A 129,546-nucleotide genomic window follows, 5' to 3' on the forward strand; every position below is an offset into this window, starting at 1 on the left:
CTGGAAGAAAGTGAAGGATAATATAACATAAGCATTTCTGACCCAAATATAAAGCCACCTGGTTCTGACTTCCTGCAGAAGAGCTGGAAGGCTCTAGTCGAAACCAGGCCTGGCCACAGCCGTCACATTTCATCAACACATCAATGTCACCCTGCAGCCTAAGACCACCCTCCACACTGTCAGCAACTCCACCGATCTTCGTGTCATCTGCGAACTTACTGCTCGTGCGTCCCACACCCGCATCCGAATCATTCGGGTATAGTACAAACAGCAAGGGTCCCAGCACCGATCCCTGTGGAACACCACTGGTCACAGGCATCCAGTCACACAAACAGCCCTCTACCATCACCCTCTGTCTCCTATCGCCAAGCCCATTTTGGATCCAATTTGCCAATTAGCTGTAGATCCCATGGGCCCTGACCTTTTGAACTGGTCTGCAATGCAGGAGGCCTTACTGAGGTCCATGTAAGTCACATTTACTGCTCTGCCTTCAATACACTGGTATTTGCTCAAAAAATTCAGTCAGATTGGTCAGACATGCTGGCTGTCTCTGATCAGTCCCTGCCTTCCCAAGTGACCATTTCTCCTGCCCCTCAAAGATTGTTCCAACAACTTCCCTAGTACTGATATTGAGCTCACAGGTCTGCAGTTGACAGGCTTTTCCCTGCTGCCCTTCCTGAAATGGTAGACCACATCTGCCCTCCTCCAGTCATCTGGTATCTAACATGGTGTTGTGAGAAAAGGTTCTTTCGGATCTCAAAGGCAGAGGACTCCGGACACGGTCTATGGATTTTGAAAAAGGATTTATCCACAAAGACAAATGCGGGAACAGAAAGAACGGGAAGGGATGCACACTCACACACGCACACAGGGGATCGCGGAACATGAGGGTAGTCGCAACAGGGGTGAAGTACACACACACACACAGTGAACTAGTTACAAACGATCAGGGAAAATGCAATATGGTGCCTGAACCCCCTGACTCTGGACAAGCATTGGCTCTTTGGTCCCAGGAATCCTTAACTAATTACCCTGAAGTAGTGCACAGTTTACCTCCACATCCCTCAGGGACGAACAAAGAGAGAACCAGGCACATGCGGCACTCTTTATAGTGCTGGAGAGCTGGGGGTGGTCCAGCCCAGGTAATTTAAAAGGGCCAATGGCTCGGTGCCAGCAAGGACAAAGGTGCTTAAACGAGCCAGTTGTTCAGGTGTGCACAGAGGGGCAGGGGTGGAGCCAAACATAAATTGACAGTAGTGTCACTTCCAACCCAATGAGCAATGCTGTCATCCGACCAGAGGGGTCAGTGTTGTCACTGTCACATGACAGACATGCCCTTTCACACTACATTCCACCCCTCGGAAGTTACAGCAGGTTGCAGTACGTTACGTGGAGATAACTTTCTAAATCTACAATTATATGTCAGTATATACAGTACTAGTGAAGGACAGACGTGCTTTTAATAATCGACAAAGCACAGCACAAGATACAGATAGCTATTACAGTTAGAACGAGGGTGGTGGCCCAGTGTACGACAGTCGCCCACCATCCCCCCGGAGACCCAGACGGCCACCAGCTTCCCCATGAGCTGTCGTGCTGGAGGAGCTGGTCCCTCGCTTTTTGAATTTTGGCCACCGAATCCCTAATGTGAGCAGCCAGGTTGGTGATGTTGCCGGACTCATCAGGGATAAAGGTACAGCACTCCTTACCAATCATTGCACAGGTGCCACCATCCACAGCGAGTAGGTAGTCCAGGGCCATCCAATTCTGCACGGCTACCAACCTGACGGCAGCCAGCTCGCTGCCGTCCTCATCAGGGCATCCTTGGTATGCCGCTGAGCCACAGCAACCTCTTCCTTTGTTCCCTATCTAGACCTGTCTTTGCTTTTACTACCTTTGAATGTTCATATGTATAAAAATGACTTTATAGTTTTGTGTAGCACATTTATGTTTTCCAATCTTCTTTCTGGATATGTTTACTACAGGGAAAATTTCCAGATCAGGACACAGCAGAGGATGGTTATCATGGTGTATCTCCAGTAAATGCATTTCCACCACAGAATCACTATGGTGAGGTGTTACTCACTCTCTCTGCCTGTTGTGCTTCTCCAATGTCTTTACAATCCTCCACAAAATGGATGTTTCCACTGAATCTATACTCATCAACGTTGCATTGTCCTATCCCTTCCTCTATTTTCTTGTCCCTGATCTACCCCAATCACTCCTCAAATGTAAATTCTTTTTAAATTAACTGTGCTGATGTTGTGGTAAATGCATTTATTTCTTAGTTTAAATATTCGTAGAAATGAAGCATTATTTTACCTGTATGAACTTCACCTGTCCCTGGGTGTGTACTGAGTTTGAAAGTGATGCATAATTTGGACCTTTGTGCTCTGTGCTCAGGCCTCTATGACCTGGTGGGGAACGTGTGGGAATGGACTGACTCGGAATACCTCCCAGCAGGCCAACCGGTAAAGGTCGGATCTCAGAAGATGTACGTTCTGCGTGGGTCCTCGTGGATCGACAGTGTAGATGGACTAGTTAATCATAAAGCACGCGTCACCAGCAGGTAAAACTCGACCGCCATAAAAATACTGCTCTGACGTTGATTATTTTCTCGGTCTCTTGCGCTGCCCTGCCAGTTTCTCAAAGGTGCTGAGTACCTGTGGAATTCCATGAACACCGGAACTTGATCGTTTCACTGTGTGATCAACGTCAGGTGATTTTGATGGTCTCTTGAGCTGTTCCAGTACTCAGATACTCCCAGGTTCACTTGTTTTTATTTCTTGAAATAATCGTAACCTTAAAAGTGCTTCTGGCTGACGTGAAGTGAATCAACTTTGACGAGGCCAAACTTTGACCCTTGGTGAAATGCAGGGCTGATTTTTGTGAGTGGCTCAGCACGTGTTACATATTCCTGTCCTTGTTTAATTCATTTGTGGGGGTTGTTACCCTTCAGGAGGAGGTGGTGGACTGCCGTTTGGATCTTATGAGGGTGTTCCTATAACAGAGCTGGGAGGACCGTTCCAGCACGTTGACCGTTGCTGGTGACGGGGGGCGGGATTAGGATACGGGCAGGACTTACAAGGGAGGTATTCCCATGTGCTGGGTGCCTTTGTTCTTAAAGGCTGCGGAAGTCATGGGTTTGAACCCTGTTGTCAGGGAAGTCTCGGTGCATAAAGCAGCCACACTGTGCTGGTGATGAACAGATGAATGTTTAAGTAGCATTCTTCTGCACTTATTTGAAATATACTTTTCGGAGAGGACAGATGCTGTGGTTTAATTCATCTTGTACAGAAGGTCGAATTTTGGGCAGTGTAATTCACTGGGAGCGTCAGCCGGCATTGGGTATCGAATCTCTGGTGTGGGTGTGATCTGCAGTCTCTCCGATACAGAGGCCAAGGTGCAGTCCCAGCTGAGGCTGATGGTCACTGCATAGCCTCTGGAGGGCTTTCTGCCTTAAAAGCAGTCCGCCTTTAAGTAGTGGCACATCTCCTCAGTACCATGGTCGTCATGAGATGGGTGACCAGTCTGCACAAATCATTTTATGAAGTGGCAGCTCAGCAGATGATTGTACTCTGCAATTCTGTGGACTTGTGTTAAACAGTAAGCTGATAGCAGCAAACTTTGTTTTGTTTCTAGAATGGGAAACACTGGGGACTCGGCTTCCGATAACCTTGGCTTCCGATGTGCTAAAAGCCTGGCTCCATCTCGTCACAAACAAAAAGGAAAAAATAAAACTGAACTCTGACAATGGGAAAAGTGCAAAAGTAACATTGAAGAATCTGGTGCAGTGTCAGAGGGCCAACTATGTGCCTTTGTATGTTTACTACAATCTTACCGAGACTGAAAGTGACCGTTGAAGATGAGAAATTGTTAAATGATAATGCGATTCTTTTGTAAGTGATAAAAATTTTGATATTTGTAAGAAAACAATGGTAAGGAGAAATTAAATTTTACCTTGCAATAACCTGAAGAATTGTTGTAGTTCAGAAGTTTATTGTAACAAATTTGTATGCATTCTTGGCTGTAAACTGAATCCCCTGTTCGAGAGGACACATACAAACTATACAGTGAACAGCTCACATTACATAGCATCATAGAGCTCTAAAGCACAGAAATGGACCCTTCTGGCCCCCTTGTCTATACCAAGCATGATGTCCATCTACACTAGTCCCATTTGCCCACATTAGCTCCAAGTCACCATGGATCCCATGCATCTTAACCTTCTGGATGAGCCTTCCATGTGGGACCTTGTTGAATGCCTGACTAAAGTCCATGGAGACAACATCCACAGCTCTACTCCATCACCTCCTTGAAAAATTAAACAAGTCAGTAAGACATGACTTGTCCCTAATTAGGCCATGGTTTTCCAAATGCTCATAAATGCTATTCTGAAGAATCCTCTCCAGTATCTTCCCTACCACCAACATAAGACTCACCAGTCTATGATTTCCAGAATTATCCCCATTTCCCTTCTTGAACAAAGGATTAGATACTCGCCAGTCCTCTGGGATCTCGGCTGGAGAACGTGGCAAATGGTGGAGCATGCCCTTCATCGTTTTAAAAACTACCGAGTCCCGGACCCCACCGCCTCATCTTCACCATGGACATTCAGTACCTGTACACCTCCATACCCCATTAAGAAGGCCTGTTTCTTTTTAGAACATGGCTCCAAACAGTTCCCCTCTGCTAACTCCCCTCTGTCTGGCAGAACCTGAGCTTACTCCGAACAACTGATTCCTCTCACTTTCTACAAATCAATAGCGCAGCCACGGGCACCTTTTCGCTGGCTTCCCAGAGCAGTCCAGGTTCCAAACCCACTCTGGTACCACTCCCCAACTCTCTCTGCTACATCGATAACTGCATTGGTGCTGCTGCCAGCACCCCTGCAGAACTCGTCAATTTTATCAACTTCACTGCTCTATCTTGATGTCTCTTCCCTTTGTGGATCGCTCTGTCTCCACATCAGGAGACAAACTAGCCACTGTTATTTACTACAACCCATCGACTCCCACACTACCTGGACTACACCTCCTCCCACCTTGGTCACTGGTATAGACGCCATCCCTTTCTCCCAGTTTCTCCGTCTCTGCCATATCTGTTCTCAAGATGAGGTTTTTCAGATCTTTGCAACATGTTTCCACCACCAGCCACATCTTCCCTGCCCCCCCCCCCTTCTGCTTTCCACAGGGACCACTCTCTCCGTGACTCCCTGGTCCACCCATCCCTCCCCATCCTCAGGTACTTCACCCTGTAACCGCAGGAGGTGCAACACCTCCTCCCTCACCACCATCCAGGGACCTGCAGAGGTTCACATACACCTCCTCCGACTTCTGTCCGTTGCATCTGGTGCCCCTCAGCAAGACCAATCACAGACGAGGCGAATGCTTTGCCAAGCACCTGCACTCTGTCCATAATGGCCGTCTGGAGCTCACAGTTACAAGCCATTTCAACTCCCGTCTCCAGTCCCACACTGACCTATCTGTTCTCGGCTCCTCTATTGCCAGGGTGAGGCCAAATGCAGACAGGAGGAACAGCACCTCATGTTCCGCCTGGGTTATCTCCAACCCGGCGGCACGAACGGTGAACTCTCCAATTTCAGGTAACCCACACCCTGTGTTCCTTTCCCTCTCCTGACCCACCCAGATCTGCTCACTCTCTCACACACACACACACACACTCTCTCTCTCACACACACACACACTCACACACACACACACACTCACACACACACACACACTCACACACTCTCACACCCACTCACACACACACACACACACACACTCTCACACACACACACACACACTCACACACACACACTCACACACCCTTTCCAAACCACCAGCCCCGTTACGTATTTCTTTCCCATCACCCACCTCGTTGCAGCTGCCCACCGTCCCTCCCTTATCTGGTTCCACTCACCACCTTCCCCTCCTTTCAGATCCCACCATCTGCAGCCCTTTGTTGCCTCCACCTCTCACCTGCCCTCCTCCCAGGAGGGGTGGAGATAGGAGGGTCACTGTCTCCACCCCAGCTGGATCCACCTATCACCTGCCAGCTCCTGCCTCACCCCTCCCCCTCGCCTCGTTATATGGGCTATCTCCCCTTATACCCTGTCCCGATGAAGGGTCTCGACAGATGCTGCCTGACCCGCTGAGTTCCTCCAGCAGCCCGTTTGTTGCTCCAGATTCCAGCATCTGCGGTCTCTGTGTCTCCATCCACCGCCACCCTCTACGTCCAGTCACCAGCTCGTCAGATCCTCGGGGTTTATTGGCTTTTAGTTGCACCATCTGATTCCTTTCATCTGTCTCCTCCCTCATCATTCAACTCCCCAGTGCTTTTCTCTTGTCCCCCACTTCCCTCACCCCTCCCCTCACTAACCCCCTCCTTGTCCTACCCCCTCCCCTCTCCCTTCCCACTCTATTCTCAGCAGGAATGTGACCATCTCCCCCTGAGTAACTTGTTCAGCTCCGACACGGATTTACCTTCAGCTCAGCTTTCAGTCCACTTTTGCTGATATGTAACTTAGTAAAACCAACCTTGCTCTAATTGAGAAACACACACACAGAGTCAAACATTTTGCTTTAATGAGAAAAAATAGACTTCCACAGCCTCAAAAATAATTTAATGTTTTAAGTTAGACTGAACAAGAACACGCAGCACTTCACACTAACCAGCCTGCCACAAACATGCAGTGAAAGTGTAAATCATTTAGTGAAGAGCAATCTATCCGCTATCTCAACATTAATGGGTGCCTTTGCTGAATCATTTAAAATCCTAACCAGTCATTCAAGTCCCTTGGTTTCCCCGTTTTGTTACAGAACAGAAGGTGGCTGTTTGTTCTGTCCAACTCCACAGAGGAGCAGTCCATCCAGAGCCACTGCCCGTCCTCACCCCATTGCCATGCACCTTCTTCCTTTTGGAGGTCAGCCAGCTCCCTTTTGAATGCTACAGATGAATCTGCCTCCACTGCCACTCCTCTCAGTGCGTTCGAGACCCAACCCAGTGGCTGCCTCACGTCACTTTCAGTCCTTTTGCCTCTCTCACTCTGCCAGTGAGAACAGTCTCTCTATTCTGTCCATATGTTACATGATTTCAAATCCCTCCATCGGATCCCCCCACAACCTCCTCTGGTCCAAGGGGAACAACCCCAGCTTGTCTAGTCTATCCACACAGCTGAAGTCCCTCATCCCTGGAATCCTTTTTGGTGAATCCCTTCTCCACCCTCTCCAGAGCCATCACACCTTTCCTGAAGTGTGGCTCCCACAACTGACACGATTCAGTGTGGCTCCTAAAGCTGAGCACAGGCAGTATAAAACTTCATCATGACTTCCTCTTGCACTCTGTGCCTCTACTTATACAGCCTTTTGTAATGACTCTCCTAACCTGCCCTGCCATTTTCAATGAACTGTGCACATGGATCCATGATCTCTCTGTTCCTGTGCACCTTTGAAGTGTATACCTGCAACTTCTCTCTCTAACGACTAAAATAAAGTTGCATCAAACTTCTTCAAAGAGATAATCATAAAATAGGCTGAACATCTGGATAAGCTAGGCTCTGGACCCACACATAGAAAAGATAAAACTACAAATCCTCTCAAACATCTGGGCATGTAGCTGGATTAAGGCTGTCCTATAGACCAGTCAAGTGAAGACACTGACATTGACTTCAGGTAAAACTTTGTGCCCCAGACTCCCCCATGACCATGCCCAGGTATGTCCTGTTTGGCGGAATGGCCCTCAGTGGAGGGGGGGGGCGGGGGGGGGGGGGGAGGGGGGGGGGCATTGGAACAGGTGGCCCTGGAACTGACTGTGAATCAGATGAAATTCTGTGGCTTTGGAACAAGGTAACCCTGCTGCCTCTCAGCCCCCCCTCCCAGACCCCTCCCAGACCCCCCCTCCCAGCCCCCCCTCCCAGACCCCTTCCCAGCCCCCCCTCCCAGACCCCTTCCCAGCCCCCCCTCCCAGACCCCCTCCCAGACCCCCCTCCCAGACCCCCCTCCCAGCCCCCCTCTGCGCTGAACACAATTCTGACGTGCTGAGAGTAGCAGGGACAGAGTCCTCGGTGGGGTATAGCTGGACCGTGTCATGGGCGTCCGTCACCGGGAGAGGTGGGGTGGGGGGGGGTTCCACAGCTCAGGGTCTTGGCTGCCATTGGTAGATGATAAATTGGTGGCCAGTGAAGAGGCAGGGTGAGAGAAGTGTTGTCGGGCAGGAGGGGATTAGGGAGGTCTGAGGTCAGGGTGAAGTTTGAAGGCAAGGGTGAGAAAGCTTGCCGGGTGTAGGCCAGTGAGCACCGTGTGGGATTGGACGAGCAGGAGGGAGAGCCACCAGGAGTCTGCGGGTGTGGGACCGTGTGTCTCCGCAAGAGGGAGGACAGTTAACAACAGCCCGGTGAAGGGGTGGAGTGTGAAATGGTGATGGGACAAATAAAATGGCAGGTGGAAATGTGGGGTTTGGCATCTTCCACATTAAAAAATCCATCAGCCCCCAAGTAAAACACATCCCAGGGAATGAAATCTCTGGTTGCAGGTGTGGTTCAGGACGGTTCATGAGGCAACTTGTTTAAAAATGGAGAACCCGAGTAACTCCAGCCAGTCAGCCCAACACTGGCGGAGGCTAAATCACTGTGACAGCAGAAACGATAAGGGACACGGGGGTCGTGTTTGACCAACATGTGTGTATTTTTTAAGTAAGGGGGCAGTTGATGAAGGTCCAGCATCTGACGTCTTCATTGGCTTCAGTAAAGCTTAAGACAAGGTCCCACGTGGCAAACTGGTCATCAAGTAAACGGCCACATGGTCCAAGAGAAGATGCCTCATTGCTTAGGACCTGGAGGAGGGCTTGCAGAGAGATCCACAGGCAGAGTGTGGAGACCCTTGCTGTTCATACAGAGAAATGATTTAGACATGAGTGCAGAATACAGGAATAAAGGAATAGATGTATGCAAGTTGGCCTTGTGGCTGCGAGTGAGGAAGGAGGTTCAAGCCTAAGAAACGTATACCTGCTCCTGATAGAGACGTCCAATATTAGGAGCATTAGGGCAGCCAGGGAAAGAGTGGGTGCCCTTAGGGACCAACGGGGTAATCACTGTGTGGAAACAGGCATTGAGGGTGAGGTCCTAAATGAATACTTCCCAACTGTGTTCACCAAGGAGAAGGACGGGGAAGATAGTGAGATCCAGAAGGGGTATGTAGGTAATCTGGATGAGGCCAGTATTGAAGAGGACATGTTAGATGTCATCGGACATACAATCCCCAGGGACTATCCCAGGTTGCTATGCAAAGTACATTAATTTAAATTTAAAGAACATAGAATATTACAGCACAGTACAGGCCCTTTGGCCCATGATATTGTGCCGACATTTTATCCTGCTCTAAGATCTATCTAACCCTTCCCTCCCACGTCGTTCTCCATTTTTCTATCATGCATGTATTGATTTAAGAGTCTCTTAAATGTCCCTAATGTATCTGCCCCCACAACCTCTGCAGGCAGTGCGTTCCACACACCCACCACTCTCTGTGTAAAAAACATCCCCCCCCCCTTTACACCTTCCTGCAATCACCTTAAAGTCATGCTCCCTTGTGTTAGCCATTTTCATCCTGGGAAAAAGTCTCTGACCGTCCACTTGATCTATGCCTATTATCATCTTGTACACCTCTATCAAGTCACCTCTCATCCTTCCTCACTCCAAAGAGAAAAGCCCCAGCTCACTCAACCTATCCTCAAGACATGCTCTCCAATCCAGGTAGCATCCTGGTAAATCTCCTCTGCACCCTCTCTAAAGCTGCCACATCCTTCCTATAATGAGGCGACAAGAACTGAACACAATACTCCAAGTGTGGTCTAACCAGAGTTCTATAGAGCTGCAACATTACCTTACGGCTCTTGAACTAATGACTAATGAAGGCCAACACACCATAAGCAGGGCAGAAGATAGCTGTGCCCTGATGGAGTGGAGACTTCTGTATCTTCGTCAGCCACAGGCAAGGTACCAGAGGATAGGTAATGCTGTTCCTTTATTTAAGAAGAGCAGCGGGCACAGCGAGGTAACTACAGACCAGTGAGCCTTGCATCAATGGTAGGAAAATTATTGGAGAAAATTCTGAGGGATAGGATTTATGTTCACTGGGAAAGGCAGAGGCTGATTGAGGGATGCTCAGCATGGCTTTGTGTGGGGGATATCCTTCCTCACTAACTGGAGTTTTTTGCGGAGGTAACTAAGAGGATTGGTAAAGGCAGGGCGGTAGATGTTGTCTTTATGGACTTTAATAAGGCATTTGACAAGGTCCCATATGATAGGCCGGTTCAGGTTAAGGCAGACGGGAGCTGGCTAACTGGATCCAAAACTGGCTGGGAGTTAGGAGGGAGGGGGCAGTGGTGGAGGGGTGTTTGTCTGTCTGGAGGTCTGTAACCAGTAGTGTACCACAGGATCGGTGTTGGGATCTCCATTGTTTGTGATAAATATTAATGAATTGGATGTGAGTGTAGGAGGTACGATTAGTGAGTCTGCAGATGACACAGAAGTTGTCGGAGTGAAGGATGGCGAGGAAAATTGTCTAAGGCAGGATTCAGATCAGATGGAAAGTTGGGCAGGGCGTTGGGAGATGGAATTTAATCCTGACAAGTGTGCCGAGAGGCATTTGGGAAGTCAAATAGGGGTAGGACATATAGAGTAAATGGTAGGGCACCGAGGAATGTTGAACAGAGGGACCTTGGGGTTCAAGTACATAGTTTACACAGGTACCACAGGTGGATAGGGTACTGAAGGCAGATGGCATGCTTGCCTCATAGGTTGGGCCACAGGATGTAAAAGTTGGGACGTTATGTTGCAACTTTACAGAACACTGGTTAGCTCACACTCGAAGCAAGTATTGTGTGCAGTTCTGGTCACCACACTATAGGAAGGATGTGGTTGCGCTGGAGAAGGTGCAGAGGAGATTCTCCAGGATGTTGCCTGGATTGGAGGACTTTAGTTATGGGGAGAGATTGGACAGTCTGGGCTTGTTTTCCCCGGAGTGAAGGAAGCTGAGAGGTGATCTGATAGTATATAACATTATAAGAGGTCCATTTAGGGTAGATAGTCAAAATCTTTTTCCCATCGTAGGGGTACAAAGAAAGGTTTGAGATGATAGGAAGGAGTTTTAAAGGGGATCTGAGGGGTAAGTTTTTTTACACACAGAGTGGATGATATCTGGAACATACTGCCAGAGGAGGGGGAGGAATCAGATATAATCTACATTTTAGGGACATTTATTCAGACACTTAGATAGACAAGGGGTAGAAGGTACAGTCTGAATGCAGGGAAATGGGATGTAGATGGGCAAAAGGGTCAGTATAGACATGGTGGGCCGAAGGGCCTGTTTCTGTGCTGGACAACTCTGTGATCAATATGTTGGGCAGAAAAGTGGGAAATGGAACTCGTTCCAGGGAAGGTGCAGCAAGAAAGAGAATATACAGGAGATTGTGGAGAAGTGTAGAGGGACATGTTCACAATCCCTAAAGAGGCAGGACAAGGTGCCTCGGCACATGGAGAAGGTGCACGGAATACCTTCCATTATTGGCCAAGACACAGAACATAAGAGCAGGGAAGTGTACTGTGGAAAACACAGCAAGGTCTCACATCACCCTGTACTGGAAGGAATTATTGCATTTGAGAATTTACAAGGAAGACTTGGTTGTGTTGCTCGCATTTGCCTGAAGCACTTGTTGACGGTAGAAGTCACAGGTTTGGGAGGTGCTGTCAGATTAGTAACTCTAGTGCATTTTGTAGACGACACATCAGCTGTCAGTGCACTGCTGATGGAGGGAGTGAATGTTTAGGGTGGTTTGCGGGGGGCGTCATAGAAGCAGGCAGCTTTGTCCTGTGTGTTGTGGAGATTCTTGAGAGTTGTTGGTGCTGCACCATCCAGGCAGGTGGGGCGTGGGCCATCACGGTCCTGACTTGTGCCTTGGAGATGGTGGGAAGGTCTCGGGAGTCACTCACTTGCAGGATACCCAGCCTCTGACCCATTCATAGAGCCAGGGCATTTATGTGGCTGGTTAATGGCAACCTCCAGCATGTTGATGGTAAGAAACTTGGCAATGGTAATGTCACTGATTGGTGGTTAGACTCTCGCTTGTTGCAGATGGTTAGTGCCTGGTCACTTTGTTTGGCATGAATGTTACTTGCCACTTATCAACCCATGTCTGTATGTTTTCTAGTTCGTTCTACATGCAGGCAGGAGCAGCCTCTTTAGCTGAGGAGCTGTGAATGGAATTGAACATTGTGCAATCTTCAGCAAACATTCACACTTCTGACCTTATAACGCCGGGAGAGTCGGTGACGAAGCGGCTGAAGGAGGTTGCCTAAGGTACCACACTAACACACTTCTGCAGTGATGTCCCGGAGCTGAGACGATTGACCTCTGAAAGCCACAGGTACCTCCCTCCGTGCAAGGCATGGTTGCAACCTTTGGTGCCCAGTAACTTCAGTTTACCAGGGCATCTTGTGGAACTTCCTTGGAGAAATGCTGTCTTCACGTCAAGGACAGACACTTACACCTCACTCCGAAATCCAGCTCTGGACCATGTTTGGACCAAGGCTGTGATGGGTTCTGGAGTGGAAAGGCATTGGTGAGCAAGTGCCAATGGATCACACTGTTGATGACAACTCCTGTCACTATCTGGAGTGCAGACTGATTGGGCAGTAATTCGCTGGACTGGATTTGTCCTGTTTTGGTGAAGAGGCTTCTTTCTCACATTGTCAGGTAGATAGGAGCATTGTAACTGTACTGGAGCCACCCGACTACAGGCACAGACAACTGTGGATCACAGGTCTTCATTACAACAGGAGGAACATTGACTGTCCCATAGCCTTTGCTATACCCAGAGGTGTCAGCTGATTCCTGACGTCATGTGGAGTGAATCGAATTGACTGGAGACCGGGGTCCGTGATGGTGTGATCTCAGGAGGAAGCCAAGGTGGGTCACTTGTTTGGAACTCCTGGCTGAACATGGTGACAAATGCTTCAGCCCTTTCTTCAGCCCTCACGGGTTGAGGGTGGGAATGTTCAGAGGCCCCTCCTCCTCTTGTTAGCTATTTAATCGTCCATCATCATTCACAACTGCCCTCGGCCTAATCTGTTGGTTGTGAGATCACTTAGAGAAAGCAGAGCCTTATCTGGTTCCCCTGTAACTGAGGAGGTGGAGGGGAGATTGAACTCTGGAGTGCACAGTTGTGAGGGGTGTAGATGGAATGGGTACAAAGGACCTACTTCCCTTGGATGGGATGTCTATAGTTGGGGATATGGATTTAAGGTGATGGGTTGAAGAAGGAAAGAGAATTTTACCAGTTGCCCTCTGTTGCTGGGGCTGGGGCAGAGGGGCGGAAACGCACACTGCTGAATCTGAAACCCTTTAACCCACGAAGCTATGGAAGAAGCACTGAAAAGTGGGATTCGGTTGGATTGCAGTTTATTGCCGGTGTGGACAGGAAGGGGTCAGTCCCTTCCCTCTGCACCAAAGGTCTCCCCGTCTCTATCAGTCTGTGGCCCGGTGTAACAATGCAAACACACAGAGGCCAGGGCCAGAGATCATTAGCGATCAGGGTGAGGGTGGGGGTGAGGGTGATGGGGTCGGGGTGAGGGTGAGGGTGATGGGGTCAGGGTGAGGCTGGGGGTGAGGGTGATGGAGTCAGGGTGAGGGTGAGGGTGGGGTCAGGGTGAGGGTGAGGTTGGGGGTGGGGGTCAGGGTCAGGGTGAGGGTGGGGGTCGGGGTCAGGGTGAGGGTGGGGGTGAGGGTGGGGTCAGGGTGAGGGTGAGGGTGAGGGTCAGGGTCAGGGTGAGGGTCAGGGTGAGGGTGAGGGTCAGGGTCAGGGTGAGGGTGAGGGTCAGGGTCAGGGTGAGGGTCAGGGTCAGGGTCAGGGTGAGGGTGAGGGTGAGGGTCAGGGTCAGGGTCAGGGTCAGGGTGAGGGTGAGGGTGAGGGTGGGGGTGGGGGTGAGGGTCAGGGTGAGGGTGAGGGTGGGGGTCAGGGTCAGGGTGAGGGTGGGGGTCAGGGTCAGGGTGGGGGTCAGGGTCAGGGTGGACTGGGTGAGAGAGGTGGATTGAGCAGACGGAGAGTGGTGCTGACACAAGAGGGTGACAGACTGCAGTCAATGGGATGGAACAGGGCGGGAGGGAGGGACACAGTGAACTCGGGGGGGACACAGTGAACCGGGGTGACGACGGGTGAATCACTCTGATACCAAACGCCCTCTCAGCATTCACAGAACTGCAGAATCACTGGGATCTGAATCACCGGCTTCGCAGAATTTTAAATCAGCAATTCACATTCATAAAGTTACACCTTCAACACAAACCTTAAACATACAAAATGGAAGGAGGAAGCACTGTTGGGCTCACTGCCGGAGAACCGGACCAGACTTCTACCCAACGATTGACCGGAGAGGGAGGATTTATTCCAGGTGAGCCGAGGTGTCGCTGAGGGAGAACAGGAAGGCTTTGGGAGAATTCTCAAACAAAGCTGCCCGGTTCTGCTGCAAACCCTTCTTCACCCAATGTCCGTACACCTTGAAAGCGCAGCCATCGATGATCTTACGAATCCCTTTAAAGGCGTAGGGATCGCGAATCAGCACTTGCTTGCTGAGAGGCTTCGCTCGCCGGTACTTGTAATAAATGCGAACGGACGCCAGAACCGTCCAGATGATGGTCTAGGGAACAGGATCGGGATCCGGCTCAGTCTGGGGCTAAGGGCAGTGAACCCCCCCACTGCCTTCCCCTCCCCCAAACCCCCTGACCCCCAAACCCCACCACAGCCTTCCCCCTCAAACCCCCACCCTTCCATCCCTCCTCCCCGCCCTCTCCCCTTCCCCTGCACTCCCCTCCCCCGCACTCCCTTCCCCCAAACCCCCTGCACACCCCTCCCCCACCCTGCACTCCCCTCCCCCATACTCCCCTCCCCCTCGTCCCCCCGACCCCCCCTCACTCCCCTCCTCTGAACCCTCCGTATTCCACCTCCATCCCTCCACAGTCCACACTCCCCCTCCATCCCTCCACAGTCCACACTCCCCCTCCATCCCTCCACACCACCTCTCCCTCAATGATCTGAGTCAGTGACAATTTAAACAAAGGGGATTCAGGTTCCCAGTGATGTGCTCGGCCTGGAGTGATGTGTCCCCAGGTGGGGTGTCCAGACCCGGGGGGGGGAGCTGTCTCAGGATAAGGGCTGGCGGTTCAGGACGGAGAGGAGAGGACATTTCATCAGCCAGAGTTCTCTGTCCAAGGGGGCTGAGGTGCTGTCCATGATCCGCACAAAGATTGATCATTTTTTTGTGAATTAAGAGACCGGGAGGCGGTGAGATTGGTGCAGGAACATGGCGCGGAGGTAAATGATGCACCGTGATTTTGTAGAACGTGGAGCAGTCGCCAGGGCCTGTTCCCATGTTCCGACCCTGCACCCTCACTGGCACACTGCACTCTGCTCCAACCCACCTCCGAGCCGCCCTGACACATGCCCACAGGGTAACTGAGAGGCCCTGGTCTTCAGAGCAGTTATTTGAGGCGTACAGACTGGCTGGGACTCTAATAGGGCACGAAGGCCCCTCGAGCTTACAGAATGGGGGGGGGGGGGTTTATTAATGTATGTACCAGGGGCCCCTTCCTGCCACTCCTGGGAAATGTGGAACACACACGTGGTCCTGAGGTGCAGCTGTACTGGTGCGGCTCCTGGCGCCCACAGTGACGGTGGGGCGAGGCTATGGCAGGTCCCTGGGGCTGGCAGTGGTTTTGCTGTGACCGGGCTCACTGTCCGGCTGGTCCGTCTGGTTTTACCCCCTCTGTTTGGACGTAACGGCGCTGGTACCCGTGAGCGGCTGGCCAGTCTCCTCCCACACGGGGGGGGTAAGTGCAGTGACCTTCCCCCCCACACCCACCTTACAACAGCACGACCCGCGGAGCGGCTGCCTACCTTAAACTTGCGGTAGGGACTGAAGTAGCGCACCTCCTCCACCAGGTACTGCTGGAAGAACGGGTGAGCCAGTGCCTGGTCTGCCGTGTAACGCTCCTCGGGCTTCACCACCAGCAGCTGGGAGATCTGGTCCATGCACAAAGAAACGTCAGTGTGCCTCGCGCTCCAATGCCACAACACTCTCCCTGCACAGCAACTCAAGCCCCTCTCCTCCTTACTCGCAACCCCAGCCCAGACTAACCCAGGCTGGCCCGACATCTGTGCCATTACCTCTCACCCTGCTCCGCCTGACGGACGTTATTCGACATTAAGTGAGGTGCCATCGGACAACAGCAGCTTGTCCAGGGCCACACTTGGTTCACAGGCTCCTCCACAGCCCAGGGCCAGTGAGCCTTGCATCAGTGGGAGGGAAATTATTGGAGAACGTCCTAAGGACATTCGGAAAGGCAGAGACTGATCAGGGACAGTCAGCAGGGCTTTGTGCAGGGGACGTCCTGTCTCACTTATTGATTGAGTTTTCTGAGGAGGAAACAAAGGGGGTTGATGAAGGCAGGGGAGCAGGTGTTGTCTGTATGGACTGTAGTAAGGTATTTGACATGGTCCTGCATGGTCCAGAAGGTTACGAAGATAAGTGGGATCCAAGGCGAGCCGGCTAATTGGGTCCAAAATTGGCTTGGTGAATGTCGCCTGGACTGGAGGACTTTAGTTATGGGGGAGGGATCGGACAGGCTGGGTTTATTTTTTTTCTGGAGCAAAGGTGGCCGAGGGCTGACCTGATAGAGGTGTTTAGAATTATAAGGGGGTAGATAGTTCCACAGTAGGGGGACCAAAAACAAGACGGCACAGGCTTCAGGCGGGAGGAAGGAATTTTAAAGGGGACGAGAGGGGTAAGTTTTTGACACAGAGAGCGTTTGGTATCTGGAACATGCTGCTGTGGAGTCGGATATAATTGCTACGTGTAAGGGACATTTGGACAGACACTTGAATAGGCAAAGAAGGATACGGACCCAATGCAGGCAAACGGGATTTGTGTAGGTGCTCAGAAATCTCCGCATGGACATGGTGGGTCAAAGGGCCCGTCTCCATCAAATCCCTTCCTAACACCTTCTATCGGGAGAAGCAGGGCGGCTGCTCCAGCCTGCAACTGAAATACCCTATCCTGCAGCTAATGTGGTGAAACTTTACCCCACGTTCCACCCTTTCACATCCTACCTCAAACTGCACCCAATCATCCAGCTATTGCCTAACCAGCGCTTTCTCTCCCACACGACCCCTCTGTCCACAGCCCTTCTTTCTCTCCTACACCTCCTCACCTCCCTCATATCTTCCTCTCTCACCTGACCCATTCACTGTATTCTCCCTCACATCCCTTGCCTCCTTTGAGTGAGCCCCCCCTCACGTATGCTCTCCTCACCCATTAACCTCCCTCCTGCTTCTTCCTCTGGTTCTCACTCCTGTGTATCCTTCTCCTCGCCCACGACCTTTCACTCTTTCTGTCTAATATGTCCTGACCTGTGCCCTTTGAACAGAAGTGTCTGCTGACATTTCGGGGGGCGATGAAGAGCCGTGTGACACACGAAAATTTAAACCAGTGACCCAGCAAAATAACCACTAAACTCTCATTGCAGAGGTTCCTTTCTGTTCTTCTCTCCCCAGCATTTCCCTCTCTTCCCCCATCCAGAATACCCTCACTATTTCAGTTTACCCCTCCCACTGCTGAATGTCCCTCCCTCACCTGTACATCCTGCCCTCTCTGTCCTGTCAACCCCTCTCTCCGGTACCCCCGTCACGTTGTCCTGCACATCACTTTCTACCCTGCATATCCTGCTCAGTGACCAGCACTTCTCCCTCTCCCTTGGGTATCCCCCCTCTCCCTTGGGTATCCCCCCTCTCCCTCCGGTATCCCCCCCTCCTCCCCCTCTCCCTCTCCCTCTGGTATTCCTGGTATCCCCCCCCACCGAGTATCCCCCCTCTTCCTCCGGTATGCCCCCTCTCCCTCTCCCTCGGGTATCCCTGGTATCCCCCCCCACCGAGTATCCCCCCTCTCCCTCTCGTGTCCCCCCCCCCGCCCCCGGTTACCCCCTCTCCCTGTCCTCTATGCTCTGCTCCCTCTGTGCTGTGTACCACTTTCTCTCTCATGTATACCTGTCTCTCTGCCCTTTACACCTCTCCCCGTCAGTGCTGTCTGTCACTCTCCCTCTATCTACGCATCTCTCTCTCTCAGAACGGCAGGTCCCTCTCCCTTACTCCTGTTTCCAGCGTGGATCGAGGCTCGGTTAATGGACGGAAAGTGGACAGTAGGAATGGAAATGCATTATTTAGATTGGGAGTCCGTCACCAGTGGGTCCCGTGGGGATCAGTACTGGTACTGGGGCTCCAGCTGTTCGCAACCTATGTCAATGGATTGAGGGAAGTAGGTGTCTGCTGATGATACAAAGCTGGGCAACTTGTGACGGTACGAGGAGGATGCTGGAGGCTGCAGAGCCACAGGGACTCTCTGCATGAATGGGTAAGGACATGGCCGATGGAATGGAATGTGGAAAAACACAGTTCAGGAGAAAAAAATAGGACACAGGAGTAGTTTAGTAAAAAGGTGTTGGTATTTAGAGGGACCTCAGTGACTTTGTAAACCAATCACTGAAAGTGAACATAGAAAATGGCTAACATGAGGGGACATAATTTTAAGGTGATTGGAGGAAGGTCTAAGGGGGATGTCAGGGCTAAGTTTTTTGGTATTGGTATTGGTTTATTATTGTCACTTGTACCAAGGTACAGCACATACAGGTCAATTCATTACACGGTGCAGTTACATTGAGTCAGTACAGAGTGCATTGAGGTAGTACAGGTAAAAACAATAACAGTACAGAGTAAAGTGTCACAGCTACAGAGAAAGTGCAGTGAGAGTGGTGGGCACATGGAACGCACTGCCGGCAGAGGTGGTGGGGGGCAGATACATTATGGACATTTAGGAGACTCTTAGATAGACACATGAATGATAGAGAAATGGAGGGCTATGTGGGAGGCAAGGGTTAGATAGATCTTAGAGCAGGATAAAATGTCGGCACAACATTGTGGGCCGAAGGGCCTGTACTGTGCTGTAGTGTTCTGTGTTCTAAACAGGGGAGCAGGAGTGGGCCATTTCCCTTCAAGCTTGCTCTGCCATTCAATATGATCATAGTTGCTCCTCTGTCTCACCACATTCGTGCCCCCGATGCCATCATAGCGAGAAGTTTATCTATCTCCATCTTAAATATATTCAGTGATGGTCTCCACAGACCCCGTGGTGGAGGGTTCCACGGTTCACCAGTCTCTGGGTGAAGAAATCTCCCCTCATCCCAGTCCTAAATTCTTTGTTCAGTAACCTGAGACTGGGAGCCCTCATCCTGGACCCCATCCGGGGGAAATATCCTCCCCACCTCTCATCTGCCCAGGCCCATCAGAATTTTGTATGCTTTGGGTCCCCTCTCATTTTTCCTAAACTCCAGAGAAGGTGGACCTAGTCGACCCAATCTCTCCTCAAACCGGAATCAGTTTGGTGAATCACTGCAGGTACATCCGTTCGTAGATAAGGAGACCAATACTGCAGACAATACTCCAGGCACGGCCTCACCAAGCCCTGCATATTTGGAGAGGGACACCCCTACCCCTGTACTCATCCTCCTGCTGTGGAGGCCATCATACCACTTGCCTTCTGAACTGCTTGCTACACCTACATGGCTGCTTTCAGCAACGAGTGTACAGGAACACCAAGGGCTCTTTGGACATTAACACTTCCCAATCTAACACTGTTTAAATAATACTTTTCTGTTTTCTTATCGAATGGGTTAACTTCACCTTTATCCACATTACGCTACATCTACCTTGTTTTGCCTGCTTGCTCAACCTGTCTCAGTGGTAGTGTAGCGGTTAGCGTAACGCTATTCCAGTGCCAGTGATCCAGGTTCAAATCCGGCCGCTGTCTGTAAGGAGTTTGTACATTCTCCCTGTGCCTGTGTGGGTTTCCTCTGGGTGCTCCGGTTTCCTCCCACATTCCAAAGACATTATGCTATGTTGGCGCCGGAAGCGTGGCGGCACTTGCGAGCTGCCCCCAGCACATTCTCAGTAACACAAAAAGACGTATTTCACTGTGTGTTTCGATGTACATGTGACTGATAAATAAGTATCTTAAATAATATCTTATATCCCCCTCACAGGAAAGGACAGAGTAGATGTGGCTAGGCTGTTTCCCTTGGTGGGTGAGTCCAGGACGAGAGGGCACAATCTTAGAATTAGAGGGTACAGTTTCAAAACAGAGATGAGGAGAAATTTCTTTAGCCAGAGGGTGGTGAATTTGTGGAACTCCTTGCCACGTACAGCAGTGGAGGCCAGATCAGTGGGGGCGTTCAAGGAGGAGATAGATAGATATCTAAATAGTCAGGATATCAGGGGATATGGGGATAAGGCCGGAAATTGGGATTAGAATAGTTTTTTTTTTCTCTTTTTTCTTTCCCCCATTCCCCATTTCTCATTTCTATTTTCCGTTTCCTTGGAGCAGACTCGATGGGCCGAATGGCCTGCTTCTGCTCCCTTGTCTTGTGATCTTGTGATCTCACAACCCTACTCCATTCAGCGTTGGCAAATTTTGAAATATTATATTCTGCTGCCTCATCCATATCGTTGGTGTACGTTATGTGTGGCTGGGGCCCAGGCACTGAAGCCCAGCACCTGCCACCCCGAGAACGACTCGTTTACTCCCACTGTTTCCTGTCAGTGGGGTGGGGATTCCCACACACTCACCACCCTCTGAGTGAAGACATTTCTCCTCAGCTCATTTCTAAACGGCCTGCCCCTTATTCTCAAACTGTGCCCCTGTCCCAGACTCCTCAGTCGGGGGAGACATCCTCCCTACATCCGGCCTGTCCAGCCTTTTAACAGCTTTGTAAGTTTTGATTAGATCTCCTCTCATCACCTAAAGCCAGAGCACCGTGCCTGTCAATACCAGTTCTCCTCACCTGACACGGTCACCGCCCTGGAACCCATCGTAGATCTTTGCTGCATTCCCTTCATGGCAAGTGCATCCTTTGGTAAGGGGACCGGAACGGTTCACAGTTCTCCAGCTGTGGTTTCACTAAGGCCCTGTCTAGGTCTTACATATTCCGAAAATAAAGTCCTCTTGTAATAAAGGCTAGCACACCCATCGCCCTCTGGATCACTTACTGCACCTATACTTTGGCCTTTAGTGACCTGTGTACATCCAGATCCCTTTGAACATCAACACGACCCGATCTCCAACCATTTAACAATACTGTGCAAAGTGGATGGCCCCACATTACGTTCCATCAGCCATGTGCTCTCTCACCTACTCAGCTTGCCCATATCTCTCCATCTTCCTCCATAGTCACAACCTCACCACATCAGCAAACTTGAAAATACGGCATTTTGTAGCCTCAGTCAGAGTGTCGACGTAGATTGTGAATTGCTGCATCCGGGGATGGACCCCTGCAGTGGCCCACCAGCCACAGCCTGCCAACCTGAGGAGGATTTAGTAATTCCCACATTCTGTTTTCTGTCCAAGAACAAATTCTCTACCCACGTCAATACATTACATGCGATGTAATCTTGTTGACCAATCTCCTAGGTGGAACCTTATCCAAACATCCACCCAAAGACACTCATCCGCTGGTTCCCTCCATCCATTCTACCAGTTGCATCCTCAAAGAACTGCAACAAATCAATCAAACGTGATTTTCTATTCATAAATCTATGTTGCCTTTGCTCCGACCTGTTGTTCTTTCCAGGATGTTCTATTATTTCATCCTTGATTACAGATCCCAGCACTTTCCCTGCACTGATGGTCAGCAGTTCCCCGTTTTCTCTCTCCCTCCTTCCTGAACCAGTGGGGTCACTTTTTCCACGCCAATCCGCAGGAACAACTCCAGAACCTGCAGAACCTTGGCAGGTAATCACCAGAGCCAGCTCTAACACCCTCCTTCACGACACTGCGATGTAGATCACCCACTTCTTGGGGTTTAACAGCTCTCAGTTTCACCAACTTCTCTAGTTTTACTTGTTGACTAAAGTTGACCAGTTACTTGTTGACCAATACTTAGTTCCTTCAGTTCCTCACTCCCACTGGACGAGACAGTTTCTCTAGTGTATCCAGCACTTTTGCTTGTCTCCAAATATTTGTTTACTTCCTCTGCCATTTCTTTATTTGCATTAAATTTTAAGAGGATTTAAAAGGAGTTGAGCTTTAGCAGAGCAGACGTTTTGTAGCGGGCGTTGAGAGTGTGGCTGTTGTTGAGGTGGAAGAGCTGAGGCGTTGTCTCCAGAGGCTTCAGCGAGGATCTGAGTACTGGTGAGATCTGTTACATTCTTCTGTCGTCCTGGTGGTTTAGAGATGGCAGTCAGGGCAGTGACATGCTCCTCCTGCAGGATGTGGGAGATCAGGGAGACTGCCAGTGTTCCTGAGGACTATACCCAAGGGAAGTGCATCCAGCAGCTGGAGCTGCAGCTGGACTCACTCTGGAGCATCCATGACAGGAGCTTTAGTGAGGTGGTCACACCTAAGGTGTAAGCAGCAAGTAGCTGGGTGACCACCAGTGGAGGTAAAAGGAATAGGCAGAGAATGCAGGATTCCCCTGTGGCCATTCCCCTCGGTAACAAATATATCATTTTGGATGCTGTTGGGGAGGATGGCCTTTCAGAGGAGAGCAGCAGCATCAGCCAGGTCTGTGGTGTGAATGACTGGCTCTGATGTACAGCAGGGGAGGGTGAAGACAAGGGGAGCTGTAGTGAGAGGAGACTCCTTAGGGGGACAGACAGGAGGCTCTGTGGTCACCAATGAGGCTCCAGGATGGTGCGTTGCGTCCTGGGTGCCAGGATCAAGAATGTCTCTGAGCAGTTCGGAACATTCTTAAGGGGGAGGTTGAGCAGCCAGAAGTTGTTGTACCACGACATAGGTGGGAAAAGGGATGAGGTCCTGCAGAGTGAATATAGGGAGTTAGGCAGGAGATTAAAAAGCAGGACCTCGAGGGTTGTAACCTCTGGATTACTCCCAGTGCCATGTGGTAGTGAGGGTAGGAAGATAAGGATAGGACGAATGAATGTGTGGCTGAGGAGCTGGTGCAGGAGGGAAGGATTCAGGTTCTTGGACCATTGGGATCTCTTCTGGGGTAGAAGTGACCTGTGTAAGAGAGGCAGGTTGCTCCTGTATTGGGAGGAGATTTACTAATGCTACTCGGGAGGGTTTAAACTAGTCCGGCAGGAGGGTGGGATCCAAAGTTGTCGTGTGGCATTTGAGGCAAATGTGGAAGTTAAAGCGAGTAAGTCCAGTATACAGGACAGGCAGCAGCAGGGCAGGGAGCGAAGAAGGCCTGAGAGGCTAAACTGCATCTATTTTAATGCAAGAAGCCTGACAGGTGAGGCAGATGAATACAGGGCGTGGATCGGTACGTGGGACTGGGATGTTACAGCTGTTACTGAAACATGGTTGTGGGACGGGCAGGACTGGCAGCTCAATGCTCCGGGGTACAGATGCTACAGGTGTGATAGAGGTGGGAGTAAGAGAGGAGGGGGAGTTGCATTTTTGATGAGAGAGAACATCACGCCAGTACTTAGAAAGGATATTCTTGGGGGATCGTCCAGTGAGGCTACATGGGTGGAACTCAGAAATAAGAAGAGGGTGATCACTTTGATGGGATTGTACTGTAGGCCCCCCAATAGTCAGTGGGAATTCGAGGAACAAATACATTGGCAGATACATTAGGGACATTTAAGAGACTCTTAGATAGCCACATGAATGATAGAAAAATGGAGGGCTATGTGGGAGGGAAGGGTTAGATAGATCTTAGAGCAGGATAAAATGTCGGCACAACATTGTGGGCTGAAGGGCCTGTACTGTGCTGTAATGTTCTATGTTCAAATATGTAGGGAGATCACTGATAACTGTAAAAACAACAGGGTTGTAAGTAGTAGGTGATTTCAGCTTCCCCAATATTGACTGGGACTGCCATTGTGCTAAGGGCTTGGATGGGGCGGAATTTGTTAAGTGCATCCAGGAAAGTTTTCCCATGCAATATGTAGATGGGGGCAACATTGGACCTCCTGTTGGGAAAAGAGGTGGGACAAGTGGCTGAAGTGTCAGTGGGGCAGCACTTCGGGACCAGTGACCATAATTCTATTAGTTTTAAAATAGTTATGGAAAAAGATAGAACTGGTCCACAAGTTAAAGTCCTCACTTGGGGCAAGGCAGATTTTGATGGTATTAGACATGAATTTGTAAAGGTTGATTGGGAGAGGCTGTGGCAGGTAAAGGGATATCTGGAAAGTGGGAGGCTTCTAAAAGTGAGATGGGGAGAGTCCAGGGCTGACACGTTCCTGTTAGAGTGAAGGACGAGGCTGGCAGGATTAGGGAACCTTGGTTCACAAGGGATATTGAGGCTCTGGTCAGGAAAAAGGAGGAGGCATGGGTCAGGTACAGGCAGTTGGGATCAAGCAAATCCTTTGAGGAGTATAAGCGATGTAGGAGTAATCTTAAAAGGGAAAGAAAAGATAAAGGAGAATCCTAAGAGATTTGAGAAGTAAATTAATGGAGAGAATAGGTCCCCTTACAGATCAGTGTTATCACCTGTGTGTGGAGCCACAGGAGATGGGTGAGGTCTTAAATAACTACTTCTCATCTATATTTACTGTGGAGAAGGTCATGGAAGCTGGGGAACTCAAGGAAGAGAACAGTGATGTCTTGGAAGATATCTACAGCACAAAAGAGGAGGTACTGGAAGCCTTAAACTGCATAAAGGTGGATAAATCCCTGGGCCTGACCAAGTGTATCCTAGGATATTATGGGAAACTAGGGAAGAAATTGCTGGGGTTCTGGCAGTGATATTTGTAACATCGATAGCCACTGGTGAGGTAACAGAAGACTGGAGGGTGGCGAATGTTGTGCCTTTATTTAAGAAGGGCTGCAAGGATAAGGCAGGGGCCGGTGAGCCCAACATCAGTGGTGGGAAAGTTGCTGGAGGGGATTCTGACAGACAGGATCTACCTGCATTTGAAAAGGCAAGGACTGATTAGGGATAGTCAGCACAGGTTTGTGTGTGGGGAATCGTGTCTCATGAAGTTATTTTGAGATTTTTTAAGAGGTGTCCAAGAGGATTGATGAGGGCAGGGTAGTAGATGTTGTCTATATGGACTTTAGCAAGGCCTTTGACAAGGTCCCACGTGGTAGGCTGGTCCAGAAGGTTAGGTCACATGGGATCCAGGGTGAGCTGGCTAATTGGATACAAGATCGATTTGGTGGTATGAGTCAGGAGGTGGTAGTGGAGGGGTGTTTTTCAGACTGGATCCTGTGACCAGAGGTGTGCCACTATTGTAGCACTGTATATTAACAATTTGGATAAGCATATAGTTGGCATGGTTAGTAAATTTGTAGATGACACCAAAATTGGTGGTGTAGTGGGCAGTGGAGAGGGTTGTCTGAGATAACAACAGGATCCAGATCAAATGGTAGAGTGGGCCAAGGAACGGCAGATGGTGGTTAACTCAGACAAGTTAAATTCCATCTGTATTGCATTTTGAGAAGTTAAACCAGGGCAGGACTCACACAGTAAGTGGTAGGGTCCTGGTTGTAGAACAGAGAGACCTGGGGGCACAAGTACATAGTTCCCTGAAAGTAGTGACATGGGTAGACAGGGTGGTGAAGAAGGCATTTGGCACGCTGGCCTCTATTGGTCAAGGCACTGAGCACAAGAGTGTACAAGGTATTGTGTGCAGGTCTGGTCACCCAGCTATAGGAAGGATGTCATTGAGCTGGAAAGGATGCAGAAAGGACTCACAGGGATGTTACCGGGACTGGAGGGCTTGGTTTATAAGGAGAGGCTGGACAGGCTGGGACTGATTTCCCTGGAGTGAAGGAGGCTGAGAGGTGACCTTATAGAGGTTTATAAAATCATGAGGGGCATAGATAAGGTGGAAGGTCACGGTCTTTTTCCCAGGGTAGGGAAGTATAAAACTAGAGGACATAGATGAGGGGAAAGATTTAAAAGAGGAACTGAGGGGCAAATTTTTCACGCAGAGGGTGATGGGTATATGGAACGAGCTGCCAGAGAAGATGGTAGAGGTGGGTACAGTCACAATGTTTAAAATGTAGTGACTCACTGTCCGAGCAAGTGAACTGGCTCGGCGGTCGGGTTGCGCATCGTCAGAGCAGCGAGGCCCAAGATGGTGCTGGGCCTTTGTCTTCCCCGAGCGACGGGGAGAACCTGCTCGCGGGAAAAGTTTGATGACGTAGCGCATACATCATTTCCGTTTTCGGTGGGTGTGAACCGTTCCTCTTAAAAGGCCCGCGCAAGGTGGGAAAATAAATCACAGTTTTTGTTCTGAAACCCATCGACTAGTGTCTTGTTTTCACATCGCGGTAGCAGCCGCTACATTGATGACCCCGACGGTCCAAACGGATTTTGGACCCGCACAATGGACGACAGCGCAGCAGCCAACGCAGTGGCACTCAAGCTGCCCACCTTTTGGACACTTCGGCCCTGCGTCTGGTTCAACCAGGCCAAAGCACAATTCCAACTTTGGCAGATCACCTCCAACTCCACAAAGTACTACCACGTGGTCAGCTCTCTGGAACAGGAGACAGCCGCCCAGGTTGGAGACTTCATCCAGTCTCCTCCGGAGGAGGATAAGTACCCGGCTTTCAAAGACTTTCTTATTCGGAACTTCGGCCTCTCCCGTTGCAAGCGCGCCACCCGCCTGCTTCATCTCAACGGCCTGGGGGACAGATCCCCATCCGCCCTCATGAGCGAGATGCTGGCCTTGGCTGAGGGACACAAGCCTTGCCTAATGTTCGAACAGGCCTTCCTCGAACAACTACCCGACGACATTCACCTGCTGTTGGCCAATGCCAATTTCAGCAACCCACGTGAGGTACCTGCCCGGGCTGATGTCCTGTGGAAGGCCAAACACGAGAGCAGGTCGTCCATCAGCCAAATCGCCAGACTGCGAGCCCAACGCCTACCTAAACCAGTCCCAGCAGCCGAGTGACCACACCCCAGAAACACAGACGATGACACTGGTGACCAGCTGTGTTTCTACCATCAGAGGTGGGGCATGGAGGCCCGTCGATGCCACCCACCCTGCAAGTTTCAGGGAAACGCCAGGGCCAGCTGCCGCTGATGGCTTCAACGGCTGGCCACCAACACAGCCTCCTATTCGTTTGGGACAAGCAGTCCGGGCGTCGATACTGGAGCAGAGGTCAGTATTTTGCCCCCGACCGGCCGCAACACTCGTAACAGGCAACAAGGTCCCACACTCAAAGCTGCAAACGGCACAACTATACGGACTTTTGGTACCCATACAGTTCAATTACAATGCGGCGACAGCCAGTTTACCTGGAACTTTACCCTTGCCACTGTCGCCCGGCCACTCCTGGGAGCTGATTTCCTTCAGGCCCACAGCCTGTTAGTCGACCTGCGAGGGAAGCGGCTAGTGCACTCCAGAACTTTCCAAACCCACCCCCTGGGAGAAGCCAGCCTACCAGCCCTGCTCCTGGACTCCGTTTCCCCGTCTGGCAACGAGTTCACCAAGCTTCTAGCCGAGTTCCCATCGGTTTTGGCACCTCAGTTTACAAATTCAATGCCCAAACACGGGGTGCAGCATCACATCATTACCACAGGGCCACCCCTTCATGCCCGAGCACGACAACTACCTCCAGACAAGCTCCGCCTGGCAAAAGAAGAGTTCCGCCGCATAGAGGAGCTGGGGATCGTTCGCAGGTCAGACAGCCCCTGGGCCTTCCCCCTGCACATGGTCCCCAAAGCCACCGGCGGGTGGAGGCCCTGCGGCGACTACCGCAGGCTGAATGACGCCACCACCCCGGACCGCTACCCCATCCCTCACATCCAGGACTTCGTGGCGAACCTACACGGGGCCCACATCTTCTCCAAGATGGACCTCATCCGGGGATATCACCAAATCCTGGTTCACCCTGACGACGTCCCCAAAACTGCGCTTATCACTCCATTTGGCCTCTTCGAATTCCTTCGAATGCCGTTCAGCCTTAAGAACGCCGCGCAGACTTTCCAGCGGCTGATGGACGCGGTAGGCCGCGACCTGGACTTCGTGTTCATTTACTTAGGTCGCCAGCCGTGACCGCCAGGAACACTTTTCCCACCTCCGCCAACTGTACTCCCGTCTCCGTGATTTCGGCCTCATTATCAACCCGGCCAAGTGCCAATTCGGACTCGACTCTATTGATTTCCTCGGCCACAGAATCACCAGCGAAGGAGCAACACCCCTACCTGCCAAGGTAGATGCTATCCGCCATTTTGCCCATCCCAACACGGTTAAAGGCCTGCAGGAATTCCTGGGGATGGTCAACTTTTACCATCGGTTTATCCCTGCAGCAGCCCGTATCATGCGCCCTTTGCTCTCGCTGACGTCTGGCAAGGGCAAAGACATCGCCTGGAATGATGAGGCTGCGACTGCCTTCGTTAAGGCCAAGGACGCCCTGGCAGACGCTGCGATGCTGGTACACCCTAGGACAGACGTCCCAACCGCCCTCACGGTGGACGCATCCAACACCGCGGTTGGTGGAGTACTGGAACAACTAATCAAAGGTCGTTGGCAACCATTGGCGTTTTTTAGCAGGCACCTTAGACCACCTGAACTGAAATACAGCACTTTTGATCAGGAACTTCTAGTGCTGTACCTGGCAGTCCGGCATTTCCGGTACTTTTTAGAAGGCAGGCCTTTCACCGCTTTCACTGACCATAAGCCTTTGTCCTTCGCCTTCTCCAAGTTCTCCGATCCCTGGTCAGCTCGTCAGCAGCGACATTTGTCCTACATTTCCGAATTCACAACGGATATCCAACATGTCTCTGGAAAGGACAATACATTTGCTGACACGCTTTCCAGACCGACCATCCATAGCCTGTCCCTGTGTGTAGACTACACGGCCCTGGCTGACGCACAGCAAGCCGACGACGAGCTGCCCAGCTACAGAACCGCAGTCTCGGGCCTGCAGCTCCAAGATTTCTTAGTTGGTCCAGGTCAGCAGACCCTCCTTTGCGACATCGCAACAGGTCAGCCCCGCCCTATAGTTCCTGCAGCCTGGCGGAAATGCGTTTTCGACTCAGTAAACGGGTTGGTGCACCCGTCCATCAGATCAATTGTCGGACTGGTCGCCAGCAAGTTCGTCTGGCATGGCCTGCGCAAACAGGTCAGTGGTGGGCCAGGACTTGTCCGCACTGCCAGACGTCAAAAATCCAACGACACACCAAGGTCCTGCCACAGCAGTTCGAGCCTACCCGTAGAAGGTTCGACCACATCCATGTCGACCTCGTTGGTCCTCTGCCAGTTTCAATTTTGGACCGGTTCATGAGGTGGCCAGAGACAACCTCTCTACCCGACATCACGACTGATTCCTGCGCCCGGGCGCTGCTCACAACTTGGATCTCGCGTTTTGGTGTTCCGGCCCACATCACTTCAGACAGGGGCACCCAGTTTACCTCCAGCCTCTGGTCTGCATTAGCGAACATGCTAGGGACGCAGCTGCACACCACCACGGCCTACCACCCTCATTCAAACGGGTTGGTGGAATGTTTCCACCGCCATCTGAAATCAGCCCTGATGGCCCGCCTGAAGGGTCCTAACTGGGTCGACGAACTGCCTTGGGTCCTGCTCGGCATACGCACTGCCCCCAAGATCGCCACACTTCGTCAGCTGAACTTGTGTACGGTGCGCCCCTGGTCGTCCCAGGGGATTTCATACCCGCCCTTCGGGGCCAAGAGGAACAACCCACAGCAGTCCTGGAAAAACTGCGCGAGAGGCTCGGCAGCTTGGCACCGATTCCCACTTTGCGGCATGGTCAAGCCCCATCCTGTCAGCCCAAGGAACTACGAGACTGTAAGTTCGTTTTTGTTCACAGGTGCACACCCCAGGCACCGTTGCAACGACCATACGAGGGGCTGTTCCGGGTCATCAGGAATAATGGGTCCACCTTTGTTTTGGATACTGGGGGCAAGGAAAAGGTCTTCACGACGGACAGCCTCAAACCGGCCCATTTAAATCTACAACAACCAGTTGGGGTCCTAACACTGCGACACAGAGGCCGACCTCCTAAGCAATGGCTAACACAGCCCGCGAACCTTGGGGACCGTATCGCCAGTTCTGGGGGGGGGGGTTGTGTAGCAACTCACCGTCTGAGCAAGCAAACCAGCTCGGCGGTTGGGTCGCGCGTCGTCGGAGCGGTGAGGCCCAAGATGGCGCTGGGCCTTCGTCTTCCCTGAACGATGGGGAGAACCCGCGCGCGGGAAAAGTTTGATGACGTAGCGCATACGTCATTTCCGTTTTTGGTGGGCGGGAGCCGTTCCTCTTAAAAGGCCCGTGTGAGGCGGGTAAATAAATCAGTTTTTGTTCTGCAGCTCATCGACTAGTGTCTTGCTTTCACATCGCAGTAGCAGCCGCTACAAAAAGGCATTTAGACAGGTACGTGGATACAGAAGGTTTAGAGGGACAGGGGCAATACGCAGGCAACTGGGACCGGCTCAGGTAGGCACCTTGGTTGGGATGACGATAAATTCTCCCGTTCCTGTTAGGCACCCACACTTGCACATGCTGGTCTTTTCTCCTTTTACATCCTGTAATTACTCTAACCGTCTGTTTTATCTTTCTCAGCTGTCTGCTTTCATTTTCTAGCCTGCACTTCTTTACCAATTTCTTGGCCCTCTTCCAGTGAGTTCTCAAGTATTCCCGATCATCAGACCGACTACTGTTTCTGCGACTTTATAAACCTCTGCAATGTTTTTCATTTTTATCATTCAATTTACATCTCAAAGCATCCATTGCAATAGTTATTACATCCTTAACCATCTGATCACAATGCCCACCTATAGCCATCTCATTGCAGTGCCTGTCTCAGGAAATCTGTTACACCTGTCCGAGGTGAGATCAGCAGTGTCCGATACATCCAGTGCACTTGTGAGGACCTGCAACAATCCTGTGCTGCTGAGTTCCTCCAGCATTTTGTGTGTGCTGCTCATTATAATGTCTGTTGGATGCTTTGTTCATGGTCACCTAACTATAGGAAGGATATCAGTAAGATTGAAAGAGTGCAGAGGAGATTTACTAGAATGTTGCCGGGTCTTCAGGAGTTGAGCTACAGGGAAAGATTGAATGGGTTAGGACTTTATTCCTTGGAGCATAGAAGAATGAGAGGAGATTTGATAGAGGTTTACAAAATGATGAGGGGTATAGACAGAGTAAATGCGAGTAGGCTCTTTCCACCTAGATTAGGTGGGATAAGTACGAGAGGATGTGGCTTTAGGGTGAAAGGGGAAAGATTTAGGGGGAACCTTTTTCACTCAGAGAGTGGTGGGAGTGTGGAACAAGCTGCCATCTGATGTGGTAAATGCGGGCTCACTCTTAAGTTTTAAGAATAAATTGGACAGATACGTGGATGGGAGAGGTCTGGAGGGTTATGGACTGGGTGCAGGTCAATGGGACTAGCGGAATAATGTTTCAGCACAGACTAGAAGGGCCGAATGGCCTGTTTTCTGTGCTGTAGTCTTCTATGGTTCTATGGGTTGAATGTAAGCATTAACACACAGCTTCTTGAGCTGATACCTGAAATACATACCAAATCTTTTACAGTGTCTGACCGGTCTTGCCATTCCAGAGAGTCAAAATTGTAATTTCCGTCCATGATCATCCTGAGCATCAACATCTGCTTCCTGTGCCAGAATGGCGGAGAGCCACTGAGCAGCGTGTACATGATCACCCCACAGCTCCACCTGCACACAGAAACATCACATCATGCACAAGTCCCTCTCACACACTCTCTAGAAAGACCATTGCAGTAATGATCCTTGTGCATGGATCGGTGAATTTACAGTGCACAATGCCGAGTTAAACCCCCAACCACAGGCCATGTCGTGCTGCCTTAATTATTGTCAGTGCAGAATGAGCAAGAATACCACAGAACCACCTTTAAAGGACGGTGCTGTTCCAACATGAGCGTTGGAACCAAGGTTAACTCTCCTAGAGACAGAGAGTGAGGCTAAACATTTATCAGTCTTTATCAAAAAAGGCAAAGCTACACTCCTGTGCAACACTCCTGTGCTGAGCCACATAAGCAGGTATTAGTGATGATGACCAAAGGCTGGGGCAAAGAGAGAGGAGGCAGGGAGGGTTAGGGAGAGAATTCTAGGCCTCGGAAGCAAGGGTTAGTATTAGATACTGAGAAAGATTGTGTGTTTAAGGAGGTTACAGAGGAAGTGATAAGTTATCTTTATTAGTCACATGTACATCAAAACACACAGTGAAATGCATCTTTTGCGTAGAGTGTTCTGGGGGCAGCCCGCAAGTGTCGCCACGCTTCTGGTGCCAACATAGCACGTCCACAACTTCCTAACCTGTACGTCTTTGGAATGTGGGAGGAAACCGGAGCACCCGGAGGAAACCCACGCAGACACGGGGAGAACGTACAAACTCCTTACAGACAGCGGCTGGGATTGAACCCAGGTCGCTGGCGCTGTAATAGCGTTATGCTAACCGCTACACTACTGTACCGTGCCGTAAGGGGTGAAGCTATGGAGAAATTGGAAAACAATGGTGCAAATTGAAGATTAATTGTTTATGTGGAAGCCATGCAATGGGTGTTACTCAGGACCTGAGCTCTGGATCACCTCGAGTTTCAGTAGATGTGTTGGTGTAGGCATGCGTCAGGGGAACTAAGGCATGAAGTACAACTCTCCTGGGCAACTAAATTTTAGGAAGGGTAAGTATTAGTTGGCGGCAATGTAGGGAGGTGCAATAGACACTGGGTTTCACAGAGGACTGAAAATCAAAGCACTGCAGGAAACCTGAAGTAGAAACACAAAATGCTGGAAGCACTCAGCAGGTCAGGCAGAGGGAGTTAACATTTCGGATCAATGACTCTTCATCGTTACTCACAGAGGACTGGCCTATTGAAGGTCAGCTACGCAAAGGAGAATTTTGATGGAGGGTAGCCTCTGTGGAAACTGAGCTTCACTAAGACAGGATTCCACAAAGGGGTACTTCCTCAGGGCTGGGCTCTGGTGACGTGATCTTTGGCAAGTGATGAGCTATGAAGAGCAGACGTTTCTGGCTCAGGCTGGGCGTGTCCTCCAAGGGGAGGAGGTAGAGGAAGCACAGAGAGAGCCTCCTCAACGGCAGTGGTGAGGAATGTAGTGAAACAAAATAATTGGGCTAACAAAGCATGTGAATAACTTAAGTTAGAACCTGACGGAACACAAGAAACCGAGAGGGAAGGTGAATAGGTGGATAAGGCAGGCACAGCAAACTGGTTAAAATAAAAATCTTTCGGAACAAGTAAGTGAATAGCAAGAGGAGGAGCGAGATTCAATATGGACCAAGGTTAACCCTCCTAGAGACAGAGCGAGGCTAAACATTTATCAGTCTCTATCAAAGAAGGCAAAGCTGCCTAAACCCATTCTCCAGTGGAGCAAATGGATGCGATGAATGCACGAAACGAGGTCATGGCTCAAAGTGCACAGGTCGCCTGGTCTGGGTCAGGCGTGTCCCGGGGTGGAGGGAGGGGGTGTGGACACTGCCGGAAAGCGCCACAGTTCACTATTCCGGCTTGGGTACTGGAATGCTGCCAGGGGACTGGAGAGAGGCAGGTGTGACAGCAATGTTCCAAAGGGGCAGTATGAACATGCCAAGCAACTACAGGCTGATCGGTTTAACCTCAGTGGTGGGAAGTTTGAGTTAATGAAGGAGAGCCAGTGTGGATTTGTTAAAGGCAAATCAAGTTTGACCATCCTGGTTGGATTTTTTGATGAGGTGATGGAGAGACTGATGAAGGAAATGCAGTAGTTGTAGTCCAGAAGGCACTTCTTTTTTTAACTACATTTTTTAAAATTTTATTTACAGCGTGGTAACAGGCCCTTCCGGCCCAACGAGTCCGCACCGCCCATTTTAAACCCAAATTGACCTACCCGTACGTCTTTGGAATGTGGGAGGAAACCAGAGCACCCGGACGAAACCCACGCAGACACGGGAGAACGTACAAACTACTTACAGACAGCGGCGGGAGAAAAAACTAGGGAGAAAAAACTGAGACCTGTGGAATGAAATCGTCAGTGGCAACATGGGTAAAAATAACAAGCAAAAGGCAGAGTGTGTAGGATGGCCGACTGTGGTGTTCCTTGGGCTCAGGGTCAGGGCCGCTAACGACTCAGGCTTTAGGGACAACTTCAAAATTTGCACTTGACATCAATCAGTACAGCAGGCATGGTAGTGCAGCGGTTAGCGCAATGCTATTACAGCGCCAGCGACCCGGGTTCAATTCCGGCTGCTGTCTGTAAGGAGTTTGTACGTTCTCCCCATGTCTGTGTGGGTTTCCTCCGGGTGCTCCGGTTTCCTCCCACATTCCAGAGATGTACAGGTTAGGAAGTTGTGGGTATGATATGTTGGCGCCAGAAGCGTGGCGACACTTGCGGGCTGCCCCCAGAACACTCTACGCAAAAGATGCATTTCACTGTGTGTTTCGGTGTACATGTGACTAATAAAGATATCTTATCTTACCGTGGAGCTGGGATGAACAACAGGGTGGGCAGTGGGAGACCTGGGTAGACTGCAAAGCTGGCAAGCAAGTGCCAGATAAAGTCTGTGTGGAGTGGTACACTCTGGTGGAAAGAACAAAGTGAACTGCATGGCAGAGGCTATGGTGGTGGTGCTGGCAATCTGGACAAACAATCCAGAGCCCACCATGGCAGCTGGCGAATTTATTAACTGGTTATTCGTAATGATGACCACAACCCACCAGACTGACACATAAACTCATCTTGTTCACTAATGTCCTTCCTCATCTGGTCTGGCCTGTGTGTGACTCCAGACGCAACAGTGATTCAGTCTGAATTGGCTGGTACGTCGCTCAGTTCAGGGGATGGGTGATAAGTGCTGGACTTGCCAGCAACATTCAGACCCTGAAATATGAATAAAAGTTCCAAAGGATGTTCATAAAACAGAAGGGTTTGGGTGTCTTCGTGCATTAATCATCGAAAATGATTGAGAGGTTGATTAAGGACGTGTTTTTGGGACTCTGGGATCATAAATTGTGGCGTAGAATACAGAAACAGGGAGGTAATGAAGAAACTTTCAGGAGTGGCACACCAGATTGTGGCCTAAGCAGCAGCTCCCGTTCATTTTAGGGAGAAGGTATTCAGGTCCAGGACAGGGTAGAGGTTTACCAGAATACTTCCAAGGGTGAAGGGTTTCAGCTCGGAGGTTAGACTGGTGTAGCCGGGGTTGTCTCCGTTGGGTACAGGAGATTGAGAGGAAATTTGGCAGGGGTGGATAAAATCATTAACTGATTTAATTAGGGTAACTGAGGGAAACTGTTCCCACAAGTGGAGGGTTTGAGGAGCAGGGACACAGATTCAGACTGGCTAAAGTGACAGGGGACGTGAGCAGAGTGGAGATGGTGTGGACCTCACTGTCCGTTAGGGTGGTGGAAACAGTCAATCAGCACTCTCAAAGGGGAACAGGACATGTACTTGGTTTGCGGGGGCTGTGGGGTATGAGCAGAGGAATGGGACTGAGAGGGGTCCACACTGAGGCAGTGCAGGCTCCATGGGCCGAGTGTTTGAATTCTTTGATTCCAGGTGTGGAGAGCACAAAATCACAACTCTGCATTCTCAATGCTTTGGCATTTCCCTCACAGCTTTACAGTGCCAGTGACCCGGGTTCATATGTTCTCCCCGTGTCTGCGTGGGTTTCCTCCGGGTGCTCCGGTTTCCTCCCACATTCCAAAGACGTACGGGTTAGGAAGTTGTGGGCATGCTATGTTGGCGCCGGAGCGTGGCAACACTTGTGGGCTGCCCCCAGAACTCTCTATCCAAAAAAATGTATTTCACTGTGTGTTTTGATGTACATGTGACTAATAAAGATATCTTATCTTATCATACACCTGCTTTAAAAAAAATCCAGACTACGTGAATAAAACTCTTAAATTTTCTTCAAATAGTTTTGATAAATAAAATGTGAAAGAATTTTCTAGAAACTGTGGCAAACGTTCCATCAGAACCGCTGATTAAGTGGCGCAGAGCTTCTCCTGGGAAATAAAATGTGCACATACTGTGCGGTCCAGCTGAAGTAATCACCCTGGCAAAAAACGAACTGCTGGAGGAACTCAGGGTGACGAGCAGCGTCTTGAGCTGCACCTTGCCCCAGATTCTAGCATCTGTGGTCTCCTGACTCCCTACTACCTTGGTAAATGTTTCACCCCAAAGCCAAAGCCTTTGGCAATGGCAGAGGTCTTCAAGTACAAACTCCAATGAAGTCTATAAAATGCACCAAATATTTATTGGATCGATGTAATATATTTTATCCAAAACCTTGTTAGAAATTTCTGTGTGCAAACAACAGCGGATGTGGATTTTCAGAATGACTTACAGAGCTGTGCTGGTGAATGGCAAGGAAATCAACAATAACAACAGTACCCCTAACCTGACCCCTGTCCCTGTAACATCGCCCTCTGACGGTGACGGTGGCATTTCCACAGGGGATATACGGCTGGAGCTCTTGACAAAGCAAGTAACCAGCATAAGTGTTAATGAAAGTTAACCTAATTTTAGTATCTCATTTTACTTTGAGCCATAACTTACAAATCCACTTCTTTGCCATATCCAGCATGAGATTCATCCATAGAGCACAGGAGGATTTCTGGAGCCAGGTAGCCCGGGGTCCCACACAGTTCTGCATGAAACAAGAACAGGAAGCTGCTAGGTGGTCAGTAGCAAAGAATGCCACGGCGTAATGCTTCTCATGTGCTGGCTGGGTGCAACTGCACTATTGTTGACCAACATGGACACAAAAAGCTGCAGCCAGGGCTCTGCCTGCTTTGCAGGTCGATGTGCCACCCGTCCAGTCACACCATAACTTGGGAGAGTGCAGTGCAGTTACACCGTTTGAGGGTTTGATGCATCTTACCCAACATGAGGTGTCCATTTCACTGCTTGATGTCACCCTGTACAATGAAAGGCAGGAACATAGCCAACACAATAAGATTGAGCCACCCTGCAACAGGTGGCACAGTGGTATAGTAGTGTCATAGAGTCACACAGCATGGAAACAGGCCATTCAGCCCTCCATGTCCATGCCGAACAATGGGCACCTGTCCATGTTAATCCCATCTCCCAGCACTCGGCTTCCAGCTTTCTAAACGTGGGTGATTCAAGTCGTCATCCAGACACTTCTTAAATGTTGTCGGTGACTCTGCCTCCACCACTGTCTCCGGCAGTGTGTTCCAGGTACTCACCACTATCTGGGTGAGAAAGGTCCCCCTCAGGTCCCCTCTAGACCTCTTCCCCCTTACCCTTAACCTATGCCCTCTAGTTTTGTCATCCTCCAATATGGGGAAAGTTTCCTGCAGTCTACCCTATCCACACCCCTCATTATTGTACACATCAATCACATCCCCTCTTAACCTCCTCCACTCCAGGGAAAACAGACCTCATTTCTCCAGTCTCTCCTCATAACTGAAATGCTCCGTCCCAGGCAACACCCTGGTGAATCCCTACTTCACCATCTCCAGCGCTGTCACATCCTTCCTATAGTGTGGTGACCAGAACTGCACGTGGTTCTCCAGCTGTGGTCTGACTAACATTTTATCAAGTTGGAGCATAACCTCCCTGCTCTTGTACTCAGTGCCCTGACTGATGAAGTCCAGTATCCCACATGCCTTCTTAACCAAGTTATCTACCTGCGCTGGACCTTCAAGGATCTTTGGACTTGCACACCAAGATCCCTCGGTTCCTCAGTACTCCCCAGGTCCCTACCATTCACGGTGTACTGGCCTCAGTAGTGCACCATGCATTGATCAGGATTAAACCCCTTCTGCCTTTTCCCAGCCCACTTCACCAACACATTGACATCACACAGTAGCCTTAGACTAGCCTCCACATCCGTCAACAACACCAATCTTCACTTTGCCTGCAAACTTGCTGATCGTGCCTTCCACATCCACACCAAATCATTCCTGTATATTACAAACATCAAGGGTCCCAGCACCGATCCCTGTGGAAAACCATTAGTCACAGGCATCCAATCACAACCCTCTGTCTCCTATTGCCAAGCCAATTTTGGATCCAACTTACCAACTTGCCCTGGATCCCATGGGCCCTAACCTTTTGCACCAGTCTCCCAAGTGGGACCTTGTCAAAGGCGTTACTTGTCAAGGTCCATGTAAACCACATCTACTGCACTGCCCTCATCGAAACACTTGCTTACCTCCTCAAAAATCTCAATCAGATCGGTCAGACAGGACCTGACCCTTGACAAAGCCACGTTGGCTCTCTGATTAGTCCCTGCTTTTCCAATTAATCATTAATCCTGTCCCTCAGGACGTTTTCCAACAACTTCCCTCCCACTGATGTCAGACTCACGGCTCTGTAATTACCAGGCCTGTCCCCGCTGCCCTTCTTGAAAATGGGACCACGTCTTCCGTCCTCCAGTCATCTGGTACCTCACTTGTGGCCAGTGACGTTGTAAAAGTCTCGGCCAGAGCCCCAGCAATCTCTTCTGTCTCACGGCTTCCGTGACACAGGTTCAATCCTGCTGTCTGGTGCTGTGTGGAGTTTGCACGCTCTCTCTGTGACTGCATGCACTTTCCCTGGGTGCTCTGGTTCCTCCCACATACCAGAAACATGCAGGTTGGTGGGTTAATTGGCTGCTATGAGTTGCGTAGGTGGGTGTGTGAGGAACTGAGGGATGGGGACTGGATGGGTATGTGAGAGAATGGGTTACAGGCAAGTAGGTGGGAAAATAGGACGATGGGAATGCTCTCTGAACTGGCATGGACTTGATGGGTTGAATGGCCTCCTTTGATGTTGTAAGAAAATACGAATCATGTACTCTAGTGTGGGGGAGGGGAAAGAAACTCAAAACTTTTCTGCAAAGAAGATCAGTGAATACTCAGTTTTGTTATGATGCACCATTACAGCTAACAAAAAAAAACAAGAGACCACTAGATTCTTCTAGAATTATTCTGGCACAAGAAGGTTCAGCCCATCGTTTGTGCCAGGTCTCTGCAAAGCAGTCAGTCACTCCCATTGCCAACCACAGCTCTGCCAGCTCATTCCACACAGTGCCTACCCTCACCAACAGTCTCTGCTGGCAATGAGTTCCAATTCATTAACACTCGCTACTGACAAATGCAAAGTTCCTTTCTCACCTTATTCCCTCTGGTATCTCCTGCTCAAAACCTTCAATCTGCACCCCCTCTGTGCACCTTTAGGTAACTGCTGTGGGAGGCAAGGGAAAAGATGACTGGGGTTCTGGCTGAGATTTTGAAATCATCGCCGGCCACAAGTGAGGTACCAGATGACTGGAGGACGGCAGACGTGGTTCCCCTTTTCAAGAAGGGCAGCAGGGAAGAATTTGGTAATATCAGACCTGTAGCCTGACATCAGATGCAGGGAAGATAAGGGAATCCATTCCAAGGGAGAGGATTGAGAGGCTGGAACTGAGAGAGACAGCCGGTAAGGACAAGGTCAGATCCTGTCTGACCAATCTGATGGAATTCTTTGAAGAGGTAACAAAGTGTTTCGATGTGGCTAGTGCAGCAGATGTGGTTTGCATAGACTTCAGTAAGGCTTTTGACAAGGTTCTAAACAGGAGACTGGTTCTAAAGGTTAAGGCCCATGGGATCCAGGGCAAGTTGGCAAGCGGATCCAACATTGGCTTGGCGATAAGAGACAGAGGGTGATGGTAGAGAGTTGATTTTGTGATTGGATGCCTGTGACTAGTGATGTCCCACAGGGATCGGTGCTGGGACCCTTGCTGTTTCTAATATACGTGAATGACTTGGATGCGGGTGTGGGAGGCATGATCAGTAAGTTCGCAGATGACACAAAGATGGGTGGAGTTGTTGATAGTTTGGAAGGTAATCTTAGGCTGCAGTGAGATAGCGAAGTGTTGGTGCAGTGGGCTGATAAATGTCAGGTAGAGTTTAACCCAGGGAACACTAATGAGGCGAGGACATAGACTATGAATGGTGGGGTCTGAGGGAGTACCAAGGAACAGGTGACCTTGTAGTACAAGTCCACAGATCCTAGAAGGTGGCAATGCAGGTAGATAATGTGGTTAGGAAGGTATATGGGATATTGTCCTTCATTAGTCGGGGCACTGAGTACAGAAGTAGGGAGGTTGTGCTCCAACTTTATAAACCTTGGTCAGACCTCAGCGGGAGAACCACGTGCAGTTCTGGTCACCAAGGTATAGGGAGGATGTGACAGCACTGGAGAGGGTGCAGAGGAGATTCACCAGGATGTTGCCTAGGATGGAGCAATTCAGTTATGAGGAGAGGCTGGGTCTGTTCTCCCTGGAGTGGAGGAGGTTAAGAGGGGACATGATTGAAGTGGATAAAATTACAAGGGGCATGGATAAGGTAGACTGCAAAAAAATGTTTCCCCATATCAAAGGTAGATAAGATGGGAGAAGAGATTTAAAGGGGATTTGAGGAGGATTTTCTTCATCCAGAGAGTGGTGAGTACCCAGAATGCACTGCTTGAGAGAGTGGTGGAAGCTGGGTCGGTGACAGCATTAAGAGGCGTCTATGTGAATACTTGAGTCACCGAGGCACAGACGTCTATGGTCAAAGTGCTAGGGGATGGGATTAATATGGAAGGGTGTCCACTGGTGGGCATGGACAAGTTGGGACGAATGGTCTGTTTCCCTGCTGTACAATGCCATGGCTCTGTAATCTTTTAGAGTTAAATAGTCATACGATACAGAACCAGGCCCTTCAGCCCATCGTATCCATGCCAACCCTCAATACTAACCCCATTTACCAGCACTTGGCCCACAGCCCTTGGCCAGAGACTTCCTAAGTGTTGTGGGAGCCTCTGTCTCCACCACCCCTTCTGATATCAAAGACAAATTTGGAAATTTTACTCTCTGTCCCAATGGAGACCTGAGGGTAAGTTTTCCACACAGAGGGTGGTGAATATCTGGAAAGAGCTGCGAGACTGTACTACCCAGGGAACTCATGGCTTCTCCCTGTGCCTTGCAGGGTTTCCAGAGGCTCTGGGGAAGCAGATTCAACCTGTCACTTCAACCCAGTGCATACAGAAGTCACCAGGCAGATCTGTGTAGCAGAGCTGGCCACAGATCCTGCACGGGACCAGTGTGGGCTTGGTTGGCCAAACAAACAGCTCAGTGACCACTTGACCCTTCAGCTGTCACACTCAGCTGGCATCATCTCCCAGCCCCTCACTCTCTTACACTCTCCCAGTCACCACCACTCCTCCACTCCCTCTCACTCCACTGGTCTCTTACCCTAACAGTCCGCCACTCTCTCTCTCTCTCTCTCTCTCTGACCTGACTCTCCATTTCTTCCTGGACGGCCCATTTTCTGGAACGTTACTGAAAGAACTCGTCACTCTTCACCCAGTGAGCGAGGCTGGGTCGAGGTCAGGACATCGGGCTGAGCTCTACGTTGAGCCATCTTACCTCGCAGCTTCTCCCCAGTGGACAGCTGTAGGGCAAACCCAAAGTCCGACAGCTTAATGTTCATGTTGTCGTCCAGGAGGATGTTTTCGGGCTTGAGGTCACGGTGCACGATGTCCTTGGAATGGAGGAACTGAACGACCTCCAGCAGTGCGCGCATGATGCTTCTGCAAGGAGGAAGGAACATGCTTTAGCTATGTCGACATGGCCCACCTCACCCACCCCTCCCCCCCAAAGCCCCTGACCCTCACTGCTGGGGAGTCTCAGCAACCTGCTCAACAGAATCAGAGAGGTTTACACCGCAGAGCCAGTCCACTTATGCCACTGAGACCAATCCCAATTTCCAGCTCCATCAGTGATAAGCATCACAGCTGGTCTGACCCTAGACACGGCTCTGGTCTAGGAGACGCAGCCCAGGAGCTGAGGACGCAGGCCCACAGGTGGAAGTTTGTGATTTCTGCATGGTTTTAAGAGGAGGAGGAGCAGCAGTTACAAGTACCTGGTACAGAGAGGGATGTGGAAAATGGTCAAGGAAATAATTGTAACTACGGGAGGGGCGGATCGATAGGACAATGAGCCCAGGTGGGTAGAACTGAGGAACAAAAGAGCACCAATCACCTTGCCTGGAGAGTACAAGAAGAGGAGGATGTAGGCACTCCTCTATGTACAGAGAAAAAGGGACAGTGAATCCCTAACACCAGGTGAGAAGTAGGGTACAAGGAAATGAGGGAACAGGCAGGGTTTTAATTCTATGTCAGACACTAGAGGACATGAGTTTAAGCAGAGAGGGGGAAAGTTTAAAGGGATGTGTGGGGCAAGTTTTTTTTAAATTATAGAGTGGTGGGTTCCTGGAACAGGCTGCCAGGGGTGGAAGCAGATACGATAGAGGCGTTTAAGAGGCTTTGTGATAGACACGTGAATATACAGGGAATGGAGGGATACGGATCATATGCAAGCAGAAGAGATTTAGTTTAATTTGGCATCGTGTTTGGCACTGATGTCACAGGCCGAATGGTCTGTTCCTGTGTTGTACCATTCTACGTTCTACGTTTGACGTATAGCCAGGGAAGTGGTTCTGCACCTGGTTTCAGGGACTGAAGCTGAGGTGGGGGGGGGGTGCAGGGGAAGGACGTTGGTTGCATGGAGTTTCAAGAGATTGACTGCAGAGGAGGAGGGTGATTGACTCGCAGTGTCCGTGCTGGCCAAGACTGCCCTACAACTGGTCATCCAGGAACGTGCTGAGGATATCACTCCAGCGCCCACCCCGGCAGAGTTCCACGTCCCACCACCGGCTGAGTGAGTCGCTTCATTGGTTCAGTGCTCAGGGTCTGTGTCATTGGGAAGACCAGCATTTATTGCCCATCCCTACTTGCTCTTGAACTGAGTGGCATGCTGGGCCATTTCACAGGGCAATTAAGGGGCCATCCCATTGGTGGGTCACATACAGCTCAGACTGGGTAACGACGTCAGGTTTCCTCCCCTGAACCAGTCTGGTAGCTGTGTGGACGTTATTAACATTGACTATTTTAAACTCCAGATGGGTAACTGAATACAAATTGCCAGGTCTCGGCAGCGTTAGTCACGTCCCTGGATGACCGGGTCACTGACACAGTAACAGAACTGCAGCAGCACCATTGCCTCCTGTCACAACTCCTCTCAACCCGGAAGTAATTAACTGAACTCTCTGCCCCCTAGTCACTGCCCTCTCTGTCAAGGTAAGCAGGCCCTTACTCTTTACCAGTTCCAGCTCTCTCTGAACCTACACATCTCAGTTGCCGTGCACTCTCCTTTGTTTCACGAGCCCCAGTAAGAGCTCCTCCACCCCCTCTCCAGTGTGCCGTCACATCCTTCCTGCTGGGCAATGACCACAGCGATCCCGGTGTGGCCTAACTAGTGCTTTGTACAGTTCTACCATTGTTAACTGAACTAATCTAATGTGATATTTCACAGGTGATCACAACTTCTTAAGTTTTAAGATAGCTATGACCAGGATAAGAATAGACCTTGTGGAAAAATTGGGGCAGGACAAATTACGAGAGCATTAAGCAAGAGCTAGGGAGAGTTAACTGGGAACAGCTGTTTCTGGGCAAGTCCACATCTGACATGTTCAGGGTGTTTAAAGACCAACTGCCCAGAGTAAAGGACAGGGATGTTCCAGTAAGAAGGAAGGACAAGGGTGGCAAGGTCAGGGAACCTTGGATGTCAACAGAGGCGGTGAATTTAGTCAAGAAGAAAAGGGAAGCATTTAGGAAACTAAAGTCGAACGGGGCCCTTGAGGATTATAAAGAAGCCACAAGAGGACTCAAGAAGGGAATTAGGAGAGCCAGGAGGGGCCATGACAAGTACTTGGCAAGTAGGATTAAAGAGAATCCCAAAGTGGTAGGGAAGCTATTGAAGAGGATTCCTAGGGATAGGATTTATGAGCATTTGGCCTGATTAGTGACAGTCAGCGTGGCTTTGTGCAGGGCAAGTCACATCTTAGTAATTGATTGAGTTTTTCGAGGTGGTGACAAAGTTGATTGATAAAAGTACAGCTGTGGATGCTGTCGACATGAATTTTAGTCAGACATTCAGCAAGGTCCCTCATGGGAGGCTCATCCAGAAGATTAAGATGCATGGGATCCGTGGTGACTTAGCCACTTGGATTCAGAACTGGCTTGCCCATAGAAGACAGAGGGTAGTGGTCTATGGGACTTATTCTGGCAGAAGGTCCATCACTAGTGGTGTTCTGCAGGGATCTGTACTGGGACCTCTGCTGTTTGTGAAGTATATAAATGACTTGGATGAAAACGTAGATGGGTGGGTTAGTAAGTTTACAGATGATACAAAGATTGGTGGCGTTGCGGACAGTGTACAAGGTTGCCAAAGCATACAGCGGGATATCGATCAGTTGCAGATATGGGCAGAGAAATGGCAGATAGTGTTTAATCCAACCAAGTGTGAGGTGTTGCACTTTGGGAGGTCAAATGTAAGGGGAAAGTATAGAGTTAATAGCAGGACCCTTAACAGCGTTAATGTACAGAGGGATCTTGGGGCCAAGTCCATAGCTCACTGAAAGTGGCCACACAAGTTGATAAGTTGGTAAAGAAGGCATATGGCATGCTTGCTTTCATTAGTCGAGGCATAAACTTCTTTATGTATTGCTCCAGATTTCCAGCATCAGTCTCTTGTGTCTCCTCAGGAAGTTATGTTGCAGCTTTATAAAACTCTGGTTAGGCCACACCTGGAGTATTGCATTCAGTTCTGGGCATCCCATTACAGGAAGGATGTGGAGGCTTTGGAGAAGGTGCAGAAGAGGTTTGCCAGGATGTTGCCTGGGTTAGAGGGCATGTGCTGTAGAGAGAGGTTGGACAAACAAGGGTTGTTTTCTCCGAGCAGCGGAGACTGAGGGGAGACCTGATGGAAGTTTATAAAATTATGAAATAGTTGACAGCTGGTATCTTTCTCCCAGGGTCGAAATGTCTAATACGAGAGGACATTCATTTAAGGTGAGGTGGGTAAGTCCAAAGGAGATGTGCAGGGCAAGTTGTTTTACACAGAGAGTGGTGGGTGCCTGGAATGGGCTGCCGGGAGTGGTGCTAGAGACAGATACAATAGAGGTGTTTAAGAGGCTCTTAGCTGGGCACATGGATGTGCAGAGAATGGAGGGATGTGGACGTTGTGTGGGCAGAAGGGATTAGTTTAGTTAAGCATTTAATTACTAGTTTAATTAGTTTGGCACAACATGGTGGGCTGAAGGGCCTGTTCATGTGCTGTACCATTCTGTGCTTTGTTGGTATTGGCAGTTTTGCACAACTGTTACCGAGAGAAAGAAATCGTCTTGTTTGAAGAGTTAAACTCAACATGCTAAACCCAACGTGCTAAGCGCTAAACCCAAAGCAGAGACAATCACAATCACTCATGACTAAAGCAATGCACAACAAGTGCTGGAGCAACTCAGCAGGTCGGGCAGCATCCATGGAGGGAAATAAACAGCCGATGTTTCAGGCCGAGACCCTTCATCAGGACTGGAAAGGAAGAGGGCAGAAGCCCTCTCATGGCTAAAGGCGGCGGAATAGTTGGTGATTAACAGCGTTAAAATCACTTCAGGTCTTTTAACAGCTTTGGGACCAAATGGGACATAACTGCTTATGGCTAAAAAGTCACAAGTATTATTATTGCTTATGCCTAAGGGTGTTGGAATTCTTAGTGACTACAGTTTCATAACCCTCAGTTACCAAAGTGGTTGCACGTTACAAATGCTCGTCACAAACGCTTTGGACTACAAAGTCACAATTAACATAAGTGTCATGATTTTGATTGACCAAAAGCACCACAGTCGTCAGTGGCTGGTGTTACAGTCGCTAATGATGGAAGTTCAGCGTGAAGCAGTGACTCTGACTGCATGAAAGGAAACTACACCTGGGGCTGTATTTAGCTTCTCAGATTGGTCCCTTTCGGTGTGAGTTTAAGATACAGAGGTTTACGTACCTGGTCTCCTTCTCACTCAAGGTGACTTTTTCAGTCAGGTAGTCAAACAGCTCTCCTTTCTTCATCCTGTCAGCACAAGAACATTTTGAAGATGTCACTTTACAAGTTGGAACATTGCCCTAACATGGTTATCCCACATTCACCCCAATACAGACACTCTTGTGTTTATTGGCACCACCACCAGGAAGGTCAAAATCCCAGGTTTCTGTCCCCAACATCATTGTGGGTACACCCCCACCTCAAGGACCACAGCAGTTCAGGAGGGCAGCTCACCACCACCTACTCAAGGGCAATTAGGGATGGCAATTGAAAGCTGGCTCAGCCTGCAAAGCCCACACCCTCGAATGAATATAAAAAACCTTCCACATAGTAAAATATCCAGGTTGTTTCACAGGGACATCAAGTCATATAAAGAGATGTTGCTGCAGCTAACCAAAGTATTGTCAAATACATACAAAATCTTAAAGAACAGGCAGAGGAATTGAAGAGGATAATTTTAAAAGTTTGGGACATTGACAACTGATGCCCTGTGCAGAGTGGATAAACTTGGGGATGCTGTGGAGGGCTGCAGATCTGATGATTGTGGAGGTGTGGAGGGCCAAACCCAAGGAGGGTCTTGAAAGCAAGGTCAGGACTGTGAAACTGTATCTGTACACAAAGACAACGGTTGCTCTATTGGTTCTTTGCTTCGATATTTCTTCTCTGCCACTGTCAGCTCCTGCCCCTGTAGAAATCTGTACTGTGCCAGCGATAACTGTGCTTCTGCAACACTCCAAAAGAGTGAAGCAGTGAAACCCAGTAATGGGAAGGAGCAGAAGGACAGCTTGGAGATCTATGTATTCATGTTCAATCAGAAGGCACTCTTGTTCCCCATTATCTTCCTTGTGTTAAGGCAACATTACACACACACAATTCCGACTCTTGGTAACCATCTCCAAAAGACACTGCCTTCTGGGAGGAATAGTTCCACATTGTTACATCACAAATTATTATTGTAAAAAAGTGCTCAAGCATGGCACAAATTGGCAATTAGGTCCATGGTGATGGAGAGAAACCATAACGTGTCACATCCCATTATCAGGGACACCTTCCATTTATGTGCCTATGATTATTGAGGTGCAACCGTCATCTCCAATGGTCCATAAGGCACCTCTGTGGTTTAACTCACAAGGTTGTGCCATCTTTAACTCCCTACTCTTTAGTGAAAGGTCAGGCACTCAAAGTAAACACACTTTCGTTGAGCACAAATTTCATCTCTTTCTGGCTTCAAGCATAACTGTCTATATAGAACAGTCCAGCAGTGAACAGGCCATTCGGCCCACGACCTTGATGCTCATCTATACTAAACGTCCTCCTCCTGTGTACCATCCATATCCTTCCATTCCCTTCATATTCATGTGTCTATCTGAAAGCCTCTTAAACCCCACCGAACTGCCTGCTTCCACTGCTGCCCCCGGTAACACATTCCAGGCACCCACCACACTCTGTACAAAAAAACTTCTTCCCCCTAACCTTAAAAGCATGTCTTCAGGTGTTTGACATTTCTATGCTAGGGGAAGGATTCCGACTGTCTACCCTATCTATGCCTCTCATTATTTTAAAAACCTCTATCAGGTCTCCCCTCGGCCTCCGACACTCCAGGGAGAACAACCCAAGTTCGTTCAACCTCTCCTTATAGCTCATACCCTCTAATCCAGGCAGCATCCTGGTGAACCTCTTCTGCACCCTCTCCACATCCTTCCTATAATGGGGCGGCCAGAACTGCACACAAAACTCCAAGTGCGGTCTGACTAAAGTTTTATACAGCTGCAGCAAGACTGACTTACTCTCATACTCAACACCCCGACCAATGAAGCCAAGCATGCCGTACACCTTCCTTACCACATTATCCACTTGTGTAGCCACTTTCAGTGAACTGTGGACCTGGACCTCAAGATCCCCCTTTACCTCAATGCTATTAGGGGGCCTACCATTAACTGTATACTTCCTTCTTTCATTTGACCTCCCAAAGTGCAACACCTCACACTTGCCCGGATTAAACTCCATCTGCCACTTCTCTGTCCATATCTGTAACTGATCTATATCTCGCTGTATTCTTTGATAATCTTTTACACTATCCACAGGTATATGTAGGATCAAGAGCAGGCAACCTTTGGAAGTAGAGACTGGAGACTAATGTTGCCCAAGGACCTACACCCCACCTTTAAATGCCCTGTGCATCCAGTAGCATTTCTCTATAACACCTAACACTACATCACAGCTCATTGGCTGATGTTGCAATGGAGGAACTAAGATGGTTGATCTCTGAACTGACGAGATGGTTGAATGGGCCTTTTGATCACTGAATGGAGGTTTGGTTAATGGAAGGAGCTGCTTGCCGTGAGGGAACTTAAATGATCTGAAAGTGGTATTGGACCAGGCTGATCCATACTGGCTCCAACAGCTTGACCTCTCCAACAGCCAGCAGTGAGAGATCAGACTGTGGGTGATGAGGAATCAGTTCCACCTTGTGACTGTTTCCCTTCCCTGTGTATGGCTGAGAAAGGGATCCACCAGCTGCTGCTGCAGACACCATTGTCGAGACGGTAAACCCCACTGTCTTCAGGCAGTGGGAAGCTCGTTATTTTATTCTGTTGATTAGGAAGCTTGTAATGAAGTGGTTAAATGTTAGAAAACAAAGCAGTGCCATCCTGGAATAGTGGGAGAGAACGCAAGTGAAAATCAAAAGAACTGCAGATGTTGGAAATCTTGAACAGAAAATGCTGGAAATACTCAGCACATCAGAGAAACAGAGGTTTCAGGTCGGCAACCATTCATCAGACCCTTCTTGTTGAGGCAGCTCTGACCTAAAGCATTAAGTGTTCCTCTTCCCACAGGTGCTGCCTGACCTGCTGAGTGTTTTCTGTTTATGGGTGAGAACTCAAATTGTGAAGGTACTTTTTAGGTTAAGTCAGATGCCAATAAGTGGACTTCAAACCATGATGCTTTTGACTTCAGTACAACTCAGTAACAGGTTTGGAAGCTGTTAAGGGGGATGACCTACAGGGATCAAGTGGTAGTAGCCAGGTCTCTGGCACTGGGACTGGTCCTGCTGCTCAGAAGGGAAGGGAGGAGAAGAGGAAGGCAGTAGTGATAGGCGACTCAATAGGGGAACAGACGAGATTCTGCAGAAGTGAGCATGACTCCCGGATGGTATGTTGCCTCCCAGGTGCCAGGGTCTGGGATGTCTCTGATCGGGTCTACAGTATTCTTGAGCAGGAGCCAGAAGTCATGGTACATGTTGGTACCAACAACATAGATAGGAAGAGGGATGAGGTCCTGAAAAGTGAGTTTAGGGAGTTAGGCAGAAGGCTGAAGAACAGGACCTCAAGGGCAGCCATCTCAGGATTGGTGCCAGTGCCACGCGATAGTGAAGGTAGGAATAGGAGGAGATGGCAGATGAATGCGTGGCTGAGAAGTTGGTGCAGGAGGGAAGGTTTTAGATTTTTGGATCATTGGGATCTCTTCTGGGGAAGGTGGGACCTGTACAGAGAGGACGGGTTACACCTGAACCCGAGGGGGGCCAATATCCTTGCAGGCAGGTTTGCTAGGGTGGTTCGGGAGGGTTTAAACTAGTTTGCGAGCGGGATAGGTCAGTGGAAGAAGTGCATGGAGTAAAGTCGGATCTAACATATAGAGAGGCTGAGGAAGGAGAAGCAGAGTATAGGGTATAAAAGTAGTAAGGTGGATGGGCTAAAGTGCATTTACTTAAATGCAAGAAGCATCAGGAATAAGGGTGATGAACTGAGAGCTTGGATAAATACATGGGACTATGATATTGTGGCTCTTGCAGAGACTTGGCTGTCACCAGGGCAGGAATGGATACTGAATATTCCTGGAGTTCAGTGTTTTAAAAGGAATGGCGGGGGGGGGGGGGGAGAAGAGGGGGAGGGGGGGCGTTACTGGTCAGGGACACTGTTACAGCTGCAGAAAGGGTGGATAATGTAGAAGGATCCTCTCTAGAGTCAGTATGGGTGGAAGTCAGGAACAAGAAAGGAGCAGTTACTCTACTGGGACTATTCTATAGACCCCCCGGTAGCAGCGGGGATACTGAGGAGCAGATTGGGAGGCAGATTTTGGAAAGGTGCAAGAATAACAGGGTTGTTATCATGGGAGACTTCAACGTCCCAAATATTGATTGGCACCTGCTTAGTGCCAAAGGTTTAGACGGGGCAGAGTTTGTTAAGTGTGTCCAAGATGGATTCCTGTCACAGTATGTCAACAGACTGACTAGAGGGAATGCCATATTAGATCTAGTATTAGGTAATGAACTGGGTCAGGTGACAGATCTCTCAGTGGGTGAGCATTTGGGGGACAGTGACCACTGCTCCATAACCTTTAGCATTGTCATGGACAGGGATAGGAGCAAAGAGGACGGTAAGATATTTAATTGAGGAAAGGCAAATTATGAGGCTGGAAGGCTAGAACTTGCGAGAGTAAATTGGGATGACACTTTTGAAGGGAAATGTACTATGGAGATGTGGTCGATGTTCAGGGATCTCTTGCAAGATGTTAGGGATGAATTTGTCCCGGTGAGGCAGAGAAGGAATGGCAGGGTGAAGGAACCGTGGGTGACAAGAGAGGTGGAACAACTAGTTAGGAAGAAGGCAGCATACATAAGGTGTAGGCAGCAAGGATCAGACAGGGCTCGTGAGGAATATAGAGTAGCAAGGAAGGAACTTAAGAAGGGGATGAGGAGAGCGAGAAGGGGACATGAAAAGGTTTTGGCGAGTAGGGTTAAGGAAAATCCCAAGGCATTTTTCACTTATGTGAAGAGCAGAAGGATGACGAGAGTAAAGGTAGGACCAATTAGAGACAAAGGTGGGAAGATGTGCCTGGAAGCTGTGGAAGTGGGTGAAGTTCTCAATGAATACTTCTCTTCAGTATTCACCAAGGAGAGGGGTCTTGATGATGCTGAGTGCAGTGTTGGTAAGGGTAATGTTCTAGAGCATGTAGATATCAAGAGAGAGGATGTGTTGGAGCTGTTAGGAAATATTAGGACAGATAAGTCCCTGGAGTGTTCCCCAGGCTGCTCTGCGAGGCGAAGGAGGAGATTGCTGAACCGTTGGCTAGGATCTTTGAGTCCTCTTTGTCCACGGGGATGGTACCGGAGGATTGGAGAGTGCCGAATGTTGTCCCCTTATTCAAAAAAGGTAGTAGGGATAGTCCAGGGAATTACAGACCAGTGAGCCTTACGTCTGTGGCGGGCAAGCTGTTGGAAAGGATTCTAAGAGATAGGATCTATGAACATTTCGAGAATCATGGACTGATTAGGGACAGCCAGCATGACTTTGTGAAGGGAAGTTCTTGTCTCACAAGCCTGATAGGGTTCTTTGAGGAGGTGACCAGGAAGATCGATGAGGGTAGCGCAGTAGATGTGGTCTACATGGATTTTAGTAAGGCGTTTGGTTCCACATGGTAGGCTCCTTCAGAAGTTCAGAGGGCATGGGATCCAGGGAAGCTTGGCTGTGTGGATTCAAAATTGGCTTGCCTGTAGAAAGCAGAGGGTTGTGGTGGAGGGAGTACATTCAGATTGGAAGGCTGTGACTAGCAGTGTCCCACAGGGATCGGTTCTGGGACCTCTACTTTTCGTGATATTTATTAATGACTTGGATGAGGGGATAGAAGGGTGTGTTAGCAAGTTTGCAGACGACACAAAGGTTGGTGGCGGTGTGGATAGTATGGAGGACTGTCGAAGATTGCAGAGGGATATTGATAGGATGCAGAGCTGGGCTGAGAAGTGGCAGATGGAGTTCAATCTGGAGAAGTGTGAGGTGGTACATTTTGGAAGGACTAACTCCAAGGCGGAGTACAAGGTTAATGGCAGGATTCTGGGTAGTGTGGAGGAGCAGAGGGATCTGGGGCTTCATATCCACAGATCCCTGAAAGTTGCCTCACAGGTGGATAGGGTAGTTTAGAAAGCTTATGGGATATTAGCTTTCATAAACAGTGGGACTGAGTTTAAGAGCCACAAGGTAATGATGCAGCTCTACAAAACTCTGGTTAGACCACACTTGGAGTACTGTGTCCAGTTCTGGTCACCTCATTATAGGAAGGATGTGGAGGCATTGGAAAGGGTGCAGAGGAGATTTACCAGGATGTTGCCTGGTTTGGAGAGAATGGATTATGAGGAGAGACTAAGGGAGCTGGGGCTTTACTCTTTGGAGAGGAGGAGGATGAGGGGAGACATGATAGAGGTGTACAAAATATTAAGAGGAATAGACAGAGTGGACAGCCAGCGCCTCTTTCTCCGGGCACCAATGCTCAATACAAGAGGGCATGGCTTTAAGGTAATGGGTGGGAAGTTCAAGGGAGATATCAGAGGGAGGTTTTTGGAATGCGCTGCCTGGGGTAGTGGTGGAGGCAGGTATGTTGGTCAAATTCAAGAGATTGTTAGACAAGCATATGGAGGAATTTAAAATAGAGGGATATGTGGGAGGAAGGGGTTAGATAGTCTTAGGCGAGGTTTAAAGGTTGGCACAACATGGTGGGCCGAAGGGCCTGTATTGTGCTGTATTGTCCTATGGTTCTTATATCGGGATCCCCAGAAGTGCCGTCTCCTTTGTGCTGCCTGCCACTCAGCTCTTGGAGCTGGTCAACTGAGGCAGACCCATGTCTCCTCACGGTCACCATTCCTGCTCCTCCTAGGATTGCTGGGCTTTGACAAGGGCAGTGTTCGGCTGATGGCAAGACTGTGGTTGCCCACTGCTTCCTGTGCCAGGAAGGAAGCCCTGCTGGAGAGTACTTCCAGGACCCAGTCCGGAGCTGCAGACACCTTGAGGCCAGTGGCGGTCACTGAGTCCCTTATGCAGATGTGGCTTTCATCACAGCAGGTCCCTGGTGTAGTGCCTACAACTCGGGAGGAGTGAGAATCTGGTGTCTAGGTTACTGACAATTGCTCCTCCCACTTTACCCGTTTTCATGTTATAATTTAGTAGAGTTTGTTTCATAGGGTGGTTCAGAGTTTTCTGTGAGAAAGAAGTAGGGTCTGAAGCCACAAGACACAAGAGACCACAGATGCTGGAAATCTGGAGCAATGCACTAATAGCTGGAGGAACTCAGTGGGTCAGGCAGTGTCTACGGAGGGAAATGGACAGTCGATGTTCCACGGGGACTCAGGTCTGAAGTCATGACTGGGTAAGGCCAGAGGTCCTCCACAAAGGACAGTAGATGGTGTGTGTGGCATTCTGAGAGTTTTGAATCTTGATGTATTTGCCCCATTGGTACAATTTCTAAAAGTTGTATGTTTTCACAACTTGTGATATCTTTACCATATAAATTTAGCAATAACTTTCAAAAAGGAATTGGACAGATATTGAGGAATAGAAAAATGAGGAAGAGTTATAGGAAGTAGGGACAATTAAATAGTTCTCTCAGTAACTGCAAAAGCATGATGCAGGAAGTGCAAATGCTAATTCATGGCACGTAATGAGGGTAACATCCCACTGATTACTACACCCACCCAAGCAGAATGTGCCAAAAGGCTGTCCAATTCATGCAACCCAACACCACCCAGCATCGGATGACAATGTTCACCCCCCTTGTGCAGGATCCCCTGCAAGAGAACACAGTTTCTTTCTGTCTAACCTGGCGCTGACAAACCTCAAGATTTCCCAGTGTAAACTCTACCCTGAATCTGTGGATTTCCCTGCTCCGTGTCTAATACTAGAGAACAGAAAGTGGGTAAGCGTCTCTCACCCCATCACACACGCTCACACAGTGCTGCCTGATCCAACTGTGAACCTGCCCTGATGAAATTACAGCCTTGCTGTGCTCCAGTTATAAATAGTGCTGAACCTGGGGCTGACTTTCCATGTTTCCCTGTGGTAACATCATTTACTGTCTCAGAAATCCAAGGTTTGATACTCAGAAGAGGAACAAATAAACTGCAAGAGGGCACCTTTGGCCATTGCCAGGCAAGTGGCAGATGAAATTCAACACAGAGAAATGGGATGTTAAACATTTTGCCAGAACGTTTGAGGAGAAACAACCCAGAGTAAACAGTGCTGTTCTGATTGGGGTGCCCAGGAGTGGTGACAATGGGGTGAATCTGTGCATAAATCCTTAAGTGACAGGGGATGTTGGGAGAACAGTTAGTAAACCAATGGAATCCTGAAATTCACATCAGGTCACAACTGGCTACGGTTACAAGTGCCTTTGGAGGGAATGTGACATCCCACGGGAGGTACAGAAAAGATTTACCCGAATGGGACCAGGACAGAGGAGGGTCCGCTCCAAGGTTAGACCGGAGAACCTGGAGATGTTCTCCTTGGAGCAAAGAAGTTGTTGAGAGGAGGTGGAAGTTGGGACCAGTTTGGACAGGGTGGAAGGTTTGAGGACCAGGTGGGAGAGATCGCAGGTTCAATGCGATAGACAGAGAACCTGTTTTGTGCAGAGTGGTTACGGTCTGGAACAGAGTGTCTGTAGGACTGGTGGAACCTAAGCCACTCAAGGCATTCAATAGGGAATGGATTGGCATTAGGGGGAGACTAATTTTCAGATCTACAGGGACAGCATGGCCCCCTTCCATACTGCATCTATTCTATGGTCTTATGCTGATTACTGACAGACAGAGCATCTGATTTTCTTGGAACACCTTTGCCCTCACCCAGCACTGTCTGTAACAGACTGGAAAATTCAGAGACCCGTGAGGCTATCTCAGAGGCATGCTTTGAGACTCAGGCCAGTCACCAGCCAGTTGTTATGTGGAAATGAGACTGCCCCTGTGAGGTGGGGGCCTGTTGCCAAGCTACCATCATCCATCCGTGATCGTCCTTGAGGAGGAGGCGGTGTACCACCTTCACCTGCTGCACTAACGCTGCTGGGGGTTGGGAATTCCAGCAGTTAGGCCAGTGGCAGTGAAGGAACAGTGATACGTCTCCTAGTCAGGGTGGGATCGGGGGGAGGGTAGCTTAATGTTGGCATTTGCCTGCTGCCCTTGTACCTTGACTGCCGCTGCTGATCTTGTGGATGGGTCACACTGCAGCCACTGGTAAAGCAGTTGCTTTGGGGTGGAACTCCTTGGGTTTTGGTGGAGCTACACTTGTCCAGGCCAGCGGATGCTCCTGTGGTATTCCATGATGCTCTCGCCTTATCGTATGTAGATGGTGGAAAGACTTTGGGGTTTCCACTGGTGAACCACTTGCTGTAGGATACCCAGCCTCTGACTTACTCTTGTAGCCACTGCATTTACATGGGTGGTTCGGTTGAGTTTCTTTGGAATGGTGACCCCTGATATTGGGGTGGGGGGTGGGGGGGCTCACAATTGTAATGCCATAGAATTTACACCCTCTGTTGTTGGATTTGGTCACTGCCTGGCACTTGTGGTGTGCATGTTTCTCGTCACTTACCAGCCCATGCCTAAACAGAGGCCTGGACAGAGTAGATGTGGCAAAGTTGTTTCCCATGGTAGGCGAGTCTAGTACAGGAGGGCACGACTTCAGGATTGAAGGGTGCCCATTCAGAACAGAGATGCAGAGAAATTTCTTTAGCCAGAGAGTGGTGAATCTGTGGAATTTGTTGCCACGGGCGGCTGTGGAGGCAAAGTTATTGGGTGTATTTAAGGCAGAGATTAATAGGTATCCGAGTAGCCAGGGCATCAAAGGTTATGGTGAGAAGGCGGGGGAGTGGGACTAAATGGGAGAATGGATCAGCTCATGATAGAATGGCGGAGCAGACTCGATGGGCCGAATGGCCGACTTCTGCTCCTTTGTCTTATGGTCTAAACACTGTCTGGCTCTTGCTGCACACAGGCTTGGGCAGCTTCATTTGCTGAGGAGCCGCAGACGTCGTGTCATGGTACAGACCATAACTTCCAGCTGCTCCCACCCACTCCCTTCTACGATGTTCTGTATGCCCCAGTGACCCCCATGCTCCTGGCACCTATGGGCAATATCCTGGAACTGAGTTTGTGTCCACAGAAACACTTCCCTGCCCATCTGACTATCGGATCCCCTTTCAAGGTAAATCACCAGTCCTTCCCCCAACATTCCATGCACAGAATCACCCGCTTTGTCAGGGATTCTGTGTACTCCTCCGAGCATCACCCTCCTCTTCCTGCAGGTCTGCCCAAGGCACACGTTTAACCTAGTACTCGAGGTCCGAAATCCGGATCCAGAGCTCTTTCCATTGATGTCACCTCCTACATATACGTTTGCACAGGGTGAAAGAGTTTAATTAATTAAATAACTGGTAGTTTCTGCCTAGTTCAGCTCTTTTGTTCTTTTCGCCTCCTCACTCCACTGGCCACACTTACCAGCCGTGCACTCTGTTTAAGAACAACCACTCTGTGCACCAGGACACCTACCCAAGTACAGACCCCGATCACCCGCTGGTGCGGGCGCCCATTCCGAAGGACCACCTGATCTGCCACAGGCAGCCAACTGGCTTTCTGAGTAACACCGTGAAACTAAATTCTAAGTGCAAAATCCCCAAACTCGTTTTCAGAAAGTGATCACAACCTCACACCCACGTTGCTAAATAACGGAAGAAGATAATAAGCCCCAAGCTTCCTGTTCATTCCCCTCAGACATAATCATGGCAGGAACTACAAACTGAGCCTTGCCTTTCATCAATCTTCAGCAACAGCACCCACGGGGTCACCAGTGAAACACAGAGGGCCGGGTGGAGGGTAAAGTTACGTACCAGTGGAGTGGGTCAGTGAATGCCAGGCCTGAGTTCAGCACTATTTATAACTGGAGCACAGCAGGGCTGTAATTTCATCAGGGCAGGTTCACAGATGGATCAGGCAGCACCGTGTGAGCGTGTGTGATGGGTAGAGAGAAACTTTCCCACACTCTGTGCTCCAGGGAATTAGACAGGGAACTGCACAGATCCAGGGCAGAATTTCTACCAGGTGAAGACTGTTGTGCAGGAAAGGCATGGACCAGAAACGTTCTCTCTCCACACATGCTGACGTATTTGTTGCTTATTTTAAACCAAAAATGTCATTGTGTTTTCAAATCAATGCAAGTCCTCAGTGGCAATGCTGTCAGCCTCCAGTTTCACAGCCCTGACATAATGATGTAGCTGAGATACATGACCCACGGTGATGATGGAAATGTCCTTCATTGCACTGAATCCTCACTAATTGGAATTCTTTCCCACAACTCTGCCCATTCTTAAATGAATTTGCTCTGCTAGATCTCCCGAGATGTTTTTGTTCTATAGATTGCATACCTTGTGGACATCTAGCTTATTTTATAGATACAGAGCCTGTTCTTTGAAGGAATTTTTACATTAGATTGAATTTTGCATGTACAGAACTATAGAGGTCTACCTGTCAACTGTTATAAGAATTCCCTCTTGGAACTGCAGCTAATTTTGAAATTACTACACTGATCAGTTTAAGGTTGAAGCATGGCTAAAATGTTCCAATTATTCCACAGCGTACATCTGTAAACAGGACGCTTAGTATTTGATGCTTTCATTTGTCTGTATGAAACCGACCTGCTGAAACAGCACTATATATCTTAACACTCAGTCGGAACTCTTGTCTTTTTTTAATTGTGGATGCTTAATGTATTGTGGATGATGCTATCAATGTTAATTGCTGCAATTAATTCTACTGTTACAACTACTGTACATATAGCCTATGCTAAAAGGTCCATGAAATGTTTTCTTACAGCTTCCTCAACATTACTTGTACATTTCGTCCTGTGCGCAGTGACCACTCTTGACCTATGCTGAGCTAGTTTTCCAGAAGCATCAGCAGCTTCCTACTGTGCTCCATCCAAGATATCTCACTCTCCTTTCTCTTCCCTTACGTATAAAGAAAATCCTGTCAGCTTCAGGTGTCAGAAGTTGGAAAACCAGCTTTACTGGGGCACGTGGAGGAGGAGACACTTTTAATGCTGGCATCATCAGACATGCGACCTCCAGCTCGCTGGTGAGACCAGCACGCAGGAGGCAGGGATCACCGTGGTCCAAGAGGTCAGTAGGGTCACCAAGGGTTTGCCAAGGGGCGTACATTATGCCCGTTCCTCTCAGGGAGGCAGCTGGTGAGTGGGGAGGTCAGATGTTCTTGCAGAATGCATCAAAAACAACAACATTCCCACACTGGCTTCGCTGCATCTCATCTGGGGGAGGAACCACCACTCACACTCACTCTGCATTCAGTCCCTTTTACATTGATGGTGCAAGAACCTCCAGTCCCTCAGGTCCTGTGTTGCTAATGTCTACAAGTGGTTCTTGATCAACCCTCTCAGTTACTTCATCAAGAACTCAATCATGTTAGTCACACACAATTTGCTTTCAACAAATCTGTGCTTGCAGTCATTTGTGGATCTATATTGTGACTTTGGCAGATTAAAGAATCTAAGGTTGTGCCCACCATTAACCTTACACTGACTAACCTGCACTTGGAGACACAGGAGACCGCAGATGCTGGAATCTGGAGCAACACACAAAGTGCTGGAGGAACTCAGCGGGTCAGGCAGCAGTTATGGAGAGAAATGGACCATCAATGTTTTGGGTCAAGACACTTCATCTGGACTGAAAGATAGAGGGGAGACGGCCAGTATAAAGAGGTAGGGCGAAGGGGTGGAGCAAGAGCCGACAGGTGGATCCAGGTGAAGGGGGTGATAGGCAGGTGGGGACAAGGATGATGTCAGAAGCTGGGAGGGGATAGGGCTGAAGGTGACGGAATCTGATTAGAGAGGAAGGTGGAGCATGGGATAAAGGAAGGGAGGTGGGGAGGGGACAGTGGGAGGGGCGTGTGGGTGACGGGCAGGCAGAGAGGGTGGAGGAGGGGAAGGAGGGGGGGTGATGGGGGCCGGGTGGATCAGGAGGGAGGAGAAAAAGAAAAGAAAAAATAGGGTAAAGGGGACAGAGGGGAAGCAGTTACCACAAGCTTGAGAATTCAGTGTTCATGCCACCAGGTTGGAGACAGCCCAGGCGGAATGTGAGGTGATGTTCCTCTAACTTGCGTTTACTTCAACTCAGCAGTGGAGGAGGCCGTGGACAGACACGTCGGTGTGAGAATGGGAAGTGGAATTAATATGGCTGGCCACTGGGAGATCCTGGCTGATATGGCAGACGGAGCGAACATGCTCGATGAAGCAATCCCCCAATCTGCGTCCGGTCTCACTGATGTAGAGGAGGCCGCACCGGGAGCACCGGATGCAATAAATAACACCGCGGGGTTCACGTGTGAAGGACTGCCTCACCTGGAAGGACTGCTTAAGGCCCTGGATGGTGGTGAGGGAGGAGGTGTAAGGGCAGGTGTAACATTTAGTGTGGTTTACAGGGGCGAGTGCCTGGGGAGGGTTGAGTGGATGAGGGAGTCACAGAGAGTGTGATCCCTGTGGAAAGCGGGAAGGGGAAGATGGGCCTGGTGGCGGGATCCTGCTGCAGGCGGCGGAAGTTGTTGGATGTGTAGACTGCTGGGGTAGTAGGTGAGTATCAGGGGAACTATCCCTGTGGGGGAGGGAGGAGGAAGGGAATGGGGTGAGGGCAGAAGTGCAGGAAATAGAGGAGGTGCGGTGAGGGCTCTGTCAGTAGCAGTGTGTTCACTACAGCAGCCTCTTCTTTTCAAGGTAGATGGAAACAGCTCATTCAGCACCTCACCCATGCCTTCTGCTTCCAACAGACAATTTTCTTTTGGTTCCCAGTAAGATCCATCCTTGCTTTTGACTGTTCTTATACTATTTATGTTATGTCTTTTGGGTTCCTTTTTATATTGGCTGTTAATCTACTTCTGTATTTCCTGATCCGCCCTTTCTCTGTTTTGAGGTCTCTGCTATATTCACGGCAGTGCAGCGGTTAGCGTAACGCTATTACAGCGCCAGCGACCCAGGTTCAATTCCCGCCGCTGGCTGTAAGGCGTTTGTACGTTCTCCCCATGACTGCATGGGTGCTCCGGTTTCTTCCCACATTCCAAAGACGTACGGGTTAGGAAGTTGTGGGCGTGCTATGTTGGCACTGGAAGCGTGGCAACACTTGCGGGTTGCCCCCAGAACACTACGCAAAAGATGCATTTCACTGTGTGTTTCGATGTACATGTGACTAATAAAGAAATCTTATCTTATATTCTTTTTATATTCAGCTTGGCTTTATGTTATCAACCAGTACAATTATCAACATTTTCCTGTCTCACTTTAACCTCTAAATCTTGAATCATCCATTAAGCTCTACCACTGGATTCCCCACATGGTGAATTTGTCGACTGTCTAATTGTACATAGTTGATTTCAAAGTCTCCTGTACTTACAGGTCAAACACCAAGAAGTAGAAGCTTGAAGATTCATAGCAGTCATTTAGCGAAACTGTAATAAAGAAAACAACTGTGTAACTAACAGGGGAACTTACTGGCAGCCAAATCATTGTAGAAGTTGACAGCCTGAGATTCCACATTGCTGTTTGTTGGGGAATTTCCTCACAACTTCTGTTTGATCGAGTTTCCAGCACATATTACTTTCGTTATTAACTTATAGAGTCATAGAGTAATACAGCAGGGAAAAAGGCCCTTCGGCCCAACTCATCCATGCCAACCAAGGTGCCTGCCTAAGCTGGTCCTATTTGCCTGCACTTGGCCCCTATCCCTCTAAACCTTTCCCATCCATGTACTTATCCAAAAGTCTTTTAAATGTCAATATTGTACCCACCTCAACCACTTCCTCTGGCAGCTCGTTCCATGTACCCACCACCCTCTGCGTGAAGAAGTTGCTCCTCTGGTCCCTGCTAAATCTTTTCCCCCTCACCTTAAACCTACACCCTCTAGCTTTTGGCTCCCTTTCCCTGGGAAAAAAGTGTGCATTCACCCTACCTGTACCCCTCATGGTTTTATACACCTCTATAAGGTCACCCCTTAGTCTCCTACGTTTCAAGGAATAAATTCCTACCTTGCCCAGCCTCTCCCCATAACTCAGTTATTTTCATGCATTTTCCCTTTGATGTCCTCTGGACCATAACCGTCCACAGCTAACAGTGCAGAGCAAAACCCGGTGCAGTTTACGTCTCCACATGTTACTCCTTTTGGAGCTGTGTGATGGGATAAATGGACTGAAACCTGCGACTTGAAGGTAAATGTGTGTCAGAGCAGTGGAGCCATTGGAAGAGGAGAAAGGGGGAATTCAGAGCAAATACATTCCCAATAGGGAGAAGGGGGTGACTCCTGGAAGCCCAAGAACATATAGGCAGGTTCAGGTAAATAAAAAGAAAAGCTTATGACAGATACAGAGAGCTCAGTACTACTCAAAACCAGAGGCAAAATTAAACAGGGAATTAGGAACAAGGCACACGAAGAAAGAGGCAAGATCAGAGCAAACCCGGTGTTTTATAAATACGTGCTTCTCTGTCCTTCTTAATGACTGCTGGAATTCCTGTTCTCTCTATCAGTATCTCCTCTGGATCAGGTACCTGCCCGGAAAAACTAACTGGATAACCCAGGCCGGTTACTTTCTACTGATCCATTCCCGGGGTGACGTTCCGAGGACACGTTGCAGAGACCTTTGGCTCCAGTGAATTAATTCCATTGCTTCTGATTAAAGGAGCAGAGAGGGTAAAGAGGGAAAACCCACGAGCACGATCACACTGACAGGCAGGGACCGTGGGCAGCTGACCTCTTGCTCTGCCCTTGGATCTGCCGTCGGGTCTGGGGTGTCCCATAGGTGACCGAGCCAAGGGGCTGAATACCTCCCCTATCTGCCCTCAGCTCGACACAGCCACAGCTGCAGCATCTGGCACGGCCCCGTCTGTTTGAACAGGGTTGTGGGATCTTCACCATGGAAGTGAGCTTAGCTAAAAATCATCAGTTTATTTTTCTTTATCCCATTGTATATTTGTTCTTAATAATTAGCAGCAGTTTAGCTCTTAAAAAAATTGTATTTAATTTAAATAGCTGATGGCCCAGTTGATTGGGAGCCACGTTACCACATGATGTTAATTTGCTGTGGGGTGGTGTTGGGGACCCGCGTGGGTAGTCAGGGAGCTGTACAGCCCTTCAGCCCATCGCATCCATGCCAATCTCAATGCCCAGCTACACTAATCCCATTTGCCCACATTACAACCATATCCTTCTATGCCTTGCCTATTTAAGTGTCTGTTTAAACGTCTCTTAAATGTAGTAATCGAATCCGATTGCACCACCTCCTCTGGCAGCTCGTATTCGATATCAACCGCTCTGTGTAAAAAAACTCACCCCTCAGATCTCCTTTAAATCTCCATGCTCTCACCTTAAACCTGTGCCTTGTTTCTGATACCCCTCCCACGGGCAGTTTGGGCACAGTTCAGCCAGATGTTTCTGATACCCCTACCACAGGCAGTTTGGGCACAGTTCAGCCAGATGTTTCTGGTACCCCTACCACGGGCAGTTTGGGCACAGTTCAGCCGGATATTTCTCCTGCAGGAAGTCAGACCCTGGGCCTCAAACCCTCAAATGACCAAAACTAGAGCGCAGCACTTAAAATGTCGCCGGCCATTCTGACAAGCAGCAGCCAAGATCGGTGCCTCTGCTGCCGACACATCCAGTGAGGGAGCAAACTCCCCATCACTGACCCCTCAGCACATGACCCAACTGTGACCATCCCATGGACGGTGGATGTTCCCCAACCGAACCTGTACTGACTGTGGGCAGTGCAGCCTCACACCCCACACAGGCAGGACACCGTGGCCACACTCACACACCACCAAACACCACATCAGTTCCAGTAGATGCTGGGGAACGGACTGGTGTAGACAGGTGCTTGATGGTCAGTATGGACATGGGGATGGCCGAAGGGTCATACAGCATAGAAGTGGCCCTATGACCCCCTAAGACTGAGCGATCCACATTCCAACCACCCTCTGGCTGAAAAAGTTCTTCTTTAGATCTCCTCTAAGCCTTCTACCCCTTGATTTTAGACAACTCTGCCCTGGGCATAGGTTTCCTACTGTCTGCCCTATCTATCCCCCTTGTAGTTTTGTATTTTGTATGCCCCCCCCCAACCTCCTCTGCACCAGGAGAACAGACCCAGCCTCTCCAGTCTCTCTTCGTAACTGAAGTGCTCCATCCCAGGTAACATCATGGTGAATCTCCTCCGCACCCTCTCTGGTGAATTCAGCTCCTTCCTGCAGTGTGGCAACCAGAAATGTACACAGCTGTGGCCTAACCAATGCTTTACATCGTTGTACCATCACCTCCCTGCTGTCATGTTCAATGCCCCAGCTAATCAAGGCTGGTGTCCTGCAAGCCTTCTTCACCACCTGTGCTGCCCCCTTCACCCTGCCTACCTGTCCTGCTTCTTCAGAGATCTCTGGACATGCACCTCCCGTTACCACTTCCCACCTGTCCTGTCCACAAATGCACCAGCTCCAGATCGAACTCCACTTCCCATGTGTTGAGCTATTTATCTTCCTGGAAACAGAGAACTCCTTCATTATTGACCGCGCTGCCCCTAAGTCTGGTACAAAAATCAATAGCCATGTTCTGAGCTGGCAGAACATCACTGCACAGAGCCCTCTGGTCACCAAAACTCCACATTACTGTTACCTTTGTGTTTAACCATCCACACAGTTTTAATCCAACTTCTCACTTTCCTTTGGAGCCCTATTCTCCTGATCAATCTGCTAAAATCTATGTATGCTACATCAGATACTCTACCCTTAACGTCCCTCCATGTACTTTCTCAAAACATCTAACTGAGCGAGTCATAGACAAGCTTCCCTTAAACTTGATTAACTTGAGCCTGTCTACATGCCAATCTATGCCCTACCTCCACATTTTCCAACAACTTGCCCACCACAATGTCAGGCTGTTGTTATTTAATCTATTTCTCTGTCATTTATCAACACAAATAACACATCAGTGACCTTCCAATTCTCTGGCACTGCTCCTGGAGCCAAAGAGCCCTGGGAAATGACAGTCAGAGCCTGTGCTGTTTCCTCTTTACTTTTTGTTAATAGGTGGTCATTGCTGGCAGGACCGGCACAGTCACCACTGATGGGACCGGTGCAGTCACTACTGACAGTCACCATTGATGGGACCAGTGCGGTCACCGCTGGCGGGACCAGTGCGGTCACTACTGACAATCACCACTGACGTGACCGGTGCAGTTACCACTGATGGGACCAGTGTGGTCACCACTGACGGGACCGGTACAGTCACTGCTGGCAGGACCACTGACAGTCACCGCTGGCAGGACCACTGACAGTCACCGCTGACGGCACTGGTGCGGTCACCACTGACCGTCACTACTGGTGGGACCGTTGCAGCTATCGCTGGCAGGACCGGCGCGGTCACTACTGGCGGGACCAGCGCAGTCACCACTGGCGGGACCGGCGTGGTCACCACTGACGAGTGTGGTCACTACTGACGGTCACCACTGGCGGGACCAGCGCGGTCACTGCTGACAAGACCAGTGTGGTCACTACTGACAGTCACCGCTGGCAGGACCAGTGCGGTCATTACTGCATTTTGCCCTTTTTGTGGACAGGTTGAACCTGGGAAATGTCCTTCACCAAGTAGATGGTGTAACTCAACTAGGTGCCCAGATCTTCAGCACCACAGCACTGCTACGTTATCTGATCCCAGGCTCTCGGACGTATCCAGTGCTCATGGTGGGTTTCTGAAATCACATGGAGCGAACTGAACTGGCTGAAGCTTCTGTGACAGTGGGGATCTCAGGAGGAAGCGACCGGAATCACTCACTCAACACCTCTGGCCGATTGTGGCTGTGAGTGCCCCAGCCTTGCTTCTCCTTCTGCCGCCATTGCAGAACCTCCTCTTTGCAACAGTCGTTTAATCGCCTGCCTCCATTCAAACTATTCACATCAGGACAGCGGAACTTTAACCTGATCCATTGTTTGTGGGTGACCTGGCACTGCCGATATGACTCACTATCGTGCTAAAACGCTAAAGGAGTTTCTCCTGGATGCCAATTTATTTTAGTCTGTTCCTCTGTTCCTGAGATGTAAGTGTTGCAGCCAAGACCAGGAATTAGCGGGCAAATGCCCTTAAGAAAATGGGGGGGGACGTCTCCATGAATTGCTGTAGTCATTATGATCCTACCAGGCACTGCTCCCCCCCCATGCACTTCTGTACTCCCTGATGAACCAGGGTTGACGGTAATGGTAGGCTCGAGGTTACGGACTGTGATGAAAGACAGTTTTGCTGCTGATGTCGACGGCAGCTCATCGATGGACAGTTTTGAGCCAATAGATTTGTTCTGAATCCCATTCAGTGAGGTGGCGTTGGCATACAACAGTGTCCTCAAGGTGAGGACGGAACCTTGACTCCAAGAGAACATGTGGTCCTCACTCCCACCAACACACACATACATCTGCAGCAGGTAGATTGGTGGGGTCAAAGTCAAGTAGGCTTTGCCTTGAATTATTTTTTCAGCAACATCCTCAGACCCAGTCTGCATCCATCACCGTCAGCGCTTGGCCAACTTGGTCACTGGTGTTGCTACGAGCTGCTGCTGTTGGTGGCCACTGACGTTCCCCACAAATGTTCACATACGGTGCATTGCAACGCTTAATTCTTCTACCAATTCAAGTTTGACACTGATTCATCACAGCAGAATGCAGTCAGTAGTAATGAGCAGGCTACCCTTGTTTAGGTACGATCTGACAATAAAAGACTTCAATTGGATTGAAGGGCGGATTGGAGGGTTGCGGATGTTGTTCCCTTATTCAAGAAAGGGAGTAGGGATAGCCCAGGAAATTATAGACCGGTGAGTCTTACTTCAGTGCGTGGTAAGCTGATGGAGAAGATCCTGAGAGGCAGGATTTATGAACATTTGGAGAGGTATAATATGACTAGGAATAGTCAGCATGGCTTTGTCAAGGGCAGATCCTGCTGATTGAATTTTTTGAGGATGTGACTAAGCACATCAATGAAGGGAGAGCAGTAGATGTAGTGTATATGGATTTCAGCAAGGCATTTGATAAGGTACCCCACGCAAGGCTTATTGAGAAAGTAAGGAGGCATGGGATCCAAGGGGACATTGCAGTGTGGATCCAGAACTGGCTGGCCCACAGAAGGCAAAGAGTGGTTGTTGAAGGGTTGTATTCTGCATGGAGGTAGGTGACCAGTGGTGTACCTCAGGGGTCTGTACTGGGACCCTTATTCTTTGTGATTTTTATAAACAACCTGGATGAGGAAGTGGAGAGATGGGTTAGTAAGTTTACGGATAACACAAAGGTTGGATGTGTTGTGGATAGTTTGGAGGGCTGTCAGAGGTTACAGAGGGACATAGATAGGATGCAAAACTGGGCTGAGGAGTGGCAGATGGAGTTCAACCCAGATAAGTGTGCAGTGGTTCATTTTGGTAGGTCAAGTATGATGGCAGAGTATAGTATTAATGGTAGGACTCCTGGCAGTGTGGAGGATCAGAGGGATCTTGGGGTCCGAGTCCATAGGACGTTCAAAGCAGCTGCCCAGGTTGACTCTGTGGTTAAGAAGGCATATGGTGTATTGCCCTTCATCAATCGTGGAATTGAATTTAGGAGCCGAGAGGTAATGCTGCAGCTATATAGGTCCCTGGTCAGATCCCACTTGGAGTACTGTGCTCAGTTCTTGTCGCCTCACTACAGGAAAGATGTGGAAGCCATAGAAAGGGTGCAGAGGAGATTTACTAGGATGCTGCCTGGAATGTGGAGCATGCCTTATGAAAACAGGTTGAGGGAACTCAGCCTTTTCTCCTTGGAGCGACGGAGGATGAGGGGGGACCTGATAGAGGTGTATAAGATGATGAGAGGTATTGATCGTGTGGATAGTCAGAGGATTTTCCCCAGGGCTGAAGAGGACGTAGGTTTAAGGTGCTGGGGAGTAGGTATAGAGGAGATGTCAGGGGTAAGTTTTTCACTCAGAGAGTGGTGAGTGTGTGGAATGGGCTGCTGGCAACGGTGGTGGAGGCGGATACGACAGGGTCTTTTAAGAGACTGTTGGGTAGGTACATGGAGCTGAGAAAAATAGAGGGCTATGGGTAAGCCTAGTAATTTCTAAGGTAGGGACATGTTCGGCACAGCTTTGTGGGCCGAAGGGCCTGAATTGTGCTGTAGGTTTTCTATGTTTCTATGTATGTTTCAAGTGGTCCAGAATCAAAGTTGAGGATCCCCATGGCTAATGTCATCTGATCATGTGCCACTCATGGGTGGACAGTAGCAGAGTCATACAAGTCGTTCAGGTACGACCTCTGGAAGGCCATTGCAAAGAGGCAATTCCAGACTAAACTGGAATCACAGATGGATGCTCGACAGCTGTGGCAGGGCTTGCACAATGCAACAAGGTGAGATCGGTTGGCATGAGTGGCAATGACCCATCACTCCCGGGGATGAGGTCAACGTCTCTTTTGCATGCTTTGATAGGGAGAACTATGTCACACCCACACAAACCCCAACATCTCCAGATCACCCTGTAATCTCCGTCTCTGAGGCAGACGTCCGGGCATCCTTCAAGAGGGTGAATCCAGGAAAGGCGTCTGGTCCAGACGGCATACCTGGCCGAAGACTAAATGTCTCCGCAGACCAACTGGCTGGAGTATTTACGGACATATCCAACCTCTCGCTTTTGCAGTTTGAGGTTCCCACCTGCTACAAAAAGGCATCTATTGTGACGGTGCCCAAGAAGAGCCTGGTGACCTGCCTCAGTGACTACCATCTGGTAGCGCTTCCATCAACCGTGATGAAGTGCTTCGAGAGGTTGGTTATGGCATGAATCAACTCCTACCTCAGAGGTGACCTGGATCCATTTCAGTTTGCCTACGGCCACAGCAGGTCAACAGCAGGTGAGATTTCTCTGGCTCTTCACTCTGCTCTGGACCATCTGGACAACAGGAGCTTGTACGTCAGGCTGCTGTTCATCAACTACAGCTTAGTGATCAACACAATCACCCCATCCAAACTCATCGTCAAGCTTCAAGACCTGGGCCTCTGTACCTCCCTCTGCAAATGGATCTTCAATTTCCTCATTGGCAGACCTCAATCAGTGAGGATTGGTAACAACATCTCCTCCTCACTGACCATCTACACAGGTGCACCTCAAGGCTGTGTGCTTAGTCCCTGCTCAACTCCCTGTACACACATGACCATGTGACTAAGCACAGCTCCAACACCAGATACAAATTCGCCGATGACACCATTGTCATTGGACAAATCACAGGTGGTGATGAGTAATGTACAGGAGTGGGATGGGACACCTGGTTGAGTGGAGCCACAACAACAACCTCTCGCTCAACGTCAGTAAACTTTAAGAGCTGGTTGTTGACTTCAGGAAGGGGAAAGAGGGCGAACATGCACCAGTCTACATTGGTGGATCGGTGGTGGAGAGGGTCAGCAGCTTTAAGTTTTTGGGCGTTAACATATTAGATGATCTGTCCTGGGCCCAGCACATAGATGCAGACACAGAAAGGCTCGCCAGCATCTTTAGTTCCCTATAATGTTAATGGTGTTCGGGCATGTCACCAAACACTCTCACAAACCTCTACAGATGTATGGTTGGAAGTATCCTGACTAGTTGCATCATGGTCTGGTACAGCGATTCCAATGCTCGGGAACATAAGAAGCTGCAGAGAATAGTGGACTCTGCCTAATACATCACGGGCACATCCCTCCCCACCATCGGTAGTATCTACAGGAGGCGCTGCCTCAAGAAGGCTATATCTTTCATCAAAGGTTCCCCCCACCATCCGGGCCATGCCATCTTCTCGCAGCTCCCATCGGGCGGGAGGTACAGAAGCCTGAAGTCCCACACCACCAGGTTCAAGATCAGCTAGTTCCCTTCAACCATTCACTTCTTGAATCAAGCTGCACAACCTTATCACCACCTCATCACCACATCAATACAGCAACACTATGACCACTTTGCACTACAATGGACTTTTTTTTACTCTAATTGTGTTCTTTCCTGTAAAAATTGTATATAATTTATGTTTTTTTCTTGTGAATGCTGCTTATATGATGCTATGTGCCTGTGATGCTGCTGCAAGTAAGTTTTTCATTGCACCTATGCATACGTATGACAAGAAACTCAACTTTGACTTTGATTGTCCTGTCAGGACTCGGTCAGGGAGTAGAGGAGCAAGCTGATCCACGTGACTCTGTAAGTACGATTACTTCGGGACTGTCAATTTGTCAAACTGTTTTACAATTCCAGCTCTGGCACATCCCCAGAGCAGTTTAGTGCAACCAAGCAGTTTTCAGAAGACAGCTAAGTGCCAGCCATCTTTCCATAGAACCATACAGTACAATACAGGCCCTTCGGCCCACCATGTTCAAACCACTGCTAAGACTATCTAACCCCTTCCTCCCACATATCCCTCTATTTTAAATTCCTCCATATGCTTATCTAACAATCTCTTGAACTTGTCCAATGTATCAGCCTCCACCACCACCCCAGGCAGCGCATTCCATGCACCAACCACTCTGGGTGAAAAACCTCCCTCTGACATCACCCTTGAACTTCCCACCCAATACCTTAAAGCCATGCCCTCTTGTATTGAGCATTGGTGCACTGGGAAAGAGGCGCTGGCTGTCCACTCTATCTATTCCTCTTAATATTTTGTATACCTCTATCATGTCTCCTCTCATCCTCCTTCTCTCCAAAGAGTAAAGCCCTAGCTCCTTTAGTCTCTCCTCATAATCCATACTCTCTAATCCAGGCAGCATCCTGGTAAATCTCCTCTGCACCCTTTCCAACGACTCCACATCCTTCCTATAGTGAGGTGACCAGAACTGGACACAGTACTCTAAGTGTAGCCTAACCAGAGTTTTGTAAAGCTGCATCATCACTTTGTGGCTCTTAAACTCAATCCCCCAATTTATGAAAGCTAACGTCCCATAAGCTTTCTTAACTACCCTATCCACCTGCGAGGCAACTTTCAGTGATCTGTGGATATGAACCCCCAGATCCCTCTGCTCCTTCACACTACCCAGTATCCTGCCATTAACTTTGTCCTTCCAAAGTGTACCACCTCACACTTCTCTGGATTGAACTCCATCTGCCACTTGTCAGCCCAGCTCTGCGTCCTATCAATATCCCTCTGCAAGCTTCTACAGCCCTCCACACTATCCACAACACCACTGATCTTTGTGTCATCTGCAAACTTGCTAACCCACCCTTCCGCCCCCCCCCCATCTAAGTCGTTAATATATATCACAAAAAATAGAGATCCCAGAACTGATCCCTGCGGGACACCACTAGTCACAGCCCTCCAAACCGAATGCACTCCCTCCAACACAACCCTCTGCTTTCTACAGACAAGCCAATTTTGAATCCACACGGCCAAGCCTCCCTGGATCCTTTGGCCTCTGACCTTCTGAAGAAGCCTACCATGAGGAACCTTGTCAAACGCCTTACTAAAATCCATGTATACCATATCCACTGCACTACCCTCATCAATCTTCCTGGTCACCTCCTCAAAGAACCCTATCAGGCTTGTGAGGCAAGATCTTCCCTTCACAAAGCCATGCTGGCTGTCCCTAATCAGTCCATGTTTCTCCAAATGCTCATAGATCCTATCTCTTAGAATCCTTTCCAGCAGCTTACCCACCACAGACGTAAGGCTTACCAGTCTGTAATTCCCTGGACTATCCCTACTACCTTTTTTGAATAAGGGGACAACATTCACCACCCTCCAATCCTCCGGTACCATCCCCGTTGACAACGAGGACTCAAAGATCCTAACCAACGGTTCAGCAATCTCCTTCCTCGCCTCACGAAGCAGCCTGGGGAATATTCCGTCAGGCCCCGGGGACTTATCTGTCCTAATATTTTCTAACAACTCCAACACATCCTCTCTCTTAATATCTACATACTCTAGAACATTACCCTCACCTACACTGTTCTCAGCATCATCAAGACCCCCCTCCTTGGTGAATACTGAAGAGAAGTATTCATTGAGAACCTCACCCACTTCCACAGCTTCCAGGCACATCCTCCCACCTTTGCCTTTAATCAGACCTACCTTTACTCTAGCCATCCTTCTGCTCATTACATACGAGAAAAACGCCTTGGGATTCTCCTTAACCCTACTCGCCAAAGCCTTTTCATGTCCTCTTCTCGCTCTCCTCAGCCCTTTCTTAAGCTCCTTCCTTGCTACTCTATATTCCTCATGAGCCCTGTCTGATCCTTGCTGCTTACACCTTATGTATGCTGCCCTCTTCTTCCTAACTAGTTGTTCCACCTCTCTCGACACCCATGGTTCCTTCACCCTGCCATTCCTTCTCTGCCTCATCAGAACAAATTTATCCCTAACATCCTGCAAAAGATCCCTGAATATCGACCACATCTCCATAGTACATTTCCCTTCAAAAATGTCACCCCAATTTACACTCCCAAGTTCTCGTCTTATAGCCTCATAATTCGCCTTCCCGCAATTAAATACCTTCCCGTCCTCTTTGCTCCTATCCCTTAATTTCCCAAACATCGATTGGCATCTCCAGACAGTGAGGGGTTTAGATGGGGTGGAGTTTGTTAGGTGTGTTCAGGAAGGGTTCTTGACACAATATGTAGATAGGCCTACAAGAGGAGAGGCTGTGCTTGATTTGATATTGGGTAATGAACCTGGTCAGGTGTCAGATCTCTCAGTGGGTGAACATTTTGGTGATAGTGATCATAATTCTATCTCCTTTACATTAGCACTGGAGGGAGATAGGAACAGACAGGCTAGAAAGGTGTTTACTTGGAGTAAAGGGAATTATGATGCTCTCAGGCAGGAAATTGGAAGATTAAATTGGGAAAAGATGTTCTCCGGGAAAAGTACAGAAGATATGTGGCAAATATTCAGGGGATATTTGTGTGGAGCTCTGCATAGACATGTTCCGATGAGACAGCGGAGTCATGATAGGATACAGGAACCGTGGTGTACAAAGGCTGTAATAAATCCAGTCAAAAGGAAAAGAAAAGCTTACAAAAGGTACAGAGAGCTAGGTAATGTTAGACATCTGGAGGAGTACAAGGCTAAAAGGAAGGAACTTAAGAAAGAGATTAGGAGAGCCAGAAGGGGACATGCGAAGGCCTTGGCGGGCAGGATTAAGGAAAACCCCAAGGCGTTCTACAAGTATGTGAAGAGTAAGAGGATGAGATGCGAAAGGATAGGGCCTATCAAGTGCAGCAGTGGGATCCTGTGTATGGATCCGGAAGAAATAGCGGAGGTACTTAATGAATACTTTACGTCAGTATTCACTACGGAAAAAGATCTGGGGGATTGTAGTGGGGACTTGCAGCGGCCTGAAAAGCTTGAGCATGTAGATATTAGAAAAGAGGTGATGCTGAAACTTTTGGAAAGCATCAAGTTAGATAAGTCGCCGGGAGCGGGTGAGATGTACCCCAGGTTGTGGTGGGAGGCGAGGGACAAGATTGCGGAGCCTCTGACGATGATCTTTTTGTCATCCATGGAGGCGGGAGAGGTTCCAGAAGGTTGGAGGGTTGCGGATGTTGTTCCCTTATTCAAGAAGGGGAGTAGGGATAGCCCAGGAAATTATAGACCAGTGAGTCTTACCTCAGTGGTTGGTAAGCTGATGGAGAAGATCCTGAGAGGCAGGATTTATGAACATTTGGAGAGGTATAATATGATTAGGAATAGTCAGCATGGCTTTGTCAAGGGCAGGTTCTGCCTTACAAGCCTGATTGAATTTTTTGAGGATGTGACTAAGCACATCGATGAAGGAAGAGCAGTAGGTGTAGTGTATATGGATTTCAGCAAGGCGTTTGATAAGGTACCCCATGCAAGGCTTATGGAGAAGGTGAGGAGACATGGGATCCAAGGGGACATTGCAGTGTGGATCCAGAACTGGCTGGCCCACAGAAGGCAAAGAGTGGTTGTTGAAGGGTTGTATTCTGAGTGGAGGTCGGTGACCAGTGGTGTATCACAGGGATCTGTTCTGGGACCCTTACTATTTGTGATTTTTATAAACGACCTGGATGAGGAAGTGGAGGGATGGGTTAGTAAGTTTGCGGATGACGCGAAGGTTAGGGGTGTTGTGGATAGTGTGGAGGGCTGTCAGAGGTTACAGAGGGACATAGATAGGATGTAGAGTTGGGCTGAGAAGTGGCAGATGCAGTTCAACCCAGATAAGTGTGAAGTGGTTCATTTTGGTAGGTCAAATATGTTGGCGGAATATAGTCTTAATGGTAGGACTCTTGGCAGTGTGGAGGATCAGAGGGATCTTGGGGTCCAAGTCCATAGGACGCTCAAAGCGGCTGCGCAGGTTGACTCTGTGGTTAAGAAGGCATATGGTGTATTGTCCTTCATCAATCAGGGAATTGAATTTAGGAGCCGAAAGGTATTGTTGCAGCTATATAGGTCCCTGGTCAGACCCCACTTGGAGTATTGTGCTCAGTTCTGGTCGCCTCACTACAGGAAAGATGTGGAAGCCATAGAGAGGGTGCAGAGGAGATTTACAAGGATGCTGCCTGGAATGCGGAGCATGCCTTATGAAAGCAGGTTGAGGGAACTTGGCCTTTTCTCCTTGGAGGATGAGGGCGGACCTGATTGTGGTGTATAAGATGATGAGAGGTATTGATAGGGTAGATAGTCAGAGGTTTTTCCCCAGGGCTGAATTGGTAGCCACAAGAGGACATAGGTTTAAGGTGCTGGGGAGTAGGTATAGAGGTGATGTCAGGGGTAAGTTTTTTACTCAGAGAGCGGTGAGTGTGTGGAATGGGCTGCCGGAAATGGTGGTGGAGGCGGATACGATAGGGTCTTTTAAGAGACTGTTAGATAGGTACATGGGCTGAGTAAAATAGAGGGCTATGGGTAAGCCTAGTAATTTCTAGGGTAGGGACATGTTCGGCACAGTTTTGTGGGCCAAAGGGCCTGAATTGTGCTGTAATTGTTCTATGTTCTATGTCCATGACAATTCTGAAGGTTATGGAGCAGTGGTCACTGTCCCCCAAATGCTCACCCACCGATAGATCTGTCACCTGACCCGGTTCATTACCTAAAACTAGATCTAATATAGCATCCCCTCTAGTCGGTCTGTCAACATCCTGTGACAGGAATCTGTCCTGGACACACTTAACAAACTCTGCCCCGTCTAAACCTTTGGCACTAAGTAGGTGTCAATCAATATTTGGAAAGTTGAAGTCTCCCATTATAATAACCCTGTTATTTTCGCAATTCTCCAAAAACTGCCTCCCAATCTGCTCCTCAGTATCCCTACCGCTACCGGGGGGCCTATAGAATACTCCCAGGTGGGTAACTGCCCCTTTCTTATTCCTAACTTCCACCCATATTGACTCTAGAGAGGATCCTTCTACATTATCTACCCTTTCTGCAGCTGTAACAGTGTTCCTGACCAGTATCGCCACCCCTCCTCCTCTTCTCCCCCCCTCCCTATCCCTTTTAAAACACTGAAAACCAGGAATATTCAATATCCATTCCTGCCCCGCTGTCAGCCATGTCTCGGTAATAGCCACAATATCGTAGTCCCATGTACTTATCCAAGCTCTCAGTTCATCTCCCTTATTCCTGAAGCTTCTCACATCCAAGTAAATGCACTTTAGCCCATCCACATTACTACTTTTGTAGCCTGTACTCTGCTTCTCCTTCCTCAAAGCCTCTCTACCTGTTAGATCTGACTTTTCCCCATCCTCTTCTTCCTCTGACCTACTCCTCCGGTTCCCTTCCCCCTCGCAAACTAGTTTAAACCCTCCTGAACCACCCTAGAAAACCTGCCTGCAAGGATATTGGTCCCCCTCAGGTTTGGGTGTTACCCATCCTCTCTGTACAGGTCCCACCTTCCCCAGAAGAGATCCCAATGATCCATAAATCTAAAACCCTCCCTCGTGCACCAACTTCTCAGCCACGCATTTATCTGCCATCTCCTCCTATTCCTACCTTCACTATCGCGTGGCACTAGCACCAATCCCGAGATCACTACCCTCGAGGTCCTGTTCTTCAGCCTTTTGCCTAGCTCCCTAAACTCACTTTTCAGGACCTCATCCCTCTTCCCACCTATGTCGTTGGTACCAACATGAACCATGACTTCTGGCTGTTCTCCCTCCCACTCTGGAATCCTGTGGACCCGATCAGTGACATCCCGGACCCCGGCACCTGGGAGGCAACAAACCATCTGGGATTCATGCTCACTGCCACAGAACCCTCTGTCTGTTCCCCTGACTATCGAGTCCCCTATCACTACTGCCTTCCTCTTCTCCTCCCTTCCCTTCTGAGCAGCAGAGACCTGGCTACTGCTTCTGTTGGTACTGAGGAGGCAAATGTTAATCCAGGTCCTACTCATTCCTCTGATTTCTTTGTCTTTCTTATTTCAAACCAGACAAGCTTTACTCACTTATATTTGGGTGTCCCGACACTTGTTTGAGGATGCTGATTTCCTGGGTAGTCGATGTGCAAATCTCTTCCAGCTCCTCTGGCGTCAGATGCTCCGAAGTGATGTCTATAATCTTCACAGCATACTGTACATCTGTCTTCCTCTCTATACAGCGCCTGACAACACTACTGACTCCCCTGGAGAACAGGAAGGAAAACAGTCCATAAGTACACTCCAACAAGGTTTTTAAACTCTGCAGATTGGTTTTACAACAAGTACCTGTCTAAATCTGTAAGTGCAGTCAGTCTAAACCAAGATAATAGTTCTCAGCATCTTCTGTGCCAGTAATCTGGATACCAGGACCAATGATCCAGGGAACTGAGTCTTACCCCAGCAGAAAGGAAATTTAAATTGCTGATGAATTAAATATGACTTTAAAGAACGGTGACAGTAGCAAAGCCATGGGGCTGTTGTCAAAACCCAACAGGATCACAACTATCTCTTTGGGATGGACATTTCTTCTGCCAGCCTAGTCTTTCTGCAGCTCAACACCCACAGCTGAAACTTAACCATCTTTGAACTTGCCCATCAAACTGCTCAGTTGCACTAACCTGCTCTAGAAAAGTACAGTAACAACACAAGCAAACTGACCCCCGGCATTAAACCCAGGTACTCAATTTGGCGAAGAGACATCCCAAGGCCAGTCAACCCTGAAAGTCCCCCGCACAAATCGCTGGGGCCAAAGTTATAGTGGTGCAGCCAACAGAGCAGTTCCAGGGATACAGGTCCAATCCTGACCCCCGGTGCTGTCTGTGTGGGGTTTGTAAGTTCTTCCTGTGACTTCATGGGTTTCCTGTGACTGCAGGTTTGTTAGTTAATGACCACTGTAAATTGCCCCTAGTGGTGGAGTCGGGGGGTGGAATTGGTGGGAATGTGGGCATTACATAATGGGACTAGTGTACATGGGTGCTTGATGGTGGGTGTGATAATCTTCCAGCCGGTAGCTGAGTCTCCTCATCACTATCCCCAGGTTTGTCCTTCCCTTCCAGCAAGGAAGCCCACTGGCAGTGGTGGTGACGAGGTACATATTCAGGGAAGAGCGACCCGGAGGGTCCTCAACTAATTTCTGCCTCCATAAGGTTTAAGAGTATCATTTTAAACAAGGGCAGGCAAATTTCCTGAATCCCGCCTCCCAGCTCCCCCAGCTGAAGGATTAGTGCTCCCTCTCATCAAATGCTAAGCACTAATGACAGAAAAGGAACAGAATGTACAACGTTCTGGCTCCAGAAGCAAGTCAAGTCCCCAGCCAAGATGTGACAATTTGACTATCAGACTGGCATCAATAGGAGGAAACAGCCCCCCATGTCCTGTCCTCAAATACAAAAAATCTAATCAGGCCTGTAATTGTCCTCACAAAATCTCTCCAAGATCCATAAATGATGGAAGGTCTCCTGACAGCACCATCCTGTGCTACCTGTTGCAAACGGTCCGCTCACCAACGCTCAACCTGGGTCCTGCTCGGATCACAGCTCCGGAACTCACATGGACAAGGGAGCTGAATGAAAGGAGCTCAGGCAGTGAGCGGCTGCCTGCAGCAACAGGGAAGGACCTGACCCAGTGTGTCACCAAAGTGTCCCGGAGAAAACAGAACTCAAAGGCCGTCAGAAGGCTCTCCACTGGCTGTCAGGGCCAGTGTTGATGGAGAGGTGCAAGACCTGCTCGTTCAGAAGTGGAGAGCCCACTGCACGTGGCAAGGTAACGTTTCATTCCAGAAGCTCAAGGGAAAACATCAAAGAAATCTCATTATAAACAAAGGTTGTAAGCCCAGGCCACAGAGATTGAGATCCATGTTGGTTTTCCAGGTAACGAGTTTCCATGTCCCAAACACCTTCCATTTCAAGACAGCACAATGGTCCTTAGGGGAATCAATGCCATTCAAGGGAAGAAGGACTGGATACTGCTGAAGCTCAGCTCAACTCTGAGGGACGGCACTGCTGAATCAGTACCTCACCATCATGTTGCCATTTCCCCTACCACTGAGGAAGTGAGACATTCCATCAGGCAGGTCCATGACTCTAAAGCCGCAGGTCCAGATAGCACACCAGCTGAAGTCAATGCTAGGGGTGAGGAACCAGTAGCTAAGCTCCCAGAACTCATTTAAGCCACTGTCTTTGAGGAGTTTGTACGTTCTCCCCGTGTCTGCGTGGGTTTCCTCCAGGTGCTCCGGTTTCCTCCCACATTCCAAAGACGTACGGGTTAGGAAGTTGTGGGCGTGCTATGTTGGCGCCGGAAGCATGGCAACACTTGCGGGCTGCCCCCAGAACACTCTACGCAAAAGGTGCATTTCCCTGTGTGTTTTGATGTACGTGTGACTAATAAAGATATCTTATCTACCTTATCTTTTTCTGAACAATGAGGAGATTCCAAGGCACCTCAGGAATGCCCAACCTTCATCATCTTTAAGAAGGGAAACATCTGTGTAAGAAGGGAAATTAGAGGCTTTCTCCCACATTCCAAAGACATACGGGTTAGTAGGTTAACGTGGGTTTAAATGGGCGGCGTGGGCTTGTTGGGCCAGAAGGGCCTGTTACCGTACTGTATAAATAAGTAAATAAATGAAGTTTAAAGATCCCATTCTCCACCACATTGCTGTCACATTACAGCTCGATTCAGGCATCCTTCAGGGAACAAGCGATGTGACCTTTATTGATCTGCAGATCTGAGAAAGGCACCAGCAACAGCATCAGCTTTCATCAAAGTGATCAATAGCCTTTGACTCTAAATCTTGAGACCTTTGGAAGGTGCAAGTCAGACCTGGAAGCCTGATCAAATTCTCCAAGGTTCCGGGCTTCTGCATGAGCAGGTAACTGCTGGTGTTGTTTTCCAGTGGCTGGGGTCAAATCCTTCATCATCCAAACAGGGCTCAGTAGGATGATCATCAGTCTAAAGCTGCTTCTCCAGAAATCACTAAGGCCCAAACCAAAGAGCCCCATCCTGCCAGAACTAACATTGAACACAGAACAGGTGGAAGCCTTTTCAATCTTGAATATCTCCACTCAAAGATCAAAATCTTTCCCGGCATCCATCACTGAACTCAACAATCTGATGATTCTGCCATCCTGCACACAACAAGGGTGTCATCCAGACTGCAGTACGTCACTTTATTGGAGCTAACTGAAGCCTGGGTGTTGAGAAGACTGAGGTGCTTTATCACAGAATCATAACATTTACAACACATTTAGCCCATTGTGTTCATGCCAGTGGAAGAAGAATCCTCAATCTATTCCCACCCTGCAGTAGTGAGTCACAGCCCTGCAGCTCACGATACTTCAAATGCACATCCCTGATCACGGTTCTGCCTCCAATACTTTCAGGCAATGAGTTCCAGATCCAACAGCCTCTGGGTGAACAGATTCTCCCTCTTCTCCCCTTTAATCCTTCTACCAATTACTCCAAATGCATTGGGCTGGGAGATACACTTACACCGGTTCACTCATCTGCTGACAGGTTTGGCTTGTGCGGAGAGAACATCGATGACTTCTCTCCAGTGTTTTGAGGTGCCTGCAGTAGATAATTGAAGAGTAGAGGAAGCGGGTGACTGCTGCCCAGGAGACCATGAGTTTTGTACCAGGTCTGAGACTGTGACCTTCACTCAAACACTTTTTTTTTCTCAGATGACCAAAGACCATGCGGGCACACTGATGGGAGGCGAATTTAATCATCGATGTCAGCTTCACCAAGAGGTGGCTCCTGAGGTACAGGAAGTGGTCCATGTTTTCCAGGGTTTTACGTGGACCTTTACTGTCAGGACTGGTATGGTACAGCAGAAGCAGGTCGGTACAGGACCTTTGTGGGTGTTAAGCGCAAGGCCCACTCTCAGGGACGTTTCAGTAAACAAATCAATGCTGACTTGGAGCTTGGCTTCTAAATGTGGGCACTGTAACTCAGTGACTGAAGTGGGAGGGAGTTTCATTCTGTACTGCTGAAAACAACGGCAGCAAGCGACTGAATTTCTGGGCAGGTGGGAAATAAAAACCAATCAAACACGGCAGCAGAAGTTTGCTTAAAACCCATCCAATCACCTGTCTTGCCAATTCTGATGAGAAGCTATCAGCCTGAAACACTAACTCTGCAACCTCCACACAAACTGAGTTTACCCAACACGTTCTTGTTTTTATGCCAACATCCACAGCAGCTTGCTCAGTTGTCCTGATGGTCTCTGACAACACTCCTTGTTGTACGTCACACCTCAGAATTATAGATGAGATATCGTTATTAGTAACATGTACACTGAAACACACAGTGAAATGCATCTTTTGCGTAGAGTGTTCTGGGGGCAGCCCGCAAGTGTCACCACGTTTCCGGCGTCAACACAGCATGCCCACTACTTCCTAACTCGTACATCTTTGGAATGTGGGAGGGAACTGGAGCACCCGGAGGAAACCCACGCAGACACTGGGAGAACGTACAAACTCCTTACAGACAGCGGCAGGAATTGAACCCGGGTCGCTGGCGCTGTAACTACCGTGCCTGCCTGCATCATCTGCAAAATTTGTAACTATGCCCTTTATATTCAGGACCAAGTCAGAACTAATACGGAAGGACACAAATCCCAACATTACCTGTGGGGAACATGACTTTTGGCAGACAGGAGGGAAGTTCGCCAGTACCTGTTAATTTCCGCCCCTTATTTCATACTATCCTGTGGGCCGAAGGCCCTGTTCCTATGCTGTTCTGTTCTATCCTCTCTAATCCCACAGACTTCAATTCTGCTAATATCTTGGAAAACTGGAATAAAATGTGGAAATTAACATCATGGTCATTCAGGAAACTGACATGTCATGAGATTTGTTGTCATTGACGCCAAATCCCAGTGGTGGAGAAGAAAGCCAAGAGCCACCCTACGGCGGATGACTTTCCGAGCGACCAGTCCAAATTCTGGGAAAGAATTGCCTTTAGTGACCTCTGGGCCACAGGAGATGTTGCCAGAGTGAAACTGAACAGATTAAACAAAACATGAAGATTGAAAAGCTGCATACAAAGTCACATTTAAATTACCCTTCCATTTACTGATAAAAAATTTGATTTTTGGCTTCATTCATCTACCGTTTTGAGTAAAACATGATGATGCTGGAGGAACTCAGCAGGCCAGGCAGCATCCGTGGAGAAAAGCAGGCGGTCAACGTTTCAGGTCAGGACCCTCCTTCAGGACTGAAGGTAGGAAAAGGGGAAGCCCAATATATAGGAGGGAAAAGCAGAGCAGTGATAGGTAGACAGAAGAGGGGAGGTGGGTTGGGCACAGGGAGGTGATCGGTAGTGCAGGTGAGAGATATATTGGGCTTCCCCTTTTCCTATCTTCAGTCCTCAAGAAGGGTCCTGACCCGAAATGTTGACCGCCTGCTTTCTCCACGGATGCTGCCTGGCCTGCTGAGTTCCTCCAGCATCACCGTGTTTTTCATCTAGATTCCAGCATCTACAGTCCTCCTCTATCATTTCGAGTAGTTTTTCTGAGATAAACTGTATTTAATCACAGCTCAGTAGGATGTAGAAAGAGATGTGTCACGAAGGGCAGAAAGAGCCACGTGGCTGGTTTTTGCCATATGCAGTTTGATTAAAATGTTTCTCAATAATTGAAGACTGCAAAGCTATTAAACATCTCAGTTAGAGTATTACCGGCCAAGGATATCCTTTGGGTCATATTTGCTGTAAAACTCCTGGGCTCCTTCCCAGTCGGGCATTTCTTCTTCACGGGTCATGGCGTGCTGTGTGCGGTAGAGCTATGCTCTTGTGATCGGTTATTGTGATATCCTTGTCGTGGCACCAGTTAACTGTCAAAGAACAATTAAAACAAACATAAATTAAAGGGCACCAACTGTACAGGTAAATACATGCATCTATCACAACAAGTCTACAAACGAACAGTGCATAATCTGACAGTGGAGAGGGAGGTAGCTGGTTTATACCAGTGAGAGGGGGAGGGCTGAGACAGGGGCCGGTAGGTGATAGATGGGCGAGGAGGGCTGAGGAAAGGGCAGATAGAGCCTAATGCAGGGTCTCAACCCAAAACATCATCAATTCCTTTTCCTCCACAGATGCTGCTCGACCCAGGGTCCTCCAGCAGTTTGTTTGTAATTCCAGATTCCAGCATCTGCAGTCTCTTGTGTCTCCTGAGCACATAACCTGAATTGGAACTAACCTGGAAGTCCTAGCAGAAAAGATACATCAGAGCATCTGCTCAATTTGAAAATGTTTAAAGGTTTTTAGCCCCCTGACCCTATCCTACTCCCATGTTTGAGGACACCGCTGAGCTTGCTTCATGGAGAAATCTCCAAGCTAGGGATAGCTGAGCAGCCAAGCAAAGGCAGGAGGAGGTGATCTGGGAGGTGCATCGACACATGGAGCAGCTGCTGCCAGTCGCCAGCAATGGCCCACACTCACCATGTTGACCAGGGTACAGCCCTGAGTCCTACCTCAGTGCTGAGCTTGCCACACCACTTGCCCCAGACCACCCAACACTGGCTCTCCGTGTGTGCACTACCGCAGTGGTTCACTCCACACGGAGCTGTGCAGCAACGTGATCCCTTTCACCGTTTCAATGGAGAGCTGAGCCCACCACCAGGTTCCCTGGCATGGGTTGGGCCATTTATTTATAATGCTATACGCCGTCCCCTTTCTGCACTGGGTCCATGTTTGCTCATTACCAAGTGAGGAAACATATGCAACTAGACATCTGCAAAAAGGGTGGAGGATGAAATGTTTCACAAAGTATGAAGTGATAGGTTTGGTAGAAAGAATGAGAGGCAACACAGGCTAAGTAGCACTGCTTCTGAAGAGTGTAGGAGGGTAAATGTTTGGAAGGAATGGAGAGACTACCGCATAAAACAGAGGGGGTGGGATGCATGAGGTGCAGACCCTGGAGTGGGGCCGGTTGTGGGCACCTCACTGCAGGAAGGTGCCAGCTCCTGGATCCAGAGGCGGCAGGAACCGGTGGTTGCAGGGACACCAGCCTCAGGGGGAGGGGCAGAGGGAGAGGCTGCCTGGCCTAGAGGGATTTGCCCTCTCCCCCCCCCCCCCAGGAGAGATCTGCCCCCCCGGGAGGGATCTGCCCGGCCCGGAGGGATCTGCCCCCCCCCGGGAGGGATCTGCCCGGCCCGGAGGGATCTGCCCCCCCCGGGAGGGATCTGCCCAGCCCGGAGGGATCTGCCCCCCAGGAGGGATCTGCCCTCCCCCCCCCGGGAGGGATCTGCCCGGCCCGGAGGGATCTGCCCCCCCCGGGAGGGATCTGCCCGGCCCGGAGGGATCTGCCCCCCCCCCCCCGGGGGGGATCTGCCCGGCCCGGAGGGATCTGCCCCCCCCCCGGGAGGGATCTGCCCGGGGTGACAGACCAGGACTCGCGGGCAGACGGTGTCCCGCCGGCGGGGGGGGGGGGGGGGTCGAGCCCCGGGGCACCGGACTCACACTCGGCCCCCACCTCCACCTCCCCCCGGCCCGCTCCCTCCTGAGCCGCCCGCACGGCCTCCCCCGGCCGCCCGCCCTCCGTCCCTCCCTCCGAGGCCCGAGTCCGCGCCGCGGCCCTGATTCACGGGCCGGGAGGTGAGGCCGGGCCGGGGCTCTCCACTGGGGCCCGGGCCTGCGCCGCCGCCGCCCCGCACTCACCGACGGCTGAGCTCCGACTGAAGCCGGAGGGAGGCGCGGCCGCCGCCAGTCGGTGCCGAGTTTCACTCAGCGGCTCAGCAGGCCCGACCCCGCCCGCCGGCCCCGGGCTCCCGGCCCCCCGACCCCAGCCCCGGGCTCCCGGACCCCCAGCCCCCACCGGACCCCCGACCCCAGCCCCGGGCTCCCGGACCCCCAGCCCCCACCGGACCCCCGACCCCAGCCCCGGGCTCCCGGACCCCCGGACCCCCGACCCCGTCCGCCGGCCCCGGACCCCCGACCCCCAGCCCCGGGCTCCCGGACCCCCGACCCCCACCGGACCCCCGACCCCAGCCCCGGACCCCGGGCTCCCGGATCCCCCACCCCGGCCCCGGGCTCCCGGACCCCTGACCCCCAGCCCCGGGCTCCCGGACCCCTGACCCCCACCGGACCCCCGACCCCGTCCGCCAGCCCCGGGCTCCCGGACCCCTGACCCCCAGCCCTGGGCTCCTGGACCCCCGACCCCCACCGGACCCCCGACCCCAGCCCCGGACCCCCAGCCCCAGGCTCCCGGATCCCCCACCCCGGCCCCGGGCTCCCAGACCCCTGACCCCCAGCCCCGGGCTCCCGGATCCCCCACCCCGGCCCCGGGCTCCCGGACCCCTGACCCCCAGCCCCAGGCTCCCAGACCCCCGACCCCCACCGGACCCCCAGCCCCGGGCTCCCGGACCCCCGGCCCCCACCAGACCCCCGACCCCAGCCCCGGGCCCCCGGACCCCCGACCCCAGCCCCGGCCCCCACCAAACCCCCGACCCCAGCCCCGGGCTCCTGGACCCCCGACCCCCACCGGACCCCCGACCCCGTCCGCCGGCCCCGGGCTCCCGGACCCCTGACCCCCAGCCCCGGGCTCCCGGACCCCCCACCCCCACCGGACCCCCGACCCCGTCCGCCGGCCCCGGGCTCCCGTTCACAAGCCGACGGGCTGAATGGCCGGGTCCCGCTCCTGTCACCTGGACCGTGGGTTGACTTTGTTCATTCCCGGGGCTTCGGTGTCCCAGAGCCGGTTGGAGGGAGGAGATGTTTCTCCCACCCTGAGCGCGGAGAGGGTGAGAGCCCTGGCGCTGGGGTTTGATGGGGGGGGGGTGCGGACCCCAACATGTGAGGGGGGAGAATGGAACCTGCAGAAACTCCAGGAGTTACAGTGGGGATCGGTGAGAGAAGTCACTGTGGACACTGTTGGATAAGGGTGGATGATGGGCACATGCACTGGGAAAGAATTACATGGATTTGGGAATGTCCAAGGCACTTAAGGACTCTGAGGAAGAATGAAGTTGGAGCTGGAGAGGGAGATTTACAGAGATGGTCAGGAGAAGGGTTGCTCACTTGAGGAAGAGTGTAATCTAAAGCACATGGGTACAGGGGCTGAGGGGAGAGCACCATAACCCCAGTTAGAGGCCGGGATGGGAAGCTGGGTGCCAGTACTTTAGTGGGAATAGGTTTGAGGAAACATTATATAGGTCTCGTGGACAAGGTGAGCTCAGATATAGAAGATAGAAGGGAAACTAGAAAAGATGATACATGCAGGACAAGGGCAGGGGAACATTGGAGATGATTTGACCTGGGAGATGTGGGATAAAGACAGAAGTGACAGCGAATCAGATGGTCCTCTTAAATCACAGAACCATACGGGCCCTGAGCCTGCATAGAAGACAGAGGCTGGTGGTAGATGGACCATATTCTGCCTGGAGATTAGTCACCAGTGGTCACCAGATCTATTCTGGGACCCCTGCTCTTTGTGATTTTTATAAAAGACTTGGATGGAGGGTGGGTTAGTTTTTGCTGATGACACAAAGGTTGGTGGTGTTGTGGATAGTGTAGAAGGTTGCTGTAGGTTACAACAGAACATTGATAGGATGCAGAGCTGGGCTGAGAAGTGGCAGATGGAGTTCAACCCAGAAAAGTGTGAAGTGATACACTTTGGAAGATTGAATTTGAAGGCAGAATACAAGGTTAATGGCAGGACTCTTAGCAGTGTGGAGAAACAGAGGGATCTTGGGGTCCACATCCATAGATCCCCTCAAGGTTGCCGCACAGGTTGATAGGGTTGTTAAGAAGGCGTATGGTGTATTGGCCTTCATTAGTTGGGGTACTGAGTTCAAGAGCCGTGAGGTAATGTTGCAGCTCTATAAAACTTTGGTTAGACCACACTTGGAGTATTGTGTTCAGTTCTGGTCACCTCTTTATAGGAAGGATGTGGAAGCTTTAGGGAGAGTGCAGAGGAGATTTACAGGATGCTGCCTGGATTGGAGAGCATGTCTTATGAGGATAGGTTGAGTGAGCTGGGGCTTTTCTCTTTGGATGAGAGAAAAGGAGGATGAGAGGTGACTTGATAGAGGTGTACAAGATGATAAGAGGCATAGATCGAGTGGACAGTCAGAGACTTTTTCCCAGGGTGAAAATGGCTAACACGAGGGGGCATAACTTTAAGGTGATTGGAGGAAGATATAAGGGGGATGTCAGGGGTAAGTTTTTTACACAGAGAGTGGTGGGTGTGTGGAACGCACTGCCGGCAGAGGTGGTGGGGGCAGATACATTAGGGACATTTAAGAGACTCTGAGATGGCCACATGAATGATAGAGAGATGGGAGGGAAGGGTTAGATAGATATTAGAGCAGGATAAACTGTCGGCACAACACCGTGGGCTGAAGGGCCTGTACTCTGCTCTAGTGTTCTATGTTCTGTGACCATCAAGCAACAAGTACACTAATCCTACTTTATTCTCCCCACACTCTCATTACTATCCCCAGATTCTACCCCTCCCAGGGGTACACTGCCACACGTTAGAGGCAATTCACAGCAGCCGGTTAACCTACTAACCCACACAGCTTTGGGACGAGGGAAGAAACTGGACCACTCAGAGGGAGTCACAGGTGCCAACTCTACGCACTAGAGGTCAGGATGGAACCTGGATCACTGGAACTGTGAGGCAGCTGCTTTACAGGCTGCACCATTTTGCAGAATTGATGATGATGTTGATGAGCTTCTCCAGTTAGATACTGGAAATGAAGATGAAGGAGATAGAGGAGGTACAAAGCAGAGAAAAGCCAGTACTGCGTGTCAGGATGATCCTTGAACACCGTTTAAGAGCAGGGTCTGCTAATTCTTTATGTGGCCCAGCCAGATCTGGCAGTGTTAAATTTAACACTGAAATAACTCCATTCTGTGTGAGACACGCCATATAAAGGGAAGGAGAAGAAAGAATGTGAGAGGGAGAGAGAGAGGCAGACCAGCCACAGAGAGGGAGGAAGGAGGCAAATTAGACATGAGTGAAAGAGGGAGGATAGAGGGCAGCTCAAGATCAGGAGAACCTAATCGCAGAACATAAGAACTCATGTTGACTTGGACAGATTAATCAGCAGAATACCCTGCTGGTCACGAAGGCCACATAGTTTGAAATGATCTGCATGGATGGCATGCAAAACTAAGTTTTTCACTGTACCACAGTACATGTGACAATAATAAACCGGTAAAGTTCTGTGCAGTGAAGGATTAGGAAAATAGCTTCCCACACTGCTTGGGAGGGCGGCAAGATGGAGGCTTGTTAGGTGGGAGCATCCCGGTCTCAGCTCTCTCACCAAGTAAGAGGTTTGACAATTAGAGTAATGGGGTACTTCTCAATATCCTTCATCTGAAATTAGTCTGCGTCAAGGCATGAAGACGGGTGTTGGGGCAGGAGCATGAAGTACAATTTCAAGTGGGGATAAAGGTAAAGACACAGATATCCATCCCAAATATCAGGGTTCAGAATCTGATTTATTACCACTATTTATATTACCAATATCTGCTGTGAGCATCAAACACTCGAGTAGATTCGTTAACCAGCTCAGCACAGTTGCTGCCCCCAGAGCAATTTCTCAGTAGAGTATTTCGTTTTCAGCTCCTGGCATGATGTGGCACAAATTAATTCAATGTGAAGGTGACAGAAGCAGAGCTCAGGCTTTTAAACAAAATTAGAACACATTAGGAAGTCTGGGTATTGGTTAATTGACAGAAAAGGGAGAGTAGAAATAGATGAGTCATGTTTGGATTGGATGGCAGCACCCAGTAGGGTTCTACAGCAGTGCAGAATGTAAATCAGTGACTTCTATCAAGGAAGCAAGTGCAAGATATCAGACCTGCCAATCAAACAAATCTGGATGGCAGAGTAAGTAGTGAGGAGTGTGCAGGGAGGTCTCAGGGCTGTCCAGGGATGCGACATGAAGGGGTGTAAACATGGCCGATGGAGAAGAATGTGGAAAGATGTCTGGTCATTCACTTGGGCAGAACAAAGAAAAGCAATGTATTTTTTAAAATGATGACAGATTAACGTAGAACAGAGAACGGTACCGCACAGGACAGGCCCTTCGGCCCACGATGTTGTACCGAACTAATCAATGCCTCTTCCCCGCACATTGACCATATCCCTCCCTTCTCCGCACATTCATGTGCTCACTTTCCTATCACAGCTGTTCATGTGCACAACAGTCTCTTCAATGCTCCAATGCTGTCTGCCTCCACCACCACCCCTGGCAGCACATTCCGGGCCCCCACCACTGTGTGTAAAATAAAAAAAACTTGCCTCGCACATCTCCTTTGTACTTAGCCCCCTCACCTTAAATACATGCCTCTAGTATTAGACACTTCAATGCTGGTAAAAAATACCGGCTGTCTACTCTAGTTTGAAGGATGTCACAATTTACAAGGACCTGTGTGACCTGCACTGGGAATAAGGTGTACAGATCTAAGGAAGGATATACCTGTGATAGAGTGGGTGCAACAGGTGATTGATTCCAGGGATGAGGAGTGGTGGGTGGGGTGTTGTCCTGTGAGGAGAGCTGAAGCAGACTGAGGCTACACTCTCTAGTATTTAGATGGGTGAGATCTGACTGAAACTGTACGTAATTCTTTTTGGCCATGATGGAGATCTGGCAGGGGTGATAGTTTCCCTAGTTGGGGTGTCTCGAAGCAGGGGTCACTGTCTCAAAATAAGGGGTGGCCATTCTGGGCTGAGAAGTTGCTTGTCCTAGAGCTTAGAAAAGCTTTAGAGTTCTCTAGCCAGAGCGCTTTTGAGGCTGTTGCTAAGTCACTTCAGGACAGATGTTGATAGACTTCTAGTTATGAAAGGAAACCATAAAATATGGGGCTGGGACGGGAAAGTGGTGCCGAGGTAAAAGTTCAGCCGTCATCCTCTTGAATGTTGCAGCAGGTACAAGGGGCTGAATGGCCTCCTGGAGCTGCTGTGTGCATTACATCTGAGGAGGAACCTAAAGTGAATGTTGGAGCAGAGTCACCTCCGGTACAGGACCTCTCGCGTTACAACGCCTGATTTATGGACGGCCCATACATACCATCGAGCGTTTGGGAGACTGGCAGGATGGATGGGGATGGATTTGTCAGCTGCTGTGGGCGTCTTCTGCTGGGTGGGAACGGGGCATTTCCTTGTGCCGTCTCTCCCCGCCCCCCGAGCCACCACTATGGGGGGCTGAGTGGGACTGAGCAGAGCCAGGAGCGCCGAGCAGACTCACGGAGTCAGTGAGGCCGGCTGGCAGCTGCTCTTCCCGCGCCCGCTCGCTCCCCCGTCACAGCCGTTTCTGTCATCCTCCCCCACAAACACTATTGTTCACCTCCGACTGACGGACAGTTCTCAGGAACCGAACCCTGTCGTAACCCGGGAACTGCCCGCACTGTAGGTTATGTAAAATCCCAGAGGGCATTCAACATACGTACCAGTTAGTTCATTAGTTGTATGTAAAGGGCAGGTAATGTGAGATAAACTATCGCCCACCTCTACAGTTGTTAAGTAGCAGGGCATTCAACACACATCCAGCCCGACCTACCCACGGGAGAGTTGTGTGCCCCTCTACCCAGGCTGTGCCAGTACTGTGACAACACTGACATTTACCCAGCAATGCCCAGGTACTTCCTGTTCACCAAGAGCAGGACAAGCCAGTAACTTAGTTACCGCCCAGTCAGTCTCCTCGCAAAGTGCCATACAATGAACTGACACTTCCTCACTAACAGCTCGTTCACTGATGCCCAGATCCCAGCACATCCTTGGACCAAAGAACTGAATTTCAAAGGTGAGCTGAGGATGGAGCCCTTGGCATTCAGGCAAAACTGGTAAAACTGAAGCTAAAGGCCATGAAAAGGAACACATACCAGTGGCTGGAGTCATGGCCTACACAAAGGAAAGTGGTTGTCAGAAGTCAATCATCCCCAGACCCAAATGGTAGATTTTTATTAATCACTGGTCTGGTTCATAATAAAAAAGTTGTTATGGTTAATGTTTCTGCACCCAATGTAGATCACCCTGAATTTTTTAAACACCTATTTGCATTTTTTCCTAATTTAAATGAATACACTTTGATTATGGGTGGAGATTTTAACTGTTGTCTAAACCCTTCCATGGATAGATCTGTATCAAATCCTGCACTTCCAAACAAATCCGCTGTCTTTATTAATTCCTTTTTAGTTGAATCTGGAATCTTAGATGCTTGGAGATTTCTACATCCATATGATAAAGAATTTTCATTCTTTTCTCATGTTTACCATAACTACTCGAGGATTTTTTTTTATTGATGCTAGATTAGCTCCACTTACTATGGACTGTAACTACGATGCAATTGCCATCTCTGATCATGCACCATTGATTTCATCAATTAAATAACCAGATATATCCTTTGATGTCAGACAATGGCAATTTAACCCTTTGCTATTACAAGACTCAGATTTCATCCAATTTATCAAAGAACAGATTTCATTTTTCTTTCTAGCTAATTTTACTGAAGAAATTTCCAGTGGGATAATAAGGGATACTTTTAAAGCATATATCCATGGTCAAATTATTTCATATTCCACTGGTTTGAAAAAACAAACTAATAATGAAATACGTATATTGGTTGATAAGATTAAAGAAATCGATAAAAATACTCTGATACTCCGAATCTGGAGCTTTTTAAAAAGAGAACAGAACTCCAATTACAGCATAGTTTATTATTAACATCTTCAATTGAAAATCTACTACTTAAAAACAAAAGTCAATTTAATATACATGGTGACAAATCCAGTCAATTATTGGCCAACCAATTGAAAGCTACTTTATCTAAACGTCAGATTAATAAAATTTGTAAATCAGATGGTACCTACACGATAGATCCTGTTCAAATCAACAAATCCTTTCAAGAATTTTATTCTTCTTTATACCAATCAGAATCCCCTGAGGATCCTACATCAATGTATGAATTTTTAAGAGATCTGAAGATTCCCCAACTATCTTTAAATGAACGTTCTACATCAGATGCTCCCATTTCGGAGGAAGAAATAAAGAAAGTAATATTTTCAATGAACTCGGGTAAAGCACCCAGCCCTGACGGATATACAGCTGAATTTTTAAAATCTTTTTCTGATATTCTTGTTCCTTGGTTAGCCAAAATTTTTAAAGATGCCCTATCAGTGGGTAAACTACCACAATCTTTCTATGAAGCAACTATTTCTTTAATTCTTAAAAAGGATCAAGATCCCACTGATTGTGCATCTTATAGACCTATTTCTTTATTAAATGTAGATTCAAAAATATTTTCCAGAATATTGGCCTTTAGACTGGAAAAGGTCCTCCCACAAATTATCTCTGAAGACCAGACAGGATTTATTCAGAATCGTTATTTACATTTTAATATCAGGAGATTAATGAATATTATATATAATCCTTCATCCCATATTCCAGAATGTGTTGTTTCACTGGATGCTGAAAAGGCGTTTGACAGAGTCGAATGGGAACATCTATTCACTACACTTCAAAAATTTAATTTTAGCCCTAAATTTATATCTGCGATTAAAATGATTTATTATACACCTATGACTTCAATACTTACTAATAATCAAAGATCTCCTTTGTTTAGGCTTTTCCGAGGTACTAGACAAGGTTGCCCGTTAAGCCCTTTATTATTTGATATTGCTTTAGAACCCTTGGCTATTGCACTTCGGGACTCTTCAAATGTATGTGGCATTACTCGCGGACAGATGATTCATAAGATATCTCTCTATATTTCTAATCCGGATGAATCTATCCCCACAGTACTATCACTACTAGATCAGTTTAGTGTTTTTTCTGGCTATAGATTAAATCTTAATAAGAGCGAACTTTTTCCATTGAATATGCAAACCCCAATTTATAGCCAATTACCTTTTAGATTGGGAACTGACTATTTTATGTATTTAGGTGTTAAAATTACCAAGAAACATAAGGACTTATTTAAAGCTAATCTATTGCCTTTAATTGACCATGTTAAACAATTATTTGCTAAGAGGTCTCCACTGTCTTTATCATTGGTAGGCCGAATTGATGCGATTAAGATGAATATTTTACCAAAATTTTTATATTTATTTCAAGCGATTCCAGTTTTTGTCCTGAAATCTTTTTTTGACACAATTGATTCTAAAATTCGTTCATATATTCGTTCAAACCCAACCTAAGAAATATTTACAAAAATTAAAAAAGGCCTTGCCTAATTTTAGATTATACTATTGGGCAATTAATATTAGATATTTAATTTTTTGGATACAAGATTCTAATGTAATTCAATGCCCCAAATGGGTATGCCTTGAGCACCAATCAGTTCCTGACTTTTCATTAGTTTCTATTTTAGGAGCTTCACTCCCTATTGCACTTACCAAGTTAAGTAAACATATGATTAACCCACTTGTTAAACATACAATATGAATATGGTTTCAATTTCGTAAATTTTTTGGATTGAATAAATTTAATTTGTCAAGTCCCATTCAATCTAATTTTTTCTCTCATCCATCCAGAGTTGATTCAGCTTTTTCCATATAGAAAAGGAAGGGAACAGTATGTTTTCGGGATCTATTTAGTGATAACTGTTTTTCATCTTTTGAACAATTGTCTAATAAATATAATTTGCCTAGATTTTTGCCTATAATTTTTTCGATATTTGCAGATTAGAAATTTTTTTTAAACTACTATACCCTCTTTTCTGACACCTTACAAAACCGAAACTACAGAAAAAATTTTAGGTCTTAATCCTTATCAGAAGGGCTTGATAGCGATAATTTATGATTTAATTATGAAAATACGTCTAGAATCATTAGACAAAATTAAGAATGAATCGGAAAGTGAACTCCAGACATCTATACCTATAGAGACTTGGAAGAAAATTCTTCATTTAGTCAATACATCTTCAATGTGTGCCAGACACTCGTTGATACAGTTTAAGGTAGTTCACAGGACCCATATGTCAAAAGATAAGTTAGCTCGTTTCTATAACCATATAAATCCTATATGTGATAGATGTAAATCGAATGTAGCTTCTTTGACACATATGTTTTGGTCCTGTCCTCTTTTGGAAAAATATTGGAAAGACATTTTTAACATTATTTCAAACGTATTATTGATTTACAACCTCACCCTATCACTGCAATTTTTGGATTATCAAGGATAGAGTCTGGCCATTTATCTCCTTCCGCAAACCGTATGATTGCTTTTGTTACATTAATGGCCAAATGATCCATTTTGCTTAAATGGAAGGATCCAATCCCCCCTACTACTTTTCAATGGTTCTCTCAAACTATATCATGTTTAAACTTGGAAAAAATTAGGAGTGGTACTGTTGATCCTTCGCTTAAATTTGAAGATATTTGGAGTCCATCTATTCAATATTTTCACATGATGTAGATCCCCTTCCAATAACTCTCCAACTTGGAGGAATGGACTTGACAACATAATACTGCTCTGTTTCTACTGAGAAATTTTAGCCCAGTTTTTTTCCCCCTTTTTTTGTTGTTTGTTTTTCTTCTGAAAAGTTTTTTTTGTTTAGTTTATATTGTTTATAATTTTTTTTATTGATTTGTTTTTTTAAAAATTTATATAATAAATCTTTTTCTTTCTTTTATATTATATTCATTTACTAAGAGATCGTTGGATCTACAGATTTTTCTATATTTTATTGTTCTTTATGATTATATATGCTATGATTGTTATCCCGATTTCTTGGTATTACATGTATAAATATTGATGCTATATATCAATCTGTATTAATTTGAAAACTAATAAAAAGATTGAAAAAGAAAGAAGTTAATCATCCCAACCCCAGACCTCACACAAGGAATTTCTTGGGGCAGTGTCCTAGGCCCAGCCATCTTCAGCTGCTTCATCAACGACCTTCCTTCCATCGGACAGTCAGAAGGGGGGATGTTCACTGATAATTGCACAATATTCAATTCCATTCCTAACTCCTCAGCAAATGAAGCAGCCGATCCGTGCATGCTGCAGGGCCCAGACAAAATTAGGCATGGGCTGATAAGCAGTAAGTAACATTTGTACCACGGAAGTGCCGGACAGTGACCATCTCCAACAAGAACATCGATCCATCTATCCTTGTCATCAGCACCACCATCGCTGACTCCCCAACCATCAACATCCTCATGGACATCACGGCCCAGAAGCTCACCTGGATCAGCCACATAAATACCATGCCTGCAGGAGGAGATCAGAGGCTGGGTATAACTGAACTGTTCCATCCCAGGCAACACGCTGGTGAATCTCCTCTGCACCCTCTCCAGCACTGTCCCATCCTCCTTACAGTGTGGTGACCAGAACTGCACACAATGCTCCAAGTGTTTGGAGAGATGTGTCATAACCTCCCTGGTTTTACATTCTGTGCCCCAACTAATGAGGGACAGTATCCCACATCCCATCTTCGTCCCCTTATGTACCTATGCTGCCACCTGCAGGGACCCTTGGGCTTGTGCACCCAGTTCCCTTCCGAGAGTCAGAGACAACTTCTGTGACTAGTTGCCATACAAGTCATTAATTCCTGAAAGACCGTCGCACACATCAGCAGTCAGTTTGTCCATCACTGTTATCTGTTTTCTAGGACAGGGTGGCCAGCCCGGTCCGTAACCCCAGCCTGGAGGACCAGAGCATCTGTTACGTCAGGGCCTTCCTCCTGAGACTAAACCGCAACAGTGGAAGCTGTCTGGAGCAGAAGTCCTGCCAGCATGGATTCGGGGATCAGCGGGGCACAGCAGTTGTCCACCCCAGCAAGGCACAGACACCAGGGACGCAAGTAAGGCTCGCATTAATATCTCATGCCTGTCACGTTTATGCTAGTTTACAGACACGGTTATCACAAAGAAGGATGAAGGGCTTATCACTTTGCCCCTTTTTTGTAGGTTAATAATTTTGGTCAAACAACTGAAGACTAGCTCCACATATCTGATCCCCTCAGCCCCACCCACACCACCCAGTATCCTCACCCCTCCCACTCCCCCAATATCTCCAGCCCCTCCCACTTCACCCAATATTCTCATCTCCGTCCCAGCTCATGAATTCTTCAACCCCTTCTCGCCCCAACCAATAACCTCCCCTCATTTCCTCAGCTCCTCCCACCACTCTAACTCTTCTCAACTGCCCCCGTCACATCCAGCGAATCCCCGGTACAACTCACCCAAGACCAAACACGGAAAACTTCACAGCAGGTCAACCAAAACCTGAAACCAACAGAAATATTGAACTCAGTGCCTCAGTTGAATTATACTTTACAAATTCAGCAAATACAGCAGCCACTCTGAACACAGTGCCTAGAATACAGTGCCTAAAACACAATCCAATCCATCAATTTAATACATTCTTAAAACCAGTGTAGCTCATTAATCATTGCAGTCCTGGTAAAATAAGCAGCAACCTCACAATAACAATACATCTTGACCTCACGTTGTCTCATACTTTTCAAATGACATAGAGAAGGCAATTCGACCCATCAAGTCTATGCCAGTTTTTACAGGACTCCCATCAGTCCCCACTTATTTACCTGTAACCTGTTCTTTCTCACAAGCCAACCAAACCCCTTGATTGTCTTATCACCCACCCACATTACCGGTTAGTGGGAGGACCAGCCCTGGTTATTGCTCATGTTCGTTAGCCAGTAACTTTGGGTTAGTGTGGGAGCCCAGTCGCGGTTCCTGCTCCTCATTACCCGGTGACCCTGGGTTATTCGGGGGGAGTTAACCGAGATGTATTGCATCAATGTTCAGTAAAATGAACTCGCTGTAATATGACAGTTCCCAGCCGGGGTGTTGTGGCCATTGGCAGCTGGAACTGTTTTGTTGAGGAAGTTGTTCATGAACTCTCCCAGTAAAATACCTTCTGTAAACATGATGCCTGTGAAGGAGAATGGCCTGAAAGCAAAGGAACTGTCATTTAAAAATAGCAAATATGCTTCTAATAGAGGCAAGGTAGGAGAATAAACTGCATCTAACCGTGATTTATTGATAAAGATGTGGTTTTATTTCTTCACTGACACCGGTGGAGGTACCTGCTTCACATTTCACTTCACCCGATCAGTATGTCTAATTTTCTGCCCTGCAGATGATTTCCCAGTGAGTGAGAGAGAGGCTGAATGACGGTGGTGAAGCAGTACAGGGTTGTGACAGCAGCAACCAGAGAAAACCCTTCCGAGAACTTCAGTTGTTTGCCTGGGGAGAGTTTCCTCTTCTCAGAAAAACTCTGGCCAGTAAAGTCCTCCATAAAACCCTAAGCCCCAACCAGACGAGCGGTGTCACACTTGGGATAAAGCTGCAAGGGGATTATCTCTGCACAATGAAATCTGTAGGTCTGGCACGGTAGGTTCAGACATGGTCTCCAGTCATCCCAGTTAGAGGACCAAGATCTCACTCTGTCAAGCCTGTCTGATGACTGGTGTGCATCAAATACTCTGCACTGGAAGAAACCAAATGCAAGCAACTTACATCCACAATATGAAGTTCAGGGTCTGGAATGACAGGATTGTATTGGACAACCCCAGGTGTAACAGACCTCAATGGTCCTCTGATGTCCCAGGACGTGTGGGTTCTTTAGAATTGTCAAGGCTGTCTACAGGCCAAATACCCAAAGCCCCACCCACCTGAAAGCAAGGACAGAAGTGAACTCATCAAGAGAGACAGTCAAATTGCTGTAAGGAACATCTAAAAGGCTTCCTCAACTACAGCTCTGCTCTTGACGTGAGATCCTTCATTCAGACAGCCTATTCGGCCCAGCTTGTCCACCTGGTATTCTTCCCACTTTCAGAAGAGAGTCTTGTTTCAGGGGCCTGGTGTCAGGCATGTGAATGACATGGCCCACCCAACCTGGCCAACTAACAGTAACTTAGGCCTCAGTGCTGGGGCAACACGCAGAGCAGCCAGAGCAACTCAGCAGGTCGGGCAGCATCCATGGAGAGAAATGGACAGTCGATGTTTCGGGTTGAGACCCTTCATCAGGACTGGAAAGAAAGAGGGGAGAGAGCCAGTATAAAAAGGTGGGGGGAAGGGGTGGAGCTGGCGGGTGATAGGTGGGTCCAGATGAGGGATCTCAGTGCTGGGGATGAGATTTCTTTATTAGTCATATGTACATCGAAACACACAGTGAAATGCATCTTTTGAGTAGAATGTTCTGGGGGCAGCCCGCAAGTGTCGCCACGCTTCCGGCGCCAACATAGCATGTTCACAACTTCCTAACCCGTGTGGGAATGCGGGAGAAAACTGGAGCACCCGGAGGAAACCCACGCAGTCACAGGGAGAACGTACAAACTCCTTACAGACAGTGGCGGGTCGCTGGCACTGTAAGAGCATCACACGAACCACTACACTACCACCTGGGAGAGGACCCCGACATTGGTTCACTTCTCCTTCTAATGAACTTGGAGGAGCTTGTGGACACAGCATTAGAGGTATTTTTCCAGTGCCTTGAGATGCCTGTTACAGGTAGTACAGCTTTGCAAGGCCCTGGTGAGACTGCATTCAGAATGTTGTGCATGCCTGGTCTCCCTATCTAAGGAAGGATATACTTGTTATAGAGTAGACAGCACGGCATCTGGCTCTCCAGCCACTGAGTCTTCACCAACTATCAAGCACCCATTTCATAGAACATAGAACAGTACAGCACAATACAGGCCCTTGTCCATGACAATGCTAAAGGTTAGGGAGCGGTGGTCACTGTCCCCCAAATATTCACCCACCAAGAGATCTGTCACCTGACCTGGTTCATTACCTAATACTAGATCTAATATGGCATTCCCTCTAGTCAGCCTGTCAACATACTGTGACAGGAATCCGTCCTGGACACACTTAACGAACTCTGCCCTGTCTAAACCTTTGGTACTAAGCAGGTGCCAATCAATATTTGGGAAGTTGAAGTCTCCCATGATAACAATCCTGTTATTCTTGCACCTTTCCAAAATCTGCCTCCCAATCTGCTCCTAAGTATCCCTGCTGCTACCGGGGGGCCTACAGAATACTCCCAGTAGAGTAACTGCTCCTTTCTTGTTCCTAACTTCCACCCATACTGACTCTAGAGAGGATCCTTCTACATTATCCACCCTTTCTGCAGCTGTAACAGTGTCCCTGACCAGTAACGCCACCCCTCCTCCTCTTCTCCCCCCCTCCCTAGCCCTTTTAAAACACCGAAATCCAGGAATATTCAGTATCCATTCCTGCCCTGGTGACAGCCAAGTCTCTCCAAGAGCCACAATATCATAGTTCCATGTATTTATCCAAGCTCTCAGTTCATCAACCTTATTCCTGATGCTTCTTGCATTTAAGTAAATGCACTTTAGCCCATCCACCTTTCTACTTTTATACCCTATACTCTGCTTCTCCTTTCTCAAAGCCTCTCTATATGTTAGATCCGACTTTACTCCATGCACATACCTAGCCCTCCGGTTCCCATCCCCCTCGCAAACTAGTTTAAACTCTCCCGAACCACCCTAGCAAACCTGCCTGCAAGGATATTGGTCCCCCTCAAGTTCAGGTGTAACCCATCCACTCTGCACAGGTCCCACCTTCCCCAGAAGAGATCCCAATAATCCAAAAATCTAAAACCTTCCCTCCTGCATCAATTCCACAGCCACGCATTTATTTGCCATCTCCTCCCATTCCTCCCTTCACTATCACATGGCACTGGCAGCAATCCCGAGATCGCTACCCTTGAGGTCCTGTTCTTCAGCCTTCTGCCTAACTCCCTAAACTCACTTTTCAGGACCTCATCCCCTTCCTACCTATGTCATTGGTACCAACATGAACCATGACTTCTGGCTGTTCTCCCTCCCGCTCAAGAATGCTGTGGACCCGATCAGAGACATCCTGGACCTTGGCACCTGGGAGGCAACCGGGACACCATCCAGGATTCATGCTCACTGCCACAGAACCCGTCTGTTCCCCTGACTATCGAGTCCCCTATCACTATTGCCCTCCTTTTCTCCTCCCTTCCCTTCTGAGCAGCAGAACCAGTCCCAGTGCCAGAGACCTGGCTTCTGCCTTTTGATCCCTGTAGGTCATCCCCCTCAACAGCATCCAAAAACCTGTTATTGAGGGGAACAGCCTCCGGGGTCCTCTGCACTGTCTGCCTGTTCCCTTTCTCTCCCCTGACAGTCACCCATCTATCTGCCTCCTGGACCCAGGAAGTACCTGCTCTAAGAGGGGGGTGACTGTCTCCTGATGCACAGCATCTACATAACTCTCTCCCTCCCTGATGCTTTGCAGTGTTTGAAGCTGTGACTCCAGCTCATTAATTCTGAGCCGAAGTTCCTCCAGCCTCAAGCACTTACTGCAGACATGGCCATCGTGGACCTTGCTGCGGTCCACGAGCTCCCACGTCATGCAGCTGGAGCACATTGCCATGCCCTCCATCTGAACTATTTTTTTTCTTACCTAGCTGTAGTCTACTTAAAAGCTATAACAGTAAACCTTACCCTTACTTACCAGCTACTCATCAGTGTTGTTGCAGATGGCCTCCGCCTCTTGATGCCGAAGCCTGTTGTGCCAAAGCCACTCATTCTGACTCTGTTCACTCCGACAATGGCCGCTCCGCTTGACACGACCTCCTTTTTATTGGCCCTTCTAAATTAGCCCAGACCTGTGAGGGACCCACTGCTCCAACGTCTCCCGGGCCAATTCTGTAAACACTCACCCTACATGAATCCCAATTTTTTTAATATGAGAGTCACAGAGTCATACAGCACAGAAACAGGCCCTTCAGCCCAACTAATCCATGCCAACTAAGATTCCCATCTGAGCTAGTCCCATTTGCCTACATTTGGCCCATATCCCTGTAAACCTTTCCTATCCCTGTACTTGTCCAAGTGCCTTTTAAATGTTGTTAATGTACCTGCCTCACCCACTTCCTCTGGCAGCTCGTTCCATATACAAACCACAAAAGTTGCCCCTCAGGTTCCTATTAAATTCTCCCCTCAAACCTAGTTCTTGATTCCCCAACCCTGGAAAAAAAGGTCTGCATTCACCCTATCTATGTCCTTCATGATTTTATACACCTCTATAAGTTCACCTCTCATTCTCCAAAGCTCCAAGGAATAAAGTCCCAACCTGCTCAACCCCTCTCCATAGCTTAGTACCTTGAGTCCCAGCAACATCCTCATAAATCTCCTCTGCACTCTTTCCAGCTTAGTGGCATCTTCCCTATAGCAGGGAGACCAAAACTGAACACATTATTCCAAATGCGACCTCATCAACGTCATACAACTGCAACATAACATCCCAACTTCTATACTCAGTGCCCTGACTGATGAAGGCCAGAGTGCCAAGAGCCTCCTTCACCACCCTGTCTACCTGTGACACCACTTTCAGTGAACCATGTACTTGTACTCCTGGGTCCCTCTGTTCTGCAACACTCCCCAGGACCCTGCCATTCACTGTGAAAGCCCTACCCTCATTTGTCTTCCCAAAATGCAACACCTCACATTTATCCAAATTAAACTCCATTTGCCATTCCTTGGCCCACTTTCCCAGCTGATCAAGATCCCTCTGTAAATCCTGATAACCAGCTTCACTATGACACCACCTATTTTAGTGTCATCTGCAAACTTAGTAACCACGCCTTGTACATTCTCATCCAAATCATTGATATAGATGACAGACAGCAATAGGCCCAGCACTGAGCCCTGGGGAGCAACACCAGTCACGGCCTCCAGTCCAAAAGACAACCTTCCACTATCACCCTCTGCTTCCTACCATCAAGTCAATTGTGTATCCAATTCACCAGCTCTCCCTGGGTCCCATGCCATCCAACTTTCCATAGAAGCCTACCATGCGGAACCTTTTCCAAGGCCTTACTGAAGTCCATGTAGACCACATCTACTGCCCTGCCCTCATCGACATTCTCGGTTACTTCTTCAAAAAACTCAGTCAAATTCATGAGACATGATCTCCCAAGCACAAAGCTATGTTGACTATCCCTAATCAAACCCTGTCTTTCCAAATGCATGTACATCTTATCCCTCAGAACTTACCTACCACAGATGTTAGGCTTACTGGTCTATAGTTTCCAGGTTTATCTTTGCAGCCCATCTTACATAATGGTACAAATGTTAGCCACCCTCTAGTCTTCCGGCACTTCACCTGTCACTAATAATGATGAACACATCTCAGCCAGGGCTTCAGCAACTTCTTCTCTAGCTTCCCATAGTGTTCTTGGATAAACCTGATCAGGCCCTGGTGATTTATAAACCTTCATACATTTTAAGACATTCAGCACCTCCTCTGTTGGAATGTGGATTATCCCCAAGACATCCCATTAACTATCTCAAGTTCCAAAGTCTTCATGTCTTTCTCCACAGTAAAAACAGGAGAAATATTCATTGAGGACCTTGCCCATCTTCTGTGGCTCCACACAAAGAAGTCCACTTTGGTCTTTGAGGGGCCTATATTATCTCTGGTTATTCTTTTTCCCTTACTTATAAAATCTCTTTAGATTCTCCTTAATCATCTCTGTGAAAGATATCTCATGTTCCCTTTTTTGCCCTGATTTGCTTTAGTATATTCCTGCAGCCCCTATACTCCTCCAGGGATTCACTTGATCCCAGCTCCCTGTACCTGACCCATGCCTCCTCCCATTTCCTGACCAGACCCTCAATATCCCTTATCATCCAGGGTTCCCTACTCCTGCCAGCCTTACCCTTCACTCTAACAGGAACATAAAGACCTTGAACTCTCATTATTTCACTTTTAAAAAGGCTCTCACTTGCCAGACATCCCTTTTTCCACAAACAACCTACTCCAATCAACTTTTGCAAGTTCCTGTCTAATACCATAAAAAATTTGCCTTGTCCGAAACTTAGAACATATACTTGTGGACCAGATCTGTCCCATTCCATAACTAATTTGACACTAAAATTAGTAATAGCTTCTTCCCAAATTTCCATCAATTCCCCTCCCCCCAGATTCTATCACTCACCACACAGAGGTAATTTACAGTGATCAATTTACCTACCAAACCCACGTGGCTCTGGGGAGAACATACAAGTTCTACATACAGATCGCACCTGGATCACTGGGCTTGTAAACACTGTGTCACTTGTGGTAGAGTGAATACTGTTGACAGTTCAGATTTCTTTTCCCCCCTGGGATTGCTGGGGAGGATGGAAGTTGTCCTATGTGGACAAATTAAGTAGACTGGGTCTGTACCCTCAGGAGTTCAAAAAAAGGTGGTCTCCTTGAAACATACAAAAACCTCTGGTTCTATACACCTGGCAATGTCTCCAAATAAGAAGTCATTCAGAATAAAATTGTTTTTTGGCTTCTGAACATTGAACAGCACAGGAACAGGCCCTTTGGCCCACAACGTGTGCCAAGCATGATGCCAAATTAAACTAATCCCTCAACAACAAACAATCTGCAGGAAGGACTCAGCGGGTCAAGCAGCAACTGTGGAAGGAAAAGAATTATTGGCATTTCAGGTCAAAACCCTGCATGAGGACTGAGAGTGGAGAGATGAGATGGCCAGTAATAAAGAGCAGTGGTCAGAAGGGATTCTGAGGCAATTGGTGCATTGAGGAGGGCTGTAAGATGACAGGCAGGCAGTACCAGGTAGGGGACATGAGCAGGGCTGGAGTTGGGAGACGGCAAGGTGAATGATAGATGGTGGATGGTAAATTAATCCCTCCATTTCCTGCATATTCATGTGCCCGTCAAAAAGTCTCTTTAACATCTTCATATCTACTTCCAATACCACTCCTGGCAGTGCATTCCAGGCACTTGTGTAAAAAAAAACTTGCTCTGCAATTCCCTATAAACTTTCCCCTCTCTCAGCTTAAATCTATGTCCTCTATTATTAAACATTTCTACCCTGGGGAAAAAAAAGATTCTAGCTGCCTACCCTATTTATGCCTCTCATAACTTTATAAACTATCAGGTCTCCCCTCAGCCTCCAACACTCAAGGAAACAATCCAAGTTTGTCCAAAGCCCTCCTTATAGTTCATATCCTCTAATCCAGGCAGCATCCTGGTGAACCTTTTCTCCACCCTCTCCAAAGCCTCCACAATCTTCTTGTAATGGGGTGACCAGAACTGCATGCAATACTCAAAAAGTGCAGCCAAACCAAAGTTTTATACAGCTGCAGCAGAACTTCCTGACTCTTATCCTTGGTGCCCTAATCAATGAAAGCAAACATGCAGTACACCTTTATCACTACCTGCTTGCATTGTTACTTTCAGTGAACTATGGATTTGGACCCCAAGATCCCCTTGTACATGAGTGCTGTTAAGGGTCCTGCTAAGACATCTTTTGTTGCATGCATAGTAGCAAGACATCTCTTGTACTGTTACAGGAGCTGAAAGAACAACACCTTGACTGGTACACGGCTATCACTGATACCATGGGTTAGATAAGGACAGCCAATAGGTGGATTCTTCTTCAGCAGTCTCTCAGCATAGAGGATGATTTGCTTCCAGTCTGCCTTAAAAGAGGTTGGTTAAACTAGAGCAAGTATTAGTTCCACCTCAGGCTTAACTGGCTGCCTGCTTTATACCTTCCTGTTTAAATACCAGGATTCCCTTTCCCTAACTGAGCTAGCTAGAATGCAGGCATATTTATTAGCTTCCCAGAAGAGATTTAGCCTAGCCTTACCCAGTTACAAGCGACAAAAGCAGCTGCTTTTAGAGACATGCTGTACCGAACTGTTGAAACTCAAGTCAGAATACCGCTTCAACTTCTTTCCAATCACAACAACTTGACCACTACCTACCTCATAATAGTGGTCGGAATAATGCTTTTATGCAACTAAATCCCTATCTTTAACTTCCACTGACTAACATATTGTTCCCAAAATGCTAGTTTACTAAGGGCTATACTGGACTCACAGGGCCACGCAGGTATAAGATCTAAAAGCGACCCTGCAGGGCTCAAGAATACAGTAAAACTTCCAAAATACTCAAGTGCTTGTTAGCTGATCTGACACAGAAGAAGTGATTAAAATCATCATACCACCTCTGGTTTAAAAGGCTTAACTGAAATATCTTCCACATTGGTTGGGACACTAGGTGAACAAATCAAGGATGTTACCCACAGATCATCCCGCACGAGACACAGCAATACATTAAACAAACTGTAAAGAGATGGAAGAAACTTGCAACTTGTAGAGTTCTACTAACACACAGATACACAAATTTCATTTGCAAAATGACCAAGTTTATTGAGGGCTTGAATACAAAGATTAGGAAACCAAACTGTTTAATTGAATGCAGGATACAAAATTCATCATAAATAACCATGAAACATGAATGCATGTCTTACTGCTAAATCACCTAAATGGCTTGGTGAAACTGCACCTTGCCTCTGCATTTTTTTTTACAGCCACAGAATGGAAAGCCTCAACATTAGTTATACTTATTTTGGAGCAACTTCAGTCAGCTGTATTATAGTTGATATGCTGGACTCTGAGAAAAGTCTGCTATCAAAAGTACTCCATTCCTCATTTAGCCTTTCAGTGATGACATTCCAGCTCGCATTATTTCATCAACAAGAAGAATATTGCTGGCAATTACAGTACTGAAAAACAATTTGAAAAAAAATCTCAGTACAATTTAACAAAATCAAATATGCACAGTTGAAAAAATCCCAATCAATTTAAAATCATTGACTTCATCATTGAAATCACAATTTCACATCATGGAAAAATGTGAATACCCATGAAGAAGTTCTTGGCATGAGTATGCACCTTCAATTTGCCTCAGACAGGGATAATCTATTAACTATGTATACCGTAGGTCTTAAGGTCTGCATTTTAAAGCCTCAGTTTGAAGTGCAGAACATGAGCATTTTAGATCAATATCATCCATTCAAAACCAAACATCAAAAATCTACATTTTTAAACTTGAGTTTATAATTCTCTTCAAATACTTTAGCTGGAACAGCAGTCTCCCCATCCACTATCTAAATGTTGCCTCATTAAACCAACGCAGTGCCTTACCTGCAATATTTTTTTTAAATCGGCATCATTAGTGCTGTTGCAAAAGCACAACCTTGCCATCGTAGAAAATGTGGTCAAAAAAAAGTGAATTGCTCAGTTGACCAAATAGGTAAAAACTATTCTGCTTCAAGAGTGCCAAGTTCTGCTGCAGGATCAGCCTCATTTGGGTTTCAGGATTGTTCTACAGTCACCAATTCAGCAAATACAACAATCCCCCTCAAGCATCACTGCTATGACAGCATGCTGGTAGTCATTAGGAAAGAAACTGAAAGGTAACTCTGCTGTTCACTTCTACATGTTTCTTACAAAGTCCACTAGTGGCACAACTTCCACATCTTAAGGCGCAGTTTAAAAGTCTTGTTTAAATTGTTTTTACACACAGCATTGCTCATCCTTTGAAGAACAAGACTGAGAATCAAGATGCAAAAAACACTTAAGACTTCCAAACTGAACCAAGCAGCTTCCCGATTCACCAGTGTTCATTCCTTCAAAAATAAAAAAACTCAGCCCGTGAGAGGTTCAGATAACCTTTTGCTAGATTGCACTTCAATGTGATTCTAATTGACCACGGTGCTCGATGAGAGTGGAGCCATGGATATTGTCTACATGGATTTTAGTAAGGCATTCTATAAGGTCCCTCATGGTAGACTCATCCAGAAGATTGCAATGTATGGGATCCACAGCGACTTGGTAGCTTGGATTCAGAACTGACTTGCCCACAGAAGACATGGTAGTGGTCAAGGATCTTATTCTGGCTGGAGGTCCATGACTAGTGTTCTGCAAGGATCTGTACTGGGATCTCTGCTGACTGATGTATATAAAGAACTTGGATGAAAACATGGATGGGCGGGTTAGCAAGTTTGCAGATGACACAAAGATTGGTGGCGTTGTGGATAGTGTAGAAGGTTGCTACAGGATAAAGATCAGTTGCAGGTATGGGCAGAGAAATATCAGATGGAGCTTAATTCAGGCAAGTGAGGATTGCATATTAGTTAGAGGGCATATGCTGTAAGAGGTTGGGATGTCTTCTGTGGAGCAGCAGAGGCCAAGGGGAGACCTGATAGAAATTTATAAAATCATGAGAGGCATAGTTCTTTTTCCCCAGGATTGGAATGTCCAATACTAGAGAGTATGCATTTAAGGCAAAAGGGGGGACATTCAAAGGAGATATGGAGGCCAAATTTTTTGTTTACACAAAGAGTGGTGGGTGTCTGGAATGTGCTGCCAGGGCTGGTGGTGCAGGCAGATATGCTAGAGGTGTTTAAGAGGCCCTTAGATAGGTGCATGTATGTGCAGAATGGAGGGATATGGACCATGTGCAGGCAGAAGGGATTAGCTTAATTAGTTCAACACAACACTGTGGGCCACAGGGCCTGTTTCTGTGCTGTACTGTTTTATGTCCAATCTTTCAATAGTTCTTGTGGTTAAGTCAAGGAGCCCTGATACATTGAGTACCATTTATGTCCTGCTGTGAGGAGACCTCACTGGCAGGATGTACCCTATCCAGCTAATGTCTCACTTCCAACTCCTGAAAATTTACTTTCTGCAAACTTCAGATGCAGCAAAGCCCTTTAAGCTAACTGAAAGCTTCATGCTGTGATAACCACTTCCAAAGAATAATTTGAAACTGATGGTAACATTCAGCCTCGTGTAGAAAATTAAAATATACCCATCAACATGCTCTGGGATTATAAACTCTAAACCCAAATCACAGATGGACAGTCAATGTTCCTAGTTTCCCTAATTAAGTCACTTTCTCCAATTCATCCAATGTCATGGAAATCCCTAAACAAATTCCCATCTTCCCTGTGATGCTAACAAAAATGGTAGAGAAATAATAACCCATCTTTACAAAGTGTGAATTAGATAGGTCCAAGCAGTGGCAATATTGTGCATCTTGTGAACAAGTACCAAGCCAAAGGTCATGCAGGGATTAATTTACCTAATACTTGCATGATGAGCACCTTCAATATTTGGACACTCATGCACAGGAGTCAGTGTCATTAGCAAAAACAAAAACTATTAACACAGGACAATGACAAGATCAGGTTTATTTCTGTCACTTACCATGAATGAAGCAGCTGTTTTTTGACATTATAATTGTCCCAAACTCCAGCTTCTCCAGCTAGCATTGGTTCACCTGCAAAATGATGGTGCATAAATACTGTTGCTTAGTCAGAACACAGAGACAAGCCCTTTGGCACAACTCATCCAAGATGCCCATTTAAGCTAGTCACATCTGCCCACATTTGACCCAATGCCACTGAACCTTTCCATTAACCAAGTTTGAATTTAAATTCTAAAGCTAAAGCAAATTTCAAGAAACAGTTAAAAGTACCAAGACACCCTACATTATGCATTTCATTTTATATGTATTACATCAATTCTCCATAGAGCTCAGAAACAGGGCCTTCAGCTCACCCTTTACATTATCTCATTCTCCCTATATACCATCAACTTTACCCTCCACCCCAGATTCCACCATTCATCTACACAATAGGGGCAATTTGTGGTGGTCAATTAACCTGCTGAACCATGTGCTAACTTACCAGTGTTCAAGTCTACTCCAGCAAGTTGACTGCATTTAGAGTATTCTGTCTGAATTTTTACGAGCGTCTCTTGAGGGTCATATCCCGAATTTTGTGCAAGAACCTGAAACAAACAGTGGCTGATTATTTGCTGTACAAGTACATCAATGTGAACAGTGCCGTATCTCAGAGGCTAAAAGGATGGCAACACAGCAATGCATAGCCAAAAAAACATTTTGACATGGAAAAGAGCACAGCAAAGTACAATATTCTGCACATTCCTTAATTACTTTAAAAATAGGCATTTATAGGAAGCAATCTTGTTAGCAAGCAGTTATCAGGAAATACAATTCCAATTTGAAGCAGGAAGGATGTAATCGAAGTCCTCCCATAAACACCAGCATTTGAAAATATGTTCAGACATACAATGTCTGAGAGGCTCTTACCTTGGGAATAATCAAAAGAGCATCTGCAAATGCTTGCACTCCCAACTGTGCTCTGCCCTTTACATTAGCCTTGTGTTTGATCAGAGCATCTGCTACAGCAACTTCAAATGCACCTGCACCTGGCACTACACATCCTGAGACAAAGTTAAAAAATTATTTTATCATTTTAGTCAGGTTGAAGTTTTAATATAAGTTACAAACATTTGAGAGTTGGCTCACTAAATGCCTCAATGGTCAATTATGGTTTGTTGAAACAATAACCACAAGAAAAGGAATGTGGCATAAATGAAGATGCAGCAATAATAAACTTGCTATTAGACAAAGACACCATGAAATTGGAAAGCACAGTTTCCTGTACATTATCTATAAACAAGGAAAGAGTTGTTTATAGCTCATCAACCAGGTGAAGATTTCTGCCATTAGTACATTTTCAGGCAGCAAATTCAAGACTACACCATCCTGTGTTCCTTGTCAAAACAACTCCCTCTGGTGCAATCTCCAACATGATTACTGTACACAGAAATCATGGTAGTGGTACAACTAGAGCTCCAGAGTTTTGGTATAACCATCCTGCACATATTCTACTCATAAGTATCCCATCTGCTTTTTTAATTGTGTTAACTACTGTCCAAGTTAGGATCATCTTCTTTAGAATGAAGGAGATTGAGAGGGCATTTAAGTGAGATGTATAAAATTGGGTTATCCAGACTGACTTGTCATTCAATTTGCCAGCACCAGTTAGTCCAGTAACAGATGGCAAGAAAAAATAAATCAGTGAAGACAGACTGTGTATAAAATTATGAGGGAGTTAGATAAATAGGAAAGACCTATTCTCAGCAGAGAAGTCAAAAGCTGGAGGGATAGGCTTAAAGTAACTGGCAGGAAGATTAGAAGTGAGATGCAAGAAAGTACCATCACCCAGAGTGTAGGGGCTGGAATTCACTGCCTGAGGTGGGGGATAGTGAAACTCTCAAATTTAAATTGTACTTGGATATGTAATTTAAGATTCTTGACCTGTAGGACCAAAGACCAAGTGCTGGAAGGTTAGACCGGGACTGTCGACCACCAGACACAACAGGTCAATCTAATTTTCATTCCATTATTTAAAAATATATGCTTTAGTCAAGTAATCGGCAGGATTTGTTAAAGGCCATTTCTGGCTAAGTGGATTGATTTCTTTAAGTAACAACCTAGATAACATGTTTGATGTGAAAAAGCTTGATAAAATCTATATAGCCAAGGCCTTATGTAGCGGACTAATCAAAAAAGTATCCAAGGAACAGTGGCAAGTTGGATTCAAAACTTTTTCAGTAGAAGCAATGGACAGCAACTTTATTTCCTCTTTTAAAAAAAAATCAGTTTCCAGTGGAATTCCAGAAGGTTCAGTGCTTGGTTTCTTGTCAATTGCTATGTATACACAAATAACAACCTTAATTGTTAGAGCAATGATTTAGAAGTTTGCAGATGATGCTAAGACTTGTCGTTCAGTTAGTAGCAGGGGTAAAACCTAAACAAAGACATCTGCTGGACAGAATGTGACAAATAGAATCCAACTAATGAGAGGACACACATTTGGAGATGTAACTAAGATAAAGGAAAACCTATCAGATGATTACAGAGATGAGAGAGCACTTGCCAAAAGTGGTCAAGGTGACACAATAGAACACAGAAGCAAGGTTATGCTAGACCTGCAGAAAGTTCAGGAGAGATAGAAATTGACTGGAGATCAAAAGGAGATTTACAAACACACAAGAATTTTATCCAATAGGAAAGGTTGACTGGAGACATTTTCTTTCCAGAAAGTGTCTCGAGGGAGATTTAATTCTGTATAAAAATTGAGAGGCAAAGGCAAAATGAAATGGAAGAACCAAATTCCTTTAGTGGAAGAATAACCAGGGGAAAATAAATGTTAATAGGTAGGGTTAAAGGGTTGGTCAGGAGAAGGGTTTTCACGCAGGTGTAGGGATCCACAATCATTGCCTGAAAGAGTAGAAGCCGTCGCCGTATTTGAAGTACTGAAGTGGTTTAGCCTACAATGTAATGGACCAAGAATTGGAAAACAGAATTAAGCTGGATAGCTCTTTGGTTGACACGGCTTTCAGTACAATAAATTTTATAACCCATTATAAACAGATGTAGTTATTTGAACGCGTTTACCCATTCAATGAGACAATACTGATCCAAGACTCATCCAAGTTTACCATTCCAATGGAGATCAATTGCAACTTCCCATTTAGCTTAAAATTCCTTCATTCATGTAAATTAAAATCACTTGCCATCCTCAATGGCGTTCTTTACTGCACGCAGACCATCACGCACAGCATCTTTGATTTGTGTTAAAGTGTGCTTGTTTGGACCCTTCAGCAGCAGTGTCACTGACCGTGGATTGTCGCACTGCTCAACAAAAGTGAACTTTTCTTCGCCCTGTATTTAAAAAAAAGTCAAACCCTTATGGAACATGTGATCCAAATCCCAACACAAATAAGATATAAAATTAGTTGTCCAAGAATTCATGATATACATCTCTCCTCCTCACTGAATACCTTTCCTCATTTACATGCTCTGAGAAAGCAAACAGATTTACATCCCATCTGAAAGATGATACCCGACCGACAATATAGCATTCCTTCCATAGTACAGCCAAGGCCATGGCCTCTAGCCCCGAAATAAGGTTTGAATCCATAACCCGATTCAGCATTCAAAACCTATGAACAGCACCACAATTTAGAACTTTTGCAGATGACATGCTGGACTTTAGAACATTGAGATGGGACTTAATTGAAACAAGATCCTATGGGATCTACATAGGGTGGATGTGAAGAGGACATTTCCTCTTAAGAGGCAAAGTGGGAGTCACTGTTTAAAAGTGGTAACCCATTCAAGACACGTTACATTTTCTTTTTTGGCGGGGGGGGGGGGGGCGTTCAGCAGTCTTTGGAACTCTTCCTCAAAGGGCACTGGAAGCAGAGTCTTTGAATGTTTAAGGCAGAGACTGACGTCAAAAAAGCCAGCTGGTTTCTGCAGGTACTCAATGAAGGTTACAATCACATTAGCTGTGTTCTCTTAAGTGGCCGAAGAGCCCCTTCCTGCTCATGATTCACATGTCCATATCACAAGCAGTCACAGGAAACTGATGTTAAAGTCTTTGTTTTGAAGAAGGGGGAAATATCATGAATATTGGCTACACACTCTGGACCAACAAAAAAGGGCGGTCTTCAGTAATCTGTTCTATTGTTTGCTTCTTGTTGTTTTAGTAGGCTGGGATTGAGTTTCCATTAGCATATAAAACTAGAGTTACATCTACCCTTTTCAGGGTTATTTATATATTTCATGTCAAGATCATTTCTGTTTGCTTGGGACATTGTTCTTTACAAGTAAACAGTGTGGACAAGGGCAAGGGTACACGTAGGTTTCTCGGTTTGGAGCCACAATCCTGACATACTTTCCTTCGTGCAGTGGATGAAATGTGATGAGAATGCAGTGATGCAATCAGAAGGCAAAGGGGTCTATCTATCTAATATTACATGGTGCGAAGTTCACTAGTGGACAACCATAAACTTCAGCACTCCAGTTATGCTGCAGCATGAACCAGCAAATTAATTTTAATAATTCAGGGAACAACATGACTAACAACACCTACCAAAGAATGCTCATACACAAGTCCAGCATGTCCCAAGCATTCTGGGGTGAGGTCCTCCACAGAATTCATGGCAATGCCTCCACAAGCAAGTGTCAACCTGAAATTAAAGTGGATATTAGCTCATTGACATTCAGAAGCTTATTAATTTTCATTTGATCTAGGTTCATGTCTTTAAATTCAAACTGCATTGGTTTTTATATGCTTTTACATTGATAAATACCCCAAAGCACTTTAACCAAGAGGTATTACATGAAACAGATTTTAGTGGCAATCTAACATTAGGTCAATGTTTGAAAGAGTAGTCAAAAAAGAGTTGAGGGAGAAAATGTAATGCTATGAAGCACTTCAAAGTCCCAAACTGCCTCAGTTTAAGGCCAAAAGCCATGAAATATTTTGGGATATGGAAGATACTAAGCACAAGGAATTGAAATACACCTTTTCCTGACAAAAGCAGGCAAAGTTCAAAATATTTTCTGTTTACCAAAACCAAGTATAGCTCAAAGAATCACCCAGACATACTAATAGCATCCAGATTCTTGGAAAGGATTGTTATTTCAGTCACCATGATCTTTTTTGCTCAACTTTACTTGACATAGTTATAAACATAATTGGTATTGGTTTATTATTGTCACTTGTACCGAGGTACAGTGAAAAGCTTGTCTTACAAACCGATCGTACAGGTCAATTCATTACACAGTGCAGTTACATTGGGTTAGTACAGAGTGCATTGATAAAATTTAAAAATGTAGAATGATTATAGTAAGGGTAATGAGTAGATCTGTAGAGAGCAGCTTGCAACGCGTCGCCACACTCCGGCACCTGAAAAAAATCCTGCAAATACATGCGAAGTCAGGTATTAACAATGGAGAGAAACTGCTTAACCTTTTCTCTCTCTTCACTGATGCCATCCAAGTGCCGATTATTTCCAGTATCTGTGACTATGGTTCAATTTTGATTTGTGCAAGCATCATTCTGTGGTAATGTGTCATTCTTAGATTCCCAAAATCACAGGATGTGCAACTATTTGCAGATGTTCTGTCAGTTATTTTCAAGTAATTTAATCTTTGTCTCAAATCCAAGTTTTGATATGCTAGACTCTACACAACTGCAAGGATGCTTCCAACAACTGTGAATCACAACAAGAAGGATTGGTACAATTTTCCCCATCTGTGAGCTTTGATACATTGCCAGGTGGCAGAAAGTTAGGGGACCCAGTATCATATTTAAATAACTATTTTCTTCCAAACTGGAGAGCATGGGTCCTAAAGTTGAAAAATAGCACTCCTACAAAAATGGGCTTTTATTCCAAGCTTATAGTTGAAGCAGGAAATGGTAGTGGGTGAATAGGAAAGGGGGAAGACTGAGCAGCAAGTGCAAGTAGAATAAATCCACAATGGACTGCAGCAAAAACATCTGGCAACCTCTGGCTTACTGATTCCACCAAAGGCTTGAATTACTTCCAAACTTGACCTCAAGGTATCTTGTTTCTGTTTGCCAAGGAGCATATCCAGTCAATGACCCATACAGAGAATCACGTTTTGACTAACCTCTCCATGTTTCTTCGCTTTGCTCTTCTCAGTGCCACAATGCCTTCTTTTGCAAATGCATCCAACGATAATGGATCAACACCCTGCAATATTAAAATTAAAAGCTCTTCATTCAAATTGAATCAAAGCACAGAAACAGGTCCTTTGGCCCCCAAGTTCACACCAACTATCAAGCACCATTTACATGAATCCTATTTTGTTCTCACAAGATTCACTTTAACTCCTGCCAGATTCTACTATTCAGCTACACTCGGGGTGAAAAGTAACCTGACAATCCATACATCTTCATGGTGCAAGGGGAAACTGAAGCACCTACAGCCACAGGGAAACATTCAAACACCACTGGAGATCAGAATTGAACCTGGATTGCTAGAGGCTGTGGGGCAGAAATTCCATTAGCTGCACCACTGTCTCCTTTCAGAAAATCAAATTTCCAAAGACATACCTGCAGGAGAGAATTAATTTAAAGCTTGCTGTAAATTCAAGTTAGAAATAAGCACAATCAATAATATTTAGTTAGACACCGCTTCAAGTGCTTTGGATTATAGTCACCTGATAGTAGGAAGCAAAACTGCTAAACATTCAGGTACACATATTACTCCCTCCACCCAAAATAAAAACCATCACAAACAATTTTATAGGTGAAAGTTAACTTTTATATTTGTATTCAAATGTCAAAAATTGCTCAAGCTGAGAGGCAAATTAATATTCAGAGTTTAAGATTCAGGCATTAGGAAAACTCTGTCCAGTATACATGCTGTAGTCTCATGTTCAGTAGCAACCGCACTAAAATGTGAAAGTGGCCAATTCAAACTGTTCTGCAGTGAGGATCCAAAACTCTGCCCGGCTGCCCTGTGACACACAGAAGTTTTAAAAACAGTTTATTGAATGAAACATTTACCTTTTGATTAATTACTACAAATCCTTTTTTGGTATCTCCACAAACTTTTCTCTTCAGTGCTATGATTTTATTAACTCTGTCTTCAATGAACTTTCTCTCTGCTTGCACGAATTTTTCCCTCTCATCAGCACTTTTATAGAAGAATCCAGAATTTACTTCTCTGTGTACAAATAAAAATGGCTGGTTATTGCAGAACATTTTACAGGTTAAATTCTATTAAACCTTAATCAGTAAAATTTGAAATTATTTAGCTTCATTTTGACAATCTTCATCAGGTATCATTTTGATTTTTTGTTTATATAGCTAAAACATTTTCCTCAGGCCAACAGTTTCATGGAACATCACTGGGAAACATCAGCTCAACTCTGACATCCATACCTGTACACCGGAATGTGAAATAACAGACAAGCTGAAGGCCAGAATACAAGAACTTGGCTAAAGGCTGCTCAGTCATGATTGGCATCAGTGTAAGTGATAGTTCACTTATGTTTGCGATTCCTAGACTTTTATGAATTTTATTGCTGAATTATTTAAATTTTAACAATTTGTAAACAGCTTCATGATGTGCTATGTATTCCTTTGCCTTGTTTAACCTCTAATCAATTTTGCGCCTCCAACACACTGCTAATTCTGGTGTCATCTGCAAACTTCAAGACCAAATAATTGATTAACTCAAGGTATTGGATCTAGTATCAAGCACTGCAGAACCTCACTGCATTTTGCCCTCAGGTCACTGATAACTCTGTCCACCAATGTTTTGCTTTCTGCCACCATGCTACTTTTTGTTTTTTTATATATAAATGATCATACTGATAAAGAATTTTCTCTCAAACAACTTGCTAAAATCCATGCAGACATCAAATGCATTATCCTCATCATTCCTCATTATGTCTAAATTCACTGTCACAATCTACCCTCAGATTAATGCTGTCCTTGATTAAAATATGATCCTTCACAATTAAAGTTTTCACTCAGCACCAATCAGACAGACTGGCCAATAATTATTTGGTTCAGGATTTTCTTACTGTCCAGGACATCCTTTTTATTCTGTTACTGTGACAGAACTAAAACAAAGTTAATGGAGCAAAGTCAAATCTGCACTGCATGGAGTAGCTTCCAGTGACCCAAAAAGTGCTACTTTAATTAGAATAATACAAGCAGCTAATGTGCAATTTCAGCAAAAAAAATTTCCTTTTACTGTGCCTCTAGCTACCAACCCATCAGTTACTGGAAACCATCAGATCTCTATTTCTAGAGCACTGAAGTTCCACTCCCTCCACTCCACTCCCCCACCCCCAGACTCTCTGCACACTGATATCCCTCATCCTTCGTGCCAGTCTAATAAGCCTCCTTGGCTTTTCTCCAATGCCTTGATATCCTCAAAGTCTCCAGAATGGAACAATACTCCAGCTGAGGACTAATGAGCATTTTAGGGAGATTTAGCAGAACTTCCTTGCTTTTGTCTCCACGAGGCCTTCCCACAAGCTTTTATCCAATAGACTTGCTACACCATCTTGAAAAGATCACGTACATTCCCAAATCTCTATTCTTACCCAACTCCTGAAAAGGCATTTCCTCTTTTCAGTTAAATTCCAACACTCAATGATTCTAAATCAGAATTCCAACTCTGGTTGCAGTCAGGAAAATTGCTTCCTTACAATTATCATGGTTGTAATTCAATCTAACTTGAGGAATTGCAAAAGCTGACTCCACATACGTCTTTTCATACTCCAGTGAAATATTGCAGGTAAGAATGAATGCATTTTCCACTCTTTTCTTCATATCCGGGTGACGAGCACCATGATCCAATACTATTCCTCTCACGAGGCTGGAAAAGAAAAAAAAATTATCCTTCAATTCAGTTAACAGTGGTAATGCAGTACAATAAAATTCCAATAGTCTGACATTCAAGTGTTTTGGAAATCTTAATGGATAGGCATCTTGCTCATGGGAGCCTGTTTTGCACATTCACTTTAAACTTACCAGGTTCACTAGAAGATCTATTACGCAAATGTGTAAAGTCAAAACAAAAAAGTGAATTACATGTGTTGGGCTATTATAAAACAACTTGCAAATAGTCTGAATAATTTGCCAGTAAAGCACCAAATCCCAAAGGCACCAGATCAGTTTTACATTACATGAAATTTATCCCATAGTACAGTAACAAAAGGTCAGAGGTGTGTAAGGAAACAACCTTCAAAGCAGAGAGCAGAGTGTGAATAATATGGAAGGAAGAAAAGTGTGTTCCACAATATCAGGTCTGGGATCACAGCTCCTTACAAGTTGTGACTTTGAAGGAAACCCTAATTGGACGAAACAGTTAATATGATGGAGGACGCTAACAAATTACAGAAGGGCAGTAATAAACTTGCTGAATGGGCAAATAATTGGAAAATTATGTTCATCACAACTATATGTGCAAGGTCATACATTTTGTAAGGAAATATAGGGAGATTACATTACTTGAAAGGTATAAATCTAAGTGTGGCAGAGGAATAAAGATATTGGAGAACAAGTACACCAATATAAGCAAGGCCATTAAAGTCCAATGTTTAATTCTGAAGTAAAAGAAATGAAAAGATTAGTTATGTTAAACCTGTATAGTACCTTGCTTGGGTCATAATTATAGTTGAAATACTACATACTGAGTCCTCTGGTCACCACCTTCAAATATGGATGCATTGGAAAAAGGGCAGAAAAGATTTTAAAATTCAGAACACGTAAACAAAAGTGTTCTACTGCCTGCATAATGTTGCCTCTCTCCAGTGCCTTTTTCTCCCCCCACCACATCCAGGAACAGCTACTTTCTAACAACCATCAGGTTCTTGAACCTGCCTGGCAAAACCCTAACCCCACCTCAGCAATGGAACACTGCAGACCACCTCTTGCACTACCATGGACTTGTCTTTGATTGTGTCTGGTTTTTTTTGGACTCAGGTCTTGCTTTTGCACAGGCACAGTCTCTCCCCCCCCCACCCAATGAATGCAATAATTTTACGTATAATTTATTTTGTGTGTTGTCTGTACCTATGTGCTCATGATGCTACTGCAAGTTTTTCATTGTATTGTACCTTACCATACTTGTGCGCATGGCAAGAAACTCGACTTTATTTACAAGTATGATATCAAAAATGTGAGGGTTTACATATCAAGAAATGATGAACACAGTAGATCCTTCTCTCAAGAAAAGGAGGCTGGGGAGTCAACTTGAAGCCTTTTAAAATTAAAAAGTTTTGATTGAGTAGATCCTCAAAGAACATCTCTACTTCTGAGAGAGTCAATTCAAGGCCATCAAGAATCAAAAAAAATCCAAGGTGACATTTAGAAGAAACCTCTTTAGTGGTGAGAATGTGGAAGTCACGTTCACAAGGAGTGGTTGCAGCAAATAGCATTGATGCTTTCAGGAGAGGCTGGACAGGCACAAGGAAAGGAATAGAGGAGTGCACTAACAAACAATGGACTGATAGGATTCAGTCTTGCATCTCCCCGTAATTGTCCAATTGTCCTACTGAGAAAAGACCCTTGGTTTCTCTTTTGTATTAGCTGCTAATCTTGCCATGATCTTTGCTTTTATTACAAAACCTTGTGGCATGGGGCGGGGATGCTCATTTGGCCCTGAATCCATGCAAGGCTCCTAGTGTAACAGTCTAGCCCATTGCCCTGCTTTTTCCTCCAAATTCCAAGAGTAAAACATGCCAGGTTCATTTCAATGAAATATAAACCAACAAATGTTAAAAATATAACAGATAGGGAAGCATTTGTGGAGAGAAGCCACAGATCTAGTCATCAATTTGAAATTTAATGGACAAAAAAAAATCAGTTTTCTAAAAAGGGAAATGGAATACAACTTGCAAAGATAAAAAACAAATGCCAAAAATAGTAGGAGCATTATCTAACTGTTCCAGAAAAATACATGTAAAATACTAATTTAGAATTATGTTAATATCTACTTCATCGCTCAGGTTAGTTTTTCTGAAGTCTGATAGGACCGACTCTCATCTAATGTACATAAATGCACAAAGAATAGAGAACAAGGGGCCCAGCACCGACCCCTGCGACACCCCGCTCACCACTGATTGCCAAGCAAAGAAACACCCATTTATCCCAACTCTTTGCTTTCTACTGGCTAAGTAATCCTCGATCTACTATACACATTGTATTATGTCTTTGAAACAACCATATTAAACTGTTTGCTCCATATTTCAATAAAAACTTAAATTTGAGTATTAAAAATCCAGCTGAAGTTCCATTATGCCTTAAACTTAGTTCTAGCTCTTTCAGAATCAAGTTTATCATCACTGACATGTCATGAAATGTGTTGCTTTGCACCAACAGTACATTGCAAGACAAAGACAAAAATTACTGCAAGTTACAAAAATAAACAAATAGTGCAAAAGAGGAATAACGAGGTAATGTTCATGGACTGTTCAGAAATCTGATGGCAGAGGGGAAGGAGCTGTTCCCAAAACATTGAGTGTGGGTCTTCAGGCTCCTGTACCTCTACACGTCCTCTGGGTAGGACATTCTTTTCATGAACAAAAACTTACAAACCAGTGTAACTTTGAAGGAAGAAATAAAACAAAGTTAATCACACTACTTATTACTGAAGCAACAATCTGCTGGAGGAACTCAGCATGTCAAGCAGCATCTGCAGGATGGAAAAGAACTGTTGATGTTTTGGGTCAAAACCCTTCATCAAAACTGTTGCTTCAGGGTTCCAGCATCCGCAGTCTTTTGTGTTGTCACTTACTACTGAAAGTGTTCTCCTTAAAACACAACTCCAAAATATCTTTACAACTAACAATGCCACCCCACATATTGCAAAACGTGTTCAGATTTTGTTTTGAATTAAAACAATATTAGAGTCAGGGCTCCTTTCACATTAGTAGTCTGATACCAACTAGTAGATTGACACACATAACATCACCATATCCATTATGGCAATCAACTTTCATTTGTTAATACTCACCTTGTGTCACTCTCAGTTTTATGTTTCATCTCCATAATTTCAACCATGAAGAGATCAATGGGTTCATTTGGTTTCTTCACTGCCAGAACAGCATCCACCACAGCCTACAAGTGATCAAAACACTGTATGGTAAGACAGTTTAAATGCAACTGTGATAAAAACAAATCCAAGATTCCAGCATTGCAATAATATATTTCAGCTTTTAAACCATGAATTCTTTTCAAGCAGGTTAGATATTAGCTCAACATGGCATTTGCTTAAAGATCATGAGAGAGTTGGGACTACAGTCCTCTGCCGGTAATTGAGGTCCAATTGAAGACTGGATTTGTACAAAGATGGAAGCAACGTAATTCCATGATGCACATCTATTATAGGACCATGCCTCAGAAACATCGTATCATTCAATATTATTTGCAACTCATCCTGCATTCAACAACATTCAGGCCTGGACTGATAGCATTTGCATCACAAGTACCAGGAAAATCTATTTCCAACAAAGTTCAGCAATCTAAACTTGACATTCAACGTCATGGCAAAGGACTTGACAATGTGGCTGACTTATAACTGCTTGGTGAATACAGTCTCTCATATGTACTAGAAACAATACATGATAGCACATTTAGAATAAAACTGGATAGGCCATACATCAGCCTAGGAAATGGATTCAAGCAGGACCAAGTCTCTCTCAACTCAGTTAGCCTGGCATCCACGAACAATTGGGGATCAGCGTCCAAATCATGATAGATGTCTCACAGTTGAGTAAAGCAACAACTTGATAAAGCCGCATTCAGAGTCATGCCTACTGCCAATATCCCAGAGTACATCACAATTCCTGGATACATAGAACATAGAAAAACTACAGCACAACTCAGGCCCTTCGGCCCACAAAGCGGTGCCGAACGTTTTATGAATGGAGCAGCAGCAAGTGGTACAATTTAGAAAGCAGCATCTCTGCAAGTCTTTAACACTGACCTCAGGACAAACATCACCACCCCCCAACTTGCCTCAACACACCATATTGAGCAACTCATTGGGGGGGGGGGGGGTGGGAGGTGGGAGAAAGAGGAGGAGATAGAGAAACCAACTACAAGTAGCAAGCGTACACAATATGTTCTAGTGGGACTTCAAGATTCATCAAGTGTCCATGGTAGCACCACTACTGACCAGGCCATGAAGGATAAAGCTGCCACATTGGACCAAGAACTAAACTGAGGGATAAACCTAATTAGTGAAACAAAGCTCAATTAACCCACTGTAAAAGCATCTCTCTGTGGCTTTATCGATAGGAGTGACCACTGCACTGAACTTGCAGTGATAAAGTCCTACCTTTACAATGAGAAATCCCTTCATCTTGTATGGCTTCGTGCTAACAGGAAAGGTGAATCAAAATATGACTGAGTATGGGGCACCATCAGAAATGTACTCCTCCAGTGTTACTACAGACTAGGGCACCGACCTTTGTTCAGTAAGGAGTATAAGTACATGTTGCAGGCAACAAAAATATCTAAATACAAAATACCATCCTGCCAAAACTGCAACATTGTGTTGTGTGGTACAGTGGTGCAGCAAGTAGGGCTGCTACTTCACAGATCCAGCAACCTGGGATCAAATTTGACCTTGTTGCTTTTTGTGGAGTTTGGATGCTCTCCTTGTGGAAACATCCCAAAGACATGCTGGCAAATCACACTTCAATCCACCCTCCAAATGATTTGGAAACTGCTGCTCCTTCATCAGCCCTGGGTTTTAATCCTGAACTGCCGCTTAACAACATTCCTAAGAATCCCTTCACCAGAAGGATCGCAGGCGTGAAAGCTTTGTAAAGTGTGGGCAATAAATAAAACAGGACACACTTGTGGTCAATTTCTATACTAACTGTAGACTATGAATGTTACCACAAACGCAAGATTTAAAAATAATGTGCATGCTGTAAAATTTTGTGCTCACCTTTTGAATACTGCTATGACAAGACATAGCAACAATTTAAATCAAGGTGAAGATAATTTAGCATGATGTCTGACTGCTTTAACTACAGAAGAGCTAATGCAGAATTCAGTCATGCACCGAGCTAACATCTGGTTGTTTACTTACTCAGTGCCATTTCTGTATTGAAAACAACCTAGTTGGGCAAAACCCTTTTCAACAGCAGTAGCACCTTAAAACACCCAGCACCACTGCAAAATGTAAAGTTGCAGCAAGAGTGCAGTATTTCCACAACATGTGGAAGAAACAGATGTTTTTAAGTTGACTGGGATCACAAAGTTTCTGCAAATATTAACCAGAATACACCGTTAAAACAATTGAATGGTCTTAGTATTTAAATGACCAGAAAACCAAAAGAGCCAAAATAAAATTTAAAACTAAAAGGATGGTGGGGGGGGGGGGAAGAGAAGGGTGGTGGTGGAAGCAAAGCTTTAAGTGTGTAAATACCTCTGTTAAGATATCTGCCAATTCCCTGTGGACCTTTGTACGTAATGATGTCCTGGCAACATTGATAAGAGTCTCTCTATCCATCTCTTTGGATATTTTCACCTGCTCCAGTACCTCCAGGGCCTTTTCTTTTGCTGCTTCAAACCCTTCAGTCACAATTCTGGGATGCAAACCCTGCAAAAGAATTAAAAGTACATTCTGCTGAACTAGATCACATGTTATATTAGTCATGATGTAATTTTATTTACGATGTTTCCATCGCCTCATCCTCCATCTTCAAATAATTACTCCTAAATTTCTCCAATATGGGCATCTTGCACCTTCACAGCCGAGCTCTTGAATTCCCTCTGCACCCCTCTCCTCCAAGATGCTCCTAATCTATCCCAACACCTTACACAGTATTGATACGTTTGGTGACACTTCTAAATCATCTTGGAACACTTCAATAAATTAAACTGCTGTACATTTAATAACTTTGCTCAAATGTGAAATAGTCATTACATAACAGCAGCAAAACACCTAAACAGAAGTCAATTACAAATTTTAGCACAAAAATTCTTATAAAGAATAAACCATTTAGCAAGAATGCGGTTAAACTTTGAACTCAACCCCATGAATTCAGCTGTAAAATTAAACATCCACAGCCTCGCCCCCACGAATTCAGCTGTAAAATTAAACATCCACAGCTTCGCCATCTTAGTAATTACTTACTGATCTGCCTTACCATCTTCAATGACCCACGGACATCATTCCAAGATCCCTTTGTTCTGAATGGCATATTCCTGCTCCTACTTTTTATATAGGGCATTCCGTTTCAGTCATACAAGTTCCCCTCCCTCACCTCTACCCAATAAAATGACGACTGTATCACTATTTATACACTAGAATATTTCTTAACCTTTCCTATCAATTTGCATCTTGCTCACCTTCACCTGGACCTTCCCTTGACCTCTCTCCCCCTCCCACTTCAGGAGATAGGGTAATGATCAGCTTCCATTACAAGGTGATTTCCACTGTCCTGTTTCCTGCAAATAGCACTGGTCTACACCATCTACAGTTCTAATTGGATACGAATCTAATCTAGGGATGAAGGAGATGGAAAGCAAGGAGTGTTCTTACCCAGATCCATCATGCAAACCCCCCCAATGATCTACCCTGGCTCCTCATTCCTTTGAGATTAGGTACACTTAACTACTCATTGTATGCAAGCTTGGTTATTCAAAAGCAGGTTACACAGTCATCAATGGTTAGCATAGAAAATAAAAATCGAAGATTTAAGACTGGAAATGGAGAAAGGTTGGAGAGTGATAAGACAGGAGAAGGTAACATAGATAGGACCACAAATACATCTGGAATGCAAACATGACTTTAAATTGAGATTATTAATGATCATAAAGATAACATTTTCCACTGGAGAGTTCAAGTACGTTATATTAATTGGTATTGTCATTATTTACAATAATTCCTTAAAAGTAAATGACTCAATATCCATAATGAATGGATCATCGTGGAAACCAACCTCCAAGAACATGCCAACCTGAAAATTACACTAGTCCTAGACCCCAACCATTGCAAGTATTATAAGATACCTGATTGAAGTTTAATTAAAAGGGAACCAAAATCCACACTAAAACTTTCTAAATGGCAAGGAATGCAATTAATGTATTCTTTGGGAATAAACAAATCAGATGCAATGATCAAGTTTTAATAATATGAGGTTCCAGCATTTCCATGATACTAGTTTATCTAGATATGTCCTAACTTCTAACCAGAAAGGAAGTGCTGTAAAATATAACTGAGCAGCAAGGATTACAAGTACATAATGTCATTTATTTAGCTTAATTATACATTTTATTCCAAACCACTTCCAAGCAAAGACCATCATCGTTGTCTAGCCTTCTGATATTTTCCCCTCAGGCAACCTGTCACTGTTACAGTATGTGTTCTACAAGTGCTCCCTTCATATCCTGACCAACTGAGATATAAGTTGCATGTCACTGAGCACAGTCTGTGCATCAATTCACAAAATGTTAAATAATGAATAATACCTCTGAAATGTAGAGATCAGCCTGCTTCAGCAGCTCACCAATAATCAGCACATTGGAGGTGGTGCCATCACCAGTCATGTCATCCTGAGCTGTAGCCACTTTAGCTATTAAAGAGGCTGTTGGATGCTGTATTTGCTGTAAAAGAATTGGCATCTTAAAGCATTACTTTGCAGTTATGACCCCTACTGACATCGGTCTGCAGCCAAACATTGCTGACATTTCCCCAAAGAAACTATTAGCAGTTACCCACATTTAAGTGCATGCTATGTGATTCCAAGACTTATTGGGGGGGAGAAATGAATGACACCATTGCTGGCCACCACACAGAGATCCAACAGTGCAGTCCAGACTTGCTGAGGTCTCCAAATATTATACTACACAAAAGCCAATCAGTACCCAAGGCAGGTCAGTATGGGATCCGAATTGCCAATTTCAATTGGGATGGAAAATCATAATCTCATCTTCATCTCCACCCCTGCCTTCTGTCAAAATTTGCTGGTGGTGTTCTAGGGGTAAGGGCTCTGTACCACACCACTCAAGGTCTAACACCATCCTGACTGACCTCACCACTGGATTCAATGATTCAGAAGGGCAATGAGATCATGCTGCCACATGCAACTCAGGTTAGCAAAGGTATGCAGGAACTGGGGCAACAACACCAGGCTTTAGGCCTGGTTCAGCAGCATCAGCTAACCCATAAAGCAGATCACATTTTTCATTAGATTTAATATCACACGGTGCTTGTTAAGTATCCAACAGCCTTTTCAGAGTGTACATGTGCAGACAATAATTTTGGCTCAGGATCCTAGTAATTCACTTGGAAGTCATGCAGTAAGACTTGTTACAGTTGAAATAATACCAACCACATGCCACTTCCCATATAATAATTTGCAGCTACTCTCCGTTTATTTCTGGTCACCGAAACACTTACCATTTCACGCAACAGCACGTTGCCATCTTTGGTTAGCTTGATATCTCCAGCACCAGAAACCAGCCTGAGGAAAGAATTGGGAACAAAGGAGAAGTTCAGTGCGGTGGAGCATCCGCGCAGGAACACTGGGGACCGAATGAAGGTTCAGAATCAGAGCCGATGTGAATCGCGTCCGGACCCGGACCGCCGGCCGGGCACAGCACCCTCTGCGCGTCTGCCTCCTCCCCGCCCCACCTTGCGCATCCAACCCAGCACAGACCCTCTCCCCTCCCACCCTACCGCAACCACCACCCTCCCTCCCTCCTCCCACCCCAACCCAGCCACCACACTCCCCGTCACCCCCCTCCCTCCCCCCTCACCCACCGCGTCCACCACCCCCTCCTCCCACCCCAACCCAGCCACCACCCTCCCCCCTGTCACCCCCCTCCCTCCCCCCCTCACCCCCCTCCCTCCCCCCCTCACCCCCCTCCCTCCCCCCCTCACCCACCGCGTCCACCACCCCCTCCTCCCACCCCAACCCAGCCACCACCCTCCCTCCCTCCCCCACCCACCGCGTCCACCACCCCCCTCCTCCCACCCCAACCCAGCCACCACCCTCCCCCCACCCCAACCCAGCCACCACCCTCCCCCGTCACCCCCCTCCCTAGCCCAGCCACCACCCTCCCCCCACCCCAGCCCAGCCACCACCCTCCCCCCACCCCAACCCAGCCACCACCCTCCCCCCACCCCAACCCAGCCACCACCCTCCCCCGTCACCCCCCTCCCTAGCCCAGCCACCACCCCCTCCCTCCTCCCTCCTCCCTCCTCCCTGCCGTCACCCCTCCCTCGTCCCACCACCCCTTTCCCCTCCCACTCCCAAACCACCGTTCCCTCCACCCACCCACCCTCCCCCCCGCCACCATTACCCGCCCCTCCCCCACTCCCCTCCCCCACAATACTTACATTTTCATTGTACCTTTCGGCCCTAAGTTGGTCCTCAGCACATCCTGCAGCCCCCGGGCGGCGCTGATGTTGACGGCCAGGGCAGCCTGGGCCCTCGCCACCTCGGCCTTGGGGTTTAACGCTTTGATGGCAGCCATGCCGACCACGAGGGAGCCCACAGCAGCACCGAGCGCACTCACCGGCCCGACTGACGGCGCAGCTCGCCCGGCCCGCCACCATTGGCTGAGCCGCCGGCACACGCCTCTCTGTATGGTCAGCCGGCACGTCAATCACGGCTGCGGGGGTGGGCTCCGAAAGTGAGGAAACCAGGGAGGCTGGAGGATATCCCGCCTTCGCCGCGCTGATTGGTTGGTGTGTCTGGACTCGGCATTTCAATGGTGAACGGCCCTGTCGATCATCGTGCTCGCATTCTGACGTCGCCAACTGGCCGGTAATCACGTTAGCCATCGATTCAACGAATCTTCTGGAAGGTGCTGGAAGCTTCCTGCGCAGCGTCGCTAGAGGGCCGAGCGGCCACGGCCATAGCTGCGGCCCCCGCCCGCCCCCGGTGTACCGGCCGCCCCGCCCGCCCGCCCTCGGTGTACCGGCCCCCCCCGGCCCCCGCCCGCCCTCGGTGTACCGGCCCCACCGGCCCCCGCCCGCCCCGCCCGCCCTCGGTGTACCGGCCCCACCGGCCCCCGCCCGCCCCGCCCGCCCTCGGTGTACCGGCCCCACCGGCCCCCGCCCGCCCCGCCCGCCCTCGGTGTACCGGCCCCACCGGCCCCCGCCCGCCCCGCCCGCCCTCGGTGTACCGGCCCCCGCCCCGCCCGCCCTCGGTGTACCGGCCCCACCGGCCCCCGCCCGCCCTCGGTGTACCGGCCCCACCGGCCCCCGCCCGCCCTCGGTGTACCGGCCCCACCGGCCCCCGCCCGCCCGCCCTCGGTGTACCGGCCCCACCGGCCCCCGCCCGCCCTCGGTGTACCGGCCCCACCGGCCCCCGCCCGCCCTCGGTGTACCGGCCCCACCGGCCCCCGCCCGCCCTCGGTGTACCGGCCCCACCGGCCCCCGCCCGCCCTCGGTGTACCGGCCCCACCGGCCCCCGCCCGCCCTCGGTGTACCGGCCCCCGCCCTCGGTGTACCGGCCCCCGCCCCCGGTGTACCGGCCCCACCGGCCCCCGCCCGCCCAGTATTTCTGCACCGTCCGCGTTTAACACAGCACAGAGCAGGCCCTTCGGCCCACAATGTGGTGCTAACATCGCCGCTCCCTCCTACCTACAGGACGCCCACATCCCTCCATTCTCCTCATTCGTGTGCCCATCCAAGCCCCCGATGAATGTACCTCCACCACTCTATCAGGCAACGCATGCCAGGCACCCACCACCCCCTCAGTAAAAAACCTACCCCCCTCTCACCTTCAGTGCATGCCCTCTGGTGCTGGATCGCTCAGTAATGGGAAAGAGATATTGCTTCTCCACCCTATCTATGCCCCTCATGATTTTATACACTCCCAACAGATCACCCCTCAGCCTCCGCCGCTCCAGAGAAAAGAGCCCAAGTTTGTCCAGCCTCTCCTGACAGCACATGCCCTCTGATCCAGGCAGCATCCTAGTAAACCTCCTCTGCACCCTCTCTGAAGCTTCGACATCCTTCCTACAGTGAGGTGAACGGAATTGCATGCATAACTCTGAATGTGGCCTAACCAGAGTTCTATAGAGATGACTTCTCTCTATATGAGATAATTTATTGACTCCTATACTTGATACCACAATTAATAAATGCGAGCATTCCATAAGCATTCTTAACCACCCTATCTATCTGTGTAGCCACTTTCAATGAGCCATGGACTTGCAACCCAAGGTCTCTCTGCTTTTCTTGCCCTTAATAGTGTACTGCCTCTTGACATAGACCTACCAAGGTACAACAACTCACATTTATCTGATTTAAACTCATCTGCCATTTCTCTGCCCACATCTGCAACTGATCTATATCACACTGTATCCATTGCCAGTCTTCTACACTATTCACAACTCCACCAATCTTGGTATTGTCTGCAAACTTACTAACCCATCCATCAACATACTCATCCAGGTCATTTATGTACGTCACAAACAGCAGAGATCCCAGTACAGATCCCTGCGGACCACTATTCACAGGCCTCCAGCCTGAATAAGTCCCTTTAACCACCACCCTGTCTTCTATGGGCAAGCCGGTTCTGGATCCACACAACCAATTCTCCACTGACCTCATGGATCCGAACTTTCTTGATTAACCAATTGTGTGGGACCTTGTCAAATGCTTTACTGAAGTCCATATAGATGACATCCACAGCTCTACCTTCATCAATCTCTCTCGACACCCTGTCAAAAACTCAACCAGGTTAGTAAGATATGACTTGCCCCGCACAAAGCCATGTTGGCTTTCCCTAATCAAGCTATTGGATTCCAGATGCTTGTATATCCTACCTCTAAGAATTTTCTCCAGCAATTTCCCTGCAATTGATGTGAGACTCACCAGTCTATAGTTCCCCGGATTTCCCCTTGTTCCTTTCTTAAATAGAGGAACGACATTAGCCACTCGCCAGTCCTCCGGGACCTCACCCGTGGTCAAAGAGGACACAAAGATACTGGTCAAGGCCCTGGCAATTTCCTCTCTCGCCTCCCTCAGTAACCTGGGGTATATCCCTTCGGGCCCAGGGACTTATCCACCTTAAACCTGTTTAGGAGACCTAACACTAAATGCCCTAACATGTTTATGCCCTTGGTTCCAATTCCTGCGTCCTGCATGTCCCTTTCTTGGGTAAATACTGGGGAGAAATACTGATTCAGAACCTCACCCACATCCTCTGCATCCAAACATAGATTCCCTTAAGTGGTCCTACTCCTTCCCTCATTATCCTCTTATTCCTTACGTAGGTATAGAATGCCTTTGGATTCTCCTTAATCCTACTTGCTAAGGACTTTTCATGGCCCTTCCTGGCTTTCCTAATTCCTTTCTTGAGTTCATTTCTAGCTTCTCTATAGTCCTCACATGCTCTGTCTGATCCTAACTTCCAAAGCTCCACATACTTGTCCTTTTTCTTCTTGGTAAGTTCATCTGGACATCCAAGGTTCCCTTATTTTGCCATTCGTGTCCTTCCTTCTAATTGGGACATACCTATCCTGTACCCGATGTATTTGATACTTAAACACTTTCTACATGTTTGACATGGACTTGACAGGGAAAGGCATTCCCAGTTTACTCTACCTAGTTCCTGCCTTGTGCCTTCATAATTAGCCCTGCTCCAATTTAAACCTCTCCCACTAACCCCATACCTATCCTTATCTATGGCTATCCTGAAAGTAAATGAGCTGTGGTCACTGTTCCCCAATTGCTCACCCACTGATAGGTGAGTCACCTGGCCAGGCTCATTACCCAACACCAGGTCCAGAATAGCCTCTGCCCTTGTTGGACTGTCAACATAATTGATTTAGGAACCCCTCCTGGATACACCTAACAAATTCTGCCCCATCTAACCCCCTTGCACTAAGAAGGCCCCAATTTATATTAGGGAAGTTGAAGCCTCCCATGACCACAACCCTGTAATTTTTACGCATTTCCCTAATTGCATATCCATCCGTCAATGTCCCAGTGGCTATTGGGAGGTCTATAGTACACCCCCAAGAGACTGATTGATTGCACCCTTCCTGTTCCTGAGTTCTACCCATATAGACTCTGAGTCCAAGCCCTCCATTATGTATCCCGGAGTGCAGCTGATATATTATCTCTAATTAGTATTGCAGCTCCTCCCCCTCTTTTACCCCCTCTCTATTCTTCCTAAAACTTTGAAACCCTGGTACATCAATCACCCATTCCTGTCCCTCCCTCAACCAAGTCTCTGTACTGGCCACAACATCGTAGTTCCCTGTACTGATCCGTGCTCTAAGTTCATCACTTTTGCCTATAATACTCCGAGCATTAAAGTACAAACACTTCAAACCATTCGTCCCATCACATCTAATACTACATTCCCTGACATCAGCCCTCTTGCCCGTTCTTCATAGTTCCAACATCTGCCAACAAATACTCAGATCTCCAACATCTGCGGTTGTCTTTACGCTTGCTCCTGTCTCTGCTCATCGCCATCACCCCTCCTCCCCATCACCCCCTTACTCCCCATCACCCCCTTACTCCCCATCACCCCTCCTCCTCTCCATCACCCCCTTACTCCCCATCACCCCAACACCCTCACCCCATCACCTCTCCCCAACACCATCACCCCTCCTCCTCCCCATCACCCCCTTACTCCCCATCACCTCAACACCCTCACCCCATCACCCCTCCTCCTCCCCATCACCCCCTTACTCCCCATCACCCCAACACCCTCACCCCATCACCTCTCCCCAACACCATCACCCCTCCTCCTCCCCATCACCCCCTTACTCCCCATCACCCCAACACCCTCACCCCTCCTCCTCCCCAACACCCTCACCCTATCACCCCTCCTCCTCCCCATCACCTCTCCCCAACACCATCGCCCCTCTTACTCCTCATCACCCCAACACCCTCACCCCATCACCCCTCCTCCTCATCACCCCAACACCCTCACCCGATTACCCCTCCTCCTCCCCAACATTCCCTTCACCATTACTCACCACCAACACCTTCACCACCATCAACCTCCTCCCACCCCGACCTCTGCCTCCCCATCACCCTCCCATCCCCACCACATAACCCAGCCCCATCACCCCCACCTCCTCATCAACTCACCTCATCTCCATCACCCAGCCCATCACCCTCAATGTCCCACCACCATCTCACTCTGTTGTTCCTCTGCTCCCCCTCCCCTATCATCTTTGCCCCATGTGTTCTTTTGCCATTCCTCCCTCCCCCTACCCCCCCCCCCCCAGTCATCTTACTCCCCTCACCTCTAAGGCAGAGTTTTGTGAATAAACCTCCTGGGGCAAAAGAATATTTAAACCCAACAATTGCTGTATTTCAATAATCACACCAAAAGATTGGGTGCTGACAGCCAGTCATTGCAGCTCTGGGATCTTGTTCAGGAAGTGGCTTCACCCAATCTTTCATTACCTTATCTCCATCATAATGTGAGGTTTGCAGCTGCTGTTGATTTTTCAGTCCTATGCATAGAAAATAATGAA

General features: G+C 47.6%; 4 protein-coding genes and 1 non-coding gene across 6 annotated transcripts in view; 2 read left to right on the plus strand and 3 right to left on the minus strand.

Annotated features, from left to right (window-relative positions):
- LOC127581514 (inactive C-alpha-formylglycine-generating enzyme 2-like) overlaps positions 1-3,973 on the plus strand; it is an 83,536-nt gene extending 79,563 nt beyond the window's left edge. The window contains exons 5-7 of the mRNA XM_052035973.1: positions 1,986-2,070; positions 2,404-2,569; positions 3,643-3,973. Of these exons, the coding sequence (XP_051891933.1) occupies positions 1,986-2,070; positions 2,404-2,569; positions 3,643-3,751 (360 nt within the window). The 3' untranslated portion in view covers positions 3,752-3,973. The remainder of the gene's footprint in view (positions 1-1,985; positions 2,071-2,403; positions 2,570-3,642) is intronic.
- Positions 3,974-13,939: 9,966 nt separating this feature from the next.
- On the minus strand, positions 13,940-82,916 carry LOC127581285 (phosphorylase b kinase gamma catalytic chain, skeletal muscle/heart isoform-like). Of its 2 annotated transcripts, none has more exons than XM_052035533.1 (10): positions 82,782-82,916; positions 80,799-80,953; positions 75,147-75,322; positions 60,142-60,196; positions 45,895-45,960; positions 41,428-41,591; positions 36,582-36,672; positions 31,568-31,721; positions 15,949-16,074; positions 13,940-14,692 (listed from the first exon to the last, which is right to left on the minus strand). In XM_052035533.1, exons 2-10 carry the CDS (start codon positions 80,879-80,881, stop codon positions 14,438-14,440), a joined length of 1,170 nt encoding a protein of 389 aa, XP_051891493.1. In that variant the 5' UTR covers positions 80,882-80,953; positions 82,782-82,916; the 3' UTR covers positions 13,940-14,437. The 2 variants fall into 2 exon arrangements, with proteins under 2 accessions (XP_051891493.1, XP_051891492.1); XM_052035532.1 differs by lacking the exon at positions 82,782-82,916 and adding an exon at positions 82,038-82,261.
- On the plus strand, positions 81,549-94,019 carry LOC127581516 (basic proline-rich protein-like). Its single transcript, XM_052035974.1, has 5 exons — positions 81,549-81,576; positions 82,629-83,152; positions 83,229-83,774; positions 93,689-93,880; positions 93,987-94,019. Exons 1-5 carry the CDS (start codon positions 81,549-81,551, stop codon positions 94,017-94,019), a joined length of 1,323 nt encoding a protein of 440 aa, XP_051891934.1.
- A 9,228-nt stretch (positions 94,020-103,247) lies between these two features.
- Positions 103,248-124,771, minus strand: cct6a (chaperonin containing TCP1, subunit 6A (zeta 1)). Its single transcript, XM_052035382.1, has 14 exons — positions 124,430-124,771; positions 123,488-123,551; positions 122,557-122,691; positions 120,509-120,682; positions 118,082-118,185; positions 114,830-114,940; positions 113,113-113,272; positions 112,212-112,294; positions 110,665-110,761; positions 109,301-109,448; positions 107,025-107,158; positions 106,600-106,702; positions 106,118-106,190; positions 103,248-103,629 (listed from the first exon to the last, which is right to left on the minus strand). The coding sequence occupies exons 1-14, from the start codon at positions 124,564-124,566 to the stop codon at positions 103,557-103,559; spliced, it is 1,596 nt and encodes a 531-aa protein (XP_051891342.1). The 5' UTR covers positions 124,567-124,771; the 3' UTR covers positions 103,248-103,556.
- Positions 120,014-120,140, minus strand: LOC127581538 (small nucleolar RNA SNORA15). Its single transcript, XR_007957965.1, has one exon. It is a non-coding gene; the product is annotated as a small nucleolar RNA SNORA15 (small nucleolar RNA).
- Positions 124,772-129,546: the final 4,775 nt, after the last annotated feature.

This window comes from Pristis pectinata, chromosome 21 (assembly GCF_009764475.1).
Source record: "Pristis pectinata isolate sPriPec2 chromosome 21, sPriPec2.1.pri, whole genome shotgun sequence".
Taxonomy (NCBI): Eukaryota; Metazoa; Chordata; class Chondrichthyes; order Rhinopristiformes; family Pristidae; genus Pristis; species Pristis pectinata.

What these genes read in the sequence shown, in the direction of transcription:
- LOC127581285 (XM_052035533.1), bottom strand. Translation starts at nt 80,881, where the DNA reads ATGACCCGTGAAGAAGAAATGCCCGACTGGGAAGGAGCCCAGGAGTTT. An exon ending in CACTGGGGAGAAGCTGCGAG is followed by an intron (nt 36,673 to 41,427) that starts GTAAGATGGCTC and finishes TGTTTCATGCAG; the next exon opens with AACTGTGTGGGACCCCGGGC. An exon ending in GTCCCTACCGCAAGTTTAAG is followed by an intron (nt 14,693 to 15,948) that starts GTAGGCAGCCGC and finishes CCTGTTCCCTAG; the next exon opens with ACCATCATCTGGACGGTTCT.
- LOC127581516 (XM_052035974.1), top strand. Translation starts at nt 81,549, where the DNA reads ATGGCCCACACTCACCATGTTGACCAGG. An exon ending in CACTCACCATGTTGACCAGG is followed by an intron (nt 81,577 to 82,628) that starts GTACAGCCCTGA and finishes CTCCCTCCTGAG; the next exon opens with CCGCCCGCACGGCCTCCCCC. An exon ending in CACAGACACCAGGGACGCAA is followed by an intron (nt 93,881 to 93,986) that starts GTAAGGCTCGCA and finishes CCTTTTTTGTAG; the next exon opens with GTTAATAATTTTGGTCAAAC.
- cct6a (XM_052035382.1), bottom strand. Translation starts at nt 124,566, where the DNA reads ATGGCTGCCATCAAAGCGTTAAACCCCAAGGCCGAGGTGGCGAGGGCC. An exon ending in CCGAAAGGTACAATGAAAAT is followed by an intron (nt 123,552 to 124,429) that starts GTAAGTATTGTG and finishes TTCTTTCCTCAG; the next exon opens with GCTGGTTTCTGGTGCTGGAG. An exon ending in TGGAGTAGACTTGAACACTG is followed by an intron (nt 106,191 to 106,599) that starts GTAAGTTAGCAC and finishes ATCATTTTGCAG; the next exon opens with GTGAACCAATGCTAGCTGGA.